The sequence below is a fragment of the Mesocricetus auratus genome, unplaced genomic scaffold (assembly GCF_017639785.1).
Source record: "Mesocricetus auratus isolate SY011 unplaced genomic scaffold, BCM_Maur_2.0 Super-Scaffold_100028, whole genome shotgun sequence".
In the NCBI taxonomy this organism is placed as follows: Eukaryota; Metazoa; Chordata; class Mammalia; order Rodentia; family Cricetidae; genus Mesocricetus; species Mesocricetus auratus.
Window position 1 is genome coordinate 11,755,313 of NW_024429209.1, and position 142,543 is coordinate 11,897,855.

Here is a 142,543-nt window from a genome sequence, read left to right on the forward strand (position 1 = left end):
ACACCCCCAGTGGCTATCTGGGATGAAACCATAAAATCAGCCATTGTAAACAGAACACCCGCTCCTCTGGAGCAGCCACACCACGAGTGCCAGCGCCAGCGGCCAGCAAAGAGTGCCTCAAACTCCCTTTCTACCTCAGTGGGGCTGGAGTTGGTAATGAAGATGCATGGCTCCCAGTGGCATTGGAGGAGCAAAGACTCAGATTTTAAAGGCTTAGCATGTGGGAAAGCTAGAACATAAAAAGATGAAAATTAGCTCTTAGAACTTGGACTTGAGGGCTGGAGAGATGGCTCAGAGGTTAAGAGCGTTGACTGCTCTTCCACAGGTCCTGAGTTCAATTCCCAGCAACCACATGGTGGCTCACAACCATCTGTAATGAGATTTGGTATCCTCTTCTGACTAGCATGCAGGCAGAACACTGTATTCACAATAATAAATAAAATCTTTAAAAAAAGAAAAAGAACTTGGACTTGAGGTGCTCTCCATTTGGTCGAGCATCTAAGATGCAACCTTGGGATTATTTCATATGAAAAGCTGATCTAACTGTCTATAGCCCTCAGTGTAAAGGGTATAATAAAAGTGTGCAATCAATAGTGCTGTCAGACCCTTAGAAACTAATCCAGGGGGGAAATTAGCAGTGACTAGAACATTGCACACCGTACATAATACTACAGATGGGACCGGCGAGCTGGCTCAATGGGTAAGGGAGCTTGCCACCAAGACTGACCACCTGAATTTGGCCCCTATGACCTGGAGAGTGGAAAGAGAACTAACTGCCACAAGTTGTCCTCTGACCTCCTGGCATGTACACACTCCTCCCACCACACACATAAGTAAGTTTTAAAATCATAGTATTACAGCTGATCAGCTGTTACCACTTTGCCATTCAATACCCTAGAAAGGAATGCAAAACTGATCAGAAAAATGTATATTCAACTTCAAGTTATTATTGTTTAAGTATGTAGAAGGTGTGCTAGAAATTATTAACATATGTGTCACACAAGGGAAGACATACGGTGGAAAGGAAGAGCATGTCGACAGTTTCCAGGAAACCCACACTCATGTGACATCCCTGGTGAAAACAACTCCTGAAACAGTAAAAACATGACGCAAGGAACGTGAGGGCATGATCAGATGAGCAAAAATGACTGGCCAGGAAGTGTGTTACCAACAATGCAAAGGAACAAACGGTGGTTCACCTGGGTTGTGTTCGTGGCCATCGGTTCCTGGAGAGCTGCAGAGGCTGTGGAGAGGGAAGGGGCAAAAGCCATGAGAAATACTGTCACCATCAAGGTCCCCAGAGCCTCGCTAGAAATCCATGTGTATGTGCTGACAAACGGCCACATGGGGTCACGATGTCACCCTGACCCTTTAGACGGCAGATGAATGCTCAGGAGGTTTTTTATCACTACCTGGAGCTCACAGAAGTGGCTTTTCATCAGGAAGGCCAACACTGGCTTCCCGCTGGCCTTTCCCAATGACCATGCCCTCACAGCACGCAAACACGAATGCGCAGCTTGAAGTCAGGCTTGGAAAGAGGCAGCTAAGCAAATGGTTAGAACAACTAGCTTAGGCCTTTAGTCCACTCGTGTGTTTCCATATGTGGGGTTTGATCTTATGAACAGAGTGTAGTAATGTGTGGAGCACTGTGACCCCAGCACTCAGGAGACAGAGGCAGGAGGATGCAGTGTTTGAGACCACACTGGGCTATACAGAGGCTCCCGCTTCAAACAAACAAACACTGCAAATCAAGAAGACAATCGCACAAAGGAAGGTGGGAAGGAGAAAGGTATGCATGCATGTTAAGTGCATGTGTATATATGTATGTGTCTGTACATGTTGGGAGCAGACAGACAATAAAACTATTTCTCCCTAGCTCAATCTGTAACACGCACTCAGGAGTTACTATGCTGTTTCTTTATATACAAATATATATATATATACATATATATATTATTTCTGTAATAAAAGGTGTAAATCAACGTACAGGTTTTGTTTTGCTTTAAGACAAGGTCTCACTATGTGACCCTGGCTAGCCTCTAACTCTCAATGTAGACCAGGCTGGTTTCAAACTCAGAGATCCACTTGCCTCTTCTTCCCAAGTTGCTGAGATTAAAGATGTGCTCCATTGAGCCCAGTGTGTGTTAAACAATGTAACAATGAAGGTGTTATAAGCATCTGTTGATTTACTTTTATGCATATATTTTAATTCCTTAACTCTATAACTCAAACCACTTATTTTTAAACAATTTATTTTTTTCTCTCTCGATCTGTGAGTGTGTGTGTGTGTGTGTAACATGTGTGCAAGGGACCACTGAGACCAGAGCTGAAGTTATAGGTGGCTGTGAGCTGCTTGATGTGGTGCTGGGAGCCAAACTCGGGTCTTCTGCAAGAGCAACAAGTGCTCCTAACTGCAGAGCAAAGCCTCTCAAATCCCATCTCAAGAAACATACAGGAACTGCTGACAAAGACCGTGTGCTTTAAGTTAGTTCTTTGGTCTCAGTATCTCCAAAGGAGCTTCGTTTTGTTTCAAGAGACTTGACTTAACCGAGACATGTGGCCTGGGAGTCGGGGGTCTCGTTGATGCTAGTGATTTGGTCACCAGCAAGTAACTTGCAGGCAGATGATAAGAGCCTAATTATCATGCTGGGGACTGGTGTACGGACCACCGTTATTCCACGAGGAAGTGGAGATGAGGAATGATAGAGCCATCCTTATGGAGGGCTAGGTTTCAAACCCTGGCAGTCTGTCCCCAGAAACCAGGTAGTTAAGGATTGCAAACTAGGAAGCAGAATGATATGGCCCCTGAAGTGGAAGTGGCCAGGCCCTCGGAAGTCTAGCTCTGCCTGCCAGTGTGACAAGAGGGCTGTGGGAGGGGCTTCCAGGAGGCGGGGCCAGTGCACCTGCCTGTACTTCCTCTCCTGGTTTCTTCACCATCCTCCCAGAATGACTCTATTCCCGAGCTCTTGCTCACCTCCCGTGGCTGGCCCAGCTCACCTCCTTCCCTTGGAAGCTGGCCCACGCTGCTGCTTCTGGATTGGAGTCTAGTGGGATGATCTTCCAGGCAGAGGGTTCTAGTGAGGTGATCTTCCGGGCAGAGGGCTCACTCAGCAAGTGCTTCAAAAGCTGAGTGTGGAGTCAGCCTGTTTCTTGGGCCTGCGCCCTGCAGCTGTGGTGCACTACAGCCACGAGAGGAGGGGTCCCCCGAGGGGAGTCCAGCTTCTGGTGTGCTCTTCGGTTTTTCCTCCCAAGAGCTGTGAGCCAGAGAACTTTGAACCTGACTGGAGTGAATTCAAGGATGGAGCCTTTGGTCAAAACTCTCTCTCTCTCTCTCTCTCTCTCTCTCTCTCTCTCTCTCTCTCTCTCTCTCTCTCTCTCTCTCTCTCTCTCCTTCTCTGAATCACTCCTCCCTACAATGGTGGTTCTCAGAATGGATGTCCAGACCAATGGCGACACCATTCAACCTGGACAGAAAGATAAACTGAGATCCCTCTCTGCAGACATCAGGTCCCAGCGTCTGCTGGGCCTGAGTGCTTTGGCTGATTCTGGCACAGACTCTTTGAAAACTGCTGGAAGTCTAATTTAGTAGTCTGCAAACTGCGGCGGACACAGACAGGAGGCCCAGGCAGAAGCGCTCAGGGGCTTTGATTGAACAGAAATCCTAGGAGTCCTCGGGGAAGACCCAGTGCTGAGAGAGAGAGAGAGAGAGAGAGAGAGAGAGAGAGAGAGAGAGAGAGAGAGAGACAGAGACAGAGACAGAGACAGAGACAGAGAGAGAGACAGAGAGAGAGACAGAGAGAGACAGAGAGACAGACACAGAGACAGAGAGAGACAGAGACAGAGACACAGAGACAGAGACAGAGAGAGACAGAGACAGAGAGACAGAGAAGCTAGATTGAACCAAGCTTGTGATTTGGAAATAAATGATTTGGGGTTTGCATCCTAACTCTCTTCCGCAGACTACGCCCTTCACCCCGCCCCCCCATTAGTCTTTCTTTTCTGTTAGAACGGGGCTGCAGTGACCTTCAGAGCCAAATGGTACACAGGGCACGAAGGAAGACAGGTCACTTTCAGGTCCTGAGCAAATGCCACCATCCCCGCTAAAGCCTATCTTAGGCACTGCCTAGAACACCCTAGAGGCAGGTTCAGGGAAGAACTTCCATGTACAGATGGGGAAACTGAGTCTCGGGTTCCTCTTCTTGCCCGTGGGCACTCAGTAGTAGTGGTAAACTTGGGCTGAGACCCTGAGAGCAGCCTTTTCAGCTTCAGGACCCTCACTGCCCTTGTCTTACCAGCCTCGACAGGTGTCAACGGACTTCATACTCATCCCATAAACGGGTGGAAGTCACTCGCCAGTTGCTATGGGCTCAGAGCCCCAGCAGGTGGCTCTGATGTCCAAATGCCTTCCTAGGATCACTTTATCCGGACCACCAAACCCGCGCCCAGTCTCTTCCCCTTAGAGAAGCCCACGGCCACCAGTCCGGAGCACACTCAGGGTCAGTAGCGGGGTCCCCCCAGGACCCGCGCATGTGTTGACACGCAGGCCGCCCCCGAGCCTGGCAATGCAACCCTTCAAATTGGCTCTCACCCGTGGGCGCGCTTGTCCTGGGACCGGGTCTCTGAGCGACGCGTGGACCCTGAGGATCTGAGGGTTTCCTCCGCGCGCAGCAGGACGCGGGAGCGAACAATGAAGATGAACTGCACATGCGCAGCACAGCAGCCAGGGACCGGGTTCCCGCGACCCTCTTGGCCTTCATCCCATTCCAGGCTCTGTTCCCACGGCGCCAGCGCCCCTCCCAGAGAGCAGCAGAGCTCCTACCTAGCCACCTGCAGCCACTGTCGCCTCAGAAGCAAAGCCACTTGGAGAAAAGTCGTGTCCATACCACGCGAGAAAAAAGCAAGGAGGTGAAGTGTTTAAAGGAAGGAAAACCACGGACTCTTATCAAAGATCAATATGACCCCCAAGTTTTCTTTCCCAATGCACAGGACAGACACCTGCACACAAAACTGGCTACCAAAAGTAATGCCCCCAAACCATAAACAAAATCAAATACACAAGCCAACGGGGCATGTGAACAAAGGGGCCAATAAATCATTTCCTTTCCCGGAGTTGATCATGGTTAATATTGGGTGATACGTTTATGTAAAAAGCCGGGTGGTGGTGGGGCATGCCTTTAATCCAGCAATCAGGAAGCAGAGGCAGACAGATTGCTGAGAGCAAGGCTACACAGAAAAACACCATCTTAAAAAAAAACAAAAAACAAAAAAAAGATTAAAAATAAAGTTTGTGCACGTGTGTGTGGTCATGCACACATGAGTGTAGATGTCTATGGAGGCCAGAAGCATCAATGCTCTGGAGTTGGTGTTACAGGCAGTGTGAGCCACTATAACTGGGTACCAGGAATAGAACTCTGGTCCTCTGCAATCTTTGAAAATAATTTGAACCACTGAGCCATCTTTCCAGTGCCCAGGCAATACTGTTATTGAAATAGGACCCTAGGAGTTTAATTTTGGATTTTTCATTAAGCATATTAATCATTTTCTTACTGTGTGCAGCTGTGAGTACAGACACCCTTTGAGCCCAGAAGAGGGTGTCAGATGCACTAGAGCTGGAGGTACAGGACATGTGGTTGTGCATTGTCTGACATGAGTGCTAGGGACTGAAAGAGCAGCCCCTGGTCTTAACCTAGAGCCACCCCTCCAGTCCCTGGAAATAACTGAAGACATGCATATCGGTATACTTTAAGATGATGCACAAATCCATGACCTTTTGTCTTTTCTGCAAGTGACAACGGGCTAAAATAGGTTCTATTCATTGTGGCATTCAGCATCTAGATCTATGTCTATGAGTGTTGGGCCGAACTCTCAAGAAAGTAATCATTGCTCGATGCTGGGTGCCATTAAAACGGGAGGACTAGGCTGGGTGTGGAGGTAAACGCATTTAATCCCCATGCTCAGGAGGCAGAGGCAGGAGAATCTCTGTGAGTTCAAATCCAGCCTGGTCTACAAAGAGTTCTAGGATAGCCAAGAGCAACTCTGTTTACACCACCAACACCAAACAAACAAACAAACAAATAAAACAACAAAAACCTCTGGAGACTGCCATGCCAAGGGAAAGTATGTTCTTCAACGGCAGCTCAGTGAGTGGAGGTTCCATTCCCAATGCACTTCACTGCATTACTTAACATAACTAAATTTCGTCTGAAGAACCAAGTCCCTAAATAGCATCAGGTATTTTAAATTGATAATTTATGGCATTCTCAACTACCCATGAAAATCATCCCTGCTTCCGGCAAAGACAGGCTTAAGCCCAAGAGCTCATAAGAATTCCTAGTAATATGATAAAAGTGAAATGTCCATGTAGGAGGCTGAGTGAGAGAGAAAGGAAATGAAGAAATCATAAAAAAATCATCTTAGGAAACTCGGGGAGCCGGGGTTGGGGAGGAGCACTGCACTCATGTGGTCGGGAGCTGTAGAAAGTAACTCATGGGTTGGGAGCTGTAGAATGCAATTCACGCGGATGGGATCCGACGTCCTGACCGTGAGTCACGGGGCACTATATAGGAAATAGAGAACCATTATCTCATGTAATATATGGGCAGGGATCAACAATAGCGCCTACCAAAGATATTAGTCAAAGCTTTTACTCTAGAAAAATGTCAAACCTTATCTAAAAAAGGAAAAAAAAACGACCGGAAAATATATTTTGTAAGTATATGAAAGAAATGCTTTATTGGCTCCTTTTAATTATCTCTTACACATTTGTAAGAAGATCACAGTCCCATAGAAATGATCTATGACTACAAAAGACTAGTAATAAAAGGGAAATGCAAATGAGGAATAAATATGCGGAAGCCGGCCATAAACTACAGATAAAACTGCAAGTGTTTAAATACTTCTTTGCCTTCACAGTAGGCAAAGATTATAAAGAAATATGATATCCAGGGTGGCTGAAATTTGGAGAAATGCTCACTCTCATAAATATCTTCTTGGATATAATTTGTGGGACAATTGGATGTCACTCCATCTCAGGGTTCCAAAGTAGCATGCTCCGTGTTAATGCAGTCATTCTATCTCTCAGGCTATGACCTAAGGGAGTAAAGCCCAGAGATGCAAGGACAGCCACATCCTTCAGTGTTTGCTGACAGTAATACACGAGGGGGAAATTAAGTTACAAAAACCTTGAGAATCCAACAAATGGGATATAGGACAATCATTAAACACTACAATGTCAATATATAATACATGGACACAGGTAGAGCTTATAGTGTATTTTTAAGATTTACTTTTAAGTTGGGCATTGATGGTGCATGCCTTTAATCCCAGCACTTGGGAGGCAGAGGCAGGTGGATCTCTGTGAGTTCGAGGCCAGCCTGGTCTACCAAGTGAGTACCAGGACAGGCTCCAAAACAATACAGAGAAACCCTGTCTCAAAAAAACAACAACAACAAAGATTTACTTTTATTATTTATAATTGTGTGTGAGAGTGTGTTAGTCAAAGTTCTCTAGAGGAATAGAACTGATAGAATATATATATTATACCGATAGAATATATATATATTATATACATACACACATATAAAGGGGATTTATTAGAATGGCTTACACTCTAAACCCAACAATGTCTAGCTAGTCCAACGTGGTTGTCTACCAACAGAAGATCCAAGATTCCAGTAGCTGCTCAGTCCATGATGCTGGATGTCTCAGGCGGTCTTCAACACATGCTGGAATTCCAAAGAAGTAGGCTCTCATGCCAATGAAGGAATGGACTTGCCAACAAGAGCAAACAAGCAAATTTTCTTCTTCAATGTCCTATAAAGACTGCCGGAAGGTGTGGTTCAGATTAAAGATCCAGTTTAAAAGTAGGTCTTCCCACTTCAAATGATTTAATAAGGAAAGAGTTCTTCACAGGTGTACCCAGACACTTGGGTTTCAGTTGATTCCAGATGTAGTCATTGACAAGCATGAATAGCTATCACAGGGTGAGTGTGTGTGTGTGTGTGTGTGAGTGTGTATGTGTGTGTGTGTGGTGGGGGGTAGATGCAGGTGCCTGCCGTGGCCAGAAGATGAGGCCAGATCCCCCTGGAGCTGCAGTTACAGGTTTGTGAGACTTCCACTACGGGTGCTGGCAAGTGAACCCAGGCTCTCTGCAAGATCAGTATGAGTTTTTAACCTCTGAGACACCTCTCCAGCCCCTTGCAATGCGTTTTTAAATAAAATATACTTTATTTTTTGTGCCTGTGTGTGTGTTTGTGTGTGTGTGTGTGTGTGTGTGTGTGATTGTAGTAGCCATTTTTCTGTTGCTATGAAAAAAATATCATGATGAAAGCAACTTATAGTAGAAAGAATTTATTTGGGCTTTCGATTCCAAAGGGATAAGAATCCACCACCACCACAGCAGGGCATCGTGGCAGCTGGGGGCACACATGGTAGCAGGAGCAGCTGAGAGCTCACACCTTGAGCCACAAGTGGGAAGCAGAGAGCAAACTGGGAATGGTGTGAGTCTCTGAAACCGGAAAGCTCAGCTCCAGTCAATACTTTGCCAGCAAACCACACCTCTGAAGCCCTCCCAAACAGTGCCATCAACTGGGGACCCAGTCTTCTAATGCTGGAGACTATAAGGGACATTTCTCATTCAAACAACCACGTGTCATATGTATGTGTGCACTGTGTGTGCATGTCACATTCCTCTGTCCCTTCTTGGTTTTGTTTGTTTGTTTGTTTGTTTTTTGAGACAAGGTCTTTTCACTGGACTTGGAGCTCAGTGATCTCCTAGACAGCGCTGTTAGTTTTTATGTGGGTCCTCATGAGCCATTTTCACCATCCTCCAATAAAATATGCATTATGTAAGGATATAATGCCAAGTTGAAGAAAGAGTTCAGTGGTTAAGGATGTCTTGATTGATTTCCTGCACCCACATCAGACCACTCAAAACAGCCTCTAACTCTGGACCCACGGTATCTGACCTCCTCAGGCACCTACACCTGTGTGTATAGACACATATGACATGGACATAAGTAAAAATAAGAATTTTTAAAATTTTAATAAACACAGACATGCGTGCATACACATAATTAAAAATAAGAATTAGAACTGGGTGTGGTGGCACACGCTTTTAAATACAAAACTTGGGAGGCAGAGGCAAGTGGATCTCGTGTGAGTTCAAGACCTGCCTTGTCTATATAGTCCCAGGCTAGTCAGACTACATAGTGAGATCCTGTCTCAAGAAACACCCTCCTCTCCCCCCTTAAAAATAAGAAGGGTCTGAAGAGATGGATGTTTTAGGAGACCCTGGTTCATTTCCCAGTTCCAGGGAATCCAACACCCTCTTCTGCCATCTGTGATCACCAGGCATGTTGCCTAGCACACACACACACACACACACACACACACACACACACACACACACTTGCAGGCAAAACACCCACACCCATTAAAAAGGATTAAGTCTTTAAAAATAAAGAATATAAGCTGTTATTTGTCTTTTTAATAATCTGCCCCTCCAGGGGGTTTGAAAGCAAATATAAGTACCAAATACAGGTGCAAAATTGAACCAAAAATTTTAAAACTCTCACCCATAACAGTAGAGAAATCTCTAAATCAATTTTGTTTATAACAGTCTACAAAAATTCCTGCCCTCAGCCGGCGTTGGTGGCACACACCTTTAATCCCAGCATTCGGGAGGCAGAGGCAGGTGGATCTCTGTGAGTTTGAGGACAGCTTGATCTACAGAGCGAGTTCCAGGACAGCCTCCAAAGCCACAGAGAAACCCTGTCTTGAAAACCATAAAAAAAAGAATTAGAATTAAAATTTTAAAAAATTAATAAATATTCCTGCCCTCCATTACTTAGCACTGGCCTCCTGGAGGACCCGGGACAGTTGGGTCCTGCTCAGGAGTGGGGATTGGCATCCTCTGTGGAAGGCATCATTCTAATACTGCCTCTTTAATTTTCCCAGTGTTAGCATGATGTATTTAGTGTTTGTCACTAAATTAACTGCACAGTGCATTATGGTGTTTGTTTAAGTGTCTTTGTTGTGCATTATAGCATCTAATTTTCACTTCAGAGTAATTGGCCTCCGTGAATCTTTTTTTCTCAGGCCCCTAAAAGCACTATCACTTAATGACTTTGGATGAGGCTGGTGGAGTGATTAAGTGATTTACAATTTTAGTAAGAGTGAGTGTTAAAATGATTAACCAAGTTACTAAATGGCTCAAAATACTCTAGAACACAATGGGTTCCTTGATGGCAGCAGCACTCATTGGTCCAGCTGCTAAATGGGTGCATTTTGGTTAATATCAAAGTGATGTCACAACACACTAAGCTCACAATTAGCACTCGTTGCTACTTTTATATTGGGTTCTGCACAGCTTGTAGGAGCATGGGAAGACTCATACTGTATCCCACGTACCAGACACGGCCATGCTTTGGTATCATTTCTGATATATATATACCTGGAATTCTTGGGTGCTAGGTGGCACCACCCTCCATATTTTCTGTGGTACCATTTCAGCGCGTGGATTCAAATACTAGGAAGTAAAGAATGGGTGCTGACCTTGTGACCGTCCTTATGTCTCTGTAAATGACTGTTACTATCTATGGTCAATGGGACTGTGACAGTAATAACTGTCAACTTGAGAAAACCTAGACACCCCCCGCCCCCACCCGTAGGGTGATGGGCCTGTAAGGATTTCCTAACTGGGGTGGGGGGGACCCACCTGTATGTCTGTGGTTCTGTTTCCTGGGCTGGGCCCTGGACTGGATGAAAGGGAGAGAAGGTGCTGAATGGCGAGCCTGCACTCACCCCTTCGTTGCTTCCTGCTTCCAACCTGGGAGTGCAATGTGGCTGGCTGCCTCCAGTTCCGGTGCCCTGACTTCCGCCATGATGGGCTACACTGTGAACCATGAACTGAAAAAAAGCCTTTTCCCTTTAAGCTGTTTTTGTCCAAATATTTCTATCACAGAGATGGGAAAAGAAACCAAGACAGAGACTGATGGTCAACGTTTTACTTTTTATTGGCAAAAGTGAACTTATTTGTTGTCTGAGGGTCTGTGACACATGACGATGCTTCGATGGACAAAGCTATACAGATTACAATGGAGCTGGAAATTCTTACTGTGGTGTGAATGTGAAACACCTCCCCCATAGGCCAAAGTGTCTGAACACCTGGTTCCTACCTGATGGCTGTTAGGGAAAGTTCCGAAACTCCCAGGAGGTGGGGCCTCACTGGGGGAGGGGTCCCTCGGTGAAGGCCTTGCAGCTTTGTAACCTCGGACTCCAGCCACCAAGCCTCCTGCCACATCTTCCTCACCATGGTGGACTGTGTCCTTCTGGAACCGTAAGCCAAAACAAGCCTCTTCTCCCTTAACTTGCTTTTGAAGGATACTTTCTTACAGCAATGAGGAAGTAACCCAGTCAGGCAGCTCCCTTATTACTGTGTCTTTTTTTTTTGTTTGTTTGTTTAGATGCACACGGTTGTTAAACTCAGTATGGCGTCTCTGCCAGTAGCCTTACTATGTAGATTAGGTGTATAGCAGGTGACACTCTGGGCTTCTGGAACATGTCTTCTAAAGACAAAAGGCCTTAGGAACCCAGCAATGGTATTCTAGAGCTCAGTTCTGTCTCTGGTGCATTCCAGGCTGAGGAAATAACTACAGGAACAGCTCCGAGTGAACAAACTCGGGGCAATACTGTCCCCTGGCCTTCTGGTCTCCACTTAGGTCAAGCTGTTCAGTGTCTCAAAGTATGGGAACTGTAGTTGGTTGTTTTTCACTCTTTGCTCTTTGGGGGCACCACCCAGCTCCCAAATAATCACACAGAGACTTATTCTTACTTATGAGAGCCTGACTTTAGCTTATTTCTAGCCAGCTTTTCATATATATATGTGTGTGTGTGTGTGTGTGTATGTGTATTTAATTTAACTTTTTACGAATGTCACTTTCAGTTCCCTCTCCTTCCCCTTCTCCCTCACCCCCAATCCTCCCAACCCCTCACCCCCACTCCATCTCCCCTCTGCTCTAGACAGCTTTCCTTAAATTATCCCATCTACCTTTTGCCTCTGGGCTTTTTATTTCTTTATTTCTGCATATCTCTTCTTTTCTTCTTATTCTGTGTCTGCTGTGTGGCTGTGTGCCTGGTCCCTACATCCTCCTCTCCTCTTCTCCTTTCTCTTCTCTTCTCTATTTATTCTCTTTCTGAAGGCCAGCCCTGACTGTCCTTTCTCCTGCCTAACTATTGGCCATTAAGCTCTTCACTAGACCAATCAGGTTTAGGCAGACAAAGTAACACAGCTTCACAATTAAACAAATGTAATATAAAATAATGCATCACACACTTTTGCATCATTAAACATGTTCCACAGCATAGATGAATGTAACACATCTCAAAACTAATATTCCACAACAAGAAACACCACAGATGGTGTCACTTCCATAGAACACCTGCGGCGCCAGCGCCACAAGCAACTCCAAGGTATCAGGAAAAGAGAGACAAGACGTCCGTTGTTTGTACTAAGAGAATGCTTGTGTAGCCTTTATTGCCAGGAGAGTGTGTGTGTGTGTGTCTTCATTGCAACTGCTAAGAGGTCTCTCCCTTGTAGGAGGGAGGAGCTTTTTATACAAGTTTACAGCACAGTGGAAAAAAACCCAGGTAGAAGAGATCGTTGTTTTCTTCCTGCTTGATGTCAGAGGGTCAAGGCCAGGGCAGTAAGCCAGGACTAGAAAACAGAAAGCACTTGGACTGGAAAACAAGTTGCACTTGTAGGCTGACCAGCAACTCACAGAGACCCCATGGGGCTGGGGCCCAACAAACACCTATACCATGTAGTTTGAAGACACGAGTTCATCTACTTTTGCGGGGCCAGCCTGACTTTGTCATTTGGTGATCACTTTCTGCTTCTGACTCCTCAGCCTGCAGATTTCAAGCCAAGGCAATAGACATGGGTTCAATCATGTCACAGCCTCCCCACAGTTGCTTACTGCCAAACCTGTTTACATTTATGTGTGGGTGCATGTACACACACACACACACACACACACACACACTTTAGGCTGCAGACCAATATAAGAGTTTGAGAGAAAAAGCTTCTGGGAGAGTCAGTCATGCCTTTGTACTTAGGGTCAGCAATAGACCGACCCTGTAAGCAATTGTAGTCTCTCCAAATCTGGAATGGTACAGGAAGCACACAACTTGGGGACCTGGAGAGAGCTCAGGCTACAGCAGATAGTCATTGACTGGGACACTCAACCAGACATCTATCTGGTGGCCAGAGATCCCCACTGATACAGTTCCTTGTAGAGGGATCCTAGGGGAACAAAGGGCATCAGATGCAACTTTTGAACACTTTACTCTAGATCTGCTGTGCAGGAAGTCCAGGCTTCCCCAAGCAGTCCCGCTGACTTTACACACAGCCCGTTTGGGGGAGCTGTGCCCATCTTAGACTAGAGAATGATTGATCCATTAAGCTAGCTTCCAGGTGAACCAGGAAGGAAGATGAGATCACCAGGTAATTTCAGCATGATCTGACTGTAGTCAGTGGGTAGGGCTTTCCCTGTGCTCCCACAAGCAACAAGGCACTCTCAGGCATCATATTAAACATTAGCTGAGAAAATGGAGACTCCTAAATATCAAAAGACTCTCCACAGTAGATGCTCCGAAGCAACAGTGCAGAACCAAAGGCTGTCAGCTCCATCAATGATGAACAACTTCTGAAGCCTGCCTCCTAATTTCAGAGAATGAATTTACCTCCACTCCACTGGCAGATTAGGATTAAAATGTGAGTCTACAAGCTTGCCCTCTGTTCACCCACTCACTGCCAGTGTACATCATGTAGACAAGCCAGCAGGACAACACCGTTTCTATCTTCAAAAGACTCCACTCCCCTGTGCTCCAGACTCACTGCCCCACACAGAACTTCTTTCCATCCTTGCGCTTGGGTTTTTGTCAGCTTGACACAGACTAGGGTCATCCGGGAAGAGGGAGCCTCCATTGACCAGTGGAGAATTTACTTGATGGCTGTGGAGGGGCCCAGAGCACCAGGAGTGATGCCATCCCTGGGCAGGTGGCCCTGGGTAGTACAGCAAAGCAGGCTGAGCAAAACAGTCAGCAGGGCTCCTCCATGGCCTCTGCCTCAGCTCCTGCCTCAGGTTCCTGTCCTGATTTCCCATGGGTACGGACTACCAGCTCTAAGATGAAGTGGGCCATTTCCTCCCCAAGTTGCTTTTGGTCATGGTGTCTTTATTGCAGCAATAGAAAAACTATTATCTCTTCTGAGGATTTCCTACCAGATCCCAAGACACGCTACAAAGAAGACTTCATTTTAAAAAAATTACATTTACTTGTGTACATTGGGGGGGGGGTTGTTGGCAGATACAGATGCATATGCCAAAGTGTGTATGCAGAGAGACAAGAGGACAGCTTGCAGGAGTTGGTTCTCTGCCTCCACCATGTGGGTCCTGGGGATCAAATGCAGGTGGCCAGTGATCTTACCCTAATCTTTTACCACATGGTCCAGGAAAGCTGAAACCTGGAAGCTTCTCAGACTCTTGCTGCCAAGACCCCTGAAACCTGTGCAGGGAGCTCCAGGGCTGCAGCTTTCATTACCCATGCCGCCATGGGATTTTCGATGATAAGGCTGCTTCTGGGCCACCCCTGCTCCTGTGAGCAACCCCTCCCCCACACCCCTGTTAGTAACCCCAGGAGACCCACTGGTTACTTTGGTCTGGAATAGGTTTCATTTCTAGGGTGAGTAGGTGTGTTGCATCTCCCCAGGAAAAGTCTCACACAACAGCCATCTAGTGTTATTTTAATCTGCTAAACATGGTAGGAAATTTTAGGATGCCAAAGGATACCTCACAGCCTCTAACAGATCTGAATGCGACCTTAGGGAAATGAGGCTGTTACAGATGTCAGTCATTAAGGTGAGGTCATGCTTGAGTAAGATGGGACCCTGATAAAAAGGAACCACAGACAGACATGCACACTGAGACGTTGGCACAGGCTGCAGGCGGACGATGCATCAGAAGCCCAGCCAGCCTCCAGCAGCCATCGGAGGCCCGCCTCCAGCAGCCATAGGAGGCCCGCCTCCAGCAGCCATAGGAGGCCAGGCTCCAGCAGCCATAGGAGGCCAGGCTCCAGCAGCCATAGGAGGCCCGCCTCCAGCAGCCATAGGAGGCCAGGCTCCAGCAGCCATAGGAGGCCAGGCTCCAGCAGCCATAGGAGGCCAGACTCCAGCAGCCATAGGAGGCCAGGCTTGCAGCAGCCATAGGAGGCCAGACTCCAGCAGCCATAGGAGGCCAGGCTCCAGCAGCCATAGGAGGCCCGCCTCCAGCAGCCATAGGAGGCCAGGCTTGCAGCAGCCATAGGAGGCCAGGCTTGCAGCAGCCATAGGAGGCCAGGCTTGCAGCAGCCATAGGAGGCCAGGCTTGCAGCACAGGGCCTGACTTGCAGCACGGGGCCTGTGAGGTAAAATCCATTCTTCGGAGCAGTGTGGCAGTTTCTTTCAGCAGCCACAGAACACTTACTGTTACTGTTTCCTTTTGCTGTTTTTAAGGATTTTTTTCCCCTCCATTTAGTTTTGATTTTGTGTGTCTTAAAGTTCTTTTTTATTTTTATTTTTTTTATTTTTATTTTTTTGGTTTTACAAGACAGGGTTTCTCTGTATTGTTTTGGAGGCTGTTGGTCCAGCCCAGCCTCGAACTCACAGAGATCCGCCTGCCTCTGCCTCCCGAGTGCTGAGATTAAAGGCATGTGCCACCACTGCCCGGCCTAAAGTTCTTTTTTAAACAACTTTAAAAACTATATTGCTATTGTATGTGTGCATGGGTGCACCACAGTCAGGTACAGTCAGAGGACAACCTGTGGAGCCAATCTGTCTGTTGTGTGGGGGGTGTGGTGTTAATATAGGCCTCAGCTCAATTCCAGGAGCTCCAATCTCCTATTGTTTTTTTAGATGGCGGCTGGTTACCTCCGGATGGCCTGGCCACAGTGAATGACTTCTGCTTTGCGTAACAGTAGACCTAGGCCCCACACCCATCATGAGAGCTAATGGGACATGCCAGGGGACCAGGAAGACTTGCCTGAAGACTGGCCAGACGTGCCATTACGGAAAGTCTGGGGGTTTGTGTATGTGCTTTCTAGACTGTCTCCTGCCAGTAACCACACCCTCTCCTGCTTTTAGAAAGCTATTTAAGAGGATGTTTGAATAAACTGTGTTCTCCAGTATGGACTGAGAGCCCTCCTGAAATGACAAGATGTCTCTGTCTCATTCTTAATGCTGTTGGGCAGCTAGGACTTCCCTGATCCACACTCCCCGACTCAGGGTCGGAGCCGGGGCTGTTCGGCTGGTTCCAGGCACAGCCCCAAAGACATCAGTCTAGAACAGATAGCTCTGGCAGCCTAGGACTGATACTGGCCAGAACCCGGCACTGTCCACCTTTACAAGTGTCCTGCACTGCTGGCTTGCAGAACAAGGACCATTGTCAGCTGAGCCCTCTCACCGGACCTTCACGTGTTATTTGGATGTTATTTTCTGTGTTTGGGGCTCACTTACACTTTTTCATCACACTTGAAAAAAGAGTCGTCCCCCCCTTCTATATACTAAGTCACCAATAAAGGCCAACAATTCAGTAATCACAGAATTGTGATTTGCTGCACAACCCAATGGCAAGCAGAAGGCACATCTAGACATCTCAGGCACAGATCTTCAGAGGGCAAAAATACCTACACCAAATATTCCCCAAGCTTCCTTTACAAGGAGCTGTGCTATAGGACCACGCAAAGAAAAGTAAGCATAAGGGATACATTCTGAAAAACTTGATAAAAATGCTTAAGGACTCTATTGATGAGTTCTTAAAACATTTAACTTTTATTTATTTACTTGTGTGTGTGTGTGTGTGTGTGTGTGCCAATCACAGTTGTGGAAGCCAAGATAACTTGCAAAAGCAGTTCTTTCCTATCATGTGGGACCCAAAGACTGAACTCAGGTGGTCATGCCTGCCAGCAAGCACCTTACCTAGCTGGTCCTTGTCAGGACTCTATCAGTAATTTTGAAAACAGATGATAAAACTCCATTTGCAAAAGCAGGCAAATCCTTTAAGTGAATAGTAAAAATTTTCAGGAAAACACTATTGATATACCACATACATTCATGTTTCAGTATATATTATATGCATCAAATACATGTGCATTCACAACTGTGTTTACCTCACTGAAGGATATAAAATGTAAACGGAATAAACAGACCACTCTTGTTCACACTGGGATTTCTCACGGGACTCAAACCAAGGCAGTTCTACCCACCAAGAACCCAACATCACAACCAGGAGCAGCAGACAGGCCAGAGACAGACTCTCATTGCCAAGACTGAGTTGGATGATACAACTCAGCCTGGCCACTCCAGGGGCTGATCAGCCAAGTGACAGCATTATGCCACTTTGCCAGCTTGGTCACAGCCAAGGACTAGGACAAGATACCCAGTGGATCTTCTTTGTTTTGTCAACACATCAGAGCACAGGGCTGGCTACCAGGACTTGACATTAACCCCACATGAACCGCATTCTTGCTATTCGGCACCACAGAGACCTTTTCTCAGAAGCTGATAAGTAGATTCCAAATAACACCCTTACAGACATGTTTATTAGAAATTCGAGATTCTTATTTGTTTGTTTGTTTTTTTTAAAACAATGACATATCAAACCACTATGGGGACAGAGGTATTTAAAATACTAAAGCAGAGACAGTGTTTTGATTTCAACAGCCCCCAAATCCTCTTCACTATTCAAATCTGCTCACTACATTTTTGTTGTTCTTGTTATGGTACCTGCAATGGCTGTTTTCTTAGCTTACCTGAAAGCTCCAGGGGGCACTTACACGCTACCTCTCATGAGAAAACTCCAGTTTTCTCTCATGTGAGAGTCACTGCAGGTGGGCAAGGGGAACTGTGGTTAGGGTTAGTCTGCCTCCTCACTTCTGCAGCTAAAGGGATGGGGTCTGTCACTGGACAACAACAGGGACAGAAGACGTGCGGGTTGTGTAGTCTGAGCTGTTACTACTGTAAACTCATAGCAGAAACGATTCAGTTATCACAGAACAAATGGTAGTGATATGGAATCAAGGCTAGACCCTCTCATCTGGTAACACACTATGTAAATTGACTGTGGGTAATCAAGTAGGGATTACTATTTGTTTCAGGACTTGAAAGGGAGGCAGGCACACCTGGTGTAATGTTTGAAATGCTGAATGTTTTCACAGTAACACTGAAAGTCTCAAGTTCATAAAACAAACTGTATGTTGCCTACATGAGCTCTCTGGTGTCACAGGGCTGATGTCAGCAGAAAATCTTCCAGTAGTCTATAGATAATGACACGGTCTCACTCCTTTATGCATGATTCAGGATCTGAGCATTATGTAAATTACCCGTTGCCTTGCAGGAATTTACTTCTTGTGAGTATTCTGATGTAACAGGAAGTTTGACTTATGGCGAAATGTCTTCTTACACGTGTTACATTCATAGGGTTTCTCCCCCGTGTGTATTTTCTGGTGTTCAGTCAGAGTCCAGAGTCGGCGGTAGCTTTTGCCGCATTCATTACACAAATAGGGTTTCTCCCCCGTGTGAATTCTCTTATGCACCGTGAATGCTGACTTATGGCGGAAAGATTTCCCACACTGTTTGCACTTATGTGGTTTCTCCCCGGTGTGAGTTCGCTGGTGCTCGATAAAGGAGACTTTCTGGCAGAAGGTTTTCCCGCACTCCTTACACTCATAGGGCCTCTCTCCCGTGTGCGTCATCTGATGGTGCCGGAGCGCTGACTTCCGGCAATAGGTCCTCCCACACTCGTGACATTCGTAAGGCCTCTCCCATATGGTCCTCTTACGTGCAAAGTGGCGAGAGTTCTCGTGGGCTGTGTGCTTGTGCTCGGGGCACTCGTAATGACTCTCCTTCGTGTCGACTTTTTTCTGTTCACTGCAGTCGGACCTGGCAGTGGGTGCTTGACCCCACTTACTCAGCACATCACCCTTCTCTGCGGCGTGAGTCCTCTGATGTATCGTGAGTGTGGTCTTAAGGTAGAAAAGCTTCCCGCATTCATTACATCCGAAAGACCTCTTGCCTCTGTGGATGACCTGATGTGCAGCGAGAGCAGACTTGGTGCACAGAAACTTGCCACACTGGCGGCATCTGTAGGGCTTCTCTCCCGTGTGACTTCTCAGATGCACGTTGAGGGCCGACTGGCAAAAGAATGTTTTCTCGCACGCGCTGCACTCGTAGGGCTTTTCCCCTGTGTGGATTCTCTGGTGCGCTGTCAGGGCTGACAGACAGAAAAAGGTTTTCCCACAATCCTTACATTCATTTGGCTTCTCGCCTCTGTGAGTGCTTTGGTGTACAATGAGGTAAGACTTCTTGCCGAAGGCATTCTCACACTCCTTGCATTTGTAAGGCTTCTCCCCTGTGTGCGATCTGAAATGCTCAGCCAGGGCTGACTTCCGAAAGAAGGTCTTCCCGCATTCGCTGCACTCATAGGATTTCTCTCCGCCATGAATTCTCTGATGCACAATGAGGGCAGATTTGTCAATGAAGGCTTTCCCACACTCTTTGCATTTATAAGGCCTCTCCCCAGTGTGGATTCGCTGGTGTCGAGTGAGGCTTGCCTTTATACGAAAAGTTTTCCTGCAATAACTACAGGCGTAGGGTCTCTCTCCTGTATGGATTCTCTGGTGTACGATGAGGGTGGACCTCTTAGAAAAGGTCTTCCCACACTCAGCACATTCGTTTCGCTTTCTGTCAGCACATTCCTCTGTCCCTGCAGAGTGGGCTGACTTTTGGAGGACGGGTTTCCCACCCTTATTATGTTCAGAAGGTTGAAGAAATGACTGGATGTTCTGGTCTTGAGTGACACCTTCCCCTCGACACCTAACACCCCTAACCTCACCACATCTGTTCCGTTTTGTCCCAGAATGGCTTTCGTCAGGCTTCGTGTGGAGCAGTGGCTTCTCACACGCGGCAGGCTCAGCAATGACCTTTGTATTTGCTTTGCTTTGCTTTGCAATAGTTTCTTCTGATTTAGTTTTCAAGCCACTCTCACCTGGGTCATATTTATGGAACATTTTTTCTGAAGAAACAGTATTGATGTCAAGAGCAACTGTTTTCACAAACAGAGTGGCTTTTTCTGGCATCGTTTTGTTACCGAAGCCTAAGAATTGCTTCAAATGTTTGTCCTGTATTCCCTTGTTTTTCTCTGAGTTATCGTCATCTTCTGGAAGGGAGGAACGGGACTGACATTAATACGTGAGCTCTGTGCACCTCTGAAATGATAGCGTGTACAAAGGCTTACAGGGGCCAAGTCCTTCAGAGCTGGCTTCCCAGAGTTAGAGATTCAAGTGTAAATAACTCCTACTTTATGCATTTACAGGGAAAACAAACAAACAATAACACAGAGGATGAGAGGAAGGGAAGGAAGGAGGAAAAGCAAATTCACCTATACCATCTCCTAAACTGTGTCAAAGAAGAAAGAAACTGGAGACCACAAGAGCTTTGAACCTGACAGAAACATTCCAATATGGAACAGTCTCCAACATTTCCTGGAAGCATGACTGACAGGGTGACATGGACAAGGATCAGGTGGGAACCTAAGAGAAAAGACACCAGGCAGAGACCAGGTGAAGCAAGCCTCTGAAAGCCAGTGTTCCAAAGACACCAGGAGGAAGGGGGGCACTGGAAATCTCTCCAGTGACTTGAGAACTTTGGAATTTGTACAAATGCAATGGAGAATGGAAAGCAAGAGTGGGGTGAGTGGGGATGGATTGCAAGGAAGAATCAAGGCCCTCGGTGGGCACAGTGGGAAAGAATGAAGAAATCTGTATGGAGAAGGAGCCTGGGTTCTGTGGATAGAATGTATACAGCCAAACATTTTTATATGAAAACATTTATTTGGGGAGAACACTTTAGTATATACAGCATAGGAGCTAGTTTCCTCAATCACTTCTAGAGCTCTAGGTCCTAGAAGATTCCAGAAAAAAATCATATAGGTGCCAGCTGTGACCACTAACCAGCCTGGGACTTGAATTCTTTGGTATTTACCTGCTCGGTCTTCACACTTCCCTGCATGGTTCTGACTTGGCAATTCTTCCACTGTCCAAGGCTCTTTTCCTTGCTCCAATTTTAAGATCACTTCTGGTTTGCTAACACGGAACCCTGTTAATGAGAAATAGTATGGAACATGGGCCAAGTTCTATGAACTTCAAGGACTCAATGATGGGGAAACTGAGCAACCAAGATGCCCAACAAGAGCTCAATGAAGCCGGTACAAACGAGCGAAGGGCAGGTACATGCACACACACGCATGTGCATGCAAACTGTCACCATCTTCTCCCTTGCTGTTCAAGGAGAGAGAATTCATTTCTGATACTTGCCATGTTCTTGTGACACGGAAGAAAGGCTAGCTCTGGGTGCCATGTGGAGACGGTACTCACCCAGTGAGATGAGGTTCCTGTAGGTCTCCAGCATCACGTCTCTGTACAGGAGGCGCTGTGCAGGGCCCAGACACTGCCACTCCTCACGGGTGAAGTCCACAGCCAAATCCTTGAAGGAAACTGATCTCTGAAAGAACATGTTTCATCTGAGATAATCAGACCAGAGCAACAGCAAATCTGTGGGAGTATCAAACATAAGGAGGGCACTGCTATGGCCACTGTTAAGCTTTGGGGAGATACTTCCTGAGGGATGAAAGAATAGAAACTGCCCACTATTTATGAACGAGCTTTTTAAATATGCAGAGTTTACACTGTGCCCAGACATTCCCAGATTACTGACTCACGCTCAGTATGGATGATGCTCTCAAGGAGCACCCAGTATGACAAGTGACACAAGCAGAAACTGCACTTCAGGCAGGAACATACATACTAGATAAAGGAGGCCACAAATGGTCCTATTTTGTGCCATCAGACTTCTGTGAGATGATTATTTCAGTATTCATATAAGGTGTGTCTTGGCACCGAGTGTTCACTAAGACATACACTGAGGTAAGTCAGAGCTACCTCTGCAGGAAAGAAACCTAAGGAGTAGACAGAGCACATGGGCGCCCTGTCCTACAATCAGTCAGCTTTTTGCTACACTGCAACACATCAGTAACAGTCTTTCATGTACAAATGACCCATGTGTTTACTTGGAAATCATAATGTAACTCTAAGTTAACCAACATGTTAATCCCAATAACCATGTGAACATCATTAATGGTTTGTTGTTTTCCCACGCTTCTGGCCAAGACATGAACACGAACAGAAGTACAGGGGCTGTTGGGTGGGGCTCCTTATCCTCCACCCTGTAGCCCACTAGAGTGAACAGCGCAAATCCAGAGGTGTTTGTAAACACTTAGAGCAGCAGGACCCAATGTACATTCTAGAGGCAACACTGTAGTGTATGGGTCAAAGTTGGCCACAGTAGCTGAATCTGACCAGTGATTCACAGTTTGTTCATGACTTCTTCAGGCATCAACTGCTGCATCTAGAGTTAAAAGAGACTGTATCCAAACAAAAATGTAAACAGTTACTACCTGGTACCCCCCCCCCAAGAAGTTTGCTGTTCCATAACTTGAAAACATGGGAAACAACAGCTAAGGGCCAATCAAGGCCATGTGTTGCTGGTGCATGCCTTTAATCCCAGCACTCGGGAGGCAGAGGCAGGCTGATCTCTGTGAGTTCCAGACCAGCCTGGTCTACAGAGTGAGTTCCAGGACAGACTCCAAAACAATACAGAGAAACCCTGTCTCAAAACAAAACAAAAACAAAAACAAAAACAAAAAACCCACCACCAACAAAAAACCACCATACAAACAAACAAAAAACAGCTAGAAGGGCCAATCGAAGGGAGAAAATTAGGATGCCCTTCTACAGGGAGTGTCAGTAGGTGTGAGATAAAAGTACTCCACTACTTGATGATCGAGAGGGACAGACCACATGCAGGCTGGCGGCATTATGAGCAGGTTGTACGGTATGAGCAGAGCCGGGCATGTGCCGACATCAATGCCGATGTTAGGAAGCCAGCAGTAAACACCTTCCCCTACACACCAGCGCAGGAAGCTCGGGCACCAACCCGCAATGCTGACTCAAAGTGTCTGTGGAGAGAAGGGGCAAAGACAGCTACCCTGGCTGGTGGACGTTTGGTTTTGGAGCTCAAAGGGGTGAGAATGGCAATGGGAGATGGAAGCCGAAGGCAAAGGAGGAAGTCTCTGGTCCGACTTGGCATGAGTTCTAGGTGGCATTGTGAAGGAAGGAACAGGCACAATGATCTCTACAGGGTAGGGTTAGGTAAGAAAGGAGCAGATGAAAGAAAACACAGATGCAACAGCTGTGTAAAACACACAGAAAGGGTCAACCAGGAGGGAATGAACTTGTCACCTTCAGGAGCAGGACAGAGGGAGAAAACAATGGAATGGAGGATGGGCGGGAGAGACAGGGCAAGGGCATTTCACTACACAGATTTCCATGGACGGTCTGACTCAGACTGCAGCAGTGTGCCCCCCCCCCAAAAAAAGCAGGTAAGTGAAATAAAACAAGATATGGAGGAGAACCTGGCTGGACAAGGAAGTCAACACAGCGTAGGTCATAAGACAGACAGTTACAAATAAGGACAACAGGCAGAATGTGTTCCACAGGGCAACTGGCCACTTAGAGGTCACGAGAGACAAAGGGCCATCCCAGACTGCAAGAGGCCATGGAGACATGACAACCAAAGGTAACTAACCCTGGACACCTGAGCTGAAGACGGCATGGTCTGCACCGCTGTCTGTAAAATAACAGAACTGGGCTGGCGAGTTCTCCTGGTTCTGATTACTGCACTTCAGTACTGACAGGCCCAGGAAGCCAGGCAAAGTGAGCACAAGAACTCTGTTACTTTCCTGTACTTACGTTTGTCTGAAGTCATTTCCAAGTGCAGTAGTAACACATGAACATCCCAGCTCTGCAGAAGCCTACATGCTCCCTGTGCAGCAGGCCTGACACACGCTCCCCCTCGTGCACAGTTATCGCAGGTCACTGAGCCTTTCTTCCTCATCGGTCACACATCTGCACACATGCGTCATGGCCCCCTTCCTTCGGGGTCGCATGCCCGTCTCCTAGAAGCAGTTCACTACCCTTATTAATTACTCTCTATGAATCTCTCCTCCAAAGTAAGCCCCCTGGTAACAAACGGTACTTTATAATTTCCATTATAACCTAGGCAAGATGTTGGCAAGCAGAGAGGATGGCTGCAAGAATGTCAGAAGGAAAGGCCAGGGAGAGGCAGATGAGGAGTTGACTTGTGAGTCTTCTGTATACCAAGACAGACTCGGCTGCCCTGAGCAGCACGTAGCCCACAGCAGAAGAGAGCATGCTCGCTGTGGAAGAGATTGAATGGTGCTCATGAAAAATGACAAAGAACATTCTAGGGACTCAAGTCAACTCTGTAAGCAACCCTCTGCAGCCTGGGAAGAAAACAAAGGAAAAACAAAAAGAAGAGAACGAGAAACCTCACTGTAAGGGGCACAGGGGTAGGGGCACAGAGAGGAGTGGCTGATGGCCTCACTGTAAGGGGCACAGGGGTAGAGGCACAGGAGGAGTGGCTGATGGCCTCACTGTAAGGGGCACGGGGTAGGGGCACAGGGAGGAGTGGCTGATGGCCTCACTGTAAGGGGCACAGGGGTAGAGGCACAGGGGTAGAGGCACAGAGAGGAGTGGCTGATGACCTCACATGTAGGGAGCCCCACGGGTGATGTGCAGACAGACCCTACACTGATGCAGAAATGGAGACAGATGCTCTGCTCCCTGAACACATCACCTGGAGGATCGAAGGGAGGAACACAAATGGGTTCTACAACGAAACGGCTCCGCCCGTGGTCTCAAATCACCTGAAGAATTAAGGAATCATCTAAACAGTAGGGAACTGGTTCAAAGTAAAATCTGGTGCATGATCACAACTACCCTTTTGCATTGGGGTTCCGCACGGCTGAAACCTGCTTCCGGGGTCACACTACACAGCCAGGCACAAATGACTGGCTGCTGAGTTCAGTGGGATATTACGTGGCTTCTGGCAGGGGGACACGGGGCAAGGGATTGTAGATATGTGGTGTGTCCCACAATGTGTGGAGGCACCCCAAGTCTTATGTGACTTTCTAATGTCCTGGTCACGCCAGCGGCAAAGCTGTTTATAATCACCTGAGCCTTGCCTAGGTGTCAGTCACGGGAAAGCCACTCACTCCTCCACCAGTCTGAGCTTCACAAGGGCAGAGGTGTTAGCTTTTGCCAAACTAGAGGTTCAGCATATGGTACAGTGCTTGATACAGAACAATATGATCGGTAGACAGTGCGTGGTACATAACATGACTGACACAAGGCGTGGTAGGGACCAAAGAAGAGTAGAAAATGGCCAGGAAGTAACTGGTCTTGTTAAGTCGAGCGAAGGACACTGAACTTTTATCCTGTACGTAGTGTGGACCTGCTGCCACAGCCCTGGTGCAGAGACATTAGATGGGCACTGCTAGCCTACAAGAGCAAACAGCGCACTTGAGAAAGAGGTGGGCAGGCCACCGAGAAATCTATCGTGATAATTCTGAAGACAGAAACTGAGGCAGGGCAAGTATACTCATGAGACCTTAAAAAGGCTTGACATTGCCCGTGACTCGAAATAGGGAGCAAGAGAATTAACACATACATCCTTTTCTTTTTCTCCCCTCCCCCTTCACACTGCAGCCCATAGCGACTCCCCTGCATTAGCTTCTGGAGTACTGGAATTTCAGGCATAAGCTGTCACGCCTGGTTTTGTGCCTCATTTTCTTTTCTTTTCTTTTTTCTTTTTTTTTTCTTTTTTCTTTTTTTTTTTTTTTTTTGGTTTTTACGAGACAGGGTTTCTCTGTATTGTTTCAGAGGCTATCAGTCCAGCCCGGCCTCGAACTCACAGAGATCTGCCTGCCTCTGCCTCCCGAGTGCTGGGATTAAAGGCATGCGCCACCACCGCCCGGCCTCATTTTCTTTCTAGCTTGTGTAACTGGAGGATTAGTCACACTGGCAGGGAACAACCAGGAAGGAGCACAATGGACAGACGGTCAACATGAGTTTTCTGCACAGGACTCTAAGTGCCTTTAGGGGACCCTCGCGGAGAAGTCCAGCAAGAACCCACTCCGAGGTTCTTAGAGGCAGGAAGATTTCAGAGCTCAAAGGGCTGCAAGGTAAAACCCTAAATGAGAGTAAAAGAGTCATGTGAAGACTAGAAATGGTCGGAAGGGCATGTCAGGAAGGGCATGTCAGGAAGGATGGCCACACTGTCAAGTGCAGCAATGAGTTTGGTGAAGCATGGAGTGGAAATGTCTAGAAATGGTCGGAAGGGCATGTCAGGAAGGGCATGTCAGGAAGGGATGGATGGTCACACTGTCAAGTGCAGCAATGAGTGTGGCGAAGCATGGAGGGGACATGTCTAGTAGGTTTGAAGACGTGAGATCTGATCTCTAATTGTGATCACCACAGAGGCAGTAAACACGAGGTGGGCTGACATCAGACAGTAAGTGAGAGAGTTCTACCATAGGATCTACAATCAGATTGTGCCTGTGATATCTGCAGAGCCGAAACACTCAGGAGCTGAAGGAGAATTAGCAGTTTGAGGCCCATCTGGGCTTTATAGTATCCCCACACACAAAAAAAGCACAAAAGAAAAATAATTACTAAAAAGAAATAGTAACAGGGCCTCATTTGAGGCACATGCAACCCACTTATTCTAAGTTTTATACTACACCAAGGAGAGTAATCAGAAGGCTGTCTATGCCCCTGATAACATATTAGAAACATCTGTAATTAGTAGGCTTTTCCAAGGTGTAAATCACAGGAAACCCACAGCTGTTGTTGGTAAAACTGACTTGGCATCATCTGCTCAAAGATTGTCTAAGAACATGTTTATAAATAAATGATCAAAAACCATGGCAACAGCCTACTTCATATCACTTGGGTCTTTCTTGTACAACTTGAACAAACTTACAGGGATGTGTAATTTCTGTTTATTTCTTTATTTTTCAAGACTTTTTTCTTCTGTGTATCCTTGGCTGTTTTGGAACTCTATGTAGAACAGGCTGGCCTCGAACTCAGAGACCCACTTGCCTCTGCATCTCAAGTGCTGGGCTGCCCCACAATATTTTCTGTTTATTGAGGTTCGCTTTTCTAGTGTTGATCTGATTCCCTTATTTTCCTTGGTGCTGAATTTTATATGTGTCTATCATTTCATCTGAGTGTGTATGGTGCAAACCTAGGTCAACAACCCACTGTCTGAGATGGGAAGCTATTTCCGCAGCGACTTACCTGGGAACTGCTCATTTTCAGGAGCCAGGAATGGTGATGGAAGGGCTGGGTGAGGAGGAATGGGGACCAGCAGACCGGCAGCTCTTACAGCGGCTTGCACACACACCGTGGAAGGAAAGGGCCTCTCACCACTGTCATCCTGGAAGCAACTGCTTCATCCTGGAAGCAACTGCTTCATCCTGGAAGCAACTGCTTGAGGGAATGCCCGCGAGTAGCTCTGAATGAACCAGGGAGAATTTTTCTGTGTGAATGGAAACCAAGGTGTTAAACTGAATTGTTGTCTGACTTAATGCCTCCTTAAAAATAAACAAAACAAAACAAACAAAAAACAGAACAAACAAACAACACTTAGGAGTTCACGTTAGATCAGATCAATAAACTTTAGTATATATATAAAACCTGGAACAGCAGTCCAGCAAGAAAGATCTAAGATGAAGATATTAATTGATCGATTATTTATTTTTGGGGTTACCCATTTTTCTACTAATGCGTTCGGCAGATGAGATCAGAAAACCCGGACAGAAGGAGTGAGGGTTTTAAGATGATTGCCACTCCGCTCCCCACTTCTGACCTAAACTGCAGTTTCATGGAGGCCTCTGCTTAAATGTGGTAGAGTACAAAGAAAAGTCTGACCTGGTAATCAACAGACCAGGATTAAAGTCTTGGCTCTGTCACCAGCAAACTGCCTAAATGGTTAAAATAGTTGCCTTGGTCATTTGAAAAGGTAAGTTTAAATACTTCAAAAACCTTCTCTGTGGGTACACTGTGCCATTCGAGATGATGGAAGTCAATAGCCCCCAGGGTGGTGATGGACGTAGTTTTAGCAACTCAGACGAGACTCTTGTCCGAAGCGATGGAGACCTTTTCCTCAGCCATGGCTGTCATCCCTTCCCTCCAAATGACAGACCCTCCAATGAAGCGCCATTCTGCCCAATCTGGACCTGCTCATTCCCTCAATCCTAGTTCCTCCCGTAAGCAGCCCCAAGGTTTAGCGGTTCAAGGGCATCGCAGGATTTTTGCATGCACACACCTCTCCTTCCCAGGATGCCCGCCCCGAGGCCTGCAGCCCCCTGACGCCCAGCGGCTTCGCCTGGACACCTGCGAGCCTCCGCTGGCCCCGGCCCCTCCGATCCTGCCCCGAGCTCGCTACTCGGTCTTCTCTGGCTCCCGGGAATCCTCGCTTCTCTTATTGTTCCTAAAAGGTCCCGAGGAACAGTTGTGCCTAGGACCAGCGGGAGCCTAGCCTAGAAGAATTCAGAGATCCGGAAGCGTATCCATCGGAGATGGCGCAAGCGCAGAGCCTCGGTGCAGTGGTTCCCACGGTTCTCCAAAAGGTGCTGCAGTCTGTCCGGGACTACATTTCCCACAAGGTGCTGCGGCCTCTGCCCAGCCCATTTCCTCTGAGGCTCTTGGGTTTAATCAATGGGTTAACCATCAGTACAAAAGGAGTGTGAGAAAGAAAAATTACAGACCTGCAAAGAAATCCCAACAGTGTATTAAGAAAACAATGACTGAAGGGTCCTCTCAGAATGCGAAAATAATGGCAAGCGTCCCAAAATTACAGAAAACACAACAAAGATGAATCTGATAGTCTCTAAATATCTTAAAAAGAAAATAATAGTCATACTGGTTACTCCCAGCCGTCTGAGTTTATCGACAGGTGCACACTCTTCTTCCAGTTTTACAGAAGGGGAAATAACAATAACTAATGACAAAATAAAGTATACTTTTCCTGTTATTTTATATGTATGAGAATATTGTCTGCATGTATGTCTCTCCATCATTTGTGTGTCATAACTGGTGTTTGAGGAGGCCAGAACAGAGTACCATGTAGATGCTGGGAATTGAACCCAGGTCTTCTGCAAGGGCAACCAGTGCTCTTAAACAATGAGCCATCTCTCCCTTAACAATATAGTTTAACAGCACCAATTATATATAATGCAAGAAATATAGAAACTAGCCCTTCGTCCATGGGACACATTGTATTCACGTGTACATATTAAAAGAGTAATGCTGTGTAATATGTTTACTCACTGCAGGTTTCTGACACAGTTTTCTGTTGTCATTACTATCAGCACTGAGGTGAAGAGCCAGACTTCCAGCGATTGAATGTGGCTGTGTTGTGATTTTAAACAAAGGGGCATCAGAAGGGACACCGCAGGTTTCAGAAAACCAACCTGTGACGTGCTGGCAGTCAGGTTTATCTACAATGTTCCTAGAGCCTGGGCAAGACTTTAGTTACCTAGTTGCCAGAAATCAAGCAGAAATAAAGAAAAAACAGAGCAGGGAAGCAATGTGGAGAAACAGGTGAATCTTTCCCAGGACCCAGCCATGCCTCACCTCTCAGGCATCCTTGCCATGACTTCAGCCTCCTCAGTTTACTAATAGTGCTTTTAGAAACCATTTGAAATTAGCATTTTAATTATTTTTGAAAGGGGGAGTAAGGAATGAACAAGAAAATTAATTAGAAGATTTGGAAATGAATTAGAAGTTAGCCATATTATGTGTGTGGATATATATATATACATACATATGTATATATATGAAGTAATGGCCAATCACACTATAGGTCAAAGAAGTGGAAAATACTTAGAAAATTATGTACTTTTTTTGGCAGGCTAGCTCAGTAAGGACAAAAAGAAATCAATTTGGTCATGGAATTGGAAAAATGTTCCTTGTCAGGTTGATTAGGGTTGTCATTCCTGCCACATTTCCAGGACACACTCTGCACCCAAATTGGAGAACATATGCCCTTTATTCTAACAATTCCGGAAAATCTTAAAGAAATAATTAAACTTGTGTATAAAATGTGTGGCAACATTCCCAAAATGTTTTGTTCTGATTTTGAGGCAGAGTTTCACTATGTAGCCTGGGCTCACCTTGAATTTAAGATCATCGATGTCCATTAGGAACGGAACACAATGATGGAGCGATGCAGTTTCCCGTAGTGGCCACTAGATGGCACAGAAGTCTCCCCAGCCAACTTTTCCTCGGAGGTTCCTGATGAACTTCATTAGGAAGGCCTCTCTGTGTGAAGTTTCAGTAGCTGAGGCGGTCTTAGTCAAGAAGACCTAGTGACAGGAGCGCCGAGGAAGTTCCTCCTCCTGATACTCCAGACAATGTAACCATCTGCCGTTAATGTGAGTCAAGTAATTTGTGGGGACTCTTGTTTTGTCCAAGCCTCATGAAACTGGCACCTTGTTCTGATGACACTTTTCATTGGGGGACTACCCCAACCTTTACTCAAGGACGCCATATATGTGCTCTCCCAGGCACAGCACCCAAGGACACACCGATTTCCATCGTATGAGAAGAACCCACTAGACAGAGCTTTACCCAACCGGTGAAACTATCAAGATCATCCACAAAATGACGGCCCATCTTTTTCCTGGCCAAGGTGGGGGCGTGTGACCTAAACCAAGCGTGCCATGAGTCTGCACTTAAACCGTAAGCAGGATGGGAGACTGATTCATCCTGACACGGATACTGTAAAGATTGCCCGTGATCCCTGCTACACGGGTCTCCAGGGCTCTGCTGGTCCTGGGCCTTCCTAACACCCAGAGAAACTTTCTGTTGCCAGCAAACAAGGGGCCCCTGTGAGTCCTTCCACACTTCAGACTCGCTAAGATGGGAGCTAAACCTCTGAGACAGCTCTGTGTTAGGGCAAAGGCTAGTCTCCATTCACTGTACACTCACTAACTCACCCCATCAACACCCTGGTGACCCGTTCTGTGCCCAACCCTGCTCAATTACATTAATTCATTTATTTATTATAATATTTTGATTTATTCTTTGGGCTGCATTACAAATTCAATTAGTACTGCCAATAAGTGCACGGTGTGGGGCCATTCATTGGAGTATGGGCAACCTTCCTAGACTCTGAAGAAAAAGGATCCCCCAGTAGCCATCGACTGCTAATAGCTCCTCAGCTAGGAGCGAGGCCTTGTGTGTCCCTCCTCAATCCAATCCAGAATATTGATAGTTTTATTTTGTGTAGGCAACCACAGCTACTGTGAGTTCAGGAGGGCGTGTGTGTGTGTGTGTGTGTGTGTGTGTGTGAAAGACACCATTAATCGCTCTCTTTCCCAGCTCAGTTGTCCTGTGGAACTCAGACTGGAAACACAAGTCTGTTTGTCTAGCCTGAACTTATTCACTTTTTGTTTTTAATACTACTGGATGTACTTAATTCAGAGAAATCATACTAAATATAATGATTTGGTTTTATACCTGAAAGAAAAATATCTAAACGTTGCTTTTTTCCTTACCTCCTTCCTTTTCTTTTCCCTGTGTCTGCATAGTTTGTGTTTGTATGTGTGTGTGCATGCTCGGGCATGATCCTATGTGCACCCCTGGGAACATGCAGGGTGCAGCACTCAGGTAGAGGTCAGAGGACAGCCTCTGGTGTCGGTTTTCACCCTCCCCTCAACTGAGGCTGGCTCTCCCCCTTTTCTGCTGTGTGTTCCAGGCTAGCTGTAATTCTAGCACTTGGGAGATAGAAGTTTAAGGCTATCCTTGCCTACTTAGTGAGTTTGAGGACAGCCTGTGTCGGTATTCAGGCATCTGTACTGGCCTGCCCTTGGGGTCCCGACAGGATACACCCTCAGCTGCAGCCACTAAGAGCACCGCCTGTGCATGTTCACTGTGTTCTCCTTTAAAAGGGCCCTGCCCACCTCCCATCCCTCTCCCTTTCTTTCTCTCCCTCTCTGTTCCTCTTTCCTCTCTCCTGCTTCTCTTGTCCCCAGAGGCTGGTCTCCTCCTCCCCTTTTTATGATGCCTTCCTGTAATAAAAAAAAAAAACCCTCTGCTTGAATCCGGTCACATGGTGTCTTTCTCTCTTGCGCTGCTTTTCTTAAATTACAACAGCCTGGCTACATGAGACCCTATCTCCAAACAAAATAAACAAGGAAAAAAGAAAGAAGAGAAATGATGCCATCTTAGTTACTTTCCTACTGTTGTGACAAAACACTTCCACCGAGGCAATTCACAGAAGAAAAATATTCCCTTGGGGCTTAAAGTTCCAAAGGGTTAGGGTTCATGACCATCGTGACAGGGAGCATGGCAGCAGGCAGGCATGGTGCTGGTGCTGGAGCTGAGAGCTCACATCTTGAGACACAAGCATGGAGCAGAGAAAGCTAACCGGGAAGGGTGTGAGGCTTTTGATACCTCCAAGCCCACGCCCAGCAACATCCTTCAACAAGACCACGCCTCCTAATCCTTCCCAAACAGTTCCACCAACTGAGGACCAAACATTCAATATATGAGCCTATGGGGGCCACTCTCACTCAGATATATGAGCCTATGGGGCCATCCTCACTCAGATATATGAGCCTATGGGGCCACTCTCACTCAGATATATGAGCCTATGGGGCCATCCTCACTCAGATACATGAGCCTATGGGGCCATCCTCACTCAGATACATGAGCCTATGGGGCCATCCTCACTCAGATACATGAGCCTATGGGGCATTCACACTCAGATATATGAGCCTATGGGGCCATTCTCACTCAGACCACTGCAGATGCTAAAGAACCTGTTGTAGCCACAGTAGCAGCGATGTGGTTCATCACCCGTGTATTTGTGGTACTGATGCTGTGAAAATTAATGTGAGCCTCGTGTTTCACAACGGTCACACAGGCTTTGGGGCTAGCAACCCTTACGTTTCCCATTCTGCTTTTCTCTCACACACACCCTCCACAGAGCCAACTCCTTTATTCAGTCTTCAGAACATTTGATCCTCTTTTACTGAATGGACTGTTAACTGACTCTCCCATCCCAAAAGTCAACAAAAACTTGAATTTGTCATTTTGTTATTATTGTTATTATTTACTATGGGGAACTCACTGGCCACACATGGACAACCAGAGGCCAAGTTCATAGCCAAGGGTGACCAGATACTAAACAAATGTGCCCCTTCTCTGACTTTCAAAACTGGGCAGAGTATCTTGTATGCTTATTTACTAACCCTGACGAGTCTAAATGGCTCCAAAGGAACAGGAAACAGTAAAACTGTTTACTTTTATATGTAATAAATATATTCACTTATAAACAAAAACTTTCTGATTACAGTAAATTCTGAGGATTCGGAGACTTCTAAGTCAGAGGAGCGCTGAGGCCAGTCCACAGGCAGAATCTCCGCGTGATGTTACCAGGGCACTCTCCATTTAACGGGAAGGAACTGAGCTGCCCTGGTCCTCCCAAACTTCGAAGCCTGTTTGCTGCACCCACGCCTTCTCTACTCTCCCTCGCCTTCCACTTGCCGTGATTCGCGCACATCCCGCGTGAAAAGCAGATCACAGTTGCCATGGACGATCGTTATGCAGATACGGAAGCCGAGGCTCTAAGATGTGCAATGGCCTACCCAAAGTCACACGAAGGACAAAGAGGAGCCAAGCGACTGAGGTCCCTGTGATTCCGGAGCTCTTGTCCCCTGCCCGGGCTCCCTGGGCTCCCAGGTGCCCATGGTGCAGGCCTGTCTGTCCAGGCGGTTACTCCGGTCATGTCTCCTCTGCAGCCGGCCCTGCAAATGGCTAACCCTCCTGGCTTCCTGGGCTGGGAAGAAGGAGGCAGCGATGGCGTGCCGCAAGCGCCGAGCATAGGCCTGCAACACTAAGGTGGCACCCGCCAGCAGCTGCAGGGCGCCCGCGGTCAGTGCCGCAGTGACTTGGGGCGGCTGAACCTGAGGCAGGTGACAGTCGTGGGGCATGGAGTACAGCTCCCACTGGAAGGAGTGCTGTGCCGAGGCAAACACGCTCTCCACCGGAGGCTGGTTGAGGACGAAGAGGATGAAGCCTAGTAGCGTATATGAGGCCTTCAAAACAGAGAAGAGGATTGAGTCAGAGGTGCCATCAGGTCATTCCCTATCCCTGCCACCTACAGAATGGGTCGAGGGGAGGGGCTACTGTGACTTAGGAGCCAGCAAAGCCACACCCATACAAATGTTACCCTGTTATTCTTACTGCCTTTGAGCAAATATGTGTTGATACTTTGTTTATGATCTAACAAATAAAGCTTGCCTGAAGATCAGAGTGCAAAGCTAGCCACACTAGTTAGCCATAGAGGCCAGGCAGTGGTGGTGCATGTCTTTAATCCCAGCACTCGGGAGACAGACAGATCATCCTGGTCTGCAAGAAACTGATCCAATCTAAAAGAGAAACAGCTCGCACAAAGGTGATCCTAGCACTTGAGATCATACGCCTTTAATCCCAATACTTGGGAGGTGCAGACAGGAGTGATACGGCTGGAGGAATAGAGGAATATAAGGCGGGGGGGGGGGGGGGGGACCGGAGCTCAGTGCAGTCTGAGGCAGCAAGCAGTCTGAGGAGGCAGTCTGAGGACAGGACGGCCCCTTTGGTCTGAGCAGTGGTAGAGGTAAGAACTCTAGTGGCTGGCCGCTCTGCTTCTCTGATCCTTCAGCTTTCACCCCTGATAGCTGACACTGAGTTTTTATTATTAAGACCAATTAGAATTCATGCTACAAAAATATTTTAGGGAAAACTAATTAAAACTGGGGGTGTATCAACCGCCCAGGGGTAGAGTGACTGCCTAGCATGCAGGAAGCCCTGGGTTCCACCCAGTCACTGGATGTACCAGGAAAGGTGGCGCACGCCTTTGATATCAGCACTCGGGAGGCAGAGGCAGGTGGATCCATATGATTCCAAGGCCAGCCTGGTCTGCGTTACCCAGTTCCAGGTCACTCAAGACTACATAGCGAAACCCTGTCTTTAAAAAAAGCAAAACCAGCTCCACCAATCAATAACCAGCGCTTTGGTGTTGTGACGGTCTCGTCAGCTTGGTGGGATTGAGGAACACCCAGGACATCAGCAATGCATACTCTGGGTGTGTCTGGGTGTTTTCAGGGGGGATGAGCTCATGGGGGCTCCGTGCTAATCAATGATTCGATTCGTTGATGGGTCTACACACAAAGGCCTTGTTGGAAGGAAGTGAAAAAGTAGGAGGTTGGGCCCGGCTGGAGGAAGCAGTCACTGGGGGTGGCTGGGGGCTGAGCGTCGCCCTGGCCCCTTCCTGTATTCCGTTTCTCCGCTTTCTCGTTCTCCCATGCCTCCACATCATCTGCCTATGACTCTTAGGCGTGTCCAAGGATGATGACTCAGGCAAGCTGATGGACGAAAGCCCAGCCCTGAACAGACCCCTCCCGCCTGAATAATTCCAAGAGCACCCCTCCCTGCACTTACATCATACTTGACCGTGAGTGTGATGGGGACAGTGGGCAACTTCTGAGCCCAGGCCACAGCTGCCTGTGCCAGGAGGAAGGCCCCATAGTCTGTGGCCACTGTCACAGCTGTAGCGGCTAGGAGCAGTGCCAGCAGCCCCAGCCTTAGGAGACAGCTCAGCAACTCTTCGTGCGACAGCTTTGGCTGGGCTGCCTGGAGCAGCCAGCGGGGTGGAGAAGCCAGCAGATGTGAGGCACCAGCCTGGACCAGCTGCTGAACCAGCTGCCGAGTGGCGTAGATATTGTCGAAGCGCAGGTCAGTGAGGTAGCGGTGAAGGTACCAGGCAGACTCACCCAGGAGGCCCAGCATAAACAGCCCGGTGACCACCCGCTGAGCCCCCAGTACTGCCCAAGCCAGGAACTCCAGGCCAGAGAAGTCCTCCAGGATCTGCTGAGTGACCACGCGCGCGTGAAGACGGAAGGCTGAACCATTGCCCTCTGTCTCAAATGCCAGGCTCCTGCTGCCTGCCTGCCTGGCTGGGCCCAGTGCCTGGGATGCCAGGCGCAGCTGGTAAGTGGTGTTAAGCAGACTCTCCAGTGAGCCCTCAGTAACACAACTCAGCACTCGCCCAACTGCACCCACATTGGCTATGACGTTTGGTACCACGGCCACAGCCAGGCTGGCTACGCTGTAGGACAGTAGCAACCTGCGGCCTTGCTCAGAGCCCAGGGTAGGCACACTGAGTGCAAATAGGCAGCGGCTGGGGGGGTATCAGGCCCAGGCTCAGGAAGACCAGGAGACCACAGACAGTGGTCACCAGGGCAGGGGGCCCCTGAGGATAAAGCTGTGAAGAGACCAGCCAGTGATGAACCAGGACCGCAATGACACCGGCCAGGGAAGCACACAGGAGCAGCTGTGACAATAGTTCACTACAGCTGGCTGGGACAGGTCGGGAGAAGGCATTCCAGGCAGTCTGCAGGGGGACAAGTGCCTTGCAGATCCCCAAGCGCCAGAACTTCGACCTGGACACAAGGAAATAGGAGAGCCCTGCGTTAGGGGGGTGAGGGTGTCCTCTGCTGGTAGCCTGCTAGTAGACTCCACTCTTATAGTCACAGGGACAGGCACACTATCCAGACAGATCAATCAGAGGTATTCCATTCATGGGCGGGTGGGGGGGGTGTAACACAAACTGAACCAATCAGAGCCTTCCCAGGAAGTCTCTACAGAGTTGTCAGTCAACAGCCTGCTGTCTGCAGTGCTTTAGGATGTGGGGCTGGGTGTCTGGACTGAGGCCACAATTGCGGACTCTGAGAGCAGCAGGTAAACTGTGGAGGGAGAATGAGCGTGGCTGAAAGAGGGAATGTAGCAAGAGGAGAGAAGGAGGAGAGCTGATTTCTCCCCACTGTCTGTGTGGCTCACTGTTGGTTCCATTCATATTCTTTACAGATCTCCGTGTCCCCTCCATCATTTACAGACAGGGAGATGGCCCAGCCAGCCTCTCGGGGACATTTTCTCTTCAACCAGCCTTATATTAGTCATTGACCTAACATTTGTCTCTTTTTTATTTATTGTGTTTTATACATTCGTGCCTGCATGTCAGCATCACAATTCTCCACCTCAGTTTTTAATTACATTTTAATTTTGTGTGTGCTTGCTTGCACGCCTCTGTGTGTGTGTGAGTGTGTGTGTGTGTGCATGCAGGGGTGTGCTTGGGGGCATGTGTGCCCGTGGGGGGGTGTGGGTGCTCGCATGCCTCCATGTGTGTGTCTGTGTGCACATGAGTGCATGCACGTGTGTGGGGGGGCGTAGAAGTCAGAGTATAACTTGCAAGAGTCACAGGATGACTTACTTGGTGGTCTGCTTCTCCCCCTCCATCACGTGGGCTTTAATGATTGAACTTAGGTCTCCTGGCCTGGTATCAGGTGCTTTCCTGACTGAGATGTCTCAAAGGCCTGCATCACATGTTTTCTGAGGCAGGGTCTCTCACTGGCCCACTGCTCACCAATTTACCTACCGAGACCGGCTGGCCCGCAAGCCCCAGGGAGCTGTCTCCCCCTCCCCGGCGCTGGGATTGCAGGTGCATTCTCTCACGCCTGGCTTCTCCACGGGAGTTCTGGGCATTGAAATCAGGTCCTCGAGCTCGTGCAGCAGGCACTTTACTGAGTGAGCTGTCTCTCCAGCCCTCAGCGAATGTCTATTCAGCAATTGCTGCGAGCTCGGCGTTGAAGGGAAGCAGACGGACTCTGACCTCCTAGGGGCTCGCACTAGTGACAGCAGGAGGGAGGCTACACCACAGCTGGGGTCAGGGGTCAGTTATGAAGCATGGACACCTGGCTCATCACTGCTCTCTTTGCTGCAGATGACTGGATGGAGCTGGACATCCCCGGTCTCCAGGGCTGCATGCGGGATGTGCGCCCCCTACAGGTGCTTGTCACTGCTGCACACAGTCTTCGACACCTGTACCCCCTTCCTAGCCCCCCGAGGACAGTGAGGGATGGGACTATGCACTACTCTTCACACAGCATGATTAGTTTTGGAACAGGGAACTGAAATAATATCAAGGACCATAAGACCTGGAAGCCCCGTCGGGCGCACAGTCAGCCGGATATTCTCAGCGGCAGGGGGTGACATAGCTCTCGCTCTGAACCGCACCCTCTGCACACGCCCCTCATTCTGTTCCCACACAGCCTTACAGCCATTGCTATTATTTCCACTCTACCGGGAGGAAACTGAAGCTGGAAAGGTGAGGATTCACTGGCGGCCACAGCCGGCAAGGGGAAGACTTGAGACTGGAGTTCACGCCCGTTTCAAGGGGTTACTGACTTTTCTTGCCTGTGCCCCTTGTCCCAGCCCCCAAACCTACCCCAATCTGATGAGGTGTTCCATGGCTCCTCTGTTGCCCCTCATGGTCTTTGAGAGCTGTGTTCAGGCAGCTGCTGTGGCAGCCACGGCAGGTGGAGAGGAAGTGTGGGGACCGGAGAGTCCTGCAGCTTCTGCTTTCTTCCATTTAATCAAACCCTCCAGGGCGCCTCATCCTGCTCCTGTCAGAGGCCCACCTCTTGGGGGCTGGGCCAGCTGCCTCATCCTCTCCTGAAAGACAGTCAGGGGCAGCCAGGGGTGGGAGGAGAAGGGTAGGCGGAGATATAGTTTCCAAGCATTGCCTGTGATCCTGAGGGCAGGAAGGTAGAATTAGCCCATTTCACAGAAGAAGAAACTGAGGTTCAGAGAAACCATGCAGATCATTAACAGTTAACACTAGACTAAGAATTCCACCCTGCTTATCCGTCCCTTCTCCCACAGTTAAGCTCCCCAGAGGAATCCAAGCCCTGACTCTGGGGATGAAAACTCACAGAAGACCCACAGGGACCCCGGCTGAGACCACACTGTGCTTTTCTTAGCCACCATGTACAACCAGGCATAGACAATAATAAAAGTAGCCTGCATTGAAAACAGTGGGTGCTCAGTAGCTGCACATGTCCCTGTGGTGATTGCCCTGAAGACGATTCGAGAAGCCCATCCCCACCTAGCATGCAGAGACTTCTCCCCGGCATCAGTCCCCATCACTGTCTACATCAGGACTCTGTCCCCAAGAGGCCTCCTCCTTCATGGGATGCCCCTCCCCCTCGAAAAGGACACAGTTGACAGCCAGCTGCTTTCCCTTATAAGGACATCCTGCTGGACCATGGGCTAAGGCGTGATAAGGGGAAGTGACTTCACATAGGACATTCATTGAGGGAGACACCTGCAACCAGACCCTCAGAGGGCAGTGAGCCCCACCAGGAAGCCAGGAGCCTTCACAGGTACCCCACCCCCACCCCACCCCTTGCCTCTTTGGAAAACCCTGACACACAGTAGAGCCCAGAAGCAGCAGCCAATCCTCAGGTCTCATGGGGCTGCTACTCTCCCAGAGTTCACATCATGCTGCCTAGGTACCAGGTATCCCAATGGGACACTCACACTTTGGTGCAAAATGACCAAGGTTTTAAAGACAGCAAAGAAGGTAATAGGAAACGGGGAAGGCAGGAAGAAGGAGAGAGGGAGCAGACACACAGACACACAGACACACACACACAGTGACACTATTTTATTTTGCTGGCCAATCTTACAGGAGGATTGGGTCTTCTGCTGTCTAGGGGGCTGCAGGGAGCGCTTTAGCTGGCCTCTTTGAAGAGGTAGCAGATCTAAATGCAAGTGCAGGCTTTCACGTTACTGTGCTGTGTGAGCTTGAGCTAGACGCCGTTCCTCTCCGAAGTTCTCGTACAGCGTCCTCTGCTGTATAAGAAGAAAGCACCTATTCCATGGGTTTGGAAATACACACAAGTATTCAGCAGGCAGGACGTAAATGTCCATGCCATAAACCCTTCCCTCTGGGCTCTAGTCCTGCCTGAGTGGGATCTAGGCTGCTCAGACCTGACTGCTCAGGCCAGATGTTCTCCCTTCTCCCCACCCCATCCCACCCCCCAGCTTGGGTCTCATCAGGGTTTCCCACTGTATCCCATAAACCCTTGCCAGTCTTTGCCCAGCTCTGTAGCTGGTTAGTGAGGGAACAGCGGCTATTTGGGGAAGCCTCAGATGACTGAAGGAGAGCCGGAGCACAGGGGGAGCGAGGGGCAGGCGGTGTTTTGGGGTTCTTCTGGCAGATGTGCACAGTCACCTCTACTCAGGCAAGGCTGGCCTGGCCTCGAGGCCCACAGCATCCGGAGGGGCCTGAGTCACCAGAGGTCAACAAGGCTGGGCTGGGGGTGGGAATTTAATCTTGAAGGAATCAGAGCCACGAGACAAAGAGGAAGTAGGGAGTCTTCAGCCTTTCCCAGGGCCACTCAACTCACAGCCCCACAGTGTGTTGCGAACTTGTGCTTTTTAGTTTAGCGGTAAGACGGTGGCTGAGAATGCCCAGGTGGCTAAAACTTTGCCAGCAGGCTGTGGAGACAGCTCAGACTGTAAAGTATTTGCTGTGCAAACACGAGAACCTGAGTCCTAGCCCCGGATTCCGGTGGGGGGGGCAGCAGGGGTGGAGTGGAGAGCACTAATAGTCCAACTTGGGGAGGTTGGAACAGGATGGGTGGGTTTCCTGGAGCTTGCTGGCTGGCTAGCCTGGCTGAACTGTATCTCCAAGTTCAGTGTGGTCAGGGGACAGATGCTGAGGGCTGTCTCTGGCCTCTGGTTAGCTACAAGCATTCATACATACGTGAACGTGGACACACACATCTTACCATGGACAACCTAACAGAAACAGGGAGTGAGCCACCAGCAGAAGCCATAGAAGTTTCTTACTAATGGCATAAAAACTGAAAACCATTGTATTAAAACATGTGCACACGTGTGTGTGTGTGTGTGTGTGTGTGTGTGTGATGAGAGAGAGAGAGAGAGAGAGAGAGAGAGAGAGAGAGAGAGAGTTCAAGGACAATCTGAAGAGTTACTTCTCTCCTTCCACCATATGGGTCCGAGGGATTGAACTCAGGTCAGAAAGCGTGGCAGCAAGCTCCTTTACCTGCTAGGCCATTTTGCCTGCCCTGAAATCCATGTTCATACATTATTTGTTCCACTGAATGTATCCCAAATATGACTTTGCTTAGCATGTAAGAAATACACAAGAGCACGACTGGAAAATATATATTTATTTTTGCATCACTGCAAATACCCGAGGGGAGTCACTCACGCCGTGGCCTAAATGTTAGGTGGGCAAATGGTGACCACCTCTGTCCCTTCAGAAAGTGCTGTTGCCAGCGCTGTTCAGGGTAGCTAGAGCCAGGGATCACTGGGGTCACCTGAGACTGACCTTGAAGCTCAGACTGTGGGCTATGAGGTCATAGGTCTTCACAGGTCAGGAAGGAGAGTGAGTATAGGACAACAGGCAGAGGTAGGGCCCGGGGTGAGAGGGGCGTTTACGGTATAACCCTGTTGTGGAATAGAAGGTTCGTCTAAATATGTAAAGGCATGTTCCGTCTGTTTGTGTAGCAGAATATTTAACCAGGTAAGGATGTGCTGCATTTGTTTCACCTTGCCTGCCTAAGGTACCTGATTGATCTAATAAAAAGCTGAGCAGCCAATAGCTAAGCAGGGGGGAGGGGCTGGCAGACAGAGAGGATAAGGAGGAGGAGGAATCTAGGCGTGAGGGAGAACCAGGGAGAAAATGAGGGAGGCATCTGGAACCAGTCAGCCAGGCAGCCACCAGCCAACCAGACACGGAAGAAGAAGGAAAGTAGGACATACAGAATGAAAGACAAAAAACAAAACAAAACAAAACAAAAAAACCCCGAGGGAAAACATGGAAGAGGAGAAACATAAGTTGTAAGAGCTAGGGGAACAAGCTTAAGCTGAGGCTGAGCATTCATAATGAGTAATAACTCTCTGTGTCATGATTTGGGAGCAGGTGTTCCAAGAAAGCCTGCTATAAAGACCCCACACCAGCCACTCGGCTGCTGTTGCTATTTCATTTGTTTATATCTGGATCACACTATGTAGCCCAGGCTATCCTGACAAGCCTAACTCCTGCTCATCCTGCCTTAAGTCTCCCAAGCCCTCTAGGATGACAGGTGTTCACCACACCCAGCTTGGCCATTGTGTTTCCTAAGAGAGACAGAAACCCAGATTCACAGGTGTCACTGCTGACACTGAAGTTTGGTGACAGTGACTAACTGGAGGCAAGGAGGGAGAAGAAAGCCTTGGCAGGCACGGCCGTGGGGCTGGGGAGCACTTTGACAGGGTGAGCCGCGCACCATAACATGGAGTCTGCACCTTCCAGACCCCACTCCTCCTCCCCACCCTGCACCCGGGAGTGACCTGGAAAGGCCACACGGAAGGCTCTGTGTGTTCCGGTTTCTGTTGGTAGGGCATGTGGGATTGTATGTGCCAACTTGGCCAAGCCGTGTTACCATTGGTGGTTCAACATTATTCTGGATGTTTCTGTGAGGCTGGTTTTGACTAGCTTAACTTTTAGGTCAATGGACAGAGTAAAGACGATGGCCCTCAGGATAGGGGTGGACCTGGTCCAGTCAGTGAAGGGACAGCCTGAAAAGAAGAGGGGCCTGCGGCAGACGGCGGTCTTCCAATCCCAGCTGCCGCTCTTTCTCCACTCCAGCTTGCCAATCCCCAGGTCCCCATGCTGGCAGGTATGGGATTCACCCAGTCTCCACTGCGAGCCTACCCCTAAGACACATCTTCTTTCTCTTTTCCCTTCAGGGAGGTGTAGCAGCCATCGCCACCTGAGATTTCACCATTTTACAGTTTCTGTCAGCCACAGACCACAGCCCCCAACATTAAGTGAATCAGAACTGGAAATCTCAACTCCTGTTCTGAGCGCAGTTGCTCACCAAGGTCCATGCTGGACCTGGGAAGCCACCAGAGGAGGGGCCCCAGAGGGTCAGTGACTACTGGGATCATTCCAGCCCCAGGCGAGTTCTGTCACTCTGCCATCATGTTTGGCCAGCCCCCAGCAGTGCCACAGGGCCTTTGCTCGTGCTCTTGGGGGCCGCTGAGGTGCTGGAGCCTCCACAGAGCTCTGTCCAAAGGTAGAAGTGCAAGTAAGCAGATTGGTCCCAAGGCCACAGTGCGGGCGGGATGAGGGGGTGGGCGTTACTGGGCAGCTGCAGATGACAAACCAGGCTGGCATTGTCTTGTTTGTCCTTTCTGAGCTCTGGCACTCCTGGCAGGCTCCAGAGGAGCCCTAGTGTATTTCCTGTGGCCCAGTCTCCCCTGTTCCCACACCACCACAGTGAGCGCCTCTGTCAGTGTCCCGCCCTCCTTCCTGCCTCAGGTCTCTTGCTAGTCAGTGAAGGGGACCAATGACACCCTGGGGACCAGTGCTGGGAGAGATGAAGACAGCTGCCACCGGAAGGGACAGAAGTTGGACATTCAAGACCCAGTCGACAGCCCAGAACCTGAGGTCATTGTCCCATGCTGCTCCTCCTCCTCCAGACTGCCCACCACCCCCATGTTTTCCTTCCAACAGAGCTGTGAGTGTCCAGCCATTGTGTCCAACTTCAACCCAATGTCAGCTTCTCAGAGGAGCCCACCTGAAACCCACAGCCCGAGCTGGCTCATCATGCGGTCATTTAAGTGGCGACTGTCGTTGTTGTACCTACTGGTCCACTCTGTTCTTCCTGCTACATTGGAACCACGTCACAGGCCGAGTTGCCTGCTGAATGGACCAAGGTGAGGAGCGAAGAAAGAATGGGGGGCACTTTCAAACCTGCAGTCGGGCTACTGAGCATTGGCTACGTGCCAGAGCCTGGTCCAGACGTCTGAGCTACACCAGAGAGTCAGAGAATGGCTTTTGCTGTTTCTACTGTACAACGTGAGGAGGGGGATAAACAAGGAAATAAATGAGCTGGGTGGCGGCGGCTCACGTCCAGAACTCCAGGAGGCGGAGGCAGGTGGATCTCTGGGTTAGAGGAAAGCTATCCGGTCTACAGAGTGAGTTCCAGGACAGCCAGGGCTGTTACACACAGAAACCCTGCCTCGAAAAACCAAAACATAAAAATAAACACCGCAGCCTCCTGAGAGCCGAGGAAGCGTAAGCATGTACAGGGGAGACAGCGCAGGAGGGGAAGTCGGAGACCAGTTCTGCAGAAGTTCTAGACCAGCAATCTGGTGTTCCGTTCTGAAAGGCCAAGAATCATCATATCCAGTATTGACCAACAATCTTTATTTGAGCGCATTTTTGATCAGCAGTATCAGAAATCATGAATCCTGTGGTCACTGGTCACAAGGCCATGGGCTTTTCAGTATGTGGTCTGTCCCTGTTCCTTAGGAGACACCACCATCCATTTCCAGAAGGCTGAAGCTGATTCAGTCTGGTGGTGTCACCTCCAGCTCAGGGCCCCCGATACCTCAGCGCTGGGAAAGCCCTCTGACTCACTGGAGCCTTACCAGCAAGTGTCCGACCCCAGGATGCCCACCCTCAGAAGGAAGTGAGGGCTCCACCCCCGGGTGTCAGCAGAGTTCCAAGCTACCCGCTGTCCCCACCCTGTGCCATTCACAGGATACCCAAAGCTTAAGCTGGAAATAAGGACAGCAAGTGTCTGCTTCCCGGCTCCAGCCTCTGCTGGCAGGACATCTCGGGGTCTCCATCTGCAAACATGCTACAGTGTGCTTCCTTTTTGCCATGATTTTCTTCAAGGCTTCCACTGACTTACACATTTTTCTCTCACCCCTGAAGACTGTAGCCTTTGCAATTTAGACATATTGACCATGGGGTGGGAGTGGAGAGGCCAAATCCAGCTGTGGGGGTAAGAAAGAGCTGGTGGTCTGCAGCCATGGACCACTCCCAAGGGCCACAGATGGGAGGGTCCTAGATGCATAATGGGGGCCCACCCAGCATGGCTTGACCTAGAGTTATAGCCTAAGGGAATCAGATGAGAAAAGAGAACCCCAAGCTTCTTGGGTAGACGTGTGAGCTGGGGTTTCTCAAACCCCCATGGTGTGTTTGCAGGGATAGAGAAGCGGCAAAGAAACTCCCAGAGGCCTGTGTCCTCCCTCTGCCTCAGGGAATGCAAGACAACTTCTGGCTGCTGGGTGTCTGCAGGGGAGACGGCTAAACAGCAAAGGGCAGAATTCAGTCTGTGGTGAGCAGCTAACCCTGGAGCTTTGTAGCCACGCCTCCCCCAGCAGAGTGGTGACGTCTTCAGAAACCTAAAGCCAGTGGCAGCCATAAGCATGGATAGCTCCTGACCCCAGGTGTGCAAGATAAATGCCATTTCAGGTCTGTCCCTTGGGGCTGAAGGGGACTTCTTTGCACTCTAACCACAGGACCAGCTAGCTCAGTGAGAAAAGCTTGTTCCTCAGGCAGCAGATCCAGGGGACAGCTGGCTTTGGAATGCACGAGAAAGAGAGAGAAGGAGCCTCAGACAGTGAGCTTGAGCCCCAGGTGGACCGCTGGAGGGCATCCTTGCTTGCTGCCTCCTATCAGATTACAGAAAAGAATTGCTTGATCAACTTGTGGGTCCTAGCAGCAAGTGACAGCAACAGCCCTTGGGGAAGGCCCAGCCCAAAGGGAAATCGCCATCAGGCTCAGAGGATTTGAACTGTGCTGTTGGTCAAGGCAGGTGGCAGGGTGGTGGTGTTGGTAGAGTGGGTGATGGCCCAGTCTGGGAAGGTGCCCAGCTGGAAGATGCTCTGTGCCCAGGTGTTCATGGCCAGGCTGAGCAGCAGGACGCCCATCAGGTTCATCAGGAGGCCAGTCCGCACCTGCAGTGGAGTGAGCAGAGCAGCAACGCCCTCAGAGCAGATGGCTGGGCCCACAGCTGGCAGCGCACAGCTGGCTGGGCCCACAGCTGGCAGCACACAGCTGGCTGGGCCCACAGCTGGCAGCACACAGCTGGCTGGGCCCACAGCTGGCAGCGCACAGCTGGCAGTACTGAAGTCAGCCACAAGTGTAGATGCTTCCCAGAACCCAGGCTGGCCCCCTGAGGGTCTCTAGATGCCAAGCGTCTGGCTACAGAGTGGTCTTGGGTTAAGCCCATTAACCACAAGGCTCCTTAAACAAGGTTATCAATCCCCCTTTAAGACAGAGAAAGCCAGTAGTCCCATTTGATCATGATGCCCCTACCCACACTCAGCACACCCATGTAGAGACACACAGCACAAGTATACACTCATGTTCATATGCACACACAAGCACAGGTGTTCACATACGCACAAGCACACACACATGCTGGAGGTAGAATTGAGACAGGGTCTCATGTAGCCTAGGCTAGCCTCAAATTCACCATGTAGCTGAGGTTGGCCTTGAACTCCTGATCTTCTTGCCTTTGCCTCCCAAGAGCTGGGATTACAGCTGATTTTCTATGATCCTCCTATGTGATGTTTCTGCCAATGTATTTACAGTGTCTTGGTTTGTGATTTTCTCTGTACTGCTACTATGAAACTCATGAAGCTGTTTGCATGCATTTGGGGCACCGGAAATCTGGGCCACGCTCACTTACATTTGGCTCCAAAATAAACCGTCTCTTCTCATTGAGGTAAGAGCTGCTTTTGCTTCAACAGCTGCAAGTTCAAGGCCAGCCAGGTTCACAGAGTAGGACATCTTAATTGTTCCAGGCCTGCTTCCTGGAAGGCCAGACCCTACATCTAATAATGCCATTTCGCCCAAAACCCACCCAGACCCAGAAGTCACGGCTCTGTGGATCTGGTGACATGGAGTGAAGCCATTTCCTCACTTTAGACATCTGCACAGGCTGGGCTTTCTGCCTGGACAGTCCCTCACCCCTCCGCCACCGCCATGGCTCCTTGCAAGGCTGGTAAGTCATCTTTACAGAAGGCCATCTTGCCCACCCCATTATTCTCTCCCCACCCCCGGCATCTTGTATCATTCTTCACTTAGCAATTTTAGCAATTACAAAAATCACACTTTTTTTTTTTTAACACGTGAGGAGTACGTAGTCTTCCAGTGGGCCTCCAGCCATAGAAGGTACCTTCCCAGGAAGCAGGTGGCTGTCTCTCCTGCACTGCTGCCCCCCAGTGGCTGGAACACAGATTACATTGGGCAAACCCAACTAAGGAAGCGTCCCGGATTCCCCAGCCTCACAATTCCTCTGTCCCCATTTATCCCGTTGGGGTCTAATGTCTGGTTTGGTAGGCTGACCTCAGCTGCCTGAGCTGAGGATACATTGAATGGTGGTGGCTAGGGACAGAGGAAGAGGAGGAAGAAAGAGTCAGAGAAAAAGGAGTACAGAGGAAGAGGAGAGTAGAGGAAGAGGAGGAGGTGAGGAAGAGGAGAGGAGGAAGAGGACTGTTCCAGCAGGGAGATCCAACTGGGGCGTGGAATAGACGGGCGATGCTGGCTCCTCTGGCGCTCCACTCACCCCTCCTCTTGCCAGACCATTGCTGGGAAGGCCACACCTACCATGTCTTTGACCAGCAGGTGTCCACTGGCGAAGGCAATAGAGTTGGGGGGCGTGGAGACTGGCAGCATGAAGGCATAGGAGCAGCCGACTGTGCCCGGGATCATCAGGTACAAGGGATGCACATGCAGCCGGATAGCCTGGACCAAGGAAGCCACAGTAAGAGACTGAGACAGTTGGAAAGAGGGTGTCAAAGATACAGAGAGACATGAGGACAGAGACAGAGAGACATGAGGACAGAGACAGAGAGACATGAGGACAGAGACAGAGACACATGAGAACAGAGACAGACACATGAGGACAGAGACAGAGACACATGAGGACAGAGACAGAGAAATGTAGCCGGACACAAACACATGACAAGCGGGCTTAGAGAAACGGTCAGTGACGACAGGGCCACACTGCATTTTACCAGGGAGGGGGCAAAGAAGCTTATTTAGAACCTCCCCCTTCCCACGTGAGCGAGCTGTGGTCCTAGCTCCTCCAGAGTAACTGATCCAGAGGTCTGAGTGGGACCCAAGCCAATGCATCTCTCATGTACTCCCAGGAGCCCAGGCTGCAGCTGGTCCAGGGCTGTAGGCCAAGAACTGAGGCTCACATAAGCAGACTTGTCTCTGCCCTTGGCCTTGCGATCATAGAAGCTGCCATGGGGCACCTTTGGTCAGAGCCTGGGTAGAGTTGAGAGACCAAACGGGTGTCCCCTTGGCAAACACTGCCATGTTCCTAATATGGAGAGTTCAGTGTGAGCTGGCCTTAGGGGCTACCTACCCCACCTAGAGTGTAGGCATTTTCTTGACAGGCTCTACCATCACCCCCAGTCAGCAGATATTTTGATTTTGATGAGAAGCCATATTTAAAAGCAAATGTCCTTTGTTGGCATCTTTTCTAGAAACTATCAGTTACAGACTTGGCAGACTTGGAGCTCCCTCCCCTCCTCCATACCACCTCACTCCATTCCTATTTCTACCAGGCGCCCTAGACTCTAGAACAGGGTCTGACTAACCCAGTGCCACTCCTCGAGGGCCTAAGGACTCCCAGACACCCCTGAGGAGGGCAATTTGCACACATTCTGCAGTTTCCAGTACCCATGCTCTTGCACCCAGGGACTCCCAGGTGAGCCCTGTCTTGATGCAAGTGGACTGTGCACATGAGAGAGGCCCAGCAGCTCTGCTGGTGATCACTTTCTGGAACTGTCTGTCTGTCTGTCCGTTAGGTCAGTGCTTAAACATTCTATGCATTTACAGTGGAATTCGTTTCAGGGGTTGAAAAAAGAACACACATAAGTCTGTGGCTGATACGGTGTCAATTCCATTAAAAATGGAAATATAAACAGAGATAAAGCCAAACCACCTCTTAAGTGGATACTTGTTCTGTTTGTCAACTTTGGGTTCTAGGAAGCATGTCCTATTGCTTGCTTTTCTTCAATGTTTAAATATAAAATTAAATAGTGAATTTCCTAGAACCCCTCCCCCCTTTTTTTGAGGCCGAGTTTCTCTATATAGCCCTGGCTGTTCTGTAGCTTGCCATGCAGACCAGGCTGGTCCTATATTTACAGAGATCTGCCTCTGCCGGGATTAAAGGTTTGCACCACCAGATCTGGCTGGCTTATAAGTCCTCGTATGAGATCTACATCCTGGCAGCTTGTGCCCTTAGCTAGTCCTGGCAGATCTTGGCCAAGTGTTGGCCTCCCTTTCTCCGGCTTTGTTTTCCTTCTGCCTGCTTTCCTCGGGATCTTGCTGAATCTGCAATAGATTGCAGGACTGACTGCATCTTTCTGTGCCCTGGGAATGGCTGGGGTGAGGTGGGAACTCAAAGATGGAAGGTTTGCTGGTTCTTGCCTAGCAAAGGAGGGTTCTGACTGCCCCCACCCCCACAGCCCAACCCATCTGAGACTGGTGCCTTTTAGAACAGAGGATCTCAACAGGATGGGACTTGTCCTCCAGGAGACTGTTGACAATGTCTGGTGACATCTCAGGTTGCCTCTATTATGGGGTGCTGCTGGCCTCTGGTGGGCGGAAGGTGTGGAATGCTCTGATACCTCACAATGTGCAGGGCAACCCTCCTTGCAGAAAATTCTTGGTCTAAAACAGGAGGCAACAGCTCTGTTGGTGGGCTTTCTGCTGTGCTGGTCTGGCAACTCAAGAGCTTCCATGGGACCCACATTTGACAATCTTTCCCTTCCTAAGAAACATGGCATGTCCTCATGGGTTACTTCTCCCATAAAGGACCTTGCTGCACTTTGAAAATTACCCCGCTTAGGCGTTCCTTTAAGAAGAAAAACCTGCCATTTGCAAACGGGCTCTATAGTTCAGACTGTCCTGTGAGTTCTAGAAGCAAGCAGGGCGGCTGGAGATACCTGGGGAAGTTCTGTAGCAGGGGACGCGGAGTTGGGAGTTGAGCCAGGGGTGCCCCTTCACCCTGCCCCACGGGGATCCTCACCAGCTCTGCTAGGACAGGCAGGAAGATGATGATGGTGGCCGTGTTGCTGGCAAACTCTGTGAAGAAGGCGATGACCGTAGTGATGAGCAGAACGGCCAGCACCGGGGGCACATGTTCCAGGGGGTGCAGCTGCCCACCGATCCATGCTGACAGCCCCGACTCCTGTGGACAGACATGCCTCCAGTCTCAGTCCCCCAGCGCCACCCTGCACAGCAGCCGCTAGTGCAAGCTCCTCCACTACGTGCTCTACGAGCTATAGCCCAGACCCATGAGACTCCATGACCTATTTGGTTAGAAAGCAGAGTCTCCGTTTCCATTTGGATTTAGCATCCAAAGTTTCAGCTTATGGCTTAGTCTCGTTTCTCCAATGACAGTCACCGCTTAAAATGTCTGCTATTCCTCCCATAAAAGACTAAGTATTGTTACTACATGGTGGAACATTAATATGAAAAAAATATATTCTATCCCATATACTATTCATAATATGGAACTTATGTAATGATTAGTTTTGCCAACTTGACACACTCCAGAACAGTGGTTCTCAACCTTCCTAAGGCTGAGATCCTTTATTTAATACAGTTCCTCATGATGTGGTGGCCCCAACCATAAAGTTACTTCCTTGCTACTTCATAACTGTAACCTTGCTACTGTTATGAATCATAACGTAAATAAGCTTTTTAGACATTAGCATGATCTTCGGTGACCTCTGTGAAAGGGTTGTTCACAGGTCATGACCCCAGGTTAAGACCCACTGCTTTAGAACCACCTGGGAAGAAAGTCTCACTAGGGATCGTCTGGATAAGGCTGGCCTGTGAGCAAGTGTGCAGGGGATTGTTTCAATGATGTCATCGATGTGGGAAGAAACAGCCCACTTTGGGCGGCACCATTCCCTTGGCTTGGCTCCTGGACTATGTAAGAGCAGGGAGAACAAGATGGGCACAAGTGAGCATGCATTCATTGCTCTCTTCTGACTATGGGTAAAGTGTAACCAGCTTCCTTAGGCTCCTGCTTTGACTTCTCTACTGTGATGGACCATAACCTGGGGTTGAGCATAGAAATAAACCCATTCTCCCCTAAGTTGCTTTTGTCGGGGTGTTTTTAATCACACCAACAGGAAAGGAAACAGAGATAGCATGCATCTGATATATCAAGCAGTGTGACTAATGATAGCTTTCTGAGCAGCCCTAAGGATTTTTGTCACCATGACAATAACACAGAAACCAACATTAACATGGTATCATTAGTCACCATCCTAAGCATCATCATTATCAAGACTGGGTACCTGCTGGCTCCTGCTGGCGCCTTCCTACCATCCTGTCCCTATTTTACTTAAGAGGAAAAATTACTGTGACTTGACCATGACCCTGTAGCAGTGACTGAAATACCCATCTGAATCTGTATGAACTTCTAGAAATTTCCCTACCATCTCCATGTTCCTCTGGAGGAACTGGTCTGTCACTTGACTCTTAATTAAGAGCAATGCCCACCCGGGTGTGGTAGCTCACACCTATAATGTCAGTACTTGGGAGGCAGAGGCGGGAAGATCCCTCGGCAACATAGAAAGTACCAGGCCAGTTTGGTACTGTCTCAAAGCAAACAAAAAGCACAAATCAAAGCAAACCGAAATAAGGGAAGTGCAATGTCCAAAGTGGACCATGGTTTCGGGGGCACGAAAGGACAGGAAGGCCCCCGCCCCGCCCCAATCCTCTCTCTCCTCTAACCAATGCCGCACAAATGCCAGGGTACCCTCTGACCTCTCCAGGAACGGTCTTGGTTAACAGTGTACCACACACTCTCTGCCACCATCAGACATATCTTCCAAAGACACCCAACCGGGCCAACCTATTTAAGACCTCAAAGCTGATGGTCCCCCGGTGGCGCCACTCAGCAAGGTGTGGTTAACAGTGCAGCCAGTAGGGACCCCTACCCCTACCTTAGGGCTTTTTCTGAGAAAGGTAACCTTGTAGGTTTAGGGGTCAATCCAAGGCAGAACTGATTGAGGCCCAAACACTGAGAATTAAATGCCTGCCTACCACCACCCAATAACAACCGGGCGTCCTCTGTGCCAGAGCACATCATCCATGAGAGGTGCTTGACGCCTGCTCTGAAGCAGTCACTGCTCAGTCTGAAGTTATATTTATTAGGAATTTATTTACTTTTGCCATACTGGACACAGAACCCGGGACTTCACACATGTGACGCAAGCGCTCTGCCACTGAGCTCTACCTGAAGGTCAGACTTTCCTTTTTACTTTGGGACTAAGTTGTCCAGGCTGGCCTTGAACTCACTCTGTAGCCCAGGCTAGCCTTTGACTTTTGATCTTCCTATCTCAGTCTCCTGAGTAGGTGGGATTGCATGCCCACGTCACCATATCTGGCTTCAGAACCTGACATTTCTCGATTGGTTCTGGGTCACAGAGTTGTCTGGACAGAACAACACACTCGCTTCTCTGATTTACCTTAGAAGCTATTTCAGGGCCTGAGTAACAAGAACTTAAGAAGCTATGTGTGGTGGCTCATACCTTTATGTCAGCACTTAGGAAATAGAAACAGGATGATCAGGAGTTCAAGGCTAGCCTTGGCTACATAGCAAGTTTCAAGCCACCCAGGGCCATACAAGTCTCTGTCTAAACAAATCCAAAAACAAAGAACCAAAATCAAAACAAAAACAAAGGCTTAGACGTAGTTCACTCTGGGAAATTCCTTGTAGAGCTTAGGCATTTTCTGCAACCTGCAGAGTTCCATGAGGCTGGGCCATGCCTCCCTGCCACAGGAGCACAGGGCAGCTGGTGTTCCCTCAAGCCATGGCCTGGCACAACAACCACAGTTAGCCAGAGAGGGGCCGCTGACACAGACTGTTAATGACCAGGCACGCCGCCATCAAGGGCTTCCTGTGGCTGGCCTCTGAGCCAGAGGCCTCTTGCCAGCTTCCCAATGCCTGGACTTGGGCTCCTCAATGGAGGGAATCTTCTTCCTCTAAGCTCCCTACAGTTCTGTTGGGGATGCTAAGGGGATTTCCCCTAGCCCTTTTCAACCCCCAGGAACCTTGGGCTTGGTTTCCTTGGAAACAGACCCCAGAATTCCCAGAGAGGCCGGAGACCCACAGCAGCCAGAAGCACCTTGGGTAGAGTTAAGGGGAGGTGCTTAGCCCTCCCTGCTGTGTCCTTCTGGGTAACTCCCTTCCCTGTGCCTCAGTTTCCTTATCTGTAAACCAGAGGTCACAAGGGAGCAAAGTAGTTGATTTAAAATACTTAGTAAAGTGTCTGGGCACTGTGAGGGCTATGTGGCCAGCTGTCGTTAGCAGTCACCAGATGCCCGTGGGGGAACTCAGAACTGACTGACTCAGTGCCTGACCAACTGTCATCTGGGAAGAGACGCAAAGGTGACCAGCAGATCCAAGGCCACTTTCAGATGTGGATGAAGGGAGACTGGGCCACCAGGGTGGTGTCTCTCATCCCTGTTTTCCTCAGCTAGATTCCTCTCTTTGTTCTCTTCTCTGCACAGTGTGGCCATGTTTCTTAAGGAAGGCTCAATTCTGGTGTTCAAAATCCGAAGTCTCCTGGTCAGGGACTAGGAGCTGGACACACAGACACACAGACAGACAGGAAGAAGGGCCACAGATAGATAAATGGGTGGCAAGCTCCCCTACTTCTTCCTCACCCTCCTGACCTGAGACAAAAACCCCACAGCTTAAAGCAAAGGTCTCGTGGGCTTTTCCTCATGATAGTACCTTACTTTGCCTATGGACCAGTCAGACAAGTTTAAGGCCAGACCAGTAGGCTTCCCTGTCTTTGTTCAAACAGTCTAAACCTCAATTGGGGGGAGGCGGGAGAACTCCCTAAAGACCTTTAAAACCGTAGCCCTCAAGCTGGGTGGTGGTGGCGCACACCTTTAATCCCAGCACTTGGGAGGCCGAGGTAGGTCTACAGATCAAGTTCCAGGACAAGCTCCAAAGCTACAGAAAAACCTGTCTCGAAAAACAAAACAAAAACAAACAAACAAAAAAAAAACAACAACAAAGATCCCTCGCCCTAATGGAAATGCTGGATTTTAGCCTCCCAAGTCCCTGCTATGCTCTTGCTCTGCAGGAGTTTTTCTCTGTGTCTCTCTGTGTGAGTGTGTGTGTGTGTGTGTGCACTTGCCTGGGTGTGATTTTCCTAGGGTTGATTCTGCCTGTTGCTGTCATCTGTGTCTTGAGATTTTCCTTGATGCTATCTGTTGTGCTCAATTCTTTAAGTGGCAAGGAAAACGGATCTAATCAAGGCCCCAGGAATGTGACACTGGGGCCCTGGGAAATCTCTCTAAAGGCCTCATAAAGCACAGTAGACCCGGCTCAGCTAATTCTTAGGAGAGACAAAGCAAGTTTGAGTAAACATATGGCTGCTGGGTATGTGTGAGCATTTAACCGTCGCAGAACTTTAGAGCTCTGTGACCTTAGATAAGTTTCCTAACATCTCTGTTCCTCCATTTCTTTAAGTGACTGTGAGGGTTAAATGGATGCATGGAAAAATGGCCATCCCTGTCTGTGAGCACCAAAAAGAATTTGTTATTTGTTTTTTAAAGTAATCTGATAAGCAATAGAGTGTTTTCCTTGATGCTGGGCTTTGCTAATATTAATTTAATTTCCATGACCATGCATGAAGTAGATGGTACAATCATCCCCATTTCATGGTTGAAGGCACAGGAGCTTGGGCTGGCTGATTTTATGTCAATTTGATACATGCTAGAATTATCTGAAAGGAGGGAACCTCAATTGAGAAAAGCCTCCATGCTGTCAGGCATTTTCTTAATTAGTCATCAATGGGGGGAGGCCTAGCCCATGGTAGGTGGTGCTGTTCCTGGGATGGTGGCCCTAGATCCTGTAAGAAAGCAGGCTGAGCAAGCTATGGAGAACAAGCTGGTAAGCAATGCCCCTCTATGTTCTCGGCATCAGCTCCTGCCTCCAAGATCCCAACCTGCTTGAGTTCCTGTCCTGGGTTCCCTTGGTGAGTACCTGTTTCCTGGAAGTATAAGCTGAAATGAACCTTTCCTCTCCAAGTTGCTTTGGCCATGGTGTCATCACAGCAACAGTAACCCAGCCTAGGATGGAGCTAAAAGACATGCTCTGAGCCCAGACTCGGAACCCTAGCCATGCTGTTAGGCTTGCACCACTGTTTCTAGGGCTAACAGTCCCACGTATGAACCAACTCAGACTTCCAGTGGAAAGCGGCTGATGGAGGAGCCCATGTCTCTGCCTGCCTGCAGGACTCACTGCCTCCGACTTAACCTCAAGCTCCCAGAGCTGGGATTTGTACTTAAGATGTGATTTACGCCATTTACACGCACGAAGGCACCGGACACACGATGCTCACCTGCCAGCAGCTATGGCAGCTGCAAGGCTGTGTGTGCTTATGGCAATGGCAGGGATCCGTTCTCTTCCCAAAACCTCGCTGGGGTGTGAGCGTGATCAAACGAGTCCCTGACTCACGTGGGCCTTCTGAGCACTGGGATGGCTAACCTTCACGCCAACTCAACTGAACTTGAAATCGCCATGGAAACACACCTCTGAGAGTGTCTGTGAGGATGGTTCCAGAAAGATTTCACTGAGAAGACCCATCCCATGGGCTGGGATCCCGGCTGAATAGAAGGAAAGTGGGCAGAATGCCTTCATACTGTCACCTCTCTGCTTGTCGTCTGTGGACACAGCGGGACCAGCTTCTTAAACTCCTGCCACCATGCCCAACTATATCCTCAAGCATCGAGGAAAAGTAAATTCTTTCTTCCTTACGTCGCCTTTGCCAGGTAGTTTGTCACTGTCCTGATGCAATGACTAAGACAAGCATCCTTAAGTGTCAGACCACTCCTGGGTGTCTAGACCAGTGACAGGGGCAGGTAGCTTCATATTTTCATAAGGGAGAGGGCACCAAGAGGCAAACAGGGCTATTTAGGAATGACTAGGTGCTAAGGGTGGGAGGGACAGGGTCAGGGACAGGGTCAGGGAGTAGGGTTATATAGAGCACATTGCCCCAGTCTCTGAGGAGTCAAGACGTTGAGATGCCAGGGAAAGTTTATTAGAGAAATTCTGGGGTGGAAATGAGTCTGACGGGGCTGGGGGAGAACAAGAGGCTAGCGGGCTGCAGGGGGAGGGAAGAAGGAGGTAGGTACGATGGCAGGGAGGGAGGGAGGGAGGAGCTAGATGTATATGGCCCCACACATAGCCCCAGGGAAGCCCTTAGACCAGTGTGGAAATATACGTGGTGTCTAGTGCATGCTCTGCAGCAGGAGGCCTGAGGAAGCACTGTTGTGGCTTCTGGGGAATCCACATGTCCAGGCCTACCTATGCTCCAGCCAGGGACCCTCAAGCCTTGACTGGCTCGATTACTGTCTGGTGAAGGCCCTGGGCAGGGTCCAGAGGCCAAGAGGTATCACAAGCAGCCTGGTGGCTCCTGGGCCAGATTGTGCTGCCTGGGGACAGAGGCTGGGGTGAGGGGCATTGGTAGACAAAGGCCCTACTGAATAGAAACCTTGGCTGGCTGCCCAGTACTGGCCTCCCAGCATGCACTATGGCCCTGCATCCCAGTCCCAGGGGCAGGGCCCCTCCACCAATACCCCGGCTTGGGAAGCCTCTGGGGTACAGGGTCTCCAGCAACGCTAGCCCCAGGGCCAGACTGCGCCCAGTTACTTAGCAAAAGGCGACTTAGCCATTGAATTGTGCAGCCTGAGCCTCCCCATTGCCCTCCACTGGCCCTTTCTCCAATGTCCAATCCAAATAGCCAACCACATCAGGCTGTGGCCAAAGTGCCGCTGTGTTTTGTAACACTATGTGACAACTCTAGCAGGTGCTTGCCCTGTTATTCCCATTTTATAGATAATGAAACTGAGACCCAGAAAAAGGTCTTACACAGGAAAAATTGGTGATTCTAATAGAGACAGTCTGGTCCCACCACAAGGCATGATCCTCCAAACCTGGACAACATGCTACTTCCTCCAGGAAGCCTTCCCAGATATACCACATGTCTTCAGTTAGGGTTTACTATGGCTTTGAAGAGACACCATGACCATGGCATCTCATAAGAAAACATTTAATTGAGGGGCTCACTGGCAGTTTCAGAGGTTTGGTTCATTATGATCATAAAGAGGAGCGTGGCAGCGCGCAGGCAGACATGGTGCTGGAGCTGAGAGTCATGCAGGCAACAGGAAGTGAACTGACTGCCACACTGAGCGAAGCTTGAGAGAAAGAGACCGCAAAGCCCGCCCCCACAGTGACACACTTCCTCCCACAAGGCCACACATCTTAATAGCGCCACTCCCTTTGGGGGCAATTTTCTTTCACATCACCACATTCCACTCCCTGGCCCCCACATGCTTGTAGCCATATCAAAATGTAAAAATGCACTCAAAAGTCCCCATAGTCTATCACAGTCTCAAACTTGTTTCCAAGTCCAAAGTCTCTTCTGAGACTCATGGCAATCTCTTAAGTATAATCACCTGTAAAACCAAAGTCCATTGGTGGCACACACCTTTAATCCCAGCACTGGGAGGCAGAGGCAGGTGGATCTCTGTGAGTTCGAGGCCAGCCTGGTCTACAGAGCAAGTTCCAGGACAGCCTCTAAAACAATACAGAGAAACCCTGTCTCGAAAAACCAAAAACAAAAAACTAAAAAAGAAAAAAACAAAAAAACAAAGTCAGGAAGCAGATCACACACTTCCAACATATAATGGCACAGGATGTACATTACCATTCCAAAACGCAGGGAAGGGAGCATAGTGAGGAAATACCGGGCCAAAGAAAGACCGAAAATCAGCTGGGCAAACTCCAGAATCTACATCTCCATTTCTAATGTCAAAACGCTCTCCACATTTCCAACTTCACTCAGCTTTGTTGAACGCAGCACACTTCTTTGTCTTGGGCTGGTTCCACTCCATGCACAGCTCTCCTCGGCAGGTACCCCACGATTCTCATCTTGGGGTCTCCAAGGCAATGCAGACTTCAACCTCACAGCTTCACACAATGGCCTCTCTAGGTCTCTATTCAGGGACGCCCTGACACAAGTCTGACCTTAGCGGCTGTCCTTACGCGCAGAGGCAACTTCTGTAACTCGTTTCTTCTGTTCTTAACTCCAAAGCCAGAACCACGCAGCCAAGGCTGCCAAGTTCTGTTGCTTACTGGGGCTGGAACATGGTTCCCTCATTCAATTACATCTTCACCAGCTTTCTGTTTTTCTTTACCACCTAAACTTGGCTGTCCTGGAACTTGCTCTGTAGACCAGGCTGGCCTCAAACTCAAAAGATCCATCAGCCTCTGCCTTTGCAGGGCTGATATTAAAGGTGTTTAATTCGTTTCTCCAAATCGGAAACTTAGCTGGGTGGGATCTTGCCTTGAAGTCGCCACTCCCTTTATTCTATTTCTTAATCTGTTTATCTTCTTGAGTAAAGACTTTAACTCCTTTCCACTTTCTGGAGCTCTTTTTTTTTTTGCTCAAATCATTATAAATTCATTATAGTTACCACTAATAACCATACATGAGTCTATACTAGGCTTTTTTTGAGATTTCTTTGCCAATGAAATTAATCCAAAACTCTTCACTTTTGCCTCAGGCAGGCTTTTTAGGCTAGGGCAAAATGCAGCCACTTCCTTCACTGAAATATCTCTAGGCAACATACTAAAATTCTCCTCTGAAACCTCTTGAGTGAGTCCCAGACAGTTCAAACAACTCTTAGCGCCTCCATCTCCCATGATACTAGTGTGGCCCATTAAGCAGTGCTTAAGGAATTCCCTGCTTTCCAACCCACAATACCGAAGTCCAAATTCCTCCAAACAAAAACATGGTCAGCCCTGTCACAGCCATACCCCACTCCTGGTACCAACTTCTGTGTTAGTCAGGGTTTACTATTGCTGTAAGGAGACACCATGACCATGGCAACTCATAAAGGAAATACCTGAGGGGCGGCTCACTTAGTTTCAGAGGTTCAGTCCATTATAATAACAAAGGGGAACATGGCAGACGGTGCTAGAGCTGAGAGAGCAACAGGAAGTCGACTGACTGTCACATTGAGTGAAGCTTGACAAAAGAGACCTCAAAGCCCACCCCCACAGTGACACACCTCCTCCAACGAGGCCACACCCCCTAGTAGTGCCACTCCCTTTGGGGGCCATTGTCTTTCAAACCACCTCACCATGAAGAGGGCATTTCAGCCTTCCTCGTATCAGAGACACTCTTAACTGGCGATGGTTCTGAATGCCTGAGGTAGAGCCTTGTATGCTGCCCTCCCCTGGCTGAGCAAACAGGGTGAGCAATTGATCTCTTCAGTCTTTGTCCCCTGTCTTTAAAATGGGCACAGCAGCTGAGGACATACCTCAGATGCGTGATATCCTGGGTTTGATCCCCAGTACTACATAAGACAGACATGTTGGCATACGCCTGTAATCCCAGAATTGGGGAAGTGGAGGCAGGAGGTCGAAGGTTCAAGGTCGTCCTTGGCTGTGTAGCAACTTTGATGCCAGACTTGGTTACATGAGATCCTGTCTAGCAGAATGGAGTGAGCAGGGCTGGGCTGGGACAATAGCAGTGAGTAGCCTGTGTGTGTGGGTGTGTGGGTGTGGGGGGGGGACGTCTGAAGATGAGTCACTACTTCAGCTCAGCATCCAAGTTCTCTCTAGCGCACATGAGGCTTCTAGACTTGAGTACCGTGTTCCATTTCAGGCCCTGCTCCTACTCGGACTTCCAAGAGACTTAATCAACCATTGCCCCACTTTCCCTACCTGTAAAATGGGGATAGAAACTTCCATCTTAGGGCCAGATGTCAGCATTAAATGAGATGATGCCTTGATTCCACTGCCAGTGAGTGCCAAGGCTTGTTTAACTGACCTCGGAGGTAAATAAGCAAGAAGCTGAAGGGAGGCAAGCTTAAAAGCGCTCCTGCGAGCTTCACCCGAGCCTGGTGTCAGCCTGCCTCTGAGCTCAAAGTCTCAGGAATTGTGAAACCACACAGGAGCCATATTGTTGCTAAGGAGCCGCACTGTTATGAAGTCTCTATACCTTACTGGAGGAAGTGTCTGTTTCCTAAACCTTAAGAACCCTGCAAAACATGTTTTTCAACCTGGGCTTAATGCATGAACCCATGATGTATGATTGTCCTTTGCCTAACAAAAGCATGTTTTCAAGATCTCTTGGTCAATACCCATGACCACCTATATGCCATGATGTATGACCCCCTTCCCTGATAAAAGGGACCTCAAAAAGGCAGCGAGGGGCTGCTATCCGAAATCCCAACTTAGGGTGAGCCTGTTGGTGGTGGTGCCCCTCTAAAATAAAGCTGGCTCTCATGACACTTATAGGATTGGCCTTTCTCCTCAGATATTAGGGCTTAACAGAATGGCATTCAGAATGGCATGTATTAGTCACCATTGATATCTGGCATTCATGTCACCAGAATCAAGGGTACTGGCTTTGGAGTCAGACTGCCTGGATTTAAGTCCCAACTCCGCAGCTGCTGTGTGACCTTAGGCAACTTACTTTACCTTTCTGTGTTCTGACTTCGTTGCATTGAATGGGGTAATGGCAGCATCTGCCTCAGAGGTTTGTGGGGAGATCTCCCTAGGGTCATATGTCAGAAGTAGGGTGACTGATGTGCTCTGTGTCACCCCAATGCTAGTGCTAGCCCTGGTGCTTGCATATTGAGGGACCCCAGGGGCTGTATCAGACCTCATGGCTCCCTTTCTCCACCACAGGCTAGAGTCAAGAACTGTCCTAACCTGGGTACACAGGCCCTGGCTGCCTCTTCACTTGTTCCCCAGAGTTGCAGTTGGGGGTTGGCCACACCTTCTAGCCCACAGCTCCAGGCACTACTCAACCACAGGTTCAGAATACCTCCTGGGCTCACAGCTGCCCACAGATCCCGGGCCTGCGGCAAGCATGCCTCCTGAGCCTCAGTCTCTGCCCTTCCCGTCCACAATCCCCATTCCTCCTAAGCCTCCTCAGTGGCCCCTCCTTCCTGGCGGAGAGCCTGTTCCTCCAGGGTCCACAGCAGCTCCTCCAGGCTTTCACCTCACAGCCTCCACTGTTCCCTGGCCAGCGGTCCCCTCCTCCCTCCCTGAAGGCCCCCTACTCCTGCCAGCCTATAATCTCCGCTCCTCCAGTCCACTGCCCCCAAGTCTCCCCAGCTCTTACCTCACAACCTTTGGCCATGGCGAAGCCACCTCCCAGAAGAAGGATGATATTCCAGGGCACCGTCTCCTGGGCTTTCTTCCAGCTCAGCAGGGGCTCAGTCTCCGAGTTGGGAGCTAGGTGGAGAAAGGGACCCAGTTCGTCTCATGGCTGCTTGACTGTGGGGAGGCATGGAAACCCTGGAGCCTTTGTGGGGACTTTTGGGGGCCCCAGGAAGCCAAGTCTGCGTCTAACATCTGCTTTGGAGCTTTAGGGAGAAACCTCAGCCCTCGCTCCAATCAGAATGGAAATAATTTTCAAGGCTGCTATAGTTAAGTACATTCTCGACCCAGGCTCTCCACACTGTTTAAATGTCTCACCAGCCTTTCTGGCTAAGAGCTATTTTTGTCCTCATTTACAAGAGAAAAGGCTTTTCTCTGTGTTTGAATGTGGGGACTGTGAACCCAGGAGAAGTGGTTTGGCTCTTGGTTTTGAATACCCATTCTCCAAGAAGACAGGGTCTCTGTGCAGCTTTCTGTGTCCCAGACTGCAGCCCAGGAGGCTCCGAGGCTGCAAGCCCAGGATCTGTGGGGACTGTGGACCCAGAAGAGCTGGATCTGGCCTTTTGGCTTAGCATGCCCTTTCTCAAAAGCAAAGGGCAGAAGGAGGAAGGAAATTGAGAAAAATAAACTGCAGATCCTTGAGCCAATGGCACTGTGGGGCGGCTACTGTTTCCTGGAGAGTGGCACTGGGCAGCAGTGGCTGAGGCGGGATAGGTGGAGGGAGGCAGGCTGGGCTCTGCAGGCCTGGCCTGGATTTGGGAGGAACTTGCAGTGCTGAAGGGAAGGCAGGTGACAGCCAGACTTGGGACATCAAGTCAACATCCCCTTCATAAGCTGGGTGCCTTGGGCCAATGACTCCTCTCTAAGCTTCGATTTTCTCATCTGCAAGATGGGATGGCAATGATTCCTTCAAGGACTCGGGAGTTCAAGGGGCTCAGTCCATAGCAAGCCCTGGTTCTTCAAATGACCAACACATCCCACATGCCCACCATGTTCTTATTGCTCTTCTTCATTCCACAGACACAGAAAGTGTATGGGGACCTGCTCCTTCCTTTGAGAACAGACATGCCCCAGGGAAGACAGATAATAAATAAATACACAACAAAGATAGAAAACAGCATTGCTATAAGGAATAATCAAATAAGGCTGGGCAGTGGCGGTGCACGCCTTTAATCCCAGCACTGGGGAGGCAGAGGCATGTGGATCTCCGTGAGTTCAAGACCAGTCTGGTCTACAGAGCTAGTACCAGGAGAGGCTCCAAAGCTAACACAGAGAAACCCTGTCTTGGAAAAAAAAGGCATAATCAAATAAGTCATAGAACAAAGAGAGATGGAAAAGGAGGTGTTTCTGGATGGTGTATTCAGGGAAGGCTTCTCTGGGGAGGTGGTATTTGGGCAGAGCTCTGAATGATATAGTTGAATAAACCAGGCAGACATCTGAATGAAGAGATGCTTGGGCAGGGAAGAAATAAAAGCCATCCTTGTCATCATCATCACCATGGTACTCACCATCATTGCTATCATCATCAACATCAGTACCATCATTGCAATCACCATCATCATCACCATCAGCACCAACATCATCACCATCATCATCAACATCAATACCATCATTGCAATCACCATCATCACCATCATCATCATCATCACCATCAGCACCAACATCATCACCATCATCACCATCACCATCATCATCAACATCAATACCATCATTGCAATCACCATCATCACCAATATCATCATCATCACCATCAGCACCAACATCATCACCATCATCATCATCATAACCACCATTGCCGTCATCATCTGCCTATCAACCACAGCGCAGTGCCCAGTTACTGAGGACTAGGCCAATACTGACTGGCTATTAAAGAGACACATAAGTGCCAGTGGGACTCATGAAGGGAAGGTCCACACTCTAATTTCAAAACTCCAAACTGACAGCCCTCTGCAGAGGGGACATGGTGACTCCAGGGACCTAATTGATCACACTAAGTGACTTCACGCTACTGTTATAACTCCTGTGTTGGCTTTGCAATTTGAATTATTTGGTAATATCTAACATTAGGGAGATTTCGTGCAGAAATCTGGGTTCATTGCTTCTCAGAAAATCAGATGGGAACCAGTTCAGTCTTTGAGTATGGTAACAAGCAGTGAAAATAGAGGGACATCTCCCCCCAAAAGTGGAATTGTTAGATGTGAGTGTGTATAGACCTTGATGTGCCCAGGGTGAGAGGTCCAGCTGGACTGGTTTTAGAATCACCACGGCAACACACCTTTGGGTATGTCTATGAGGCCATTTCCAGAGAGGTTTAACTAAAGAGGGAAGACCCGCCCTGGATGTGGATGGTGTCATCCCATGGGGTGCGGTTCTAGAGTGAATCTATAGGAGAAAGCAGGCTGAGTGCCATCTTCATCTGTCTCTGCTCCCTGACTGTGGACACGAGGTGATCAGTCGCCTGCAGATCCTGCCGCCATGCCTTCCCTGCCATGCCCGACTGTTTCCCCTCAAACTGGGACAAAGCAATTTAGTTTCATTCTGTTGCTGTGACAAAACACCCTGACAGAAAGCATCTGAGGGGAGAAAGGGGTCGCTGGGCTCATGTTTGCAGGTCACAGTCCACTGCCATTGTGGGGGATTCAAGACAGTGGAACTCCGAGCAGCTGTGTGCTACAGGCAGGGAGGGAGTAGGCTGGAATCCGCGAAGGCTCAATATGGAGGAAGGTGAAAGGAGGACCCTGGAGAAGAGAAGACACACCCAGGAAGAGACAAAGAGGCTGAGACTTCAAAACAGAGACACACGAGGTAGATTCTGAGAGGAAAGAAACTCTGAGAGAAGGGAGACCTGGAGGGGAGGGAGACCCTGTGGGGAGGAGAAGGAGACCTGAGGGGAGGGTGATCCTGAGGGGAAGGAGACCTAAGGGGAGGGTGATCCTGAGGGGAAGGAGACCTGAGGGGAGGGTGATCCTGAGGGGAAGGAGACCTGAGGGGAGGGTGATCCTGAGGGGAAGGAGACCTGAGGGGAGGGTGATCCTGAGGGGAAGGAGACCTGAGGGGAGGGTGATCCTGAGGGGAAGGAGGACACCCTGAGGGGAGGGGCACAATGAGGGGAAGGAGACCTGAGGGAGTACTACTTGGCTTTTTAAAGACCTCACTAAATGTCTTTAAGCAGTTTACCTCCCCAGTGGTCAATCAGTTTAAGCTAAGCTCATGTTTGCCTGTCTGGCTCTTCAGGCATCTGAGTTGCAGCTCCTACCTTGAGGAAAGTTTTCTATAAGCTACCTGAAAGTAAACATAGTTGGCTTCATGGGCCACTGTCTTTATACTCACATAACTAAAATCACACAACTTCCAAGATTACTGAGGAAGTGCAAACCCTGTTTTACAAACTCTGGAAGCTGAAGTTCATGTAACAGTCACATGTCAGGATATATTTTTCTTTTGATTTTTTTCCCTAACTATTTGAAAATGTGACAAGGATCCTTAGCTCATGAGTTGCAGGGAAGAAACAAAACAAAGAAAAAACATATATCTGCTGGATCTTGCCCAGGGACTATAGCTGTTAATACCTGTCCTGGACAGTCACCCGGGCAGCCCCAAGTCCTCAGACAGGTAGTGCACTGACCGTACTGACCTTGGTTAGCAGAGCTGTCAAGCTGCTCCCTGGTTCCCAAGCCCACATCTGTCCTCCTCAAGCCCAAGACTCCACCAGCCCTTCTCAAGCCCAAGACTCCTGCGGTGACACTGTGACTGTCTTACCTTTGAGGTCAAACCACCACTTGAGTGAGGGCTTCTGGGATGGGAAGAAGAACAGGATGATGACAATGGCCACACCGGTGACAGCATCCGAAACAAACCTGCAGGGAGAAGGCCGCAGCACATGACCCTGGCTCCTGACAGACTTGTAAAAGAGGGTCTGCAGATGGGGAGAGGTCTCCTAGAAGGGACACTGAGGCCTGTGGGACCACCATCCTGTATTGTGCCCAGGTCAGATGTGGCTGCCCAGGTAGGCCCAAACTTTTGTGGAATATTAGTTGAAGATGGGTTACATTTGTTTATACTGCGGAACATTTGTTTTAGTGACGCAAGGATGTGTTGCATTCTTTGTTTAGCTCTGTGAAGCTGTGTTACTTTGCCTGTCTAAAACACCTGATTGATCTAATAAAGAGCTGAACAGCCAGCCAGTACCCAGGCAGGAGAAAGGATAGATGGGGATGGCAGGCAGAGGGAATAAATGGGAAGAGAGATCAGGGAGAAGGAGGTTGGGGGAGCAAAATGAGGAGAAGAGGACTCCAGGGACCAGCTTCCCTGTTACACAATGAGCAATGGAGTAAGAAAGGAAGAAAGAAAGAGAGAAAGAAAGAAAGAGAGAGAGAGAGAAAGAAAGAAAGAAAGAGAGAAGAAAGAGAGAGAGAAAGAGAGAAAGACAGAGAGAGAGAAAGAAAGAAAGAAAGGTATACAGAAATAAAAGGAAATGCCCGGAGGCAAAAGATAGAGGTATAATTTAAGTAAGAAAAGCTGGTAAGAAACAAGCCAAGCTAAGGTCGGACATTTTTAAGTAAGAAAAAGTCTCTGTGTCTGACAGGACCCCCCCACCAAGAGCCAAAGAGCAAAGAACAAAAAAACAACAAAAACAAAAACAAAACAACCCAACAACACCAAGCCATTACCCAGGATGCCATAGGGCATTTTGCTACTGTCAAACAAAAGCTTGGCCTCTTGATCTAAGGATCTAGATTAGGAACTTTTCAAAGACGGGAATTTAAGAGGCACAGGATATTGGGGTCTATATATTATATATTTATATAAATATAAATATAATATATTTATATTAGGTCATATAAATCACCTAAACTTGGACCCCAAGAAGAGCCCTGTATGTGCTGTGTCTAATTTCTGCTGGGTTCCTCCTGACACAGGCAGCTCACCACCAGAGAGAGTTTTCCACACCAGCCACGCCCAGGCCCACCAGCCTCGCAGCTACTCCAAATCCCACTTCCACATTCGTAAGGACTCACACTATGCCTTTGTGGGAGCTTGATAGACGTGAGACCTTCAGGGCAGGCTTTGGGTGGGAGTGTTCAGGAAGCAAAAATGGCCTGCTTAAGGCCAGACCAGGGTCTGTGGAGGGGTTGGGTCTTAAACCCCAATTTTCCCAGCTCTTAGTTCGAGGAAGCCCAGAGCTCATTGCTAACTTTTGCAGATCACACCATACAGGAGTATTTGAGATTGCCAAGAAGATGGAAGGGCGGGGCCAATCACACATCATGAGTGGAGCCGCTTTCCTGCCACCTCCACAGGGGACGAGACCGGTGACAGCGATGGGAACATACAGGAAACATACAATCAGTGAGATACTCTGTGGGGTTAACCCTGTTGTGGGGCTACCCATGTTGGTAGCGTGTTTCACACCCTTACATGTGACCACTCCTCCACCCAGCCACTCTGCTTCTAGACATTTATCCTCAAGAAATAATCAGACTCTTATGCCCACCCTCCAATAACTGCCCGCTACTCTCAGGGAAAGGCCTGCGTTTAACAGTCTGAGACAGGTTTTGGAGACAGGTGCTTATCCACCCTTCCCACACAGTGTCTGTCCGTCCTTCCTTCCCACCAGCTCCAACAGCTGAGTCTGTCCGTGCCTCTGCTTCATTCAGCCTTGGGTTCTTTCCAGAACCAGTCACAGTCAGTGCCCGCTCCATTGTATAGTGCAGCCCACCCACTTTCTCAATGCACCCAGTCCAAGCTGCAGTCACTTGACTGTCTAGTGCCTGCTCTTGTCTGTGCCCCCGGTACCCGCCCCACAGGACCTGGTATCCGTGAGTGAGTGACTAAAGGGACTCATGGTGCATTGAGTGACACAGAGGCTGAGCTAGGCCTCTGACACCCTTCGTCTGAGCTCTTGTCACCCGAGAATCCCAGAGTTATCCCCCTACCTCTTCTGGGAGAGGCTTCTACCCCTCCAGCTCCACACGGCCCACCCCAGGATCCCCCCACCCAAGCCCTGCCGTGTGGGTCCGCATGCAGAATCTCACCCAGGGGCGAAGAGGCTGGCCCAGCCAGGGATGAACTTCGGATCCCGGGAGAAGAGGAGGATGGCAAATGCACAGAACAAGATGAAAACGGCCTGTTCGGCAAACCTGTGGTGGAGAGGTGGAGCCGCGCTCATCATCCTGGGCTCAGAGAGGAGCCCTCCCAGGGAAGCCCAGAGAGAGGGCCGGGTGCTCCAGGGGGGGTGGAAGCCATTTACCTCTGACAGGGACCCCAAAGGCTTCTATCATTGTTAAGGGACATTGATCAAGGTCCTACAGAAAATCCAGATAGACAGACAGAGAGCAAAAGAAAGACAGAGAAGCAGAAAATGGGGGACAAGCAGGGAGTGATGGAACACACTTCTAATCCCTGCACTCGGGAGGTGGAGGCAGGCAGATCTCTGTGAGTTCAAGGCCAGCCTGGTCTACGTAGAGTTCCAGAATAGACAGAACTACATAATAGAGAGATCCTGTCTAAAAATAAAAGTGTGGAGGTGTGGGGGTGGGGGTCACAGAGAAACAGTCATATGAACAGACTGACAGATATACCCAGAAAGTGATAGGCACTCAAAGAGGGGCTCACACAGGGAGGGGCATGGCCAAACTTGGAAGCGGGGTACATAGAGGTGAAAAGCAGACTCCCCAAGTCTGGGAGAAGCAGCTAGCAGTACATCTAGTTCACAGACTGAGGAATGGAGTCTTAAGGTACGTAGGAAGCAATGGCCAAACCACTCCTTGAATCTGAGCTTGCTGAAGTCTGCATGTTTTTTTTTAAGATTTTATTTATTATGAATACATCATCCTGCCTCTATGTATGTCTGCAAGCCAAGAGAGGGCACCAGATCTCATCACAGATGGTTGTGAGCCACCATGTGGTTGCTGGGAATTGAACTCAGGACCTCTGGAAGAGCAGTCAGTGCTCTTAACCTCTGAGCCATCTCTCCAGCCCAGTCTGCATGTTTTTAATCACATGGGACACGGTGCTGGGAGGCAGTGTTGGATAGCCAGTGTACTAAAAGGAAAAGGGTATTTATAAGACAGGGAAGATGCCCAACTGAGTCCAGCCAGAGCTTAATGGTCTGCCCCAGGGCAAGGCAGGAGCCATCTTCCGCCTCTGCCACCACCCTCTCAGCCACTGGGCCTGAGGCACACCTGGCGCTCAGCCAGAGTCAAGCTGGAGGTAACTCCCCTGAAAACTCAAGGGCCATCTCACTCACACCCCAACCCTCGCTCGTACTTGATGGGCCCCAGGTTCTGGAACTCTTCTCGGATCACAGCTCGAGCTTTGTTCTCTGCGTCAGCTCTTATCTCAGACTTCTTCTTCCTCCAGCCCCTGGGATGGAAAGGGCGAGGTTAGGAGGGGTGGCAGGGGAAGGGATTGCTTTACACTTTAAGATTACTTTTTTTGTTTATTTATTTATGTATCCATGGGAGCTTTCACGTGTCCTGGTGTGCATGTGGGGGTGAGAGGACAACTTGCAGGGGTCGGTTCTTTCTTACCATGTGGGTTCTGGGTATTGAACCAGGCTAGCAGCCTTTACCTGATGAACCATCTTGATTTGATGATAAAACATTTAACTTCTTAACTACCTGCCCCCCCCACGCCCTGATCAGCTGTGGAAACCCCTTCTGAAGCCTGAAAACCTGATGCTTGGCCTCCTGGCCTCTGTTTTTCTTTCCTAAACCTTATGATCCAGCCGGCCTTTTAAACACGGCTGTGTTCTTGGGCTTTAAATCCTTTCATGAGTCAAACACACACGCACACACACACAAATAAAAAGTCAATGGAACAAAACAGAACTAGACTCCATTGCAAGTGAGAATTCAGGCCATGGTGAGGACATCTCAGACTATCTTGGAAAGGAGGGCTATTCAATCACCGTGCTGGATGAGGAGGTCAGTGGATTCAGAGTCCAGAATTTGTTCTCAGTTCTGGAACTGAGTGATACTGCGTGCTGTAAAGTATTTATCTTGTTTGTTGTTTTGTCTAGGTTCTCCCTACATGATGGTTCCTGTTGTCAGCTTGACAGGATTTAGGGTCACCTCTGGCCAGGCTTGTGAGAAACTTTCTTGTGTTAACTGAGGTGGGAAGATGCTCTTAATTGTAGGTTGGACAGTTCCCTGGGCAGGGAATTCTGGACTGTATAAAACTGGAAGTGAGCAGCTCAGCATACAGTCATCATTCTCTGCTGACTGACTGTGGGTATGATGTGACCTGCCGCTCTGAGTGTCCCCTGTCTTGACCTCCCCGCCACGGTAGACTGTGCCCTTGAACTGTGAGCTGAAATAAACTCCTTCTCCTTTAAATTGCTTCCACGAGAGCCTTCAGGGGAGACTGGCACTGAGCAGTGGGGTCTTTGCTGGGATTAAAGCCGGCCATGTGGCTCTTAGGCCTTTGGAACTGGTTTATGGGAAGTATTCGGGAGAGTTTTGGAGCTCTAGGCTAGAAAAGCCTCCAAATTCTGGAAGATGAGTTTAATGAGCCACTCTGGTGAGAGCTTGGAAGACAAGAATGCTAACAGAAATGTAGATAGGCTCAGAGGGAGCAGGGGCTCCATCAGCTCCTGGAATAGGGGCTGTTTTATGATGTTTCAGCCAAGAGACATTGGATTGAGAGATGATGGACTGGTGTGTTCAGCAGAGGAAATTTCAGGGCAGGAGAGTGTTCAGGTTAGTTCTGAGAAAGCAGCTCTGATTGGTAACAACAGCTGCACCATGGAAGATAGCCTACGCCGGGACGTGTCCAGTGCTCCTTAAGGACAGCTACTTCAGAGGATCGTCACACAGGAACTGACACAACCGTGGTCCTAGGGGGACAGGCTACATCTGCAGCTGGCAGCAGAACTTGGCAGCATCCTTTGTGTGCAGCTGGGTTGGAAGATACGAGAGATGCATGCACACGCACCCACCCCCCCACACACACCCCCCCACACGGCCATCGTCATAAGAAACCATGAAGAATAAAGATAAACACGAGAGAAGGGCACAGGTTTACATGTTGGCTCAACACCATCACTGGTCCAGGACGTCCGGGAAGCCAGAGTCACCTTTTCCTTTGTTCAAAGGCATAGGGTGGGACCCTTTGGGCTTTTCTGTCTCCCCTCTAGAAGAAGGCCCCACACACCTGCAGCTCACTCCACCATAGAGGAAGGAGATCCAGAGCCAGCCGACGAGCAGGAACAGCAGCATGAGAGGGAAGGCGAAGATGAACCAGGAGCCGAAATTCACCACATCGCACTGTGGAAAGAAACTGGAGAGCAAGGGAAGTGAGGACAGCCATCAGAGAGATCCATCAGGGCAGGCAGGAGGCCTCCGGAGGGGGGGTCAGGGCAGAGGTAAGGGTCCTGGGAGTACAGGAAGAGAGGACTCCTCCCCACGACAGAAGGCACCTTTCCTTCTGTGCGGGCTTGGGTTCTGACCCAGTGGAACCACAGTGTCTTGTGTGACAGACAGTGAAGTGGGCAGGTTGCATCTTGACAAACTCAAGGTCCATAGGTCATCATTCAGGAGGCAGCACACCCAGCCCAAATTTGAGCGTCATTTGTTTTTACGTGGTGTTTATTAAATGCTGGCATCTCTTTCAAATGCTTCTTGTGATTTTGACAGAAAACACACCATATCTTGGGCAGGACCAGGTGGTACATGTCTTTAATCCTAACATTAGGGAGGCAGAGGCAGGCAGATATCTGTGAATTCAAGGCCAGCCTGGTCTAAATTGTGAACTCCTGGCCAATCAGAGCAACATGGTGAGACCCTATCACAAACAAAAATGAAAACAAGCAAGCAAAAATATGGTATTAGATTGGAAAGGAAATATGCTATAAAATGCATCAGATGAAAGAATATGGACATATAACTACCAGTAGCCAGTTACAAATAAATAAACAAGACAGAACAAAACATGAATACTTATTGTCTGACAAATAAACAAAAAACAGCAAACTGAAGAGTGAGACCCTGAGAGGATTTCATCCTTGGTTTTCTTTGTCTGATTTTCTACAATAAAAAGTGTATGCCTTGTAATCAGGCAGATGAAAAAACATAATAGTTAAAATGTATTAATATATTAAGGGTAAGTTGTATAAATTCCTAATATCAAAATAATACTAAAAGGAACATAATAAAAATGTCCATAATTGATTAAATGTAATACCCTAGATGGGATCATTTCTAGCCTTCAGAATATATATTTTCTGTAACATTTTATGATAAAAATCAGGCTATAAAAGTGTGACAGGCTATATAACAGTATGACAAAAAAGGTATTACATAGAAACATATGGTATGGATATACTCATAGTAAGAACTAGAAGGAAGCCTGCTGTCAGTGGTGTTGAAAGTATTCCAAATTTTAAATTTTTCTGTATTTTCTAGAGTTTATAGTGTGTGTTACATCTTGTCACCAGAACAAATGAGTAAAATGTGTTTGTGCAAAGAGCAGCTAGTTCACCATAGCCATTCCAGTCTCCCAGGTTCCTGTGGGGGCTCAGTGAGCCTGAGGGACTCCCCTGTCTCTGTCTCCCAGTGCCGGGATGACAAGTGACCACATCTGTATTTTTACCTGGTGCTGAGGATCTAACTGGGTCCTATGCTGGGCCAACCCCAGTGACTTATTATGAAAGCCTCTATGTCCCTCCTCCTTCCCAAAGATCCACGTATTTTACTGAAGTCAGCGTGAGCTGTGGTTCACATGAGGAAGTCCCAGCACTTCCTCCTGCTTTCGTGTTTCAGGCTGGAGCCCAGACCTGCTCCTGTGTCACAGCTGAAAACCCTAGATATCACCCATCCCCTTCTTTGTTTGCTTGTTGTTGTTGTTTAGTTTGCTTGGTTTTTTTTTTAAGACAGGGGTTCTCTGTGTAACAGCCCTGGCTGTCCTGGAACTCACTCTGTAGATCAGGCTGGACTCGAACTCACAGAGATTCTCCTGCCTCTGCCTCCCAAATTCTGGGATTAATGGCATGCGCCACCACCGCTCAACCTTCTTATTCCTCGATGCCCAGCTCAGACCCTGATTGCAACCCAGAGCCCATGGCTTCCTATCTGTCTCTAAGGAGGGGCCCTATAGCCCCATCCCCAATACCAAACACCCATTGGGAAAGCAAGAACCGGAAGACTAAGCCCAGATCACCCCAGACCTGAAGCAGGACCATCTAAGCTTCAGGCCGTTCGGTTGCTGATAGAAAACAGGAGGCACAGCCAGGACTAGTGCCAATCAGGGAGATGGAAGGATGCCTAGAGTTTGTGCAAGTCAGTGCTTGGAATCCTGGGATCTGCAAATCACAGAGAATCTTGAAATACGATTTACAAAGCAGAGCCTGGGCTATCAGAGTGAAGCCAAGAACGGGGGAGCCCTGCTCTCCTGTTCTCAGGTCTGGGATCAGCCACCAGTCAGTGCCTAGAGACCCTATCTGCTGGCAGCCGGGCTCCCCTGCAGGAGCCAACGCACAGAAGCCTCCTCCAGGCTCACCCCTGCCATGGGCCAACCCCTCCAGCAAGGAGCTGAGTTTTACATCCTGTCTCTCAGGGTCTCACTGTCTTACTTCTTGGGAAGCTGAATGCTGGGGTTCCCATGCTATGCTTGTGATCCACTCCCCTCCCCCATTCTTTTCAAAAATCGTTTGCTTGTTTGTTTTTGAGAGGATGTCTTGCTAGTGTCTAACTTGTGAGCCACAGTGATCTTCCGGCCTCAGTCTGTGGGGGTGTCCCCACCGGCTCTCCCTGGTCGAGACTCCCAAGAGCAGTCGCCTCAGAGCCTCTGCTCTTCCTGAAACGCCCTTTCAGCCTCCACAGCTCACACTCTCCCTCTAGGGCTCTTTGCAGATAGCCCTGGACTGACTGTCACCCCAGGACACTGGTCTTGTCACTCCCGCACCCCCTGCCCCCTGCTTCATTTTATTTTTATGCACAGCACCCAACCATTTGCTTTTCTGTTCTGTGTTTTTGAGACAGGGTCTCAAGGAGCCTAGGTTGACCTCAGACTCCATGAGGATGACCTTCAGCCTTTGACCCTCCCAGAATATCAGAAGAGAAGACATGCCATGCCACCTAGCATTCATTTGCTCTTTGCCCGTTGTCTGTCTTTTTCCCAGAATGGAGGCTCCCCCCCAAAATGGAGATTTGATGATACTGGGTGTTTCTGTGTCCCCAGAGGTAGGCCAAGAGTCACTTGATATCCATCCTTTGCTGGGAAATAAGGGGAGGAAGAGAAGGACAAACCTTTGGCCTATAGGGGACACTGTGTCTAACTCTGTGTATGTGTATGCGTGTGGGTGCCTGCATGCATGTGTGTGTGTGTGTGTGTGTGTGTGTGTGTATTTGTGTGCATGTGGAGGCCTGATGTCAACGCTGAGTGTCCCCCTCAATTACTCTCCACCTCAATGAACCTGGAGCCCATCGTCGCAACTATATTGGCTGGCCAGTGAATCCCCAGGGATCTATCTGACTACCTCCCCAGAGCTCGATTACAGGCTTGTACCACCAAGCCTCACTTTTAACTGGGCTCTGGGGATCCAAACTCAGGTCCTCATACTTGCACAGCAAATGCTTTGCCCAGTGAGCCATCTCCCCAGCCCCACACTTACCTCTTGAGCTGGCCAAGCAGGATGAGGTTTGGGGCTGTGCCCGTGAGGGTGGCAGTGCCCCCGATACTGGCTGAGTAAGGGATGGAGATGAGGAAGCCCTTCCAGATGTTTCTGCGATATTCCTCCTCTTTGGAGTCATCGAGCAGCTCCAGTGGGGCCCCTGCCTCCTCAGGGTGGCCTCTGTGGGAAAGAATCCAGAGAGAGGCAGTTAGGGGCAGTCAGAAGCCCTGGTCGCAGAGGGAGCCAGCCGCCCAAGGCTCTGCTTGCCGCAACAGGGCTCTTTCTAGAGTCAAAACTGCCATGGGCCCTGAAACCTGAAAGCCTTCAGCTCAGATACTCTGTTCAAAGAATTTACCCCCAGCAAACAATGAGATAAGTGTCGCAGCTGGTAGCAGGGTTCACCACAGCATTAAATATCATTTTACCCAAAAGCAACCTGAGTGTCCATTCAAGGGGGATCGGCTACATGCTGAGCTGGGTCTCTTTCTGGATGGGATGCCTAGACATCTGTTAAAATGTGTCATTTCAGGGCCAGTGGGATGATGGCTCAGCGGGAAAAGGCCCCAGGAGCTTGTATGGTGGAGGAGAGAACGGACTCCTACAGGGTGTTCTCTGGCCTCCACACACACTGCGCATGCCATGCAGGCTCAGGAACACGTGCACACAAACTCAGACGAAACTACAGTTTAAGAGTCTAATTTAATGGGTGACTTGAGAGGCATCTGTTGAATTAAGTGTCTGTATCAGGAATCGCAGGAGGGGCAGCTGATGTCCTTGCCTGGGTGTTTGTTGTAAGAATACTCATGTGAAACTGTCTTGGGGATGCAGTGCATGTATTCTGGTCTGCAGTGGAATACACAATCTTCTTCCATTTCTTTCCTCAGGAATGGAGTTATAGTGTTCCCCCACTTTTGTTTCTTCTTTGAATTTTCTGTATTGTTTTCCTTGTACAGTTTTGGGAAAGAAAGAAACAAAGTTACTAATTGTCTCTTTGAGAGACTATGAAGAAGCCAGAGGTGGCACGACCTTCAATTCCAGTGCTCTGGAGGCTGAGGCTGGAGGATCCTGAGTGTGAGGTCGGCTTGGGCTACACAGTTAGAACCCTTTGTGTCAAAATCGGGGACTTGTATTTGGCCGAACTGGCTCACCAGTTAGCCTCAGGAGTTACCTTGTCTCTGCTCCCCAGTGCTGAGGTAATAGGCATGCTCTGCCATGCCTGGCTTTTAATCACTTTGATTCTGGGGATTTGAACTCAGATCCTGAGGCATGAGAAGCATTTTATAGACTGAGCTACCACTCATCCCTTAAAGGGCTGCTTTCTGTCTCTGGCTGCCATAGAGTGCTTATATGTGGCTAGAGTTAGGAATTGCATGTTCAGGACCTGAGGGGGGTGTGGTATGCTGACCATCTTGACTAAAGCAATCAGTTCACCGAATACACGCATCTCAAAACATCTTGCTGTTTGTCAGTTATTCCTCAATAAGTCAGGAAAAGGACAAAGGAATAAAGATTAAAAAAAAGGAATTGCATGGTTCAACAGTCTTGCACAAAGCCCTGGGTATGGTCTCTAACACTAGAATGATAGCGAGGTAATCACCCCTGTGTAACTAAGCAGTTTCCAAGACATACATTCACAATTTTATTTTCAAAAGCAAAATTGATTGATTTCAAGAGGACCTGAGTTTGATCCCTGGGACCCACATGGTGGACGGAGAGAACTGACTCCTGCAAGTTGTCCTCTGTGTACTGTGTCTGTGAACACACACACAAACACACACACACACAGAGAGAGAGAGAGAGAGAGAGAGAGAGAGAGAGAGAGAGAGAGAGAGAGAGAGAGAGAGAGAGAGAGAGAGAGAGAGAGGCAATCATGGGTAGAAGGCTAACTCCAAGTCTGGGGGTCTTGTTGCTTCCCTCCTGAAAGGAGGGGCCCAGGAGAATAGACTGCGAATGTGTCCGTGTGTGCATGTTTGCCTGTATGTGCATATGTGCCTATTTCTACACGTGAGTCTGTGAAAGCCGGAAGTCAACCTTGAGCATCATCTTCAGGGGTCATCCACCATTTCTGAGCGGCATCTCTTGTTGGCCTGAGCTCACCAAAGAGTCTAGGCTAGGTGGAATCTAGCCTAGGAATCTCCCTGTGGACACCATGCTTGGCATTTCCTTCCTTCCTTCCTTCCTTCCTTCCTTCCTTCCTTCCTTCCTCCCTTCCTATATAGATTCTGGAATCAAACTCATCTTAGTTTTTATGAGACAAGCACTTTACTGATAGCTACCTCCCCGGCCCCATGGCTGCTTTTTATTTAAATTTATTTTACGTGCATTGGTGTGAAGGTGTCAGATCCCCTGGAACTGGAATTACAGACAATTATGAGCTGCCATGTGGGTGCTGGGAATTGAACTCAGGTCCTGTGGAAGAGCAGTCAATGCTCTTAACCACTGAGCCATCTCTCCAGCCACCTGATGGCTGCCTTTTAGTTTGATATAATTAAAAGTATTGAGGTAGTGAGCGGGGTGGTAGTGGCCCACACCTTTAATCCCAGCTCTTGGGAGGCAGAGGCAGGCAGATCTCTGTGAGTTCTAGACCACCCTGGTCTACAGAGAGAGTTCCAGGAAAGCTCCAAAGCTATACAGAGAAATCCTGTTTCAAAAAGCTCCCCAACAAAGTTTTGAGATAGTGTCTTGCTATGAACCCAGGTTAGCCTCCAACTCTTCATCCTTCCTCCAAAGGGCTGTAATTACAGGTGTGTGTGTGTGTGTGTGTGTGTGTGTGTGTTTACACCTGGCTAATGGTTGCTTTTTAAAAAAGCAGGGCCTCACCTAAACCACAGTGGTGAAGGGAAGAAACCTGGACCCTGGACCAGCTGGAGAGAACTTGGATATTTGTCGTTGTTTAGAGGGTTGGTTACAAGTTGTTATTGGTAATGGTCAAGAAAAAAAGCTAAACAAAGGAGATTCGATTCAGAGTTCATGTTTTGAAAACACACACACACACACACACACACACACACATACACATATATGATGGAATATAAGGGTAGATTATTGAATCTATTCTGAAAATAAAAGGGAAATATAGATATAAGATACAAAGACAGATAATTTGAATCTACTTTTAAACCAAAAAAAGCAACTACTAGTTTTCACTATTTTACATTGGCTTTGATTTTTTTTTGTATACTGATACAAAGCTGAGATCACTTTTGTTAGAATATAGTATACATACATTTCTAATCTTGTTCAAGGTATAGTACCTATGTAACTCATTTCACAATGTAATGCAAATTTTTAGCCCTTGAAAGTTACTATTACTATTTAGAATGATAAGGAAATGCAGGTTAGCAATTAGTTACCTATTACAATCAAACTTGTAGTCATAGTAAGTTTTCAAGGTCAAATAGATATATTTTAGATAAACAGGTTGTCTTCAAACACTTCAGAGATCTGTAGAATATAGCATTTAAGATTTTTTTGTTTTTTTTTTTTTCGAGACAGGGTTTCTCTGTATCACTTTGGAGGCTGTCCTGGAACTCGTTCTGTAGACCAGGCTGGCTTTGAACTCACAGAGATCCACCTGCCTCTGCCTCGAGTGCTGGGATTAAAGGCGTGTGCCACCAACACTCAGCACATTTAAGATGTTTTAATAACACAGATTCTTTTGTTTTTTATGACAATGAGTCGTGTCTGCTCCTAGCAGCACCAATCTACTGTGGAGAAAATGATGGGCATCGAAGAAACTCCACATGACGTTTACTTTCTCTGTGGCAAAAGTTATCCATTGGGCAAGAAATTGCTCTTGCCTCGACTGCTGACAGTATGCTGTCCAAATTGGACAATCAGGACACAAAAGAAAGGACTGCCAAAACTTGCCAAGACAAGGTGGGACAGTCCTTCAGAATCCTGATTCACATAAAAGTCTGTCAGATATGCTAGGCCTGTAGGCTGAAGATGGATGCCCCAACATTGTAGAGGGACCTTGGGTGACTGTCCAGGCAATCATCTGTTTCTCACATTTTTTGGAAGTCTTTACTTGTACTTCCTGCTTACTCAGGTAATATTATTTCCTTTTCGGGTCTCTGATGGAGTTGAAGATTTCATAGTTATAGTTATAGTGTTCCTTGTTACCAGATTCAGAAAAGAAATTCACTAAAGAAATGTAAAGTGTATAAGGTTGAGAGACATAAAAAGATAGTTTTGGTAATGCAAGTTAAAATAGAAAGTGAATTAGGTACAAACTTTTGGACTCACCAAGATAGGCTAGATATGGAGTAATTTCTCTGAATTTGTCAATTGTTAATGGACTAGATATTGCTGATGTATTTATTGCCTGTATATATTGGATATAGTATTGTCTTATTGTATATAGTTTTTCTTATATTAGTTATAGCCTTTTTATTCTTAGACAAAAAAGAGGAAATGCGGTGATGTCTTGCTTATACTCTAACAAATAAAACTTGCCTGAAGATCAGAGGGCGGAGCTAGCCACTATCTAACCATAGAGGCCTGGAGGTCTGTATAGACAGACAGGAAGTGGGATGTCTGGGTGGAGAGAGGAATATAGGTGGGAAGAGACAGGAGCTCACTCTCTCTTCAGTCTGAGGATTTCATAGAGGTAAGGGCTCTAGTGGCTGGGTGCTCTACTCCTCTGATATTTCAGTTTTCACTCCCCAGTATCTGACTCCAGGCTTTTATTATTAAGACCTATTAGAACCCGTGTTACATATGGGTTTGTCAGTCACCCCATGAATCAGACTTGGGAGTGCCCAGAAACATGGTCAGAGCTTACCCTTCTGAGCTGGCGAGAAACTGCATCTCCGTCGGCACTGTTCGGAGTCCATTTCCCCGCACAGCAGCTGGGGGGGAAGAACAAGCACGTTAGTGACTGCCACGGGGACCGACTGGGAGTTTAGTCAGTGCAGACAATCAGGAATGAGATTCCGCGGCCAAGATGGCGTGCAGTTCGCTGAAGAAAAAATAATGAGGCAGGTCAAGAGACAGCAGGGGAGAGGAAGGAGGGATGAAGGAGGAAGGGGCAGAGGCGCATGGAGAGAGGGGAGTAAAGGTCGGTGCTCTGCATTCCACACTCCGAGCTAGCATCTGTGTTTGGAGGTAACCACACTGCCAGGCTGACTGACAACCCCTAACTCAAACTGAGGCTGACCTGAGAGGCCATTGCCAAAACTTACCTGGGAAGGATGAGCAATGTGAGGGATAGGCTCCATCAAATTCATTCATCCATTCATCCATTCATCCATTCATCCATCCATTCATCCATCCATCCATCCATTCATCCATCCATTCATTCATCCATTCATCCATTCATCCATCCATCCATTCATTCATCCGTTCATTCATCCATTCATCCATCCATCCATTCATTCATCCGTTCATTCATCCATCCATTCATTCATCCATCCATCCATTCATCCATCCATCCATCCATTCATTCATTCATTCATTCATTCATTCATTCATCCATTCATCCATCCATTCATCCATCCATCCATTCATCCATCCATTCATCCATTCAGCCATCCATTCATCCATCCATCCATTCATCCATTCATCCAAAACAGCCACTGAGCACAGACTATGTGCTTGGGGTACCCAGTTCACAACACAGAACTAGGCCCGTGCTGCGGTGTAGGCTATGTTCTAGAACAGGAGAAGACAATGGAATGATGATGATGATTTTGGACAGTAATGGATGCTATCAAAGAAATAAAACCAGGCTGGGAAAGAGAAAGTGACAGTCGAGTGCCACCGATGCCATGTCACTATGAGTTGGTGACATTCGAGGATGCCTGCAGGAAGGCAGTGGCCAATCCTATGAAGTTCCATGGAAAAAGGCTCCAGGAAACAGGGACATCAGATGCAAAGGCCCTGTGGTAGGAGAAGCTGGCAGAGCTCCCCAGTAATTGACACAGTGACTTATTATTAATTATAAATTCTTGGCCTAAAGCTTAGACTTGTTACTAACTAGCTCTTACAACTTAAATTAAGGCATATTTATTAATTTACATGCTGCCACGTGGTCCGTGACTTGTTACCTCATCTTCTACACACCCTGTTTCCTCTGCCACTGGCTGGTGACTCTGGCCTTCCTCTTCCCAAAATTCTCAATCTGCTCTGGCTCTGACACTTAACTTCTTCCTGCCTAGACACTGGCTGGTTAGCTTTTTAATAAACCACTGAGAGCAGCGTATCTTCACAGTATACAAAAAGATTGTTCTAGAACATCTGGCATCCTTGGACAGCAGTGAGTTGGGAAGGGTTAAAGCCAAAGGCGACAGGAGAGCCCTGTAGGATGAGGCCCAAGAGGGAAGATCTGGAGTCATATTTTCCAGATATCTCTAGGTTTGGATAGACTCCGGGGAGCCGGCTGTCCAGGTTCAGTAAGAAGGGTGGCACTGGTGATCACAGACACTGAGGTTGTGCAAGGTGTGGTGTGTGTGCGTGTGTGCGTGTGCGTGTGTGCGTGTGTGTGTGTGTGTGTGTGTGTGTGTGTGTGTGTGTGTGTGTGTGTGTGTTCTTTAGAAATCAAGACCTCACTGCTACTAGGAGCACCGGGCTGGGACTCAGGTACACAAATTTTATGAAATGGACTGAGCACAAGGTAAATAAGCAGAATATGTCATGTGGGTGGGTGTCACAGGAAACAGCACAGGGAAGGGAATGAGACATCATCTTTGAGAGTCTGATTGACAGGAAACCTGAACGGGAGGGACACCCGTCATCTCTTAGAGATGTGCTGGAGGTGAGCACAGGGCAAGCATTGCAAATTCCAAGGGTGGTGAAGAGGATCGCAAAGACCCTGAGACAGGAAAGTGGGACATGTCATGAGAGGTCAGTGGGGCTGGAGGTGCTCTCTCTCTCTCTCTGTCTCTCTCTCTTTCTCTTTCTCTCTCTCTCTCTCTCTCTCTCTCTCTCTCTCTCTCTCTCTCCCTCTCTCATACACACACGCACACACATGAACATGCATACCCACTTACCATTTGATTTTCTTTTTACACATAGGAATTTCTTTCTGGACATAGACCACATGGTCAGCCCTGTGCACTGGGAGGGGGGGAAGGGTCTGGACTTCTGCTTTGGCCTCTTTCAATGTCACCACTAGCCTGGGGACACCCTTCCTTGCTGGCACCAAAGGAGACTAAGACTCTATGGTGGCTGATGGCACCATTCCTGCTGTGCCCTGGAGTGCTCCCTCCCTGCTCAGCACAGCAGGGGTCTCAGGTGAAAGGCTCCTCCTAAGCTGCTGAGCAGCTCACAGCTAGGGCAATGGGACACATGTCCAAGAGGCCAGGGCCAAGGCACTGAAGCAGGAAGTAAACTCCTATTAATAGCTCACAGAAGGTGGGGGTGAAAGTGGAGGTGTTGGTGTCACTTCCCAGGAGATGACCTGTGACCCAGTGACCCCTGGCCTTCATCATCTCTAGCTTGCCCTGTATCTTTCCCACTGTGACCCATGTATCCGGGACAGCATCAGGCATTGCCGAGCTTGCTAGTACCTGGGGCAGAGACCCCAACCCTGGGGACTGCCATGGGTGTGAGTCCCACCCAGAGGGTCTGCTGGAGCTCTGTAGTGAGCAGGGCCTAGGCAGTTTTGACAAAGTTTGCAGGAGATTCTTTTGGGCAGTCGGGGTTGAGACCAACAGGTCTGTAGTCACAGAAGGGAAACTGAGATGAGCAGTGTCTGCCTAGACCCTGGTGGTGGGCATGTACACCCCAGTGGGTCTCATGCGGAACCTGGCTGGTCACCGCCCACATCAGCCTTGGGGAGCCCCATATGAGACTGTATGTGATTCCAACAGGCATAAGAGGCTTGGGGTGTGCACCTGCGGGTAGGGTGGGATGGGGGTACGCCTGTGGGTGGGGGTAGTGTGTGCACCTGTGGGTGGGGTGGGGGTTCACCTGTGGGTAGGGGTGGGGGTTAGTATCGATGTTAGAATGTTCTATATTGGGTACTAGTTTTGATGATGGTGATGGTGATGAAGATGAAGGGGAAGTTGAAAAAACAGGAAAACCAAGGCAAATGTTCCTTGGTTACTCTGCCCGTCCCATGGCATTCCTGTGAGAATGGAAACAGGTCTGTGGGTAAAGTCTCTAGGAAGACTTTGCTGGGTCCTGAAGATGAGACGCAGGTCAGCCTGGAGCTTGGCGCTATGCAAGGGCTGCACAGACAGCAGACCTTGAGCGTGCACTGCGTGGGAGGGCGGGGACCTGCATGCATGCCCTCACACAGCCCCCAGCAGCCATACAGTTGGGCTGCCAGAGTCCTCTGCATTTGGAAAATGAGGCCTGGAGAAGCAGGTCAAGGTTGGGGACAAGGGGACCAGTAGGTTAGTGACAGAGCCAGACCAATACTATATCTAGGACAGATGATTTACCCAGAACTGCCAAACTGGCAGTCCCCCCCCTCCATAACTCTCACCCCATTTCCAGGGTGCTCACACAGACACCTAGTAGGTCTGACCCAGAACTGATAAGCATTCCAATTTCCCTGTCCAACCTCTTGAACTTGCCTCAGGGAAGAGCTAGCCAGTTGAGTTAGGTAAAGGACCCCGTGGAGAGTCAAACACCCCCACACTAGGTAGTTTAATGAACACAATTCGTTCAGCACAGCCAGTGGCCTGGAGGTAAGTGCTGTTATCTCCATGGGATGAAGAGAGAAACTGAGGGGTAGCTCAGATGCTAAGTGGCCTGTTCATTTGCTTACTCGTTACCTATGTGCATTTATTGAGCACTTACTATATCCCAGCACCAACAAACGTCATTCACAAGACAAGTAGGAGTGACCTGAGATTTCCTGGGCTTGGAGACAGACGACAGACCAAAGGTAGATGATCGTGTGACCCCTCTCCCAGGATGGGAAGGAAACATGCTGAAAGGCATTGAGGTACTCTTGCCAACTTGTAGAGTGAGATTTTGTTGTTGACGTCTTCAAGTCCTGTGTGTGTGCAGGTTTAGAGACTAGAAGTCAATGTTGGGTATCTTTCTCTATCACTGTCCGCCTTAGTTTTATGAGGCAGAGCCTCTCCCTGAACCTGGAGCTGTGGCTGGGCTAGCCATGGACTCTAGGGATCTTGCTGTCTCCACCCCCCAGTGATGGGATTATAGGCATGCACCACTCTGCCTGGATTTTTGCCTGCGTGCTGTGGATCCACACTATGTCCTCAGTGTCCAGTATCTTCTCCATCTGTCCATGAGCTCAGAGCTCTGCCTCTCAACAAGCTCCTTCGGACAAAACATTTCGCCTTTGTGAGCCTCCATCTCTTCGTCTACAGAAGGTGGATCACACACATCAAACAAGCTAATGGGAAATTGAGCCAGGTTGACATTCAGGGTCTTCAGGAAATAAATGTGTTGGCATTGTTGTTGGCCTGGCTATCGGTGACCCTCATGAAATTGGAGCCTCTGAGGAACGTCTTATTCAAATCTGAGTCTACTAGCATCCTCCCACCTGTCTGAGGCACAGAAACTGAGTGGAAATGACCTCTTTCTTTAACCCGGAGTCAGCACTGCCCTGGGCCTCTGAGGCTGATCATTGACTTTCAGGCCTCTGATGCTGCAACCTGAACACAGATGTCTGGCCAGGGTTCCAGGGCCTCGACCTCTCCACAGCCTGCGGAGTAGGAAGACAGGCTATGGGTTTCTTTCATAACCTTCACTCTGTGTGACCGCGGGTGAGCCCCTCTCCTTTCAAGGTCTTTGTTGTAAGAGACTGGACATCTGAACATTCATGTGGCCCTCCTGCAGGAGGCAGGAGAATGGGATAAAAGGAAACAGCTTCAAAGTCAGCCAGCCCAGCTCAAACGTCTAGTGCCACAGGCTATCCTGCCGTGGGAACCCCTGGGGTGATCTTCATCCTCTCCTCATTTCTTCGTCAAATCCCATTTGTCAAAATGGGGATGATGGGAAGCCAAGCCGTTCAGACACAGACCCTCAGAAGGGTCCTCCAGCACTTAATGGGCATAGTTCTTCCGAAGACATGTCAGGTAAAACAGGGAATAGATTCAGCTGAGGTTGGAATGAGTGAAGGAGTAGAATCAACCGTCTGATGCTGCCCGGGTGACCATGAGGCCATCCACTCAGAGCCCCACAGCGTGGGAGGGAACAGTTTGAAGGCCAGTAAGCCAGCATCATGGAGTGGGACAGTAACCCTCGTTTTGTAGTCTGAATCTGACTAGCCCTGGTCTTGGTATGGCCTGCCACATAAAAACAGTTCTCACATTTTTAAATAGTTCAAAATATCCAGAGCTTGGGTTGCTCAGTCAGCAAGATGTTTGTTGTACAGCACGAGGGCCTGAGTTCCATCCCCAGTGCCCAATAAAAGCCAAGTGTAGCATGTGTCTGAATCCCAGAGCTGGGGAGGTAGAGACAGCATTAGCCCTGGGGCTTGCTGGCCAGCCAGTCTATCTGAATTGGTGAGCTCCAGGTTCATTGAGAGACCCTGTCTCAACATATGTGCTGCATGTGCACCCCCTCAAACACATATGAGCATGTACAATAAATCAGAAATATAAGATCCATAGAAAAAGAACACTGGGGTAACAAATTATAGGAAATCTTAATTTGGCTCCCATACATGACTTTTTCTTGGCATGTAGTCAGCCACTGGCACTCTGCCACCTTCTTCAAAGGCAGAGTTGAGAAATTGCAACAGAGTGGCCCACGAGCCTAAAATGTTTACTGTCTGGTTATTTACAGGGAACAACTGCCAACCTCACTACCTGGCAACTCTCTTGTGATACCTGGAAGACTTTCGCCTTGTGACAATCCGTGTCTGCTATTTCACCAACAGTGACATTCTGCATGTGTCGTTCCGCCTTTCCAAACCCCATCTGTAAAATGCTTCTAAGTACTTCTGGCTTTCAGGGCCATGCATGGCGAGTAAATACCCACGCATTGCCAAACATGGGAGTCTGTGGATGGCACATGGGTCAAAGCATAATTTGTGTATGTATGTGTGTGTCTGTATGCAGTGCACATGTGTGCAGGTGTACATGTGTGTACTGTACATGTTTATAGTATGTGCAGATGTGCACATATGTGCAAGTGTTCATATGTATACAGTATAAGTGTGTACATGTGTATGCAGTGTACATGTATGTGCAGGTGTGCATATGTATGTGTATGCAGTGTATATATGTGTGCAGGTATGTGCGTGTGTATGTATACATGTATATGTATGCAGTACACCTATATGTTCATATGTACATGTGTGCCACGCATGTCCGTGAATGGGGAAGCCAGAAGTAAACCTCAGGTTCTTTAGGAGTCACCCATTTTTTTAGACAGTCTCACATGAAGTACTGACTGGTCTGGAACTCCTTGTATAGACCAGGATGATCTTGAACTCACAGAGATGAGTTGCCATCTAAGAGTTAGGGTCAAAGGCATATGTCGTGATGCCTAGCATCTTGGGTTATTTTTTAAGGAGGCAGGGTCTCTCACAGGCCAGCAAGTCCCAGGGATCTACCTATATTAGCCTCCACAGTGCTGGGATTATAAACATGTACCATTTCACCTGACTTTTTAATAATTATTTATTTGTCATGTATACAGTGTTCTGCCCAGGCCAGAAGAGGACACCAGGTCACATTACAGATGGTTGTGAGTCGCCATGTGGTTTCTGGGAATTGAACTCAGGACCTCTGGAAGAGCAGCCAGTGTTCTTAACCTCTGAGCCATCTCTCCAGCCCTCACCTGACTTTTTAACATGGGCCCTGAAGATGGAACTCAAGTCTTCATACTTGTAGGACAAGTCTGTTCTAGGCTTGCTAACATATTAACTCATATCTGCAAAGAACACAGCTAGCATGGTTTCATGGATGATGCTACCCATGGTTTCAAGGACAATGCTTGCTGCATTTATTGGCACATCTATGGGAGTGACCAGCCACTTAGTCAAGGCAGCTCCCATCCTAGGTGGCATCTCTTGCTCTCACCATCACAGCCACGGCTCCGCAACAGGAGGTAGAGAATGGAAAGAAGGCAGAACTGCAAGAGCCCCCATGTTTCCACAAACTTAGACCTCTGACCACCTATGACAGGGAAGCTTGAAAACGCAGCCTTCCCCAGCATGGAGTGTGCGGTGTGTAGGTTCTGTGGGAAGAAATGATGATGGGGATGAGCAGACAATTTCAGCCCACGCGTAGATGGGCTGTAGGCCTCTCTTAAAAACATCAACAAAAAGTAAGACATTTTAAAGCACAGGTGATGTGGCAATCATTTTTTCAACATGAGTGTGTGTGTGTGTGTGTGTGTGTGTGTGTGTGTGTGTGTGTGTGTGAATCACAGGGATGCCAATGAAAAGTCCTGATGCCCTTGTGCCTCTGAAGTGATCCACAATGCCTTTCTCTGATATTGTCATGTATGAACAAAATAACTCCTTATGTTTTAATCCACTGGAAGGCAGACAGGCTTTCTATTGCTACCAGAAGAATTCTCATGGATGTAGCCCTTTTCTGGCCACACTGCCTGGGTTCAAAGTCAGGCTCAGCCAGCTTCTCACTGTGTGATCTGCAATAGTCACTCCCATCTGAGCAGCACATGCTCTCCCCTGCTCACACCCCCGCCCCCTCCACACACACATCTGAAAACACAGAGGCTGCTAAGAGCCCAGCATCAGAGAGTGATGACGGCAGACCCCTCAGGTCAGTGTGATCTGTGACAGGAGTCCTTACCTGCCCCTCCTGGAAGTCCCTTTGCTGAAATGGAGTCTCTCTACTTAGCCCTGGCCGACCTGGAACTCACTATGTAGACCGGGCTGGCCTGAAACTCACTAAGATCAGCCTGTCTCTGCTTTCTGAGTGCTGGTATTTTAGAGGTGAGTCACACCCCCTTCCTCTCTGCATCTCCCCTCCCACCACAGAGGACACCCCAAACTCTTTGAGGTTGGCTGGAGAATTCTGTGAGCATTTACACCCGGGAAAGAAACTGCAAACATTCTTGCAACTTCATTAAATTCTTACAGAATGCCCTCATGAAGGGCTACTCTGGGCCATGATCTCTCCAGCATTGCTCCACTAGTGTGGGGAGTCGCCCATCTGACGTTTGCCAGCTTCACTGTTTTCCTAGGTGCTTCACCGGGTCTCAGTGTATGGGCAAACAGTTGATTCCAGCACCTGCCTCCAAATGTATAGGAGGAGCACTTAAGCCATTGCTTAACATACAATGAATGCCAGTCTTAAAACTCCAAGGTACGATGGTTTGGTATATTTGATTCTCAATTAACTATCACTATTAAAACACATACCCTACATTGTGTGCCCAGCATGTGTGCGCCCTCGGCCTTCTCCAGCGACCCCTGGACTTTGCTCACCCCCCAGCAGTGAGGTAGCCCTGGCAACCCTCCAGCCTCACCTGTGCTCTCTTCGCCTTCCCGATGAAGGTCCTTCCGAGCTTCCCGGTGGCCAAAGAGGCTTTTGAGGATGGCATTGGCGATGGGCAGCATCATGGCAGTGGAGGCCGTGTTGCTCAGCCACATGGACAAGAATGACGTGGTCACCATCATCCCCAGAATGAGCCTGGGTGGCAAAAAGGGTTGAGATTGGATCTAGAACTCGGGGCCCAAGGGGGGAATATAATCTAGTTTCCTGACCCTGGAGGGTTTAAGGGGCTGGTTTTACAGGAGACAAGTTAGGGTCCAGAGAAGGCAGATGAGTATCAAATAGGGTAGCAACTGCTAGGTTTATCTCATTTGATTTGTGGTATGAGTCACAGAGCATGCTCAGTTCTCTCTTCCTGCTTGTATGTGGGTTCTGGGATCTAACTCAGGTCAACAGCTGGAGCAGCAAGTGCCTTTACCCACTGAACCGTTGTGTCTGCCCTCAATTTGTTTCAGATCCAAGGAAAACTGGGTTTATTTTGCTTAAAGGTGCCTGGCCATAAAGTCAGTCCAAGCCTTGGGTTTCCCTGCCCTGCTTCCAGGTCCCGAATGGTGACCTGGCACTAGAATCTTCCACCTTGTGCTCCGCTCCCATTCCTGCCCGCACCCACTGCTCACACAGCTGGGCTTCCTGCCAGCACTAAGCCCACCTGAATGCTACTGTTCCCAGTCTCTGGCTGGTCCACCCCCACCAGCAGAGCCTAAGTGTCATGGGCTTTTTCACCTACAGCTAATTTAATACACAGTATTAAGTAGGAGGTAAGTGGAAGCTTTGCCTTAGATTAAGCCACATGGTTGGGATGGTCCATCTCATGGGCCTGGGTTGTTATTTTAAATGCCATGAGTTGTGCATCATGCAACTGATAACATTCTAGGAAGAGTGAGAATCAGCAGACTGTCACAGGGGTTCATAGGAAGACAATAGTATGTATCTCTCTCTCTCTCTCTCTCTCTCTCTCTCTCTATATATATATATATATATATATATATATATATTAAAACAAAAGTTTTTGCTTTTTCCAACAGAGGATCTTGGCCTCAGTCCAAGGAGCCTAATCACACTATTCTACTATCCTGTGAACAAAACTGGGGAGCCACGAGTCCAACCTTTTCTCAGATGACTTTGTATTTCATTTTATTGCTTTTTTGAGACAAGGTCTCTGGCTGTCCTGGAACCCACTCTGTAGACCATGCTGACATCTAACTCATAGAGACCTGCCTGCTTCTACTTGAGTGCTGGGATTAAAGCCGTGCACCACCATGGCTGCCTTTAGATCACTTTTAAGAATACAGAGGACACTGTCAGCAAATCAACTGTACATTGCACATATGAGGACCACACCAAATTGTCACAGACCACTAGTAAACCAAAACATGTGAGAAAGGACGGCTTCTTGGCACAAACAGGAAGAGCTTGTTTGCCCCCACCCAGCACAGACCTCCCTGTGGTGTGACCTTACCTGGCAGGCTGGACCCCAACCAGCATGAGGACCTTGAGAGCGATTCTTCGGTGCAAGTTCCATTCCTCAATGGCACTGGCCATGATCAGGCCGCTGAGGAAGAGGAAGTTGGTGTCGAGGAAGTACTGGGGGCAGACCTTGCTGGAGGGTAGAATGCCCATGAAGGGGAAGAGGATGATGGGCAGGAGAGCTGTTACCGACAGGGGCAGGGCCTCGGTACACCAGTACACCGCCATGAGCAAGATGACATACAGGCAGCGGCCTTCCTGTGTGAGCGGGGGGATGAACACTTGGTCAGTGGCTCATGCATCAGGCCAGAGGTGTTGGGGCTGAGGGCACCAAGGCTCATGCTCAGGGAAGCGGTGGGCAGCATCGTCTTGCTCAACTATGGAATGGGGAAGTTGTCTCTATGTACCACAGATGCTGTTGGAGACACATGGAAACACCCCCATTATCTCTGTGGAAAACCCCAAGAAACACAGTGTTCACAAGTTACTTTTATGGAATCACAGTAAGTTCTGGAAAGGCAGTGGGGAAGTGAAACAGAAGGAAACCAATAAAGAGTACTTAAACAGTTCCCCCTGGGGACACCTGGAGCATGATCCTAGCGGGAACCCTGAAGGTGGATGTACTGGCTGGTTTTGTGTGTCAACTTGACACAAGCTAGAATTGTTAGAGAGGATGGAGCCTCAGAGAGGAAATGCCGCCATAAGATCCAACTTTGAGGCATTTTCTCAATCTTCAATGGCAGAGGGTCCAGGAGGAGGAGGAGGAGGAGGAAGAGGAGGAGGAGGAGGAGGAAGAGGAGGAGGAGGAAGAGGAAGAGGAGGAAGAGGAGGAGGAGGAGGAGGAGGAGAGAAAGAAACAGTGTTTTAAGTAAGTTGAGGAAATCTGCACAGCGCTTCATTGATGCCTATCCTTGGTGGTTCTACACAGTGGAGCAGGTCTTGAACAGTTCTCTGGGATATAGGACAGCGGGGTACTCCACAGCTGGTTGCTTGTCATCCCTGGTTGAGGACTGCTCCTTGGAGAATCGACTCCCAGGGAGGGGCAGACTGAACTGCCCCTTCAACCAGAGAAGTTCATCATGGAGGCAGGCAGACGCCACTGGTGTAAGTGGGAATGGCCAGCAGTGATGGCAACCGCCATCACTACAGGACACTCAGCAGTGCCCAATGCAAGCAGACTCTTGATACAGAACGAAAGAGCCTATACTCGTTGAGCTGTTCCGCGCCGTTTGCCCTGCTCTGTGCAGGGTAAACCTGACATGAGCCTCAGGTTTGGGATGCCTGGGTGCAAGATCAGTGACTCTTGGGTGCCCCTGGGCCATCTTTCATCTTTGCATTTGGAAAAAAGACACTCGTATAAGGTCCTTCACTTTTATCTTGTGTCGGATGCGAGACATTCAGACTGCTAGAGAGTCACAGCCCCTCCAATATGCTGCTTGGGTGTGGTGCCTTGCGACCCCCAGATCCACCTCTCCATGGAGTGTGGCAGTCATCCAGAGAGGTGAGGTTGGATTTGATGAGCTGTGGGAATAGTGAGGGTGGGAGCTGACTGTGACAAAGGCAGATGCTAGCATCTGAACTCCTTCCTCTGTTGACAACCAGCCTCTACTGTGGTGATAATACAAGGTGGGAGCCTTAGAAATGGGACCAGCACATAGATCTGGGGAGGGCCAGCCTACAATCCCACGGCCAGAGAGTCTGTGGAACAGAACCTTCATCCAGTGGCTGATGGAAGCAGAGGCAGACTCCCACGGCTAAGCACTGAGCTGAAATCAAGGAACCCAGTGACAGAGAGGGAGGACTGATGAACAAAGGGGTTAAGACTGTGCTGGTTTAACCCCCAGATACAGCTGACCTGACAAAGGTTAACTCTTGAATCCCAGACTGATGCCTGGGAATCCAGCATGGGACTGATCAAGACCCCCTGAACGTGGGTGTCAGTGAGGAGGCCTAGGTAATCTATTGAGCCTTGGGTGGCAGATCAGTATTCATCCCGGGTATACAAATGAACTTTGGACTCCCATCCAACAATGTGAGATGCACTCTCACCCTGAACTCTTGGGGGAGGGTCTAGCCCCTGCCCTGGATGAAATGACAGACTATGGACACCCCCACAGAGGGCCTCACCCTCCCTGGGGAAATGAGGGGATATTGGGGGGGGAGTTGTTAGGAGAGCACCGGAGGAGGGGAGGGAAACGGAGAGGGATCTATAATTGACATGTGAAGCAACCTTGTTCCTAATTTAAATTTTAAAATAAAAATTAAAAAAAGAAATGGGACCAGAACCACTGTGAGAGTCTTTGGGGGTCTTTCTTTGGCTCTGTGAGGAGTCCAAAGCAGGACTCCTCTCTGAGGCTGAGTGCTGTCTTCACTAGATACCCAATCCACCAGCATCTCCATCTTGGACATTCTCAGGGCTACTAGCCAGAACTGTGGAGTTCCCAGCCTTCAGGGCTGTAAGCAAAAACTTGCATTGTTTGTAAACTATCAAAGCTAAGGCATTTTGTTACAGAAGCTCAGATGAATGGAGACCCTCTGCCCAGTTTCACATCGTCACTGCTGCTCACAGCCGAGGTATATTCAACTTCTTCTAGCTTTAGATGTGCACTTGGCCAAGACCTCCAGGGAAACAGCCTTCTGGGACCAGTTCACACTAGAAAGTTTGGTGGTCTTCCAAGCAAGACTACGGGAGCACATCTAATGCCACTGCCCAAGGTTTCTCATGAGATTCCATCATCCTTGCCCTAAACTCTTCATCTAGGGTCACTGTCACACCTGGATTTCAGATCCCGTCTTCCAGGCCCTTTGAAGAACCATTCAAAGAATGGAGCCTTCCAGGAGACAGCAGCAGCTCTCTGAACTGGGTCTTGAGAGGCATTTGGCACCAGAAAGGAGAGGGGATGCCTTCTGCCTGTGCTGGAAGCTTCTTTTGTGTGTGGCTCAAAAAGGAGCCCAGCATCCTCTGTAACGTTCTCAAGCAGGCAGATGGGAACATGGGTTGCTCTCTTGTGGTTTGGCTTTTGATTCTGTGGAGTACCAGCGATTGAACCTGGGGGTCTGCATATCCTGGGAAACTTCGTAACTCTGAGCTGTGTCTCCAACCCTCCCTTTACCTCTGTAGACTTTAAGACAGGATTTCATAAATTGTCTGCATTGCCTTGAACATATGTCAGAGCCCAGGTTGGCCTTGAACTTCGACTCCTGTCTCAGCTTCCCAAGTATCTGGGATTACAGGCCTGAGTCACAATGTCTGGTGGGACATGTGGTTTTTTTCTCTAAAATGCATGTATGTGGATTTGTGTGTGCATGTGCATATTGGTGTGTGTGTAGAGGCTAGAGGCTAACCTCAGGACTCATTGGTAGTGTGGTCTCTCATCAGCTGGAGCTCATCAATTAGGCTAGAGTGGCTGTGGTGTGGTGTGGGGCCTTCCTCTCTTGTCTCCCCAGCCCTCGGATTACAAGCAGAAGCCTCCACACCCAGCTCTCTAGCGGCCCTAGGTCCTGAAAGATATTCCAGAGGAATAATCAGCTACAAGCTAAACAGGGAAATAAATCAGGAAGACCTTTTGGGAGCTCTCAGCTCTGTTTCAGAAGATTTGCACTCCCACAGAGTCCGAAGGTCAAGCCCTCTGTTGTCTTGAAGCCTTTGGGTATTTGTTTCTCAATGTTCACTCAGTCCCAGACATGACTTGTGGGGCAGTAGAGGAATCTTGCAAGTCAGAGTCTCTGACTCATCAGAAGTTGGTGTGTGTGTGTGTGCGTGTGTGTGTGTGCACGTGCGTGTTGGGGGAGCTCACATATAACACTCAACCTGAATCTTTCAGGCACAGTGTAGCTTCCTGGCTAGTTAACATTCAAGTTGAGACTTGTCGGGAAGAAGTGAAGAGGAGGTCACAGGACAAGAGAAACTGCTCAGCCTCGTGCCCACAACCCAAGAGAAACAAACACCTTGAAAGTGTGACCCACTCCGCTCTCAGAAACAGCAGAGAAATATTCCAACATCTCCTTAGGAAAGCAGATCAGACATTAAAACCATCCATCCCTAGCCCTCTCCTCCCTCCCCCTGCTCTGCCAGTTTCAACCATGACTCTGCTGAACTGGAATGGAATTGGCAGGGTTTGCGTCTTACACACAATTCTTTGAGACTACACAAAGGTCACTTCCTGTTTCAGTCTATGGGCTCAGTATGACCCGGTGCTGCCTTGACAAGGATGTTACAAGAAAAGAAAGAAGAATGGAATGGCAGAGAGGCAGGGTGCACAAATTTCCTGGAAATGTCGATCTGAGATGCTGAGTCCTGCTTCCTTCTCCTGCCGGATTCATGTCAACAGGCCAATGTGTCACGGCAATAGCAATAACAACCAGCAGCATTTCCCGAATATTTCCTAAATCCCAGGCTTCTCACACACAGAGAATCAATTAGTGGCCCCAGAAACTTCTATAGGGCCACTATTACCTCCTCCCTCTTGTCAGATGGTATTGTAAAAAGCCATCTATTTCAGTCATGCCCAGAAGGCCACGGCCACATCTTGACACAGTTCCTGGGCTGCTGAGTCTGGCCAGGACTCTCCATTTCCCAATTCTTTCTGACAGAGACGCCATATGTACAGATTTCTCTGGAGGCAAAGACCTGGCAGGAAGCTGGGAACGCAGCAGAGCTAGGGCAGCACATAGGTCAGGAATAGGTTTTATGATTTTCCTAGTTGGCAGTGGAACAGCGCTGGTGACCCCAAATATCTACCCTTCCCAGGCTGAGCCCCTTGTTTCTTCCTGACCCAGCAGGGTCTGGAGGACAGAACTGATTCAGAACAAAGCTCTTGAGGACTTATTGATAGCAGAATTAGTAGATGGGAGGCATGCAGGTATAAGTTAACACTATAAAGTCTTTTCTACTGTGGTCACCTTGCTGGAGCCATCAGGGATCAGCCACAAAGAGGGACAGAGTTGATGACAAAAGAAAAGAGCAAAGATCCCCACCCCCCAGGTGTGAATGTTTATGATCTAACAAATAAAACTTGCCTGAAGATCAGAGTGCAGGCCAGGCAGTGGTGGCGCACACCTTTAATCCCAGCACTCAGGAGACAGAGGTAGACAGATCTCTGTTAGTTCAAGGCCACCTTGGGCTACACGAAATTGTCCAGTCTAAAAGAGAAACAGAGTTTACACAAAGGTGATCCCAGCACTTGGAGTGGCACACCTTTAATCCCAGCACTGAGGAGGCGGAGACAGGCAGGGATAGGGCTGGGCAGAGAGAGGAATATAAAGTGGAGGAGACAGGACCTCAGGGCAGGTTGAGCAGCAACTAGTCTGAAGCAGTCTGGGGATGCAGTCTGAGGATGCAGTCTGGGGATGCAGTCTGAGGATGCAGTCTGAGGATGCAGTCTGAGGATGCAGTCTGGGGATGCAGTCTGAGGATGCAGTCTGGGGATGCAGTCTGGGGATGCAGTCTGAGGATGCAGTCTGGGGATGCAGTCTGAGGATGCAGTCTGAGGATGCAGTCTGGGGATGCAGTCTGGGGATGCAGTCTGAAGATGCAGTCTGGGGATGCAGTCTGGGGATGCAGTCTGGGGATGCAGTCTGAGGATGCTGTCTGGGGATGCAGTCTGAGGATGCAGTCTGAGGATGCAGTCTGGGGATGCAGTCTGGGGATGCAGTCTGAGGATGCAGTCTGGGGATGCAGTCTGAGGATGCAGTCTGAGGATGCAGTCTGGGGATGCAGTCTGGGGATGCAGTCTAAAGATGCAGTCTAGGGATGCAGTCTGGGGATGCAGTCTGGGGATGCAGTCTGGGGATGCAGTCTGAGGATGCAGTCTGAGGATGCAGTCTGGGGATGCAGTCTGGGGATGCAGTCTGAGGATGCAGTCTGGGGATGCAGTCTGGGGATGCAGTCTGAGGATGCAGTCTGGGGATGCAGTCTGGGGATGCAGTCTGAGGATGCAGTCTGGGGATGCAGTCTGAGGATGCAGTCTGGGGATGCAGTCTGGGGATGCAGTCTGGGGATGCAGTCTGAGGATGCAGTCTGGGGATGCAGTCTGGGGATGCAGTCTGAGGATGCAGTCTGGGGATGCAGTCTGAGGATGCAGTCTGGGGATGCAGTCTGAGGATGCAGTCTGGGGATGCAGTCTGGGGATGCAGTCTGAGGATGTGATCTGAGAATGGGATTGCCCTTTTGGTGTGAGCATTGAAGGTGAGAACTCTCAAGTGGCCGCTCTGCTTTTCTGATCTTCAGCTTTAACTCCAATGTCTGTCTCTGGTTTTTATTATTCATACCAACTAGAACTCATGCTCTACCCAGATGTGAAGAAGAGCCAACAGCTGCAATGGAATTAGGATTTAGCTTCATTAGGAACCTTGTACTGGCAGCTACGACCTCAGAGCAGTGCAGGATTTGGGAACAATCCTTCTTTACTGTTCGTGCACCTGGGGAGGGAGTGTCCTGAGATGTGTGACAGTACAGAGTCTGCGTTAGCTGACTGTAGAGACTCCAGGGCACTTGACAAGAAACAGGTTGTCCGAGTGGAAGGTGCAGGGCAGCGATGGTCTATCAGCATTGTGACTGATGGCTCAGTGTTCTGGTGGTTACTGATCTTAGTTGTTTTGGGGTTTTGAAATAAAAAACAGGGCTCAAAACCACCACATATCCCAGGCTGACCTCAAACTCCGTCTCCCATGTTGCCTTAGGCTCTTGAATATGGGAATGACAGGAGCAGATAACCATGCCCTGACTGGTGTGCAATCTGACTAAAGGAAACATAAAAGCCAACACCTCACCCAAGTATGTGGCATTCTTCACACTGGGCTTCAGCCTGCCTAGAGGAGAGGACTCCAGAGATAGCACTGATGAGAAAGGGTCCTGAGATAGCCCATGGTGCTAATACACAGAGCCGCAGCTCTGGCTCCTGGCCCCACACTTTGCTCAAAAACTTGGTTCTGAAAGAACAACCCCAAGTCTGTGGAGAGCAGAGGATGAACAGGGAAGGGAAGCAACAAACACAGGAAGAATTGTGCTACAGAGCCCACGCCATAGAGCAAATACTCCTCTGTGAAAGGTTAAAGCAGAAGTGATGGCCTCCTAAAACCAGTCTCCAAGTAAGAAACGGGAGCCACAGACAGGGTGCCATAGGTCTGTAATCCCAGCGCTGGCAGGCTGAGGCAGGAGGATTGGAGTTAGGTCAGTCTGGGCTATGCTGAAAGCTCAGGAATAAATAAGCACCATGAAAATAAATTGATAAATGACTCTAAAAGTAGACATTCAATAGAGGGAGGTGAAAACCAGGGCTCAGGCAGGAAGTGACAACATAAAACTGCCTGTTAGAGACAGGCAATAGGAGGAGGATTTAAAACACATCAGTCAAGAAGACCCCACAAAACGACAATCAGTCACGATGAAGGGTACGCACCTGCAATTCTAGTACCTGAGAGGCAGAGGCAGGAGGGTCACGATGAGCTCAAGTCCAGACTGGACTACATAGTTAGAACCTATCTCAAGTAAACTAAATGTATACACTCCACACTAACAAACACATATACCATGTATCTATACACACACACACACTTACACACACATACACACATATATACACACACATTCACATACATAGACACAGACACAGACACACACATATATATACACACACCCTTATTAGCTGTGGAGATAAAAGCCTGAAAATGGGGTCTGGAGAGATGGCTCAGAGGTTAAGAGCACTGAGAAACTGGAATTTTAAATTTCACTTCTTTAATTAAAGCTTGTGACATGGGGCTATGGTATTCGGATGGGCATGCAGTGGAGACTTCTCTTTGCTTCCTGTACTAAAGAACACGTCTCACTTTGACTGCTTCCCAGGTCCCATCTGTATTGACTTCTCCCTAGCTCTGGCCTGGGACATCTTTCTTGCTGCGGCTCCTGGACTCCCAGACTGCCATTCTCCGAGTCCTCCATCATCAGCGTTTTGTTTCTGAATCAGCTGGTCCTTCCACAAACTTCACCTCCAGAGGCAGAACCTCTGCGCAGAACCAAAGCAAGAAGGCAAAGGAGTTACCCAAGACGACCAGAAATGCAGCAGGATGGTCAGGCGCCTCCTAAGTGACCTCTAAGCAAATTCAAAGAAACTGGACTGGAGACCATGTGGCCTACAGCTGCCACCACAACCTGCCTTCAGGGGCGAAGGGAAGCCAGCACTTCACAAATGTGGCTGGCAGATGGTGGTGGCCCATGCGACTAGCCTGATCTCATGAAACAAGGGGCCTAGAGGTGCAGTAAAATTGTCACACACACACACACACACATACACACACGCGCACACACACACACACGCACACACACACACACACACACACACACGAGCACTTTGGCTCACTATTCCTTTGGTGGCTAGGACACAGAACTGTGAGCAGGACACACATGTGCTCTCCATGGTCCTGAAATTTCCCCCTGCCTTTCCAGGCCTCAGCTTTTACATCTGTAAATTGGGGGTTTAAAGACAGGGCAGACCCTTTTAGCGCAGGGTCCTGGGATCCCTCACAGTCCATCCATACACTGATATCACCTTCAGAACTGAAGATGCGTGCACTCCCTCAGCATGTCCACTCGTTACCAGAGGCAGTGACCACCATTTTAAACCACTTCAGGCTGAGCATGGTGATGCGTGTCTGTTACCCCAGCACTCAGGATGACTGAAGCAGGAACAGAGAGGGACAGCCTGAGCTACAAAACAAACAAGCAAACAAAAATCCAGAAGAGGCAGGTTCTCTCTCGTTTGTTTTCCTTTTGCTGAGCAAATCCTTTAATGGTGTGAAATTTCACAGAGAAGCACGTTGAAACATCTCTTGGGAACTCGGGTGCGCTCACACACAATGGGGTCCACGTCTCCACTGAACAGTACAGAACTGAGAGCAGTACTTTCTGCCCCTAGGAGCCTGCGTCACCCTTCCCCACTTCCCACCCCTCCCCATGGCCCTTGGCTCTAAGACACCCTCCGGTGGGGCACTTCCCAAGTAAAGCAAGATCCTTTCTTCACTGTACAGTCAGAAAAGCAAGTCCGGTCCGTGCAGGGGCTGTGGTCTTTCTCACGCGAGCCCACCACTCACTCCGCTGTGCCCTGCCTGGGAGCCCACGTGGCCTGCTTTGTACCATTCCTTCATCCCCGTGGCTGGTGTCTCCTGACCTGAGCACGGAGGTGACCAAGTCCTGTGTGCATGGAGCTAAGGGTGAGAGGGAGGAGAGGCTATAGACCATGGACCAGCCACCAACTCCAGCCAATGAGAAGAGGTCGAGCCAGAGAGAATCCCAGCGCGCAATGCGTGAGTTAAGAGAAACTCTAGGGAGAGGCCTTTGAAGTGAGACTGAACCATGAGGCGCTGAGGAGGGGCTCAGGCAGTGTGGCGCAGGCCTCTCGGAGCTGCCCTTTCTCAGTCAGAGCCTCCGCTATCATCCCGACCTAAGCCCCGGGACAGACCTTCGCTCTGGGTCTCACTTGATACATTGGTTGAGTTTTGAACCAAGGGTCTTGTGTAGCCCAGGCTGGCCCCAAACTTACTACATAGCCATTGCCAGCCTTGAACTTCTAATGCCCCTTCCTCTACTTCCTGAGCACCGAGATCCTAGAGCACAGATTTTGTACCTTCCCCTCACCCCACCGGCTCTGTGGGGTGCCCTGAGGTCACTCTTGCGAGCAAGAGCAGAGTCTGCAGTCAGTTTCTGTCCGTGATTCAGCCAAAGTCACGCCAGGGCTACCGTGACACACTGGCCAGGGCCGGTCCTTCTCATAGAAGCATTGTGATCCCTCCACCAAGCCAAAGAAGGCCCAGCTTCAGCGCGTAGGGCGGACCTCGCCACAGGGATTAAAGTCTTTACACAAAGCATGCAGGGGAGGGGAGAAAATGCCGTGTCAGAAAGTTAATTTTTGAGCTGGGGAATGATTTCCAGGCAGCCAAGATGACTTTTCCCCCTTGGTCCAGGCTGGCCCCTCTGCCCATGATGGAAAGAGAAGGAAATGGCCAAGGGCAGGGACTCACAGGACACCAGATGCACACTAAGATCTCCCTTCCTCTAGCCAGCGTCCCCGGAACCTTTGCTGGGGTGTATGTGGGCAGTGGAGGTAAAAAGCCAGGCAACCGTCAGGGGATCAGGAAGTGGGCCAGCTGCCTCCTGAGGTTCATGTGGGCCCCAGGAATGCATAGCCACTCTGAAGCCCTGAACTTGGGGCTCCAGCAGGGTAGAAGCCAAGCAGGGCTGGAAGTATCAGGCTTAGGGGCTCAGACTGCAGTGTGTGACCTTGGCCAGGCCACCTTCATCTCTGAACCTGTTGGCTCACAGATAGAGTGGGAACAATGACATCCTATTGACACCATAGAGGGGTCTGGCATCTGAAGATAGGTAGTCCCCAGCAAAGCAGGTTTCAGACTCAGGGGGGATAGCAGTAGACAGGAAACTGAGGCAGAGGTTAAAACCTGGACTCATATGAATCTGTGGCTTAAGAGTCGACATCTAGTGCCATGGTGCCTGAGTTCGAATCCTGCCTCTATCACTTAACTCTTTTCAGAAGAACATCAACATCCTAGCATGGCTGTTGTGAGGGCTCTCTATACCTGGCAGCCAGGCATGACGCAGAGTCAGCCACATTCGCACCCTACAAATGTGGGGCCACTTCCTGCATATGGCTGTCACTTTGTGTGCATTCCTTGCCTTTTTATGTTAGGCTTGCCCTTCCTGGTGACCTAACACTCTGAGGCTGAAGCAGGAGGGTTCAAATGAGGCCAGCCTGGGCTACATTATAAGACTTGTGTCTCAAACAAAACCAAACAAAAGGAGGCAGGCCTCAGACTATCCTTCTGACACCTGCAATGGCTCGAGGTCTTTTCTGTGGGGTGGAGGTGATGGCAGGGTTGTCATTTAGACACAGCTGCTGAAGGGAAGGGGATTGCAGCGCAGACCACTAGTCTGGGGACAGCCCTGGCCTAGCAATACAAACAAGAACCCAACAGAAACATGGTCCACCAAGCCGAGAAGCATCCTAGCCAGAGGCTTACTCCGTGTCACAGTTCCCAGACTTTAAGAGCTTTGGGGCAAGTGTTTATCCCTTCTGAGCCTCCCTGCATTTGTCTGTAAGTCTGACAATCAGGTTCCCCCTGTCTGTCTTAGAGAAAGCAGCTAAGCCCCACTGGGCTCTCAACAGGGGATCCAGGAGGGTCTGGAGAGCTGGTTGGTGGGGGGTGCTGCCCCCTGCCCCCACCCAGCGAGACGCTGACCCCTGGACTCATTAGCGGATGTTCCAACAAGTTCAGGCTTCTAGAGCCATTCATTAAAAGTGCTCCTGGGGCAGCTCACACTTTCAGGCTGCCCAGGCCTCACTAATCATTCACCAACCAGCAGGCAGGCACCAGTCAGGAATTGCCCCAGATCAGGAGCCTGACTCAACCCTTGAGCAGACTTTGAGAAAGAAGCTGACTCACTGTATGACCTTGAGTAGCTCCTCCCGTCCATACCTCAGTTTCCCCAACTGTCCCGCAATCCCATCAACTTTAAACGTGGGACCAGGAGGCACATCCCACCCTTAGTGGCCCAGCCCAGTCAAGGAAGTTGACCTTCTCTGACTTGGGTGGAACCCATCCCTGATGAAATGAGCTTCAAATTCCATCTAGGCTGTTCCATTATGTGATCAGGGACCCAGAGAGTTGGAGGCAGAAAGGCTAAACATTCAAAGTAATCCTCAGTTACATGGGGAGCTCAAGACTAGCCTGGGCTACATGAGACCCTGTCTTAAAACAGAAAAAAAGAATGTTGAGTTTGCATTCAGAACATTTATCTGAGGCCCTGTCTCAAAAATAAAACAAAAAATTGCTTCTTTTGACTTTGTATTCAGTACATTGATCTGAGGCACCTGTGTGCCTGGTACTGGGTGCAAGCTGGAGCATGATGGGACGGGTCTAGTGTGCCTTCCATCTGTGCAGAGGTGAGCATGGTTAGGAAACTGAGGCTGGTGAGGATGTGCCTGGCTGCCACTCAAAGGGGGGATCCTAGCCCAGCCCCTGTGCTTCATGGGTCAGATGCCCTTAGCCTGTGCCCATGGCTTCCTGGAATAGGGCCTCACCCAAGTGATCTTCCACCTTCCTACCTAGGAAACTGGTCCTGTGCCCCCAGGCCTGTCCCTGGGACTCTCCAGGCCCCTTTGACAGGCAGCCTCTACTACTCTCCAGCACCCTGGGCTTTGAGTCAAAGATAAGAAGGACAAGAGCAGGCCACTGAGGTTTTCTCCACACAGGCACCGTCTCCTTTGACCTTCCAGGCAACCCACTAGGGCAGATGAGCCTTATTCCAGCTTAAGGGGGAGATGGGGGGCTCCAAGAAGTGAAGAGATTAGAAGGGTGCAGGGATGAGCCCCTTGTCCCATTAAGGCACCAGCCACTGGCTCACTGTCACGCAAATAACCATGCGGGTCCTCAGTACTGCAGAGGGCCTTGCTCCTTCAGTTTCTTAGATACCCAAACCAATCTTCCCCACATCCTGGCCAGCTACTTACCAGCAGTCTTTTGCTTTACAGAGGTGGAAACTGCAGCATAGAGAAGCTCATAACTTCCTTAAGTTCAAACAGCCAGGACGTGGAAGAACATGACTGGCTCCAGCCACTATCCCACCTGCTGCTGGAGTCCACACCCATCCCAGAAGCGATTCTGCATGGTGCACCAGCTCATGGGAGGCAGGCGCTGCTCAGTCCACAGCAAGACCCCCAGCGGCAAAGGCTCTACGTGCTCTTCTGTTTCCTCCCTGGGTGGCTCAGCTCGGAGGGTGGGCAGAGCTTTCTATAGGTTCCCTCTTGCTGGAAGGGGAGACTGAGGCAGGGAGGGTTAGACCAGAAGTACACTCAGGGCGATTGTCTCAGCCACAGCAGCTCAGTAGCTGAGCTGGGTCAACCCTGTGGCTCTGGAGTCCGTCTTCAGACCTACTGTGTGATTCCTGGGAAGATGGGTCCACTGCACTGAAGAGCAAAGGCTTGGAGGAGGCAGCAATCCTGGTGGTATTGCTTATCTGTCACCTGGAGGTGTGGCTTCAGGCCAGCTCTGGATGGCTGCTCCGCTGCTCCACTGCACTGTGAGGAGCGGTGAAAGAGGAATTTGTGCTGGACAGGGTGGGGACATTGCAGAAGGCTGCCCAGGGGAATGATGAGTGAATCACAGGCTAAGCTGGGCTCTGGAAGTGTCTGGGGCTCTCCAGAAGACAGATTTTATGGAGACTGGAATTGACATAGGTAGTTGAGGCAGGGGTGGGGAAGAAGGGAGATTAGGCTTGGCCGTGTTGGGTTTAAGCCCTGGCTTTTCAGCCAGCTGTGTAATGTTGAGCCCCTCTGTGCTTCTGTTGGTCATATCTGATGAGCACAGGATGGCCCCAGCACCTGCTGGGTGCCCTGGGGAAGCAGCCCTGTCTCGCACATGCTAATTCTTTGGTCTCCCTAGAAGTCTGACTTTGCCATTAGCAAAGCTGGCCTACAGTGGGACCAGCAAGCCTTGGGTACTGCCTGGCCTCAGAGGGTCATGGGGAGGTAAGCACTGGGAAGCAAGGATCATCCTAGCTCTCCTTGCCCTGGTCATCTCCAGGCTCAAGCCCTCTCTCCTCTGAACTCCTGGGAGCTAGATGGAGCCTTCCTTGAAGTGGAGGAGATAACAAGAGAAAGCCTGTTTCATCTTCTACCGCCCAGCTGTGCCCTGCGTGCGCTCTCTCTCTCTCTCTCTCTCTCTCTCTCTCTCTCTCTCTCTCTCTCTCTCTCTCTCTCTCTCTCTCTCTCTCTCTCTCCCTCTCTCTCTCCCTTTCTCCCTTTCTCTCCCCCTCCTCTCCCCCTCTCTCCCTTTCTCCCTCCCTCCTCTCTCTCCCTCTTCCCTTCCTCTCTCCCTCTCCCCTTCCCCCCCTCTCTCGTCTCGTCTCCGTCTCCCCTTCTTTCTCTCCCCTCATCTTCCCACTGGAAACTGTTGGTTCTGGGGAGCTGGAATAAGAGGCTGTGGGAGAGGAGCTTTCTCTGCCACCTTTAACCCCATCTTGCCCTGTGTGGAAACCTCTCATGCACTGAGCAGGGCATTCAAGAGAGACACAGAGGCATGGTGGGCTCCTGAGCCACTATCCACTCTGTCAATGACTTTGGGGGCTTGAACCATGAGGTGGTAAGGTCCAGGGAAAATAGTAGAGATCCACCATCTTGCGTGTAACAGGATGACCCAGGCAAACCTCTCAGTCATGAGCCCCGAGTGTGCTTCTGGCTCTTCCTGCCTCAGTCTCCCCTTTTAGCAAGAAGGAACCTGCATTCAGCTCTTCTGAGCCGCCGAGCTGAGCCATCCAGGGAGAAAGTGGAAGCGCACACAGAACCCTTCCTGCTGTAGGTCATCCTTTCATTCCTGTATCAGAACCTTCCAGTGTAAGGAGTCAAAGGCACCGACTGTGAAGGGTTTAGCCCAGCACTAAACACAGGGCACCCGAACCCGCTGCAGAGGTCTGAGGCCCATGGGTAAAGACTGTCATGGTTCAGCCATGGCTTCCTCGTGTGTTAACCATACCTATGGACAGAGGAGCGGCTGAACTTGCCCCAAACGTCAGTGTACCCATTTCTAAACAGAGTTGTGAAGAGTGAGGGAGCCAGTGCGCGGCTAAAATGTACCTTGGGATCTAGCATGTGGTATGTCCTCGAAAGATCGCGACCTTGCTGTTCCCATCCACCTTTCTCCAGGAACACAGTGATCACAGTGCCTCATTGGCGCTGAGCTTCTATAGATCAAGGCTGTAAAGGGGGGGCTTTAATAAAGGGTTCCATAGACCAGTGCCTGGCAACAGATCTCCTTGCAGCAGTCAGGTGGCACTGAGGTGGCAAGGGACAGCTGTCGACAGAGCTGGGGGAGAAATGCTCCCTGTGACTTGCAGTAAAAGCAGGGCCATACCCCTGTACCTTATTCTCTCCTGCACTCTCCAACAAAGAAACTAGGGGAAACCACCCATTCAAAATAGGTTCCCCAAATTAACCACTTAACCAAATTAACACTTAACCAAAGAGGAGACAGGTCCCACAATGGAAACGTCAAGTCATCAAAAAAAAAAAAAAAGAAATCATAGAAGATACTAGAAGATGGGAAGACCACTCATGCTCCTGGATTGGCAGAATTAATATTGTGGAGATGGCTATACTACCAAAACTAGTGTGTGAACTTAATGCAATACCTATAAAAATTCTTGTGCCACACCTCACCAATCTAGAAAACAAAAAACAAAAACAAAAACAAAAATTGACATGAAGCACAAAGAGCCAAAACAACCCCAAGGAGTAGAAACATGGTTGGAGGGATCACCATGTCTGACCTCAAAATGTACTACAGAGCTATAGTGACGGAGAGCCTGGAGCTGCGTAAGAACAGGCAGGTAGACCAGAACAGGATCGGGGACCTGGAAATAAACTGACAAAGCTATGGCCGCCTAGGTTTTGACAAAGGGGACAAAAATGAACATTGGAAAAAGAATAGCTTGTTTAACCAGTGCTAACAAAACTGGGTATCCATCTGCAGAAGGCAGAAATTAGATTTATAGCTTTCACCTTGCCCGAAAATCAATTTGAGATGGATTAAAGACCTTGATTTTAAAATTTAAAATGCTGAAAGTTCCAGACAATAGCCTAAAGAATACTCCTCAAGGCAACAGGGTCAGCAAAACTTTCTGACCAGAACACCTACAGCCTGTGAGTCAGTCCCAAGTACCAACAGCTGCAACTCTGTGGAAATAAAAAAATCAGCATATGGAGAAGGAAACAGCCAACAGAGTTAACAGTCAGCATGGGAGGTTCACAGAATGGGCGGCAATCTTTACCAGCTCCGCTTCAGACGGGAGCTAAAGGAGAATTTACAAAGAACTGCAGAAATTGAATGTCAAGGAAATAAAATTGCCAATCATCAAATGGGCAAATGAAAAGAATAGGCAGTTTTCCAAAAGAAAGAAACGCAAATAGCCAATCCCTAATTTTGAAATTCTTCAATATCCCTAAATCAGCAAAATGCAAATGATAGGACATGGGATTTTCTGGGATATCCCAGCAGCAGAATAGCTGGCCCATGTTAGCTCTATCTAAAATGTTTTGAGGAACCTCCAAGCATATTTCCATGATGGTCCTATGAATTTGTATGCCCACCGGCAGTAAATAATGGTTCTTTTTTCTCCACATTCTCTCCAACATTTTTATCAGATTTCTTTAATATCTGTAATATTTATTTCTGCAATAGTATTGAGTGCTCTTATCCACTGGGGCGTCTTTCCAGCCCCATGTTGTCATGTGAAAGCCATTGTGACTGGGGTGAGGGGCTATCTCAAAGTAGTTTTAATTTGCCATGGGCCAGCCAGGGCAGCTCAATGAAATGTCCGAACCTTTCTATACCCACAAGTGGAGCTGTCCTGAACATCCCTGAGCTGGTGTGCATTCTACAACCCTGGTGTGCATCCTATACCCACATGTGGAGCTGTCCTGAACATCCCTGAGCTGGTGTGTGAGTCTTGAGCTGTGGTTCTTAAAGGACTTCTGGGGGTGGGGAGAGGTCCCTCCCTAAAGCCTCCTGGGCTCCATCATTTCCCTGCAGAAGAGCATGACACATTGAACACTGAGGCCCCTCTCAGCCCAGCCTACAAATTAAGGTATCCCCAGGCAAGTGTGAGTCCCCACCAGGCTGGGTGGCAGCGGCAGGCTAGCCTGGAGAGCCCTTCTCCAGGGTCTTCATCCTTTGGGTTGCTGCTATGCCTGGAGTGGATTTCAGAGACACAGAGCACAGAGCATCTTTCAGGTGGCAGCCAGCCCTTACTAGGCACCTGTTGTCACCAGGCATTTTTGTTTTCCTGGCAAGTGGGTTTCACTGAGCTACTCTGCAGGGGAGGAAGCTGAGACTGGGGAGACAGATGATTTGCCGTGAGGCTGCGTGGCCGCATGGGTCTCTTCCCAAGCCCCTGGTGCATCTGCTTCGGAGGCAGCACCGTGGCACCGGCATGCTGTGTCTTCGGGGTCTGGGGGTATCAGAACCCTTGGCTCATCAGCGCAGAGAGCACTGTCCTGCGGGGCTGGATCAGGACACTTGATCTAGTCCCCTGCCGCGCCACCAGGAACCATGCGGGCCTGTTTACACACCTGGCAGAAGTATGGAGAAGTGGAAAGCTGGCCAGGCCTCAGAGGACTACGGCCGAGGCCCAGAGAGCTGGGGTGCCCACGAGGGATGGGAGGCTGGCCACCTTGCGAGGAAGACTCCTAGGATGCTCTGGAGTTCCCCACTGGGGAGCCCAGGACTGCTTCCCTCTGCCCCCTGACCTCGGTCTCCCAGCTGAAGAAGCAGGAGCTGTTGTTTTCAGTTCCGACGTGCCACAATCCAGATGTGGGAGGGGTTTTTTAAGAGGTGTACACATTCTGAAACTAGGACCTGCGTTTAAACCCAAGCTTGCCCACTCCGCTGTTACCAAGTGCCCTGCATGTGTCAGGCAAAGTTCAAGACCGGAGGGACACAGAGGGAAGCGTAGCAGATGAAGCTTTGCTCTGACGCTGCCCACAAGCCAGAGTGAGAGGACACCGAACATAGCAACAGACCCGTGCATGGCTCCATGCAGACAACAAAGCGGAGTAGCTTTGCAGGGTGAGTGGTCCAAGAGCTTTTACAGAGGTCATCCAGGAGGGCTCCCTGGAGGTGGTGCCCTTGGGCCTAAGACCTCAATAACCACGGCCATCCAGCTGCAGCAGATTGCAAGAGAGTTCCAGGGCAGAGTGGGTGCGGAAGTCCTGAGGCAGGCACAGCTGGGCAGGTGTGGAGAGCCAGCGGGCTTTAAGTGGATGGAAGACAGGAAGAGAAGCGAGGGCAGGACAGAGTTCCGGTCATGTTTTCTAGTCTCTGCACCTGATGGTCTGACACCGGGAAGGGCTGCATGGATTCCTAGAGATAAGAAGCCTGCAGCAACGGCCACGCAGCAAAGCAACTGCTGCAGAGCCCACACTCCAGCCTCCTGCTCAGAGGGACTGCAGCTCCAGGTTACTGTTCACCTCCCTAAATCACTCCAGGGCCAGGCACCATCTGGGGACGATCTTGTGTCGCAGAGCCCATTGAGGTCCTCCCAGCAGCCAGCCTTGACCTGCGGCCCTGCCTCAGTTTTTGTTCCCGCGAGAGAGGCGCCAACTGCCCTCCCTCTGTCTCCTGCAGGCCCGGGGCTTCCCAGGTATTCTTGGCGGCACGGTGGCCTGCTCCTGTGTATGGGCACCCTTGAGTGTGACGGGCTTCTTCCTCTGTGACAGTCCCCCTGTGTCTAGGACCTCACTGATCAATCCCAGCACCGTGAGGAGAGGTGGCAGACAGATGACACCCCCATATAGGGCAGGACCTGAAAGCGATTCAAGGCCTCTGCCAAGGTTCATGTTGCTCTACTGCCTTGAATGGAGGCTGCCTTTTCTGACGTCCTGGGATCCATCCACTGAATATAATGTGCCACACACATAGTAGGCTCTCAGCCGGACTCAGAGCAGGTGCTCAGTCAGTGTGGCTTCGGTAGTTCCTACTCTCTGGGGTCAAGGTGCCCTGGAGCTTAGTGTGGGGCAGTTGGAGGCCCTCTTCCCTGCCTCTCCCAGCATTGACTCCTCCCTGTCCCTACTCCATCCAGGCCAGGAACAATCAATGAGACAGATGTTTTCTGGCTTGCCAGCCTGACCCACGGGGAAAGCTTCTCAGTTTGCCCCTGTCACCCCACTACCATGGTACATAAGGCAAAAGGCCTGGGGGACAAACAAGACTTTGGCTCAGCCTGGGAAGCAGCCTACAGCAGTCACTAGCTGGCATTCACAGAGTCAGGCCCCAGGATCTGCGTGGGGCGGGCAGAGGGGACCCTGGGAGCTCAGGATCTCCTCTCCAGGGTCACCGGAGGATTGGTGAGTAGTGCACCACGAGCGAGTGCTTGGCTGGTTACCAGCATTCCTTTGTTCTCTTATGCAACATGTATTTGCTGAGTGTCTACTACACCTCGGGCCCTGTGCTGGGTTGAAGACACCACGGCCATAGGGACAGGGAACCCTGCCCTCGTAGGACTGGCCTCCCTTGCAGGACTGTAGAAAGTTGTGAGGGAATGGGGGACATGGGAGGAGGGAGAAGAGGAGAGGGGAGGAGAACATGAGGGATCAGGAAGACATAGTGGGAAGAGGAATAGAGGAGAACAAGAAAAGAGACACATCAATAGAGGAGCCACTGTAGGCTTAAAGAGAAATCTGGCACTAGGGAATTGTACAGAGATCCACAAGGATGACCCCAACTAGGAACCTAGGCAATAGTGGAGAGGCTACCTTAAATGCCCTTCCCTATAATGAGAATGATGACTGCCTTAAATGCCATCCTAGAGCCTTCATCCAGTACCTGATGGAAGCAGAAGCAGAGAACAACAGTCAAGCACTGAGCCAAACTCCTGAATCCAGTTGCAGAGAGGGAGGAGTGATGAACAAAGGGGTCAAGACCACACTGGGAAAACTCACAGAAACAGCTGATCTGAGAAAGGGGGAACTCATGGACCCCAGTCTGATAGCTGGGGACCAACATAGGACCAAACCAGGCCCCTTGAATGTGGGTATCAGCTAGGAGCACTGGGCAGTCTATGGGGCAGTGGAACCAGGATTTATCCCTAGGTCACGATTGGACTTCAGGAGCCCATTTCCCATGGAGGGATACTCTCTTAGTCTAGATACACAGGGGAGGGCCTAGGCCCTGTCCAAAACAACTTGACAGATTTTGATGATCCCTCATGGAAGGCCTCACCTTCTCTGAGGAGTAGATGGGGGATGGGATGGGGGTTGTGGGAGAGGATGGGAAGGAGAGGGAACTGGGATTCATATGCAAAATAAGATTGTTTCTAATTTAAATAAAATCTATTTAAAAGAAGTTGTGAGGGAAGGGGCAGAGAATAGAGCAAGGTGCACAGATCTTTCGTTTTCTCTTTTAGACAGGACCTAAAGGTGGGAGCCGTGAGAGCCTTGGGGGAGGTGAGCCACGTGGCTGAAGTGGGGGAGTCAACCTCAGGCTCCTCAGGAAGCAGTGGTTCAGGCAGAGGGAAGCACACTGCAAAGACCAGTTCTGAGGCCACCCTCTTCCCCTCAGTTCCTGCCATCATGTCAGCTTGCAGCTCCAGTATCATCCTTTATGACTTATGAGACAACGGCCCACCTAGGCAATGGGCAAGGGTCCTCCCTCCAGAGGGTCACCTCTGTGAAGTCCCATCCCATACAACACACCGGGCTTTGGGCCACACCATGTTTGGTGACCATTGTTCAGAGACTTCCTGAAGTTAAGAGCCACGGTTCATCATGTGGGTGGTCCCTGGTTTTCACAGCAGCTAGGCCAGGCCCCCAGGACTCTCACAACTGCCCAGCGGGGCAGGAGGCCAGGCTGAGTCCAGCAGGTGAGGTATGAAAGGTCAGCACAGAAGACTTGGACAGGACATGGAGGCTTGAAGTCTGACTGGCTGTTCCCCTGTCACCCTTTTCTTCCCACGGTCACTGCTAAAGCCAGGTCTGTGCCTGGTGCCGGTGTACCCTGCCGTATCTCCTAATGACCTGGCACCTCGAGAGACCCCTCTCAGGCCCTGGGTGGGCTTCAGGGAGGCACCGTGTGGCCTGGATCACCAGGTCCCAGAGTCTGCGTGTGCGTTGCTATCTCTGTTCGTTCAGTCATCATAGTCATGCATTTTCATACACAGACCCCACACAAACCTATAAGTAGGTGTGATTAAGTCTTCTAGAAAGGGGTGGGGGGCAGTCTCTGTTCGTCTAAAGAGTAAACAAGAGGAATGTAATCGAACAAATAGCAGAGTCATGCAGGACGTGACTGCTGTGATGGTAGTTACAGCAGGAGGTAAAGTCAGACCCTGTTCGCTTTCTGGGATTCTGTGTGTGTGTGTGTGTGTGTGTGTGTTCATGCATAAGCAGGTACACATATGTCTGCTCACCTGCAGGACAACCTTTGGTGTCATCCTCAGGAAGGCTGGCCACCTCCTTGAGACAGGCTCTCAATGGCCTAGAGCGTGGCTGGCCAGTGAGTCCCAGGAAATCCCCTGTCTCTGACTCCCACAGTGAGGGACCACGGGTGCACACGATTATGTTCACGTTTTCGCATGCATTCTGGGGATTGAAGTCAGGTCCCCATACTTCCAAGGCCAGAGCTTTCCGATCTGAGCTGTCTGCCCCACCCCCCACACCCAGCCCTCTCCAGGGCTTCAGTGAAATGCTATAAGTGAAGACCGCTCAGCAGGGCCTGGACACAGAAGGTGTTATCCCACAGGGCTGGACTCCTGGTTTCCCAGGAATCTCCACCAAGGCCTTGCACAATCTGGTCACCTTGTCTTCTAATGCCCAGGGCCAAGAGACGAGGGACAGGCGCTGGGGTGGTACTCGGTAGCTGTGTGATATCGGGAAGGTGACGTAACCTCCCTGTCTCATCTCATCTGAGTAGAGGAGGGTTGTGGGAGGGAAATGAGCTGTGCTGTGATGGTCAAGCTCAAGTGGAAAGAGGTGATTGCTGGCCCTGATTAAGACGACAAACGTCCCATTTGTGAGCAGCCCTGTATTGCCTCTGTGCCTTGTCTGCAGTCTACTCAGATCACCAAGGGAGAAACCGAGGCTCAGAAACTCCGTCTTCGAGCCCGGAGTCATCCCCCTCTGTTCCTTCATTTCAGAGTCTATTCTTGAATCACTTACTCTCCAGAGCCTCAGTTTTCCTTATCTGAAAATGGGAGAGCTAACATTCTTGAATGTTGAATGTAAAAAGTCACAGAGTCCCATGCTTCCACAGTTGTTATCTCATGGGGTCCAAAGCATAAGCGGCCATGTTGAAAGGGAGGCGCAGAGGAGCTAGTGGCTTGATAGGGCCTGTGGGATGAGAACCTTGGTAGACTTCCTAGGGAGGCCTTACCCTCTCCGTGGAGCAGATGAGAGGAGGGGGTGGGGGGGAGAGCAGGAGGAGAGGAGGGAGGGGAGCCTGGGATTGGAATGTAAAAAAGTAAATTAATAAAAGAAGATTCAAAATAATAATAATAATAAAATACAGTCCTAATTTTAAATCCTACAAGCAGGGAAGGAAAAGCCTTCTGTGGTCACCCACTGGCATTAAGAACGAGTCAAACCAAATAAAAGGGTACCTCTAAACTTGCAGACGAACTACCAACCCCTAGAGACCACCACCCCAAGTCAAGTCTCTCCAGAGACACCTATGGGCAAATTTTAAAGTGTGTGCGGTAGTGGGGTGTCCCTAGGGGGATCCAGCTATGCCCCAAGGCTCAATTTAGCCTCCTTTGCAGCTTGCCCTGTAGCTGTCCTGCCTGGAATGTCCCCAACCATCCTTCCTCAGAGTTACCTACTGTCGCAGAACTCACAGTGACCAGAGGACCAGGCTGCTCGTTCCTTGTGGGGACCAGAGGGAAGGGAGCCACTTGGCAAGCAGACAGGCTGACATGGATCCGAAAGCACATTATGATGGTCCCGGCCACACTCACTAGCTATCCAGGGTAACTTGTACACTACCACGTCCTGAGATGGCCATTGGTGGAAAGCATGGCAGGCTCTTGACTTCCAGAGTTGCTAGCAACCCCCTTGGGTCATGGAAAAATATCCCCCAGGTTCTGGGAATTTTCGGCCTCAGCTTGGCCTGCTCCATTCCTCTCGGCTCAGACCTTTCATCACAGTCTAAGAAATAATGCCAGGAGCCTCACCGTTCTGAACCCCAGCTTCTCACAGCGGGCCAGCTCCATCTAGACCAGTGACTCCTAGCACATCAGGAACGTGTGTTCCAGAAGAATCCCAGAGGTTGAAACCCACAGCTAAGCTGGGGTAGCTCCGCTACTCCACAACACACCAAATGGCAGACCAGGCCCTCTAAGACTCTTCCCTTGTCTGGCACCTGCCGCTCTCAAGCTTTTCCAGGCCACGTTTGTCCAATGCCATCTGCATGGTGGCCTCAGCATGCCTTGGGCTCAGAGACTTCCAGGAGGCCATCTGATGACGAGGGAAAGGGGAAAGAAACTACAGATGCCCTGAGCTGCCATTAGCATTATCCGATTGGCCCACCAGCCTTGGGGAGGCTGCATTTACACTGCCTGCAAGCTACAAACCCAGCATCAGCAATAAAAAGAGAGGCTGTCCATGAAATCACACTTCACATCAGGCAAAGAGTAGAACAGGCTAGCCCTTTCCTGACAGGGGCCTGAGGAAAACTATGTAAAACACTCTGCATGCACAGGGATTAAGTCTCCTCCCCCAAACTGACCCACCTGCCTGCCAAGAGGAGGCCCTGGCCTGTCAGTCACTTAGAGTCAGTGACACCTAGGGCCATATAAAGAGTTCTCACCAGGGAGCCACCAACAAAGTCCTTGCTGGATAACTAAGGTGCCAGTCCAGTGTGCACAGCCCCATTAGTCATGCGTGACCTTCTGACACTGCCATGTGATGTCTTCTACAAACGCTTGAGAGCCCACCACTGAGTTACCCAAAAACTAATATGAAAATCTCATGACGCTTGAAGTCTGAGATCTGTGTTGGGCCACACTGGGCAGGTTAGCCAGCCTTGCTGAGCCTTCACCTCCTTACTGGTCACCTCTGAAGGCAAACCCAGTCACCTCCTTGGTAAAGCGGACAGTGTAGGAGCCTGCTGCAGAGCCTCGCCTGAGACCCTTCCTCATGGCATACTCCCTGCTATCCACTTGTCCAACACAGGTTCAGGTGGGTGTAGCTGCCCCACGAAGTTAAAGCCAGGGTGGGAATGTCGTTTCTCTTGGTGAGACCTCCTCAGAGACCCATGCTGGTGGGTCTGCTCCTGGGTGTACAGTTTTGTCTCTGGGGAAGAGCACAGGGCACCTATAGGACCCTGAAGCTTCTGTATGTCCACCACCTCCATCCAGACCTCTGCTGTCCCCGAGACCAGCCTCCCAGCATGACCTCCCATCTTTCCCCCAGCCAGTTATGCCAGTCTTAACCAGCCTCCCATTGGCCCCCAAAGGCAAAGAGAAGATGACTCCATGTTAAAGCCAAGGGAAGGGAGGTCCAGAGAAAGAAGGAGGCTGGAGATCCCCCAGGCCAGCGATTCACCCAGGGCCCCGTTGGTCTTGGGAAGGGCAACCTACTCCTTCTGAGGTCATTTATTTACTCTTTTCAATGTCAACAGAGTCTGATGGTGCAGAAGGGAGCACTAAAGAACTCACTGTACACGACCTGGGGGTCACCGTTCCTTGTCAGGCACGCTGGAGGCCGCTCCTGGGGTTCAGCTGCTTACCCTTGGGTGTCACATATTACATGACACCTTCAGCTCTCCTTTATTTTGTGAAAACTGACTAGTTCCCTCAGTACTTTATTGAAGTGGCCAAGAACCTTCTGGAACAGGCAACCTAGGTCTCACATCTTCTGGGTACCCACGCTGGAGCCCCTAGGAACTGATGTGAGCCCAAGCTCACCCCAGCCTTCCCTCTAAGATCACCCTGAACTCTGGAAACAGCAAAGGCCCTGGGTTCTCGGTACTCGGGTCCTCACTCGGAGTCACCCTGAGAGTGTCCCTTGTTGTCTCCAGGCCTTAGTTGTCCCAGCTTGAGTGGGGCCTCTGAAGGGATTTTTCAGAGGTGACTCAGGTCAGTTGGTGGCACCTCCTCTAGGAAGCGCTCAGGAAGGTGTCAATCTCCAACCATTGGGTAACTTGGTACAGAGGGAAATCAGCTGGCACGCATTAGGCGCTTACTACATACCAGGCTAGTTCTAAGACACCGACATATATCGACTCCTTCATATTCACCGAGAGCCCGTGTTGCATTATCACGTGCCCACTTTTTAGATAGGGGTAAGCAAGCCAAAGTTCAGAGAGGTTAAGTGACTGGCGGCTGATCACACAGTTGTCGTTCGGAAAGACAGTGGAGGGGGATGCCCCAGTAGCACCAAACGAGCGGTCAGAGTTCAAAATCTACAACTCCACTAGAAGTGGAGAAAGTTGGAGGGCGGGGAGAGGCGAGGAAGGGAGAAGAGGGGCCGGTGCTTCTAGTGGGAGGCAGGCTCAGAGGGGAAGATCTCGGCCCGGGGCCACCGTACCTTGGGCGGCAGGGCGAAGAGTATAGGCAGCAGAGCCAGAGGCACCAGCAGCAGCACCAGCAGGCGCCGCGCGCTCCACACCTTCTTAGCCAGCGCCGCCAGCACCGCCATCCGTGCGATCGCCGGAGACCCGGGCGGCCCGACTGCCCCTCAGCGGCGGGCAGGGACCTAAAGCCCCGAGGGGCGGGGAGGAGCCACGCGGAACCGCCCCGGCCGCGCCTCCTGGGCGGCAGAGTCCGGGACAAGGAGCAGGGTAGGGGCCCCCAGACCTCCCCACCCCACCCCCGCGCAGACCTGCACCACGCTAGGCGCTCTGGACCCACGTGGGAAATGGGGCAAAGACCAGATGGGGCTAAAGGCCTCAGCACTGTCACCCACCCCAGTTCAGACCCTTCGGGACAGACCCCACTGCCATGACCCACAAATGGCCTCGAGTGACCATGGTTGCAGCCTCTTCCAGACTTGGAGGTTAGTGTGGAATTTAAATGAGATAGTGTCTCGTGCAAAGGGCCCAGTCACCTGTGGGTGGGAGTGACAGTCTGCTTGGTTGTGTGTTTTCGAGACAGGCTCTCATTTAGCCCAAGCTGGCCTCCGCCTCCCTATGCAGCTGAAGATGACCTTTAACTCCCATCCTCCTGCCTCTGCTTCTGAGTGTTGGCATTATGGAAGCGTGCCAATATCCCGCGCGTTACGTCCGGAGTGTGAAGATCTGTCGGAGCTCCAGGAGGGCAGCTATTGGGCCACAACATACGATCCACACTTTACTATTTTAAGAAGCCGGGAATCTTTCCTCCGACTCGGCACTTTACATTCCTGCCAGCAGCTCATGCTCCCCCCCAACCCCCACGCCCCGCCCCTGCCCCCTTCTCCATACCCTCCGGAGATGCTGTGTGTGCAGCTTTGGACTCTTCTGTTTCCCCGAGGTGCTGGGAAGGGACCCAAGGCCTTGCACATGCAAAGCAAGAGGCTTGAGGCCTGACTCTGTGCTCTACACTGAGCGGTCTTCCCCCCTCCTGGGGAGTATGACATGCTTCCCCAGTAGTTACTGTCGCTGGGTGCCTTGTCCTGGCTCCTGGTGTCTGGGCTTCTGTGGAGAAACGGCCTTGTTGGGATGTTTCTTGCTTTTTGTCATTTTTGTGGGCTTTTGGGAGCCAGAAGAGCACTGAATATACACAGCTGATAGTCTATAGGTGTCATCATTTCACCAGTTCCTGTAAAATGTGAAAACTTTTTGTTTATCCATGTGCTCCTTTTCCCCATCAATTTCTAACACCGCTGTTTTTCTGCATACATTATGAACCACGGCAGAGCCATTATCTTTGTCTCAGCTTCAGACTTAGAAAACCGAAGATCTTATTTACATGGCTGGTTTCAGTATAGTCACATTAATTTAATATTCTCTCAAACAAGGTAAAGGTGACAAGGAACACCAATACTGGCTTCTGACACACATGTGCTGTGTTTCACAAATGCCCACATTCTCCCATGGATACACACACACACACACACACACCTATGCACATATGCAGAGATTAAAAATACTTAAGATGGCTCAGCAGGTAAAGGCAACTCCAAGCCTGCAAACTGTCCTCTGACCTTCACACACAAGTGGTAGTCTCTCTCTCTCTCTCTCTCTCTCTCTCTCTCTCTCTCTCTCTCTCTCTCTCTCTCTCTCTCTCTCTCTCTCTCTCCATAAGTAATAAAACAAGAAATACACATGCAAGAGATACAGGAAATGGGGAGGGCCTTTGTCTTTTATGTCTTCCATGTTTCCGGTAAGAAGTTAGTCAGTTTTTAATCACTGTTCCTGCTGATGGTGTCCATCCTAACTCTGGATGTTTGGGAAAATCTCTCGGTGTCATGGCCTTGGCTTGAGTTTGGCCCAGGGTTTCTTTGTGTCTGTTTCTTTAGAGTCCACTGACGTTCTTGGACCTGTGGAGACATGTCTTCTCCAGCAGTGATGTGAACCCAGCCATTCTCCCCTCAAATGCCTTGTCCTGTCCTTCCAACCCTGCAGACTGCTTGGTGTTGGTGTGCAAATTTCAGATCCCTCCATATTTTTCCACTGTTTCCCTCTGCGTGCTCCAGTCTGGGGACCGTAAATACCCTGCCTTTTGTTTTCCTGACTTGACCTTCATTGTACCTGCTTGTTGCGGGGCTCGGTCCTTGTGTGGGGATCCTGCATTTGTCATAGTTCTGCCTCAAGGGAATTGTCCCCTTTATTTATGAATGTTGTTCTTTTAAAAAAAATCCAATTTTCGTTCAAGTTTCAAGTCCCAGATTTTAAAATCCCAAGCCAACCTCAGATCTCTTGATTCTGTTGATGGCCACATTTTTAAAATATTTATGTTTATTTCTGGATCTGCGTGAGTGTCTGCCACATGAGTATCCAAGAGGCCAGAAGAGGGCATCAGATCCTCTGGAACTGGAGTTACAGGTGGTTTGGTCCTGAGCCGCCTGGCTTGTGTGCTGAGGACTGAACTCTGATCCCCTGCATGAGCCCTGCGCACTGTCACTAACAGAGCTGGCTCTCTGGCCCACGGTCACCTTTTGTTTGTTAAACTTCAAACGCACCATGTACATTCTGTGTGAAGGGTCAGCAGAGAAAGGCGTCCATCCCGTTTCCCTTTAGAAGGGGGAGCTTGGCCTTCACAGACCCCAGCTGAGTCAGCCCCAGCCTCTGTGTAGTCTGTTGCCTCTGGCTTCAAGTGCTTCTAGACTCTTCCTGCAGCAGGATGGGACCCGAGCACAGGGAAAGCCAGAGCCCTGCCTTGGCTTCTTGCATCTGTGTTAAGAATTGCAGGAGGTAGCAATCCCAGCACTGGGGAGGCAGAGGCAGGTAAGGATCTCTGTGAGTTCGAGGCCAGCCTGGTCTACAGAGTAAATTCCAGGACAGCCAAAGATACACAGAGAAAACCTGTCTTGGAAAAAAAAGTAGCAGAAGGTGCCTCCCTTGTGTAAGGCTGAGCTGCCATAGATTTTTATGGCTGTTGGGAGGTCACCTATTTTCACCAAGGCCGCCTAATATCCTGGTGCTGGGAGAGTCTTCTAGCTAGTACTGTTGCCATGCCTCTGATGGTGGCAGGTTGTGACCCTGCACATTTTTGAAGTTCTGAAACACTGTGCATGGCTGTTTCTTAGATACCCCACACTTCACTCAGCCTCTGGTAGCTGCAGTTCTTGGGAACAAGGACACCTCTTCGTTCCTCGATGTCATAGGTGGTGTTGGGGATACTGGATCTCACTGTGACCCCGGAGTTTGCATTTGCATTAATTATAAAACTAACCTTGGAGGCTGTGTTAGCAACTGGTTGACAGGAAGTAATCACAGAGCATCAGAGGGCGTCTGGGAGAGACAGAGACTCAGGAAGTAGTAGGGTGGGGTTTGGAGTGGCGTGGCCTTTTCTGGTTTGGCGAAGCAGAAGCAGGGGTCTTTCAGAGATGCCAGCAAGGAGGGAAGGTTAGCTAATTGCAACCCAGCCTCGCTGAACTGGCAGGTTTTCACCCCAGCCTTTGAATCTTGAGTCTTATTTAGAACAGAATGCTAGAGGTATAGTTAAAACTGCCTTTAGCAGCAGCAACAGAGTTGGGCCTGCAGAAACAGGATTCCTGCCAGGTTGCAGCCTGGGCGGCCAGGCCGGTAACTGCAGAGTTGCAATTACTGGCTGAAATAGTGGTAGATTACTGTGCAGCCTCTGTGCCTGTGTTAAAACAACAAGGTGGATGTGTACCACCTCAGTCTCCCCACCAGATCTCAGGTCCCCTCGCCCCTGCCCCTACGGTGCCTTGCTCTTGTCATTGTGCATGGGGAATCCCACAATACCAGGCAGCAGCCCTCCTTTGTAAGTGGCCTCTGTCCATGCCAGTCTGCCCGTGTGGCATATGGCTGGCCCCTTGGCTGCCTGAGGCGAGGTTCCTGCTCGGGCAGCTGGTCTGTAAGGAGCAGCAGGGGCTTTTCTCTGTTGCAGTGATCTTGTCATCTCTGCTCACGTGCAGTTCTTTGGGTGGCTGGCTCAGTGGATAGAGCATTAGCTTTGCAAGCTTGAGGACCATACCTCAGGGCCCCAGAGCTCTGTAAAACTGGATGGACGTGACAGCTCAGAAGGTGGAGACAGGCTGTACCCAGAGTAAGACTAGCCACATGGGCGAGCTCTGGGGTCAAGGGGGAGACCCTGTCTCGGTGAATAAGGTGGAGAGTGACAGGGGAAGCCTCCACACACATGCACACAAACAGGTGCACATACGCCCATACACACAGGTTCACCTACACATGTCACACACATATACACATACACAAACCACACCCATATACATGTGCAAAGCACTATTTCCTGTCGGCTTCTTCATGTCCTCAGCTCGCTACAGATTGTTTCCACTGGTTAATTTGCAGCTTAGAAAGCCTCCTTCTTGGTGGGGTGGGGGTGGGGGAACTGGAAGCAGACTCTACTAGTTGTGAGCCTTAGTTTTTAAGGGTTGAGCCATCTCTCCAGACCCTGCACAGAAACTTCACTTTCTGTATCAACCAGAAGTGCAGCACTACCAAAAATGACTTTCAGTATTGATGTTGTGTGCCCACATACCTGCACTACCAGCACTTGGGAGGTAGAGGCTAGAAGATCAGGAGTTCAAGGCCAGCCTCAGCTTCAGGGTAAGCTTGAGGCTAGGCTGGGCTGCATGACATCCCACCACCACCTAAAAGGAAAAGGAAAAGGAAAAGGAAGAGGAAGAAAGTAGATTTTTATGAATTTGACTCCTTTGTACTGGCCATGGTGTCAGGTACTCGTGAGTTTTGTCACAAGGGGACTTCTGTATATGTAACACTTGAACCACATAAGAGTTAGCTTTATGGAAATATGTAACTACAGTTCAGGCTGCTGGAGGGAATTGGCATCATCAGTTTTAACTGCCAACTTGACACTGCTTAGAATCACCTAAGAAGGAAGTTTCAGTTAAGGGATTTCCCAGATCAAAATGACCTGTGCGCATATCTGTGAGGAATTGTTTTGATTGTTAATTGACATAGGAGGGCCCAGTCCACTGTGGGCAGGACCACTCCCTAGTGGACTGGGATGCATAAGAAATCTAGCTGAGCATGAGCCAGAGCATGATGGGGGAGTCCTCCTGTGTGTATGCTTGTCCTGTTGGGTGATGATTAAAGCACTGTTGGCAAATAGGGAAGCAAATTAGGTGGGACTAGGAGAGGTGGAGGATTCTGGGAAACGGAGGCACAGTCAGTCACCATGTAGGATGTGAGAGGAGTAAGAGGTCTGGCGTCTTTCTCCGGTAAGAGAAAACCACATGGAAATACTCAGATTAGCAGTTACGGGTTAATAATTAAGTCAGAGCTAGCCGATAAGAAACCATAGCAAATGGCCAACAGCTTCATAATTAATTTGGTTAGAGAGTTTCATCAAGGCAGCAGAAAGGCAGCTCGGGCAGGGATTAAATGATGCTTCTGATCTGTGTGATGTCCTGCATGGGAATTTCACTCCTTCTTACTCATGAATACCAATAGCCAGCATTCCCTGGGTGCATGTGTGCAGCCTGGCTAAGTCCCAACAGATTACCATGCAGTAAGCTCTTGAAAGTTCAACCCTACAAACTGGTCCTCAGATGCCCCATGTTACAGAGGGGACTTTTCAAGGAACACAAAATGGGGAGTCAGAGCACTGCAGTATAGCCAGCGTTCACATGACAAGGCCTGTATAGGCATGACCCACAGTGTGGTTGGCCCTCTATAATCACAGGCTCATGCTGTCCACATTCAACCACCTATCGTGGTTCCAGAACCACAGACGCTAAGGGACAGTTGTGTGTGTTTCTTAGGTATGAGGTCACTGGTGTCAGTGACAGTGGGGGACAGAGCCACTGCAGCCAGTGTGTGTCTCCCCATCCTAGGTTTTTGCAGATAAACTTCAGTAGGTTGTGTGTGCTCACCCTCTGGGTTGAAATGTCCAGCACAGTGGTTCCCAGTCTTGCTTGCATGTGGGAACCCCTGGGAGATTTAGAGATGCTTGTGACCCCCATGAAGCTCCACACTGTGAATAGTCATCCCCCAGCCTCTGGCAGCTGGGAACCTATTTCCCATCTCTGCCTGTTCTGGACAGCTCACATCAATAGAATCAGACAGTGTGGGCCTTTTGCCGTCTGGGTTCACCACTTAATATAGTCTCCATATTTATTATTTATCCCTGTCTTAGTGTGCATTGGCACTTCATTCCTTTTCATTATTAAATAATATTTCGCTGTGTGATATAACACATTTTATTATTCATCAGTTGACAGACATTAGGATGATTTGCATTTTTGACTGATCAGAACAGTGCTGATTTGAGTTATTATGTGCCTAAGTGTGTGTGTGGTGGGGGGGGGGCAGAGGTTGACTCTGGGTATCTTGTTCAAATACCCTTTAATTCTTGTGATCAGTGTTTCACCAGGAACCCAGGCTCACCAATTAGGGCAGGCTGGCTGGCACAAACATCAGCACCGTTTCTGCCTCCCCAGCACCAGGATTAAAGGGCATAGCAATATATCTGACTTTTTTTTTTTTTTTGGTTTTACGAGACAGGGTTTCTCTGTATTGTTTTGGAGGCTGTTGGTCCAGCCTGGCCTCGAACTCACAGAGATCTGTCTGCCTCTACCTCCCGAGTGCTGGGATTAAAGGCGTGTGCCACAACTGCCCGGCATGCCTGACTTTTTATGTAGGTGATTGGGAGCAAATTCAGTTCTCCAGTTTATACTGTAGATCAGGTTGGCCTTGAATTTATGGCAATCCTCCTGTGTCAGGTTCTTGGGAACTGGAATTACAGACTTAGATCGGAGCTGTAGAATTTTGTCTCTTGCCAGAAACACATGGCAACGTGAGCACTGTGGTACATTTGGTACATTCCTTCATTATTATTATTATTATTATTTTGCTTTGGCTTCTCTGAGTGCTCCTGATTGTTCTGGAACTCACTCTGTAGACCAGGCTGGCCTCAAACTCAGAGATCCCCCTGCCTCTGTCTCCAGAGTGCTAGGATTAAAGGCATGCGCCACAACCATCCCAGGAACATTCATTTATTTTTACAGTTACCTTGACTTTGGGCAAGTGAATTTTTGAAAATCTACTTCATCCGTGACTTTCCAAAGCCCCCTTTAAAATAAAATCTACTTAAGTCTACAATGCCAGGTGACCTGCAGGGAGACTAAGTAACGTGAGGTGCAGACAGCACAGTCCCAGTGTCACTGTGAACTTGCAGTCTTGGAAGAGGATTAGACGCCTGATGAGCAGTGCCGGGAGACTGAGGAAGTTCACGAATGCCCGAACAAAAGGATATCAAATATTTGTTTGGGGAACACTCACACGATGAGGGTAAAGAGCCCCCCAGGTCTTCTGACCTGGAGTCAAAGGATGCTGCAATCAGGTCTCAGATGACAGAGAGAGAGAGAGAGAGAGAGAGAGAGAGAGAGAGAGAGACAGAGACAGAGACAGAGACAGAGACAGAGACAGACAGAGAGAGAGACAGACAGAGAGACAGATAGAGAGACAGACAGAGAGACAGACAGAGAGAGAGAGAGAGACAGACAGACAGACAGACAGACAGAGAGAGACCCATCCTCTTCTTTATAAAGGATCACTTCTGAACACCAAAGCCACACCCTAACACTGATACCCCAAAACTATTGGTGGAGTGAATTCCCATTATACTTCCTCCTTTTGTGTAAATAAGAGGGTTCTAAACCTGATATAAAAACTATATACAATAATAACAGATACCAGTTTTTGTCCAGGAGAAAGAAAGGTATAAACTGCACAAATTTAGACCTACAACCAGCAAGCATGACATCAAACAAGAGACACATGCTAAATGTCCAGGCTATAGGAAATTGGCAAAAATATAGAGAGTATTTCAACAGCTGTCCTATTCTGAGTCTTGTACATAAAATGTTTTAACCAAGATATGAGAGTATATTAGCTGTTACTATCTAGTCTTCAACCTCATCAAAGACATGAGAAGGAAAATAATATTACCTGAGTAAGCAGGAAGTACAAGAGGGCAACTTCCTAAAGGTGCAGGAAATGACAGAAACGGCTGGCTACCGGGAGTGTCACCCAAGGTCTCACAGTAACATCAGGGCAACCAACTTTGGCTAAGGCCTAGAGTATCTGACAGACCATTTTCAGAAGCAGGGAATTTTGAGAGCCTGTCCTACCTTGTCTTGGCCAGGTTCAGCAGTCACTCATCTTTGTAGCCCGTTTGTCCAGTTTGGCTATCATGCTTACTGTCAGCAGCTGAGGCAAGGGTGGTCTTTTGCCCAATAGGCCAGTTTTGTCAAGAAGAAAACAAACTCCAGTGGAGTGTTTCTGATGCCTAGCATTCTCTCAGTAATAGCTCCATGCTGCCAGGAGCAGTCATGTCTCATGTTAACAGAGTTCTAAATTATTAAAATATTTAAATGCCACATCTGTAGGTCTTTGAAATGTTTGAAGATCAATTATCTATTGCTGAGTACATCTCTGTGCATATAGAGAACCTGACTAATATAAGTAGGGTGACTATAGCCTGTAATTCTCAATAACATATACTGCTTATTGAATGAAGCTTCACACATAAAAATAAACAATCTTTAAACATATACAGCATGAGGACAATGACCTCAAAATTGTAACTACATACATATATATAAATATCTTGATCAAAGGTAGAACTGTATAGTGCAATATGACAAAAATGCCATTAAATTATATCAATATAGAAAATATCTTAAGCATATGTAGAAATATACATACATATATACAATATGACAAAATAATTTTACATTAGCATGCAAAAACATTGTAAACAGGAAGAGGAACCTACACAATATGACAAATATAATCTCAAGTTAATAATTTTACATAAGTACCAATATACAAGAATCTATATCAATGTAAATTGTCTATAACTAGTACTTGCTAGGATAGCTCACAAGTAGACACACTAATCTGCCTATTATCCCATCCCATCCATTCCCATTTTTTTCTTTTCTAAAAGATTCTTGAGTCTAAACTTCATATTCTACCCCCAACCCTATTACAATTTATAACCAACCCTAGGCAGGTGACAATTATCCATAACTTTGAGACAAACCAAAGAACCATCCAACCCAACTGTTGGGAGAAGGGTCATCATTTTCTTAGAATTATTTCCAGCTGTCTTGGGGGCAACATTTTCTCTATGGGAGCATGTAAAAACAAACAAACAAACAAACAAACAAAAACAAAACAAAACAAAAAAAACTAAGACAATGGTTAAGTCTCAAGAAGACCAGCTGTAACATTTGTCTCTGAGTAGCCGGTAAGGTTTATCTGAACAAATTCCCACTACTGAGAAGTCCCAGGCCCACCCCCAACCCAGGCAAGTTACAGCATTCCTGTAAATCCCAGGGGTAAGTGACTTCCCAGTGGATCTGTCCCAGGCTGTGATGAAACCTCCTCCCATGACCCCAGTCAGCCCAGCTCGGCATCATCAAAGGGAACAGACAACCTCCAGTGGGAAGGCCAGGCCTGCAAAGGTCACTTTGGATCTTTCAGGCTGAGGTGGGTGGACAGATACAAACTGACCCACTCCCTAAGGTCCAAGTGCACGTAGCTGGGACCAGGAAGTATCAGAAGGAACCCTTGTGGACTCCCTTATTCCAGAACAAGCCAAGAGATTAGAATGGGGTGTCTGGCCTTAGAACAGAAGTTTCTGTTCTGTGGCTCAAATATAGCAATAATAACCATGTAGTAATGAGCCCAGGAGCCTATTTCTAGATCTAGCCTGCAGCTGAGGGACACCCAGGCCAGTCTGCAGGTGAGGGACACCCAGGCCAGTCTGCAGGTGAGGGACATTGGGAGACAGCCTGCGGCTGAGGGATAACACTTGCCTTCCTCTCTCAAGGGAGAACCATTGCCTCTCTCTGTCTACCCAGTTAGGGTGGTCAGGAGGCAGGCCAAGCCCTCCCAGCTCATACCCTGCTCAGTGATGCCTGGCTCCTCTCCTTTCATGTGTCCATGGCACCCCAGGTGGCTTCAATTGTCCTCCTTACAGCTCAGAGATGCTGGTTGTGACTCAGGCCATGCTGTCCCAAGAGGCCTCTTGAACCAGACTGGGCTGGCCCTATGACATCCAGGGCAAACTAGAACATGGGACTCAAGGCATCTGTAGTGCTTCCATGCTGGTAATGTCAGAAAGAGGAGTGCCTGGGATTCCTGGTGGGACTCTGAGGACTGACATCAATGACACTGTTTCCAGAGTGCTGAGAACTTCGTATGGGAAACTGATGGCAGAGTAGGCGGACAGTGCCGGAGAATTGAGAATCACAAGGTTGAGGCTAGTTTGGACTACACAGTCAGACCCCACCTCAACAAGAGAGAGGAGACAGGAAAGGAAGAAGAAAGGAGACCAACCTGGGACTGTGCAGCAAGTCCCACAGGGCTTAATGCTTGAAGCCAGGCAGGAAGGAGGGAGGGGCCATTGGCAGCCCTTCAGCTTTCCTTCCCGGGATGACTGCTCCTCCCTGCTCCTACCCTGTGCCACTGTCAGCATCTCCCAGTGTGACATTGCTGGGAGGCTCCAAGAGCAATATTGGCTTTGAGGCAGGTTCCAGCAGAGCCCTCAGGTGGGGGCTGGGATTAGTAGCCCCCCTAGTGGCCTGAGGGCCCAGCGGCTCATCCTTGGGGCTTTCCTTCCTATGGGGAGGGCTGTACTCTGGCTCCTGGTGGAGCCGGAGGCTACACACAAGTGGCCTTTGATCGCATTAGACCCCCAGCATTCTCATTGTTTTTTGTTCCAAACCCCAGGCCAGGATTACATTCTGCTTTGCCTCCAGCAGAGAAGTCAGTGGGTAGGCAGGGCCTGTGTATGTGTATGACCTGCGCTCTCTCTGTGGTGTGTGTGTGTGTGTGTGTGTGTTTGTGTGTGTGTGTGGTGTGCATGAGTTTATATGTGATGTATTTTCAAGTATGTGCATGGTATGTGCGATGTGTATTTATATGCATATGTGCATATATGTGCATGCATATGTATGTATATGTGTATATATATCTACATATGTATTTTATATGCGTGTATATGTGTATAAAAGTATGTGGGTATGAGTATGTAAATGTGTATGTATGTGTGTATATATATGCATGCATGTATGTATATACATGTGTCTGTGGATGTAGATGTGTGTATACACACAAATGTGTATGTATGTGTATAATTATGCATGCATGCATGTATATGTATGTGTCTGAACGTGTATGTATGTGTGGGAGGAAGGTTCACATCATCAATTCTTGTTACTCTCCAATAAGCAGTAATAGGTCCTGTTCACTTCCAAACACATTTTGGAAGCAGAGAAACAGAGAACACATATGGTCCATGACCAACCATCACCAAGTTCAGGGAACAGAACCTGGCCATCCTTCCAGGAGCAGCCAAGTCACTGTCCTTCCTTGCTGTTGATCTGGCTGCTCTGAACTGAAGACAATGTCACAGGAGGGCTGTCCTATTTCATTTCTGTTGCAAACACCCTGACAAAATGCAACTTAGGGAAGAGGGTTTATTTTAGCTACGATTCCAGGTTACAGTCTATTACTTCAGGAAATCCACAGTGGCAGGAGCGCGAGGCAGCCAGTCACAGCACACCCAGTCGTCACAGCACACCCAGTCACAGCACACCCAGTCACAAGCAGAGAGCAGTGAATGCGCGTGGCTTCCTGCCTTGCTTGTACTCTGCTGGACTTCTCCTCATGTAGTCCAAATCCCAGCCAGGGAACGGCACCGCCCACAGTGGTCTAGGTCTTCCCATAACTATGACAATCCCGCCCCCAGACACGCCCACATGTTGACCCTTAGTGTGCTCACTAAGACTTTCTCTCAACTGACACTAGGTTAAGTTCACAAAGCTTACCCTCACAAGGGCCCAGGGTGGGGGCTGCCATGCTGCTTGTGGGGGGGCAGAGAGGAAGTGTGGAACTGTGAGGTGACTTAGAGGTCTGCAGACTGCCTTCTCTGGGGTCCTCAAAGGCCCCTGGGGGAGCCCCATGCAGGTGAAGAGATTCACAATGGAAAGACTTGCTCTCCCTTCTCACATTCTGTGAGGACAGTATGGCAGGACTGTTGGGCCCAGAAGCAGCATGAGTGAAGGACAGGGAGGAGGGGTGGATCTGGGGTGAGGGGAGCACAGAGACCCCTCAAAAAGGGGTGAGTAGTAACAGGGCCCATTAGGTTCTCCCTGGATTTCTGCACCCACCGAACCATTCCACATCAGCAGCTGAAGACAGCGAGGGTCCAGCAAAGAGGCCTGCAGGGGCAGCCATGTCTGATCCACACACAAAATGCTTCACGGCACAGGTGGGGAAACTAAGGCCCAAGCTCACAGAGGCAGCTGGAAACAGATTATCCAGGCTTTGAGTGGCTGTGATCTGAGTCCAGAACATGCCTGCAATCATCTTCCTTTGCCCCTGACCTGGATCTAAACGGATGAGACCGTGTTTCCTGAAGTCCCAACACAACCAAGCAAGGTAGCAGCTGCCGGAGACAAGCATGGCTCCTCAGGCCTGAGAGTTCTCTGCTTGGGTTCAAGTTCTTTGGAGTTCAGGTTACCAAAAACCTCCTGACAGCGGCCTTTATGTGAGCAATAAGTAGATGCTTGCTTCCGTGAGCAGCGGGACAGGGAATGGGGATGGAATGAAACTTAACGGCATGACAGGCTCGCTCTCCATCTGCCTCTGCCCCTGCCCCTGCCCCTGCCCCTGCCCCTGCCCCTGCCCCCGCCCCCGCCCCCGCCCCCGCCCCCGCCCCCGCCCCCACCCCCGCCCCTGCCTCTGTCCTCATTGTCTTCCTCGGCTTGACTACCTTTGTTGTGGCCTCGAAATCTCAAGATGGCTACAGAAGCTCCAGCCATCATATTTTAAAAGCAGAAACTGTTGCTGAGCATGGTGGTGCACACCTTTAATCGGAGCACTCAGAGGGCAGAGGCAGGCAGATCTCTGTGAGTTCAAGGCCAGCCTGGTCTATATAGTGAGTTTCAGGACAGTCAGAGATACATGGTGACACCCTGTCTCAAACCCTGCCCCCTAAAAAAACTAAACAAATAAGAGCAGGAATTGTTGAGAAGGATATGTCTATACAGAGAGAGAACCCCCAGGTCCCCTCCTATCAGAACCAAATCCTCCAAAGGAGGCTCATTGCCCAGCCAGCAGTCATGCGCCACCCTCTGTCAAGGACTAACTGACCCTCCCCTAATGATTTCCCAGATAAATGCTACATTGTGTGATGGCAGTTGGGGTCGGCTCCGTAGGAAGCCCAGGGTGTCTGACAGCTCCGGGGAAAGCTGACTCAGCTCCTTCACCTGGAAGATGCTGTCTCTTCCCAGCATGCATTTCAGCTTTCCTCTTGGCATCCCTTTGCTTCTCATCCTGTTAGAAATGCAGATTCTTCAGCGAGGGAAGCAGAAACTGCCCTGGCTGCTTGGTGTACAGCCGACTGCCATGGCCCGCCTTCGGTCTGTGAGCACCATCACCTGAGTGACTGCTCACTGTGGTGTGCCCAGCGTTCTGGCCGTGTCCCACGTGAATGGTGACATCCGTGTTTGTGGTGCATACTGATGTGTGGCCCAGGCCCCCTTCAAGGAAGGACTTATTTCAGGCAGGGACACTAGTCAGCCTCCAACTGTCAAGCCAAGGGGCTGTGGGTCCCCCCTGTGCAGATGGTAGCCTTCCTCAAACTCCTGCTTCACCCCAGGGAAGCCACTGGGGACTGTAATGTGGGACAGCAAAGGCCCCGCCACCCCATCCCATCGTGGGACATCTATGACGGCCATCTGGCTGTGGGTGTCCACATGCTGGCTTGAGTCCTTGCCTGTTCCTCCTGCTCAGGGTGACTCAGAGACAAGCACCACACACAGGCACAACTCTTCTTTCTCCAGGTGAGGACCGGGACCCAGAAGTGCAGGACGGGTCCCGACCTGCAGCTAAAAACAAGGAGGCTCGGATGGAAGACCCATCCAACACTGGAGCAGCGCAGCCGGACTGAAGAGGGCCCAGGGATGCCTCAGCAGGTAAACGCACCTGCTGCCAAGTCTGAAGACCGGAGTTCAACAGCTGGGACTCACATGGCGGAAGCAGGGCCAGCTCTCACGCACCCCCTGACCTCCGCATGCAGCAACCCCACCCCCAATGTAAATTTTAAAAAGTTTTTTTTTTTCAAAAAGTGTTCATCTGCCTGCAGAGTGTGGGGGATGCGGGCCAGGCAGGAACAGGAAGCCCCGGGAGGAAGTCCTGGTGTTCAGCAGGGACCAGGGGCCCCAGGGCCATCAATAGGACTTCCCCATCACTGGGGCTGCCCCATAGTCCAGCCAAGTGCTCACCCAACATCTAGGTGAAGAAGGGGAGGCGTGAGACACCCACCGGGGCGGGAAGAGCCAGCTACTTATGTCTTGCTTGTGGCAGAGCGACCACTGGTGTCTGAGTGCGGATGATCCACTCAGCTGAGGTGGCAGTGAGGTCACCTGGTGAGCAGGTGCCGGGGAGGGCCGGGAACAATGGCGAGCAGGGGCGGGGACAACAAGTGTCAGAAGGGAGGGGAGGGGTGGGCGAGGGAAGCTTTTCTTCATCTCTACCTGCTCCACGGTGATGGTAACATGCGACCTCTAGTGGCACAAGACAGACACTGTCTTGGAGTTAGATCCCCGAATCAAGCCTCCACTTGCCCAAATTGTTGGTGAGGGATTGCTGGCGAGGGGCTTGTCCATGGGGACTGGATGGGCAATGGCACTATGACTGGAAAGGCAGCGAGGTGCTTGCCTGCATTCAAAGTTAATCAAGCGCCAAAAGTTCAATAGCCACAATTTAATCTTAAAAATCCAACTGGGAGCCAGGTGTGGTGGCTCGCACCTTTAACCCCGGCACTTGGGAGGCAGAGGCAGGTGGATTTCTGTGAGTTTGAGGCCAGCCTGGTCTACAGAATGGATGCCTGGATTGCTAGGACTACAAAGAAAAAAAAAACCTGTCCCAACAAAACAAAATAGAATCTCAAATTGGCAAGTATGGCTTACTGCAGCTTCCCTGGAGCCAGTATTAACATTGGCTCTGCTTTTGAAGTTATAGCTCACACCCCACCCCCACCTCAAGTGGGGCCTTCCCAAAACAGCAGTATCGTGAGGGCATGGCCCATTCATCTCATTTACAAGCATACTATCCAGGAGGCACCTACCACGCCAACTTTTAAAGGGGCGGTCACTACTCATGGACCCAAGGACTGGTTGCAAGAGCAGTTACAGCAGAGGAGATACTGGCCCGGGTTCTCTCAGGCTTGGACATGTGTTGGTGTGCCACTCAGTGACTTTAAGGCCACCTTCATTCCTCTGTGCCTGTAGCCTCCAGCAAGATGCTTTCCTTATTTTATTTTTTAAAATGTTATTTTATACCCCAGTCAGTTCCCCACCCCCAGTGCCTCTTCCCACCCTGTCCCTTCTGCTCCCAACCCCCCAACCCACTTCTCCTGTTTTTGTTTAGGAAAGGGCAGGTCTCTCATGGATACCAACAAAACACGGCATATGAAATCGCAGTAAGACTAAGCACCTCCCCATGTATTAAGGCTGCACAAGACAATCCAGTCTGAGTAGGGTTCCAAAAGCCAGTAAAAGACTCAAACAGTGCCTGTTCCCACTGTTAGGAGTCCCACGTTACACAACCGTAGTGGTAAGACATATGCAGGGGGCCTAGGGCAGTCCCATGCAGGCTCCCTGGTTCTCAATTTGGCCTCTCGAGTTTTCTTGTGGTGCCCTTGACCTCTGGCTCCTGCAATCCTTTTCCCTCTCTTCTGCAGGGTTCCCTGGGTTCCACCTATGCTTGGCCGTGGTCTGCATCTGCTTCTCCTGTAAGATGCTTTAATATGCGTGAAGATCTTAGTGACTCTAACTGGGCTAGTACTGTCAAACCTGGGGTTTGAGTTCTAGCCACTTCAGGTGACCGGAGAACAGTCTCACAAATGGGTTGGGCCTTGCACCAAGCTGTTGACTCATCCCAGCAAACACTTGCTGCTCCCTGTAGATGAAGGATCTGGAGCTGATCAGGCCTCCTGGGCCCCTCCATCCCTGAGCTAGTTCACCCCTCATCATAGGCAGACTGAGTGCAGATGGACCAGACTCCTGCGGGGCATCTACGAGGCTCATCACCTCCAACACCAGCCCCTCCCCCTCTCCACACCTGCCAGGTTTTATCCTCAGTGCTGTTGCCACCATTAGCGCCACACGGCGCTGGGTAACCCCAGGTCCAGTAGTTCACACCGTGCTCACCGCCACTTCCTCCCCAGGTCACTGCCTGTGGATTTCAAGAGTCTCACTTCCACGCCTGTCCCATAGCTCTCTGTATACCAGCAGCCAACACACCCAGAAAGGATGAAGCTGTCACCCTGCTTAAACCCTAGGAGGGGGGCTGGAGAGATGGCTCAGTGGGGTTAAAAGCACTGCCTGCTCTCTTTCAGAGGTCCTGAGTTCAATTCCCAGAAACCACATGGTGGCTCACAACCATCTGTAATGAGATCTGGTGCCCCCTGCTGGCCTGCAGGCAGAACACTGTATACATAATAAATAAATCTTAAAAAACAAATGAAAACTGTAGGAGGGCCACAAAACTATCTTGACAGGGTACCCCGCATGAACTGACCCTTGCCCATCTCCTCACTCATTTTCTGCTCCTCCTCCTCAGTTGTGGCATGCCAGCCACACTGGTCTTGTCCCACAGGACTTATTTCTCACCATCCTAGCATGCGACCATCCTTCCCCTGAAATGAGCTCCTAAGTTCCTAAATTACTGGTCTTCTTCACATCTTTCCTCACCAATGAGCTGGTTATGTGGCTCTGCAATGTGTCCTACAGGAAAGGAAGTCTAGCCTCCCTGCCCCTCTCAACTCTCCAGGACCAGCACAGTGAGCATTAGGTCTGCTGACTCTGTGTGTGTGTGTGTGTGTGTGTGTGTGTGTGTGTGTGTGTGTGTGTGTGTGTGTGTGTGTGTGTGTGTGTGTACGTACGTACACCAGTCATTTCTCCATGCAATCACCCTTGCCGTGAGGAAACTAAGGCAGACCACCTCAGTCGTGCTGAAAGGTTACTGCCAGCTCCTCTGGCCCTTAGAAGTCTTTGAAGATGTTAACACAAATCGGTGTCTCGCTTCTTGTCCTGTGAGTAGAAAGCCTGGTGTGGTGGCTCACACATGCAAACTCAGCCACTGGGGTGGTGGCTAGCTTGGGTTAGTTTTAGACCTTATCTCACCAAAAAATCCTGAAACTCAGTGGAAGAACGCTGGCAAGGGCACCTCTGCTTTTTGTGGTACCTGAGCTGGCATCGTCTGTCCAGCCCACCACCCGAGAGCTGTTTCACAGCTCCCTATGAAAACTCCTGGCACAGAACCAGGCATGCAGTAGCAAAGCAGGCAACAGTAATCTGTACTAGTGACAGCTACCCAGGAAGGGACATCTTCATCCTCTCCTGACCATCTGTCACACGCTGCACACTCAGGCAGCGGTAGTTATGGGGAATGGAACAGTCCTGGTCCCCTTAGAACCCAGCTTTCAGACTCTGTCCACCGCCTCACCAACTTCATCTCTGTTCTGCCTCTCCACTGCACGAGATACCAACTCCCTTCTGTACCTCCATGAGCTTCAAAACTGTGGATACGGAGCAGTAAAACCCCACACGCTGAGTACTATTTTTTCATCTTTTTATTGCAACTGCCAAAAATGTTTTAAGAATTTATCCTTACTATTTGCAATTAAGTGTGTGTTTGGGAGGAGGGGCGTGTGCACTTAAGTACAGGTGCCTGAGGAGACACTGGATGCCTTGGAGTTGGAGCACTGGAAACCGAACCAGAGTCCTTTGGAACTGAGCACCACAAGGCCACCTCTCCAGCCCCTCACCTTTTATAGCGAACTCCAAACACACCCATGTAAAAATACACACCTGAAACAAGCTTCTGAAAGCAGTCCACCATGTCCCAGAGTCTACTCTGCTCTTGGAAAGTGAGGTTATATCCCACTAAACTGGTTTTAGCACAGTCTTCGTACACACAACAAAACCCTACCAGGTTAGAGGGCAGAGAGAGAAACGCTATCCCAAACTGAGTCCGCATTTATCCCTCAGTACTAGAGTATTGTTCTGAGCTCAATGCCACGTGCCACGCATGACATCCACAAACCACTGTTTGGAGGAAAGTCTGTTTGGATTGGTCTGAAACACCCTGTTCTAGGGATGGGGGTGTAGCTCAGTTGGCAGAGTGCTTGCCTGGCATGTGTGAGGCCCTGAGCATTGATAAACCAGGTATAAGAGCACACACCTACACTCCAATGGATGCAGATCAACTCACGGTTATTTATCCTCACACACAGCCAATCTGAGGCCAGCCTGGGCTACTCAGCCAGTTCTGCCTGAACAGGCCTTATGTACATTAAGCTCCGGAGATCAGCGGAACCCAGATGACAGTGGCGCAGCACGGCCACAGGCCACTTAACAACAACAAAGCCTGAGGTCGGGCCGTGCACAGCATTCTCACTGTGAGACAGTCGTCACAGCAACCCTGCTACCCGACCATGGAGCGCTTTCTCCCTCTCAGGCGCACTTCGTCTAACTTCTTCAGCACTGGACTGGACTTCCTGGATGAAGCACCGTAGCTCTTCAGACAGGCTTCAAACACAGCCTCGGTGTGGGGGTGGGTGCTGAGGAAGGCCTTCTCCAGGACGTAGAGGTCCACACCCTTATCTTCCGGCAGTCCAGAAACAAAGCTCAGCCCGAAGTCGATGAGGACGATGTGCAGCTGCTCCAGGGGCCGTTTCAGGAGCATGTTGGAGGTGGTGAGGTCCCCGTGAATGACGTCTTCGTCATGCATCCTAGCCAGGACCTGCCCAATTCTCCTGGCCAAGGCCAAGAGGCATTGGGGGTTGTTCTCAGTCTCCATGGTGGATTGAATGTAATCTCGAACGGTCACCGAGTCTTCGATTTCCTCCATATATAAGCAGTTGGAAGCACAGTCCACGAAGAAGACAACGGGGGCGGCTATCCCTGCAATGCACACACGTTAGCGAGTGTTCTCTAGGAAGGCAACTTATTAGTTGTGAAACCTCAAGGCTCCATTAGCTTCTCTATATCTGTTTCTGCGACTGTAATGTGGTAACCATAGCTCCAATTAATTCCAGGAGTCTCTCCTGAACGTCAACTACGTTCAGGACTCTTTCCTAGAAACTAGAGACCTGTCAATGGGGATCAGGGTAGCCACCATCCCTGTCGGATAAAAGGTGAAACAGAAAATGTGAGCCCTACTTTATAACTCCATTAACTCTGCTAGAGCCGGTAAATACAGGCCTATTCACTGTCGAGTTTCCCCAGATCAGTGTCCTGGTGTGGAGTAGACACCTAAAAACCAGTAAGTGTAAAAAGCAAAGGTGTGCTGCTAAGCTGCAGGCAGCTCACCTGGTGGCTGGGGACCCTCAGTCGCTTTCCCTTTGTGCCTCAGTTTCTCCGGAGATTTTACAAAATGAATCATTTAATGAAATCAGACTTTATTGAATGCTCTGTCAGCATACAAACATGTGACTCACAGACGTCCTCTAATAGTCACAACAGCCCTCAGATCCCCATTACATACACAGAAACTGGGGCGCGCGGGGTGGGGGGTAACGACTCACTGAAGGGCCACGCGGGAAGCAGCGCTTAGAATCTGAATCCGGAGAGCCTGTCAGGGCACCTGCTGCTTTAAACTACCCCACGGAGTGCGGAGGACGGTGAGCGGAAACGATAGAAGCAGGGAAACTGAGGCGAAACGACAAGCTGAAAGGCAGCTGCGGAGCTGCGCGCCAGTCCTTAAGCATCGCCGGTCGCTCCCGCCTCCCGGGTCTCAGAACCCCGTCCTGCCCCGTCTCCCGGACCTCGGGGCCCCGTCCCGCCCCGTCCCGTCCGCCTCACCCGCGCGGCGGCAGCGAAGCAGGGCGCGCGCCTCCTGCACCGTCCTCCGCCGGCCGAGCCGCGCCTCCAGCACCGGGTGCCGGTAGCTCTTGGGGAAGCGGTGCTTCACCACGGCCGCGCGGCCCAGGAAGCGGCCGCGGAAGACGCGCGCCTCGGCGCCCTGCTGTACCAGCTCCAGGCCGCTCAGGAAACGCAGGCTCCGCTCACGCGCTGCCGCCAGCGCCTCGGCCTCCGCCTCCCGCTCCGAGGACGACTCAGCCATGCCTCCCGCTCGTCCGGACGCCGGCAGCGCCACTTCCGGGGTCTTCGGAACTCCTCGGGCCTCTTCCGCCACGCGATACCCCCCCCCACTTCCGCCCTGCCGCAGTGGTTCCGCCGGGCGACCTTTCAGAGCGCTGGCTCTACTTTCCCGAAGCTCTTCGTCTATCTCCGTGAGAGCTCGGCAACTTTCGGTCAACAGCTTCTCACTCTTCGGCTTTCTCCGGAAGCGCGTTGGTGAAGCGCAGGCTTTGGGAGCCTTCTCCCACCTGGAGGCTTTCTGGGAAAATTATTTGGTGGACAATACTCCTTTTTATTAGGGTCCTTTTCTTTTTCCTTTCCTTTTCTTTTTCCTTCCTTTTCTTCCTTCCTGAGACAGGATCTCGCTGTCTAGCTCAGGTTAGCTTCGAATTCATGATCTTCCCACTTCAATCTATGGAAACATGGTCTTTAAGCTGGGCATTAGCGTGTCAACAGCCAGCACCACCCCTCTGTGTTTGGTTTTCTCATCTTCAGAATGAGGGTGCCTGGTTCTGCTGGGGCCAGAGTTTGTCAGAATAAAAGACGAGGGTGATTATGTGATGCCGGTGGACAATGGCGCTCTTCACATGGTGTCTGACCTCCCTGCCCGCCCCATGCTCTTTGGGGTTCTGTTGAAATGGAGAAGAGAAGCACTTTGGACCAGGGTTGCTATGGCACCAGCATCCTGGCTCTGTTATCCCTAGGTTTCGTTTATACTCATGACAGGACTGTTCTCACACATCAGACCCCTTGTGTGGGCAGAAAGTTTTCCAGCAAAGCTCACCGAGAACCGGTTCCCTTTACACCCCCAGTGCTCAAGTATGTGGCTGCATTATCATAATTGATTGCATCCACACCGCCATTGCTATGGTGACTAAAAGCATCTGAACCCTTGCCTTAGAAATCTATAGTACTAAGACGCTGACCAGACCCGGGCTTGCTAAGTCAGACTGGGCATAGCTCTTTAAACCCGGATAAAATGGTCAATATCTCGTAACTGTGCTGAGGATAAACCTAAACCTTAATTCAGCCCACGAGGGCCTGCAGGGAACTCCTGCATCCCTTGTAGACCCTTCCCTCACCAGACACCCCCCACTCCCCATCATGCCCCCTCTACAGAGCCTCTGCATCTGCTGTTTCCTCTGGGGAAACACGTTCTGCCAGCCCCTCATTGACTAGGCCCTTGTCGACATCCTTTCTCTCAACTCCAGGGTCACTTACCAGACAAGCCCTTCCTGGCCTCCCTGAGGAGAGGGAGTCCAACTCTTCTCAGACCCAGTTTTCTAGTTTCCACCCCTGTCTCGAAGTCCCTTTGCCTTTGGTCATGCGACTGGTCGATTGACAGCTGCCTCCCTCTATGCAACTGGCAGCCTTCAGAAGATTGTGTGGTTCCCGCCCTTCTCCCAGTGCCGCAGACGTGGGTCCTGGCCTAGAGTGCCTATAGAATGGAAACAGAGAGCTGGTGCAGGCCTGTGATCCCAGTGCTCAGAGGCTGAGGCAGGGGCTGCAAGCCTGAACTACTTAGTGAGGCTTGAGGAGTGGATGCCGGGGCGTTTAAATTCAAATTTTAACCTTTAAAAATATTTTACCTCTTTTTTTTTTGAGAATTTTATACATTGTATTTTGTGACTTAAAAAATTTTTTTTCGAGACAGGTTTCTCTGTGTAACATTCCTGGCTATCCTGGAACTTGCTTTGTAGACCAGGCTGGCCTCAAACTCACTGAGATCCCCTGTGCCTCCCGAGTGCTGGGATCAAAGGCATGTGCCACCACCACCTGGTGTGACTGTCTTCTTCTAAACTGCACAATGGTGAGGGAGTTGATGGCTTCTTGTCTACCTGGGTGCTGAAAGGGTAGACAGTGGGGTGGAGACCTTAAAGGTACTGCGTGAGAAAATGAGCTGACCAGAGATGGGAGAGACAGCCAAGTCCACAGCTGGCCCCTGTCACTTTGCAGGAGAGCTGGAAGCTGGGTGGCAGCGACGCTCTTCACTTGGTTATTTCCGGGAGCAGACAGACAGACAGACAGACAGTAGTAAAGTGCAAGTTTGAGTGTAAGGTTGGGCGCCGGGCTTCATCCCAAGAAATGCCAGAAGGGAGTGCGGTGGGGACCAGAGGCTGCCAGCGAGAAGAGGCTTGGTCAGTTGAATTCTACAAGCCGCAGCGAGTTCCTACTCAGAACAAGAGCTGATGCAGACAACTAGTGTCTTCTATAATGGGCACAGGGGTCCTAAGAATATGGACATTGTATCCAGGAAGAGGGGTGGGCATGGGCTGGAAGCCTGCAGCAGATAGCGACAAGAGCTGTCGTTAGCAGCTGTGAGAGCTCACCTCATGGCTAGCTCTGTACACGCGGAGCTCCTAGCCGGTGATTCATCCTTTCTAGAATTCTAGCAATGCAGAGAGAAGCCAAGTTTGTCTCCCCCTCCAGTTCTTGCCCACACTGTAAGCAAACCCCTTCTCCACCCACCGATTCTTGCTTCCTAGATTTTTGACACAGCCTGCAACAATGGCCCTGAGACCCTGGGTCACTGAGGCACTGTTTCCAAACAGCCACGGGTGTGGGTCACTCATTCTGCGGTGATTTTCAAGGTGCCCCTGGCCTGCCCCAGCAGCAGAGTGGGGACAGAACACGTCTCCACATGGCACTCTGCTTTGAACGGGGTACACTTGGGGGGAGAGTAGAGGACTCACTTTGAGTATAGTGCCATCCAGGGTGGGGACATTTTTATTACTCATGACCAGGGAGGTAACAAGCAACAAACAAGCCTAAGGGAAAGGGAAATAGCCAGGTAGTGGTGTCGCAGGCCTTTAATCCCAGAGTTTAAGAGACAGAGGCAGGAAGATCTCTGCGAGTTCCAGAACAGCCAGGGCTACACAGAGAAACCCTGTCTCAAAAAAAAAAAAAAAAAAAAAAAAAGCTGAGGGGAGGGAAATAATGTTCCGCACCATCTGAACTTATATACAACATACTACATATGTGATTTGACTCTGGTTTAGAATATACTGTAAATGATGATAAAATTTAGTTATAAAGGTTCTATTCAGAGTAATGAAAGCTGACTTTGAAATTTCCACCTAACTACTTATGTCTTTGCTAACTGTTCAGTGCCAAGCTCCTGAAAAAACTTAGATAAGTAACCACATGTGTTTGTTAAATAAGGTCTGCTTCATAAATTCCTAAGGTTAAAAGTTTTATTTTGATATTAAAAGAACTTCAATTCAAAAAGTGTTACTTTTAAGACTCAAATTTAACAGGAATAACACTGAAAAAACCCTAATCTTATGAAAATAATTACTTGCAAACTGTTTAGGATAATTAAGACACGCTAGATAATTGTCAGTCACTTTATAGATGACCAGATTCTTTAGTGTCTTCAGAACTATACTTGTAGTCATGCTAATTACTGATGTAATTAATTACAGGAACAAACTTTATTTAGCCTCCTGTATATGTTTTCAAAGTTAAGCCTAAAACGAGTAACCAGAAACAGTTTGTTGTTTAGATATACTTAATAGATAAATGGTCCTCAGACTCTTCAGAGATCTGCTGAACATGGCCTTTAAAATGGTTAATAAAAAGGCTTCCTGTGATAGAGAGATGCATCAGCTCCTGGCAGTAGCCCTAATCTCCAAAGAAGCTGATGGGCACAGAAAAACTCCGCCTGAAGCTTGCTTTAAATGTTGCAAAGCTGGCCATGGGGTGAAAAACTGCCCTTCACCTCACGGGTCACCAGGACCCAGTCTAAACTGTGGACAAGTAGGACACGGGGGAGTTGATTGCCCCACTTTGCCTAGACAAGGTAGGCTGGTCCCTGAGTTCCTCCTCTTGACAGACAGCAAAGTCTGTCAGGTCTTCTGGGTCTGGCGGTTGAAGACTGAAACTGCCCTGGGACCTCTGCCCGCAATGATCGTGGAGGAACCTAGAGTGACTGACTGTCCAGGGGGCCGGGAAGTCTCTGTCATTTCTAATAGATTCAGGAACTGCTGGTCTGTATTTCCTTTTCACACTGGTGAATCCATTCTTCTTAGAACGGCACTGATCACTAGCCTAGTGGTAGCTTTGTCAGTTTAGCAGCAGCAGCCAGGACTCAGACACCTTCTCAGTTCTCTTCACAAAAATCAGACCTCAGGCCTCACGATCCTAAAGCTACTACAAGGTCTAGACAGTCTACCATGTTACCAGACTCTAAAAAGAGAGAAACTCCCAGAACAGATTTCAGTACAACGTTTTATTATTTCTTTATTTAAAGGAACTCGATTCACAACAACTGTGCTCAGTAATCAACCACCTGTGTCTCACAGTCAACGGTTGGATAGAAAAAAAATGTAAAGGTTATGTAAGCTCTGAGGATAAGAAAACTTGAGTTGTGAGGGTCTAAGAAAATGTTTTATAAATGTATAAAGTTATAAAAATGTGGTTAAAGCCGGGTGGTGGTGGCACATGTCTTTAATCCCAGCACTCGGAGGCAAAGGCAGGTGAACTCTGTGAGTTCAAGGTCAGCCTAGTCTACAGAGTGAGTTCCAGGACAGTCAGAGCTACACAGAGAAATCCTGTAAAAACCCCATACCAACCTCCCCACCAAAAAAAGAATATGACTTAAGATATATGTAAAAATTAAAAATTTCAGGTTTCTTTCCCTCCCTATGCTATTGTTATATTAAGACTTCAAAATTGACTTTTTACATTAACCAATGCAGTTCTGATAAGTTATTAATCTAGCCCTGGTGAGTAATGACTTCCACTATCATAGTCACAAGCTCAAGATTTTAAATTTCCTTTGGTTGTCTTCTAAGTATAGACTTAAAAGTGCTTCTCATTATGCTAAAAGCATCTGTCTGATCTACATACACCAGTCTTCTGGATAGAGGAAAGAGTGTTCATGCTTCTAAGCAAAATCATTTTAGGTCCCCAAGCCTTTAGTATGACTTAAAGGTGTGAGTCTGCCTTTCCTATAGTACGGGTTTCAGTATCGATTACAAACAGTGGTGATGCTAACATATCTGAAATTTTTGTCTCTTCTGGTAAACTTAAATATTCTTGTAAAGCTTCAGGAAATCAACTTGAATCCACCTCTTATGGGTCAAGTGAACTCCAAATAAGGATTGTCAATCAACAGCCTGTTTCCTTACCTGCCTATTCTGCTTATTCCTGAGGGTGGGATCTCTCCCAATTCCTTGGTCTTGGGACTTCCCTTCCCCAACTACCAGGATCATGGCCTAAAAGTTTCAAATGTACACCTAAGAAAAAGATTTTAGCCTGAACTCCTTAACTTTACCTTTTGTCGTGTGTGTGTGTGTGTGTGTGTGTGTGTGTGTTTTCCAACAATCCACCAACTCCAGATGTTCCCTCAAAATCTACATCCCAGATAGTTTCAAAGTGGCTAGCCCTAGTGGTCCAGCCTCACAGACATTGCCTGTACTTCCCTTGTCCCAGATGGTCCTGCAGAGCCTGGACAGTTCGTGAAAGGGCCTGACCTTCTAGGACTTGGTCAGTGCCTGTGGCCATTTCAGAGGAACAGCAGGTGGCAGTTGAAGTTCAAGGTGTCATTCTACCAGGAGGAAACTCTCTGATAGGCAAGGCACTGAAACCCTGGACCCTGGGAAGTCTTTTGCTTCTGCTGTGCCTTTACTTGTTTGCTGCTGCCATCTTTCCTGGTATCTGGCATGGTGTGAATGGGAGTGGGGAGATTCCCCACTGCCTGTAATGTAGTGTGATTATCTCATGGAGACATCCCGTTCTACTGGGCATTCTTACCTGTGGGTTATTATAAGGATGACTTCTTCCTAAGCAGTACTGTTTAGTTGATAATTGCAATGCCAGTTTAAATAAAGTTTTGATGATTAAAAATATAAACAAGAGAGTGTTACACAGCTAGAACATATGAGTGTCTATTGAGGACCCACATATAGACTGTGGTTTCAGTTAAAGGCAACTGAGTCCCAATAGCACAGCTAGCTTAAATGTTGGGAGATGTGTTTACAGGTTTTGGAGTGCATCACAGTTGAAACAAAGCTTTGAAAACAACTTAAAGTTAGGCTAGATGTTTTTGTCAAATAGCATTGAGATGAAAAACCCAAGAAGACAATCTAAAGTTCTAGAAAGTCACTTAGTTAAATGTGGAACTCGTTAAGGTCAGGGAACAAGAAGAAAGCACCCAACTGTTGTGGACTGATGCACCTTTCTTGCTAGGTTTGGTTGATGACCAAAGGTGATAATTAATTCCTTATAGTCATTTCTGCCCTCAATCCCCTATTATTAAAAAAATACTATTGATGAGTGGATATGTACTCTGAAGATTTAAAGTAGAGCTGACTGATTATTTTTCATATGTAAAAGTTTAGGTTTATCATTCTTTTAAGATTCCTTATAAGATTACCTTTCAAGATAAGTAATAAAGTAACTGGCCCTTTCTTTGTAACTACAAAATGCAGCTTGCCAGTAAAAACCTGACTTAGAATACTTTGCCTGCTCACACGGTTAATCTATGACAAGTTGCTTGGGTAGGAATGTATGTGGGTTCTCGGGATAATTTGTTTTTCATCTGTAATACCTGAAATGTCTGATTGTGTAAGGGATATGGAAAACATGCTGTTTATTTTGCATTCATCGTAATCATTCACTTGGAAAACAGAATGTAAACACATTGTAATTTTTTATATTGCCTGAAAGATTTTGCTGAATATATAAGCTGTAAGGGAAAGAATAGGGAGGGAGTTAAAATGGGAAAACTAGAAGGAAAACATCAGGAATGGGAGAGTTAGAAGGAAAACATCAGGAATTAGAGAGTTAGAAAACATCAGGAATGGGAAAACTAGAGGGAAAACATCAAGAATAAAGATAGAGTTAGACAGGAAACATCTGGAATGAAAGAAGGAAAACACCAGGAAAATAAAGAACAGAGAATGAAAAAAAAAGAATAAAGGAAAGTTCTGAAGGAAACCATCAAGAGAGTGTATATGTCTTTTTCCCTAACTACCTCAGATAGAAGAATCTTAATATACATCAATGCTTTGGATTCCTTTTGAGCCCTGTGCTGCTTGGATGCTGGTCCCCCAGGCAGCAATAAACCAACATCCCAGCTTTCTTGGGTCCCCAAAAATGTCAATGCCCCCAGACAACAGGAAACAGTCTAAAGAGCAAGGCACCTCCATTCCTGCCCTACCTGCCATCCCTTCCTATTTCTTCACGTTTTATAATAAACAAAGGGGAGGAATGTTAGGAGTCACCTACATTCCAGAGCCAGGTGTTCCCAGCCTGCCTTCAACACCAGCAGCCATGTCACCACCAGCTGCCAAATGTGGCATGTGTACCCTTTATAAAGTCCCTGCCATCACAGCCCCCCTCTCCCTCCCTCCCTCCCTCCCTCCCTCTCCCCCCACTTAGAGGCAACCTTTTGACTGCCCCCCAGCAATAACCTGTGTGAGTCTGTTGTGCTGTGTGATCTTTGCGTGATCTTTGCAGCATTCCTTGGACTCTTCCTCAAAAGACCCTCACACTGGGGACCCTCTCCATTTCCTTGCCTTTTTGATTTCTAGTGCCTGGTAGCCTTCCTAGCGTTAACTCAGTAGATGCAAACTGAGTCACTCACCAAACACAGGACACATAATAGAAGCATCCGCTCTGGTGTGAATCAGGTCCTGCTAGTGGGAATGCCCCACATTGTTGGTTCGAGATGCACAGGCGTTCCAGACATGGCCAGCGAGTCTCAGTCCTGACACTTTGGTCTGGAAAGAGAAGTTCTTTATAACTGGGAAAGTGAACTGTGGGAACGTGAGTCTGGGTTACCCCAGAGATGTGCCTGAGACTGCACTGTGGTGATTACATTTGAGAATGGACACAGCCGTGCCTGGAGCACTTTAAACTCTACTTGCAATTTAAAGTATCCTGACCTCTAGGGTGACAGGTGATGATATGGCCATTGATAAATAAAGCAGAGGTCCCCCAACCTCACACAGGTGAGGGGAACCCTCAAATGGTGGGAAATAGGTAGATAACTGTGAACCCACCCCCAAGGTTTCACAGCTCTTCTGTGATGTTTGCTAAGCAACAACTTGTTGGCAGAAGTCAGCTATTACACACATGCACACACACATGCCCTCATCAACACACACAAACACAAAGTGCAAACACACATGCACACGCATCTCTCAGACACATGGCAGACGGAAGCTGCCTAGCCCACCGTGTTTTTCCCATTAATCACCTCAGGTTTCCAGGCTCTGCCACTCCTCGTTGCTTCTTAAGGAAAGTGGGTGTCAGGCCCAAAGGAAACTCCATCTCCCCAATTCTGGGAGTTAGACAAAAGCCAGCATTCCTCGGGGACTTGTGAATCTAGTCCTCCTCTAAAAAGGAGCCATTTCTTTATCATTGGCAGAAAGAACAAATAAATGGCTACTGTGGTGTCTGTTAACATGGTCTCCAGGCTTCCTCAGTATCCAGTGCCTGCTACACATTTCAGAGCCCAGGCTGGTACATGGATCTTTTCAGATGGTCTCACCTCCTCCCTTCCCTAACTTTCTCCAGCTCATGGGTTTTGATGGGCTTGAAGCCCTGAGTTTCATCTCAGCACTGTATAAACCCGGCAAGGGAGTGCACACCTGCAAGCCCGGCACTTGAGAGGCGAAGGCAGGACAGTCAGGGTTGAAGGTCTTCCTTTGCTCTATGTGAGGCCAGCCTGAGCTACATGAGACCCTGTCAAGAATAGAAAGGGATGGGGGAGGAGGGGGGAGGAAAAGAGCAAACACCAGAAAACAGAAGAAAGGCAAGACAAAAACAACAACAACAAAACAAAAAACCAAAATCATA

At 49.3% G+C, this 142,543-nt stretch overlaps 4 protein-coding genes and 1 long non-coding RNA gene across 7 annotated transcripts; 1 reads left to right on the forward strand and 4 right to left on the reverse strand.

Moving 5' to 3' along the window:
• Window positions 1-17,617: 17,617 nt before the first annotated feature.
• On the reverse strand, window positions 17,618-28,619 carry Znf334 (zinc finger protein 334). 2 transcript variants are annotated; one of them, XM_040732931.1, is made up of 5 exons: window positions 28,340-28,619; window positions 27,310-27,550; window positions 21,466-21,592; window positions 21,074-21,187; window positions 17,618-20,246 (listed from the first exon to the last, which is right to left on the reverse strand). In XM_040732931.1, the coding sequence occupies exons 2-5, from the start codon at window positions 27,322-27,324 to the stop codon at window positions 18,433-18,435; spliced, it is 2,070 nt and encodes a 689-aa protein (XP_040588865.1). In that variant the 5' UTR covers window positions 27,325-27,550; window positions 28,340-28,619; the 3' UTR covers window positions 17,618-18,432. The 2 variants fall into 2 exon arrangements, with proteins under 2 accessions (XP_040588865.1, XP_005085027.1); XM_005084970.4 differs by having other exon boundaries at window positions 17,618-20,249.
• A 4,481-nt stretch (window positions 28,620-33,100) lies between these two features.
• LOC101830386 (osteoclast stimulatory transmembrane protein) lies at window positions 33,101-38,783 on the reverse strand. The gene is given in 6 exon segments (XM_021235872.2): window positions 33,101-33,676; window positions 33,678-33,758; window positions 33,760-34,118; window positions 35,503-36,249; window positions 36,251-36,503; window positions 38,345-38,783. Coding segments are annotated over 6 exon segments (1,560 nt in total). The 5' UTR covers window positions 38,389-38,783; the 3' UTR covers window positions 33,101-33,600.
• On the forward strand, window positions 35,922-38,931 carry LOC121134455. Its single transcript, XR_005871539.1, has 3 exons — window positions 35,922-36,051; window positions 37,841-37,905; window positions 38,782-38,931. It is a non-coding gene; the product is annotated as an uncharacterized LOC121134455 (long non-coding RNA).
• A 5,180-nt stretch (window positions 38,932-44,111) lies between these two features.
• On the reverse strand, window positions 44,112-113,651 carry Slc13a3 (solute carrier family 13 member 3). 2 transcript variants are annotated; one of them, XM_040732753.1, is made up of 13 exons: window positions 113,504-113,651; window positions 88,417-88,682; window positions 86,932-87,095; window positions 78,350-78,416; window positions 73,564-73,743; window positions 70,107-70,232; window positions 68,220-68,315; window positions 66,986-67,090; window positions 64,710-64,807; window positions 60,913-61,025; window positions 49,764-49,925; window positions 47,327-47,464; window positions 44,112-45,669 (listed from the first exon to the last, which is right to left on the reverse strand). In XM_040732753.1, exons 1-13 carry the CDS (start codon window positions 113,612-113,614, stop codon window positions 45,493-45,495), a joined length of 1,803 nt encoding a protein of 600 aa, XP_040588687.1. In that variant the 5' UTR covers window positions 113,615-113,651; the 3' UTR covers window positions 44,112-45,492. The 2 variants fall into 2 exon arrangements, 1 of the variants encoding a protein (XP_040588687.1); XR_005871538.1 differs by having other exon boundaries at window positions 45,528-45,669; window positions 49,681-49,925.
• Window positions 113,652-131,208: 17,557 nt separating this feature from the next.
• On the reverse strand, window positions 131,209-133,799 carry Tp53rk (TP53 regulating kinase). Its single transcript, XM_005084969.4, has 2 exons — window positions 133,457-133,799; window positions 131,209-132,556 (listed from the first exon to the last, which is right to left on the reverse strand). The coding sequence occupies exons 1-2, from the start codon at window positions 133,716-133,718 to the stop codon at window positions 132,078-132,080; spliced, it is 741 nt and encodes a 246-aa protein (XP_005085026.1). The 5' UTR covers window positions 133,719-133,799; the 3' UTR covers window positions 131,209-132,077.
• Window positions 133,800-142,543: the final 8,744 nt, after the last annotated feature.

Excerpts from the sequence above, each read along its gene's own strand:
- Znf334 (XM_005084970.4), bottom strand. Across the intron at positions 21,188-21,465 it reads CAGGAACCTCATCTCACTGG|GGTTCCGTGTTAGCAAACCA; the intron begins GTGAGTACCGTC and ends TCTCATTAACAG. Across the intron at positions 20,250-21,073 it reads GAAGTGTGAAGACCGAGCAG|AAGATGACGATAACTCAGAG; the intron begins GTAAATACCAAA and ends CCTCCCTTCCAG.
- Slc13a3 (XM_040732753.1), bottom strand. The coding sequence starts at position 113,614 with ATGGCGGTGCTGGCGGCGCTGGCTAAGAAGGTGTGGAGCGCGCGGCGC. Across the intron at positions 49,926-60,912 it reads CCATGGCCAAAGGTTGTGAG|GAGTCGGGGCTGTCAGCATG; the intron begins GTAAGAGCTGGG and ends GTCTGTCCACAG. Across the intron at positions 45,670-47,326 it reads ACCTGCTGGTCAAAGACATG|GTGCGGACTGGCCTCCTGAT; the intron begins GTAGGTGTGGCC and ends ACTCCACTGCAG.
- Tp53rk (XM_005084969.4), bottom strand. The coding sequence starts at position 133,718 with ATGGCTGAGTCGTCCTCGGAGCGGGAGGCGGAGGCCGAGGCGCTGGCG. Across the intron at positions 132,557-133,456 it reads GCTTCGCTGCCGCCGCGCGG|GGATAGCCGCCCCCGTTGTC; the intron begins GTGAGGCGGACG and ends TGTGCATTGCAG.